This window comes from Epinephelus fuscoguttatus, linkage group LG22 (genome assembly GCF_011397635.1).
Source record: "Epinephelus fuscoguttatus linkage group LG22, E.fuscoguttatus.final_Chr_v1".
NCBI lineage: Eukaryota > Metazoa > Chordata > Actinopteri > Perciformes > Serranidae > Epinephelus > Epinephelus fuscoguttatus.
This window is the reverse complement of record NC_064773.1, coordinates 19,300,804-19,422,699: the sequence shown is the minus strand read 5'-3', so window position 1 is coordinate 19,422,699 and position 121,896 is coordinate 19,300,804. Positions and strand designations below refer to the sequence as shown.

At 42.1% G+C, this 121,896-nt stretch overlaps 5 protein-coding genes across 6 annotated transcripts; 3 read left to right on the top strand and 2 right to left on the bottom strand.

The window, feature by feature from the left end:
- Nucleotides 1–925: 925 nt before the first annotated feature.
- Nucleotides 926–44,357, top strand: lrrc17 (leucine rich repeat containing 17). Its single transcript, XM_049567319.1, has 5 exons — nt 926–1,299; nt 18,394–18,772; nt 20,997–21,489; nt 35,784–35,939; nt 43,364–44,357. Exons 2-5 carry the CDS (start codon nt 18,500–18,502, stop codon nt 43,807–43,809), a joined length of 1,368 nt encoding a protein of 455 aa, XP_049423276.1. The 5' UTR covers nt 926–1,299; nt 18,394–18,499; the 3' UTR covers nt 43,810–44,357.
- Nucleotides 44,358–47,425: 3,068 nt separating this feature from the next.
- On the bottom strand, nt 47,426–55,304 carry LOC125883135 (ras-related protein Rab-19-like). Its single transcript, XM_049567322.1, has 4 exons — nt 54,258–55,304; nt 50,333–50,516; nt 48,366–48,469; nt 47,426–48,278 (listed from the first exon to the last, which is right to left on the bottom strand). Exons 1-4 carry the CDS (start codon nt 54,450–54,452, stop codon nt 48,090–48,092), a joined length of 672 nt encoding a protein of 223 aa, XP_049423279.1. The 5' UTR covers nt 54,453–55,304; the 3' UTR covers nt 47,426–48,089.
- Nucleotides 55,305–56,991: 1,687 nt separating this feature from the next.
- Nucleotides 56,992–69,944, top strand: LOC125882783 (tetraspanin-8-like). The gene is made up of 9 exons (XM_049566637.1): nt 56,992–57,186; nt 59,429–59,494; nt 60,266–60,379; nt 60,485–60,559; nt 60,664–60,762; nt 63,535–63,621; nt 65,129–65,188; nt 65,290–65,373; nt 68,480–69,944. Exons 1-9 carry the CDS (start codon nt 57,106–57,108, stop codon nt 68,582–68,584), a joined length of 771 nt encoding a protein of 256 aa, XP_049422594.1. The 5' UTR covers nt 56,992–57,105; the 3' UTR covers nt 68,585–69,944.
- A 1,301-nt stretch (nt 69,945–71,245) lies between these two features.
- On the bottom strand, nt 71,246–85,336 carry LOC125882574 (tetraspanin-8-like). Its single transcript, XM_049566360.1, has 9 exons — nt 85,117–85,336; nt 82,525–82,590; nt 81,104–81,220; nt 80,927–81,001; nt 78,241–78,336; nt 77,772–77,864; nt 76,667–76,738; nt 76,174–76,257; nt 71,246–73,525 (listed from the first exon to the last, which is right to left on the bottom strand). The coding sequence occupies exons 1-9, from the start codon at nt 85,174–85,176 to the stop codon at nt 73,391–73,393; spliced, it is 798 nt and encodes a 265-aa protein (XP_049422317.1). The 5' UTR covers nt 85,177–85,336; the 3' UTR covers nt 71,246–73,390.
- Nucleotides 85,337–94,634: 9,298 nt separating this feature from the next.
- Nucleotides 94,635–102,784, top strand: pus7l (pseudouridine synthase 7 like). Of its 2 annotated transcripts, none has more exons than XM_049566338.1 (10): nt 94,635–94,718; nt 95,214–96,045; nt 96,511–96,670; nt 96,795–97,014; nt 98,491–98,589; nt 98,795–98,876; nt 99,221–99,386; nt 99,769–99,877; nt 101,990–102,043; nt 102,135–102,784. In XM_049566338.1, exons 2-10 carry the CDS (start codon nt 95,259–95,261, stop codon nt 102,522–102,524), a joined length of 2,067 nt encoding a protein of 688 aa, XP_049422295.1. In that variant the 5' UTR covers nt 94,635–94,718; nt 95,214–95,258; the 3' UTR covers nt 102,525–102,784. The 2 variants fall into 2 exon arrangements, with proteins under 2 accessions (XP_049422295.1, XP_049422294.1); XM_049566337.1 differs by having other exon boundaries at nt 94,636–94,734.
- The last annotated feature ends 19,112 nt before the right edge of the window (nt 102,785–121,896 follow it).

Below are 121,896 nucleotides of genomic sequence, written 5' to 3'. Positions count from 1 at the left end.
CTTTTCTGTGCCAGCTTTCAAGAGTGCACTGGCAGGTTACATCTGCGGTTGCTATTTACCTGAAATCCTGAGTGCAGAGCTGATCTTCTTCCAGGCGCTGTTTATCAGTGTGTCGGCCTATCATCCATGGGACAGATGTAAAGCTCTGGGTAGCCCTGCACTAACATGATCAACTTTTCCATATTTATCAGACGGAATATTTACAGAAGAAGGGAAAGATATCTGTCGGCTGTGATCTGTTTGTAACCTGACTCCTGCCTGACTGCTGAGTGTGGCCTCTTCCTGTGTCTGTCCTTTCAAATGAAATTCCCACATGGTCCAGTCATACAGGTTTTGATTTTTACGCAGCGGCCCGGTTCGGCTCCAGCCATCTCGCTGACTAATGACCTTTCTGGTCAACTAACATTTGTTCGACTACAAAGGGGGCTGCCCTAGCTGCTAGCATGGCTAAAAAGTAGCAGGCCAAACCACAACACTGTATTCATGGTCAGTTCCACCTCTGCACTACTGTGAAGTGATGCAGTCCAGATGATGGGTTGCAAACTGTTTAGAAAACCCAAAGTGTTGCCTCCAACATGCAGGGTAACATCATTCGAGGCCTAATAACAGAAGAGATCACCCCCTGAGGCAGCGATCAAAGGCAGATGTTGGATGTGGACTGAGGCCGTTTTGGAATAAACCTGATAAGATTTCCATTTCCTAGGCTCGGAGCGTGACACCTCACACACACAACCAGGTGGGTGAGTGTTTTGCCACCCAGACGCCCAATCTCTCCCTCTCTGTTTCAGTCTAATAGGCCAGTTAGCAGCAGATCCTGGAGGAAGTCCATTAGTTTAACAGAAGGGGGGGACCAGTGCAGGGTTTGCAGCCGTCCTACACGTGTGTGTTTGTGTGTGTAATGCTAAACCAGACACAGACTTGTGGCTCCTTTGAGAATCGGCCTTACTCACTCTCGCTCTCAAACTCCTCGCATTCTCAGTGCGATCCAGCTGAGTGGGTGAAAAGCAAAGGACTGAGAGAAAAGGAGAGAGAGGCAGCTTGTATGAGGCAGCAGTCAATCACTCAGCACAGCCCGCCAGAGAGAGAGAGAGAGAGAGAGAGAGAGAGAGAGAGCAAGAGATTGGAGAAGCAGCCAGTCGCTCGTCCCTCACTCCAGGCTCTAAGTTTATAGGCAGCCAGGCAGATTTTCTTGGCTTCGACACAGCGCTCATGACAGGATTAGGAGCCGGGGACGTGGGACCAACCGGAGATCTGCAGGTCCTAGTGGACAAGCCTGGGCCAGATTCTCTCCCTGCACAGGTAGGACTGAACCCTTCATATTGTATTATGAAGTGCCCCAGATCTGCCTACCTACAAAAGATTTCTCCTCTCAAAGCAGCAGCAAATCCCAAATCCTTCCTGATGCAATATTCAAGAGGACTTTTCTTCTTTTGCATGTCGCTCCCTCTCTCTCCCCGTTTCGTACTTGTCTGTTGGCACCACAGTTTGGTTTTTGGTGACAAAATCTGAAACCCTGAAGGCTTGTAAAAGCACAATATTACTTTAATCTTCATGTGGAATGCTTATTATGTTGCACAGCGTGTAATAGAAACCAGTGAGAGGATTATTTCTTCTTCTTTTCAAATCTTTTTTGAAGGTTTTACAAGTGTGACATCCCCCCTTTTTCTTTTTTCTTTGTCCCTCAGTAAGTTCTCAACATTACAATTCCACTATCAGCGCATGCCTATCATGACTAAGTGCTTCATTGTAAGTCATTTACACAGAAGTTGTGGCAAACGCAACATTGAACACATGTTCAGTGTCAGACATTGATCGAATTATCTGCAGTTTGGATGTCTCCAGAACAAATGATGACACTGCAAACATGCGAAGATATGAATGGAAAAACTCCAAGCAATGAATTACTGTACTCATTGCATTTAAGCTGCATCTCGCTCCAGCTCAGTATTTGAGAATGTCCTGACGTAAGCTCTCTCTTTCTACTACAAACTCCAATATGTTGCCGAAGTTGTGCCAAGTTTTCCGAGGGTTGTTGTGCTCTGACGCTGATAAATTGCAGATAAATTCTGCAGCAAAGCAAACATTCAGCTGCTAATTTTAGATGCTTCCTCGCTGCTTTTGTTATGTAACCGGCTGGTGGTCCCATGCACCATAACTTACAATGCACTCACACTAGTATGATTAGGTATGATTCAGTTCCCCGTGAGGCTCAGCATACAGAGCTGAGCCCCACTGGGTTCATTTACCCACTTGGAGCCTCTTTGTACTGTAAGGAGTGTGGATAGTCATGCCCACTTAATGACTCATGTTCATTGAATACACGGCCAAGTCTTTATCCTGTTAAAAGTTTGGAGACTTCAGTGTTGAGTTTTGAGATTTCCCAATCCTGCAAAATTTGCATGTATACTTGCAAGTTGTGTCTTTCTATATAAGCATTTATATGCGTGTGAGCACAGCTATACATACATCTGCGCATGGATTTACATGCTGCTGTCTAAGTTTCAGTAAAATTCCAGTCTCATGCAGCGCAGAGCAGCGTAGAGCAGAGCAACGTGTGGTTTCCCTCTGGAATCCTGTGCCGCAAAAACGGGTGGGGGGTGGTGGGTGGGAGAAAAAGCTTGACTTGCAAGTTTACTCTGATTACAAAGTGCGAGAGTTCCCTTTTACTTAACTTTCTGCTGTTTCAGCTTGCCGCAGTTAAGTTTAAGTGGAGGACTTTATAGTAAGAGGAGACAGGGTGTGTAGCGGGAGAGTTGTGCTTGAAGTGTGAGTGTGTGTTGGGTGTTTAGGTGCAGATGTGTCTGGCACCAACACAAAGCAAGGAACATAGCTGGTTAGAGGAGGAGAGACACTGGTTTGTGTGTGTGTGTGTGTGTGTGTGTGTGTGTGTGAGCTCTGTTAAGCATCTCATGACAGTTTTTAACTCTCTCATTCTGATGAAGCAGCTCGAGAGGCACTCAAGATCTTTGTTGGAGGAGAATAAAATCCGAAAACACTGCAGAAAATTACGTAACGTCAAAATAAATGTAATAAATCTGGCCCAGAATTTATAAACCTGACACATTTCGGCTCTACAGTAATCCTGCTTTTATGATAGAGCTGAGTGATTCGTAGATTCACAGTTTTAGAACATGGTCAGACTCAGCCAAGAAACTGGGGGGGGAGACACACACACACACACACACACACACACACACACACACACACTGATGCCTGCATAACGTCAGCCGAAAGCTGGCCGCTTGATACAAACACACACACACAGGAGAATGGACTCAGAAATGCATGTGCATGGGACAATGACCTTTTTTAAGACTTCTAGTTGCTATTCTCGTGGTGTAGTCCCCAGAGAAAATGGGAAAACTGATTTCTCATGGGTATAGGGAACACACAAAGGCACAAATTTTGCTCATGTTTGTTTGCGTGAGTTCACACCCTTTGACCCTCTGTAAAAAAAAAACCCAGTGTCACTTTCTCTTTAACTTTTTCCCCTCTCGCCTCTCCTCCTTTTTCTGCAGCAATGTCTGGTTTCAATTAGGCTCTCAGGGATGTGTGAGGGTTCTTTTTTTTTGCTTGCTCTCCCTACATATACGGTATATGTCTGTCTGTGTCACCATCTCATCCTTTAGGACTCAGGGCTTGTGGTTAGTCTTTTTCCCTCCTCTTCTCTTTACATTCTCATGGTCTGGGGTGTCATTCTTTCCTTGTCTCTGTCTCTTTGTTGGATGGAGAGTCTGTTACACGGTAACAAGCCAGAGACCTTTGGGTACACATGTACTCCCACACATAAAGGGAGTTTAGCCCAAAGGAAACAAAGTAAGGTCGGCTTGCTGGGAGGTTGAGGAAAAAAAGACTCACCTTTAAGCTCGCTCCTTGTTGCCCTCCAACTCTTTGTCTCTGTTTCTTACTGTGATTAACTTCCCTGACTGACTGACCGACTGAATTTTTGACATTTTTCTGTAAGTAGCAGATGAGAAAAGCCTTGTGCTTGTTTTTGCAGCCTCTCCCTGCATGTTCTCGCTTTCTCTCTGTAACACAGTGGCCCCTTGTGTTTCTGGATGGTTTGCTGTAGAGGTCTGAACTCTTTCCATCCCCCGTGGCCCAGTCCAGTGTTAATGGAGCATGCAGAGCCTCTACTGGCAGACAGTGCAGGTGACTGTGCAGCCTCAAGGCTTTGCAGGTGAGAGGCTGTGACATTGTTTGCAAAGGTCCAACAAGGTTTTTGTCTGTTTCAAGTTGAGCTTGATTCCTTGGCCTGGTTGAGTGTGCAAACTGTCATCGACAAATATGTCAATGAAGAGCAACATTTTTGGCCAGTTAGGGGCAATGGAACAAGCTGTGAACACAACTTTGACATACAATCACCGGCTAATCAGCCAATCATGTGGTGGCAACTCAGTATATTCAGGTATGTAGACATGGTCAAGACGACCTGCTGAAGTGCAAATGGAGCATCAGAATGGGAAAGAAAGGTGATTTCAGTGACTTTCAACGTGGCATGGTTGTTGGTGCCAGAAACTGCTGATCTACTGGGATTCTCACACATAACCATCTCTAGGGTTTACAGAGGATGGTACCAAAAGAGGAAAAACCCAGTGAGCGGCAGTTCTCTGGGTGAATAGGCCTTGTTGATGCCAGAGGTCAGAGGAGAATGGCCAGACTCATTCAAGATGATAGAAAGGCAACAGGAACTCAAATAACCACTGGTTACAACCAAGGTCTGCAGAAGACCATCTCGGAACCAACAACACGTCCAACCTTGAAGCAGATGGGCTACAGCAGCAGAAGACCACACCAGGTGCTACTCCTGTCAGCTAACAACAGGAAACTGAGGCTACAGTTCACACAGGCTCACCAAAACTGGACAGTAGAAGACTGGAAAATGTTATCTGGTCTGATGAGTCTGGATTTCTGCTGCCACATTCAGATATTAGGGTCAGAACATGAAAGCATGGATCCATCCTGCCTTGTATCAACGGTTCAGGCTGCTGGTGGTGGTGTAATGGTGTGGGGGAGATTTTCTTGGCACACTTTGGGCCCCTTAGTACCAATGTTGCTATCATTCAATATGGACCAAAATCTGTGAGGAATGTTTCCAGCACCTTGTTGAATCTATGCCACCAAGAATTAGGACAGCTCCGAAGGCAAAAGGAGTCCAACCTGGTACTAGCAAGGTGTACCTACCAAAGCGGTCGGTGAGTGTATACCACCATAAAGTCTATATATCAAAGGGTCCTAACACACCAAGCCAATGGTCGGATGTTGGTCAGCGTTGGGCCATCAGTAAGTGCCCTAGTTTCTGCAGTGTTTCCTGCACCATTGGCATTGATTGGCCCTTGTCGCTTATTTTTGGTTGATTCAGCAGGTTGAACCAACTCTAGAGAAAAATATCTTGCTCTTTAGCTCCTAAATGCTCCGCTATGTTCACCAGGTAGTTGCTAACTTGTCTACGTGCTGTTTTGTGTTGGGCAGGCAGCTAACTGTCAGTTCTTAGAGCTTTGTTACTTAAAACAGCTTCCTCAGGAAGCACGCTTGATGACAGCGATGAGAGTGACCCACACCAGTTAAGTTACAACCAAAATAATGAGCTGAAAGATGTTAAAATGCACCATAAAGCTGAGGGGAACAGCGCAGTTTGATAATTCTCTGTTGGTTCATTCCTTACAAGTGACCCCTTTCACATTGACATATTCATTTGATCTATTGTTGATATAAAAATATTGATTAGTGCAGCTTTAAGCCAGGGACACATGTGTTTTAGTGTAATTATGTAATGTCCCTGCAGTGTTGGGTGGAAAAAAACAGGGACGGTTACCAGCAGTTTAGGATTCATGTCTTGCCACCGGACCAGTCGGAGTCAAATGTTTATATGAAACATGTTTGATTTTTATGACTAGAATTTGGAAACATCTGGAAGGGATCCTGTATTTTGAAACACAAATATGATCTGAGATCTACTGTATTGCTAATATGTGCTGTTGGCTCTTTCCTCTGTTGTTTAGGGTTTAAAAAAACAACCCTCTTGTGTGTTCTCGGCTTAACAGAAGCGCAGCAGTGTCACCTGAAACCAAACAATTCCCTCTCCCTTTGCCAGGGGGAATTTCCCTCCAGCTGACATCATGATATTTTATGTCCCATGCAGCTTCAGCCTCTGACATTAGTCTCATCTTTAGGACTTTCCCTCTGTCTCTCACTTACTCCCTCTGGCTTATTTCCAGTGGGAAACATTGTGGTTTTCAATTATGCGTGCTTCCTCCATCTGTATTTCTCTCACCGCCTCTTCCCGGTGTAGGTGGGTTGTGATGGTGTCAGAAGACAACCTGTCTGTGTGTCCTCCGGTCTGCTGAGGCCAAACGGCCCATTTCAGCCCACAGACGGTTCAGAAAACATACACAGACACTGCATGTGTCAACATTTGTCTCCTCTCTGTGTTAATGTCTCTCTTTGTGTACATCTGCATAAATATACTGTTATAATATACACTTTGTGTCTGCATGTGTGTGTGTCTGTGTAGACCTCCTCTGCTTAATTCACACATTTTCACTTTGACCTTTGGTTCTTTAGCAGAGCAGTGTAACTTCCTCTCCCCTTGGCTAATGTCACTACTGAAGTCCCGCCAAACCACCTGGTTAAATTATACTTTCCACTTAATCATGCAACACGACCCTACATAATGTGTATGCAGTGTATGTGGTGTGCTACTGCTCGTGCTGTAACTGCATCACTGACATTTATTGCTTAAACTTTCAGTTTCATGAGGAGTGTGAGAATCCAAAGAATGAAAAAGGAGTTTTAAAGGGACAGTTCACCCCTAAATCAAAAAATACATATGTTTCGTCTTACCTGGAGTGCTGTTTATCAGTCTAGATTGTTTTGGTGTGAGTTGCTGAGTGTTGGAGATATCGTCTGTGGAGATGTCTGCCTTCTCTCCAATATAATGGAACTAGATGGCACTCGGCTTGTCATTTTTTATTTTCACCCTTCCCCAAGGCTTAGTTTTCCCCATCCATTTAGGGATTTCAAGGTTTATTGTTTTCATTTCGATATTTCAAGATAGTTTTAATCTGTGTACATATTTTTCAGTCTTATTATAAATGCTTTGCCAAACAGTATTACAAAATGACATGATCTCTGATTTGCAACGACTTAAGTCTCCTAAAATTATTGTTTGTAAGTTGATTGTGTATTTATAATTATAGTTCATTATGCACTTCTGAACTTTATCCCAAAATAAGGCTACAACAGGACAATAAAACATAAAGTGCAAGATCGATTCCTCTTTGTTGATGCAAAACCTCCACACAAACGTTTTTTTCTCTGCCCCGAACATGTAGAATCTTTATAAGAATTTATATATTAGCAGCATGGTGTTGCAGTGGTTAGCATTGTCGCCTCACAGCAAGAGGGTTCCTGGTTCGAACTCCACGGTGGAGGAGCGCTTCTGTGCAGAGTTTGCATGTTCTCCCTGTGTCTGCGTGGGTTTTCTCCAGGTACTCCGGCTTCCTCCCACAATCCAAAGACATGCAGGTTAACTGGTGACTCTAAATTGTCCGTAGGTGTGAATGTGAGCGTGAATGGTTGTCTGTCTCTATGTGTCAGTGCTCCGATAGTCTGGCGACCTGTGGGATAGGCTGGGATTGGGATAAGGGCAGCAAACTAGTTGTTTTCTTGATGAGCCTCTCGTCTATGAGTAGATGCACTCTTCCTTCTGTGCCCCTCTGATACAGTCAGCAGGTGTAGCTAGTTGGAAAGAAAATAGTTCCTACACAAAACTGCTCACAACAAGGTCTGTGCATTATCTTGAGTAACCGGGTCATGATTTCTGGTGAGAGACATTCTTGTTGAGGTTTTTCAAATGTAACTTTTTTTTGGCGCTTTGAGCACCACAAGCTGAGAGCTATCTATTTCCATTATACTGGAGAGAAGGCAGACATCCCTACAGCTGATATCTCCAGTACTCAGCCACTCACACAAAACAATCTGGATTGATAAAAAGCACTACAGGGAACAGGAAAAAAATGTGTTTTTAATTTTGGGGTGAACTTTCTGGATAAGGGCGCACTAAAGCTGGTACAGGGAGACACATGACGTTCAGGAGATGAGTTATACGTCTACCCTCCCTGCACCCTGTTCCCCAAAACAAATTCCACACAGAGAAACACCGCAGACTTAAGCATTTACTCAGTGGTTTTTGTTTTGATTGAGAGCACACTTGTGCTGAATACTTGCTGTCCCTTACTTTTCTAAAACACTGACTCGTAAATTGTTTTGGTTTGAAAAGCCATTAGAAAGATTTAAATTCCAGAATAATTATTATTCCATTTGCTCAAATGTTTCAGACACAATGATACAGTATGTGTCTGTCCAGAGCATGGTGGTAACTGAATCTCTATCACAACTTATGACATAATCATGCTCTGAGTGCAACAAGTATCTGAAGGGTTTTTTGGCAGCACTGTCTGATTGCGGTCTTCCTGCAAAATCCACCCAATGTGTTTGGAGTGTAGAAGTACTCACAACGAAGCCAGGAATGTTAACAAAACATAAAATGTGTTATAATTAGCACCCAATATAAAAATCAAACAACAAACTGTTAACAGACTGACCCCAAGGTCTTTAAACTGCTCTCTTGTTCGCATGCAGGACCTTTGCTAAACTGTGAACAGACTGATAAAACTGTCAGCCAAATATGGCGCTGCATAAAGTGCTGAAGGCGAGACGATTGATTAGATAATCTATTTGACATATAGAAGTAACTCACTTTTTCAGCGTGGGGGTCGGTTTCATTTGGACTTAAGACAATGGCAACAAACCATTTGTCAAACACAGAGGCTGAGAAATACATTAGCTAATAACTTTTAAAGATCTTATATTATGCTCATTTTCAGGAACATACTTGTATTTTGGGTTTCTATGAGAACATGTTTACATGCTTGTATGTCAATAAACACTTTATTTTCCTGATGCTGTCAGCCTGAATTTACCACTATTCACCCCCTGTCTGAAACGCTCTGTTTTTGCAAAATGTCTCTTTAAGCCCACCTTCCAAAGAAACCCAGTCAGCTCTGATTGGTCAGCAGTCACAGGTCTTCCACATCTCACTCTCAGTGTCTCTGTACCATCATTGCAGCTGTGGAATGACTGTAACAGCACTTTCTACCTTTATATAGCGTAGTTGTGACATCACAATTTCATGAAAGTCCTTACGGCTCGTTTTTAAAGGCAATAAAAATGCAACCCGGTCAGTGACTTGTCGTTTAACGACAACTGGCTACATCAGTTGGAAACACGGTGGGACAAGAACAAAGGTTACATCAGTGAAAGTCCGAGTGGGGTGGGCGGAAGGGGTGGTGGATGGGTCCAACAAACACCGACTTTCACCTGAGAGAGTGGCGTTCGGATCCCGAAAGATTATAAAGCCAAACCCTGTTCCTTTCTCTAAACCTAACCACTTGCTTTGTCGCCTAACCCAACCATGTGCGTTTGTTGTTGAGGGAAAAAGAACGTCAGATCAGGGTGTTTATTTTGAAAGAGACTGTATGCACGTAACAGGCAAAAACCAAAGCACCCAGGGTACCTTTCACGTCGTATCTGGACGTGGACAGTCCATGACCAGACGTCAGTGTGTGACGAGGTTGGAGTGAGAATGTGTTCGTGAAGGACAAAAGAACAAAAAGAACAAGAGTAGCCATGAGGCTGTACTTACAGCAGAGCTTTCAGCTAAATGCTAATGTCCACACTTGAACATACCATCTTTTTTTTCAAAAAGGCCTCACATTCTTTTCACAGGTTTATTTTTCCATGGTCCAAAATAAGAGACATCTTGCAACCACATTTCATGTCCAGACCTAACTTTATTCTGCTTCATTGCAGATGGCAATGGCAGCAATAAACAGTCTGCATAGTATTTAGAGCAATATACCCAAAGTATCAAAAACCCTGAGGGCTTTCTTCTCCATGTTTGCAGACACAAGGAGACAGTTTTCTTTGGGTTGCCATAGACTGACCAGAAGGAGCTGGAGTGGGAAGTAATACTAGACTGGAAGGGCTAATTTGAGCTGGTATGGGCATGAGGTGAACCACAGGGAGGGTTTGGCCTGAGTGGGCTTGTCATGGCCCCAGCTGGAATGTGTGTCTTGGATATTGCAAGCTGACCATGGCTTTAGTTTTCCACATCACAGCTGTTCAGCAGGAATAGTCCGGCCCTTCTTAGAAAAGGTCTGAGCGTTAATAGCACTGGTCCAACTGGTTTGGAGATGGTTGATTGATTATAAAGGGAAGTAGAGTGATTTATTTTATTTTTTTGCAATAAAAGTGAACAGTTTCATTAGTTTGATTAAAGTCCTCGTGAAACAGAAGTCAGAGCGTCCTCAGCTCCTGTACTGTGACACAATTCCCAGTGAAATATTTGAGCAGTGTACAGTTACAAGAGGGATTTAAATTTAATTCATTGCCTTTGATTGGACCGCTAAAAGCCGGGGAGTTGCTGGCATTAGCTTGATACGGCGGATACAGTAGAGTCCGCTGCTGAGTGGACTGTTGGCTTCACACACAGCTCCCTCACTGTGAGATCAGAAGCAGGACAAGGGAGAGATAAATAAATTAAACCTCTGCCACATCCCCCACATTGCTTTGGAAATGAAATCAAAGGTGTTGCCCACTGATATCCAAACACACATCTCTATCTGCATATTGCTCTGTCAGCTATCTACTATTACACCAAAAGGGTGAGGTGTGGTGTTGCTAGCTAGTCGCCTAAAGTCTTTGATTGGATGAACTTTTGTAAACGCCCCTGAGTGCTGGATAAGTCACTGAACATTTGAAACCAGTGTCCGAAATTAACTTCTTGACTCACCGGCCAAGTGGACTGGCAGATGAAAAAATCCACTGGCCAAGCATATTTTTTACCGTCCAGAATAATACATTTTTATTTTTCTTGTCACATATACAATTGTTTCAGTCCACTTGAATTAGGTAATAATGTATTATGATAAATACAAACTTAAAGAGGGCCTATGGCATTTTGATGGAGGCAATTTAGAGTTTGCCATCTTGGTTCAGACTATTATTTTGGTACAAACATTTACTCGCCAATGTGGCTGGTAGCCCCCGGAGATATATTTGTCAAACTGAAACTCTACCTGCATTTAGCGCTTGGTGGATGTTAATTTCAGACCCTGTGTAAAATCATTTTACAAGGTTTTACAGAAGGAGAAAAGACCAAAAGAAAAGGTCAAAACTTGACCTTAAAACCATACTCGTACTCATACTCGTCGTCCTCCGCTTATCCGGGTCCGGGTTGCGGGGGCAGCAGCCTCAGCAAAGAAGCCCAGACAGTCCTCTCCCCAGGCCAGCCGGGCGATGTAGTCCCTCCCAAGGGAGGCGCCTGGAAGGCATCCTTACCAGATGCCCGAACCACCTCAACTGGCTCCTCTCGATGTGGAGGAGCAGCGGCTCTACTCTGTGTCCCCCCCGGATGTCCAAGCTCCTCACCCTATCTCTCAGGCTGAGCCCAGCTACCCTGCGGAGGAAACTCATTTCGGCCTCTTGTACTCGCGATCTCGTTCTTTCGGTCACTACCCAGAGCTCGTGACCATAGGTGAGGTTTGGAACGTAGATCGACCAGTAAATCGAGAGCTTCACTTTCTGGCTAAGCTCTCTTTTCACCACAACGGACCGGTTCAGCGCCTGCATTACTGCTGACGCCGCCCCAATCTGCCTGTCAGTCTCCCACTCCATCCTACCCTCACTCATGAACAAGATCCCGAGATACTTAAACTCCTCCACCTGAGGCAGGACATCTCCCCTAACCTTTAATTTGAAACAGGGAGTAGCCGGCATATTCCAAGTCACAATCAGACTTTCGTTCGCCTTGAGATTTGCTTACAGCGCTTGCCTGATTGTTGCGGTCCAGCCCAAAAATTCATTTAGCCTAAATACTTGTTAGAACGAATAAAACAATTCACACAAGTGAATTGAATGTAAAGTCAATGTAAAGACACGATAAGACATGTATTCCTGCCAGGTTGTGCGATGGACGCAATTAAGTGTCGCAAATGAAGCGAGTATTGCGATTTTTCAAAAATTTTAACTTCAGTGACCAATTCGCATTGAGATCCTCCGAGGACATATGATGTTGAGGACGTACCAGCGGAAGTTCATTTATCAATTCATCAATTTCATGCGTGTATGACATGAGTAATTCACACGTACGAAGCGTGTCAACTCAAAATATTCTAGCGTTTAAACTTGCGTAAGTGATGTGACACAAAAATTCGCACCGCATTTGGTGTGAACACACAGTCACACAGCAGAAGGGAGCTGCTTCCTCTGGAGCTAAACCCACTGATCAAACTCTTTTTCTCTAAACACACCTCTACTCTCTTCAGCTTTGGTTGGGGATGTACGTCCCCACATGATTGGTGGAGGCTGTGCAGCCATTGGCCATCCGTCCAAAACTGCCATTTTGCCTGCGGCTGGCTAGTTATTTATCTAGCTTGCTAATTCCACCATGCTATTATGGCACATTGGTTGCAGACAATGAGGAATAGTGGACTGTCAGTGTCCATGGCTCTGTCTGCCTGTCATCGCCTGTTCATTTTGAAAGAGCAACAGCTAATGGGGAAACACCAACACTTACATCATCACTCTGACCAATGGTGTAACTTCATCACTCACTCACTCAGTCAGTTGCTCATTCATGGACAGACTTTTGTATTTATAGGGCTGGCCTTGCTTCTGCTGTCCAGGCAATTTGTTTGACTTATATTTGGCATATATATATATATATATATATATATATATATATATATATATATATATATATATAAAAAATCTCTTTCAAGATTTAAGTGACACCTGTGGACCTCACTCTGTGTTATCTCACTGTGTTTCTGGGCTGAACCTATAATTCATGCAGCATTAGTGCCGCCATGCTTTACCCACGGAGCTGCACACGCAGGACCACTGGTACAGTTGCATCACAGTCCTTTACATAAACCACATGTATCAGACCAAATGAGTTAACCTGAAAGCACTTATACACAGACTTGTGTCTGGGTCCACTCAAAGACCCTTCTCCACCTCAGTGTAGTCTCGTCTGGTGTTTGGACTGGCACAAGCCTTGACATGTGTTGACATATGTCTCTCATCAGCCGCACAATCACGCAACACAGACACAAGAAAGGGCTTGTAGTTGATGTGTAGTACTCATACATACATATATAAATCTATGGAGGTATGCTTGTGTGTAAATATAGGGAAAGAAGAAAGAGAGACACGTTCATACGCAGACTCACAGATGGTGGCTGAAAAGAACCAATTCACTCAGTTCCTGTTGGACTCGGAGTAACAGCTCACTAAAAGTGTGCGATTGCATGCGACGGCTGCAGTGATGGAGATCAAACTTTCATGTTTGCTTCGTTTGAGACGATTGATAGTTGGACAGTTGAAGAGTGCTCAATGGACTGGAAAGTGCCTCCCCGATACATTCTCAGCTGTTTCTGTCTGTAGCTAGCTTACATGCCCAGTCTGTTATTCACAATGGAACGACACCATCTGCATTGACGAGCTTGTTCCACTGTGTGAGAGACTGGAAGACTGTAAGGGGGCTGCGGTTTGGTACAGTTGGACTGAGTCAGCGTGTACACAAGTGTGTGTGTGTGTGTGTGTGTGCGTGTGTGCGCGGTGTCTTGGCAGACCTGAGGGTCTTGCCTTTTTGCCTCTGATCACACAAGGGACCCATGACTCACTTTGTTTTTTTCATAAAACACGCGCATACATATATTCACACAGTCAGCAGGCAGGGAATCTAAAACAAGTGGCTATGTAGCAACAAAAAAGACAATCAGCATTATTATTAAGCCATAAATATTAATATCTCCGGTCTTGGAGTTTTCATTTTTGTGGCTGATGATAGTTTCACAGTTTGGCAGAACATTTGGTAAGACAGCAGGGCTGCAAGAAAAAGAGAAAAAAAAACACAAAGGCAGGGAGTCAAAGAGTAGTCAGACAGTGGTTTTAAAGAAATAGTTTAAAGAAATAGTTTGACATTTTGGAAAAAGCACTTACTCGCTTTCTGGCAGAGGGTTAGATGAGATGATTGATTGCACTCTTATTTGTTGAATAGAAGCTACTACCAGCAACTGCTTAACTTCGCTTAGCATAAATACTGGAACTGGGAAACAGTTGGCCCGGCTTTGTTGAGCAGTAACATAATCTAACGCCTACCAGAAACTCTAATTAACACATTACATCTCTGTCGTTTAATCCAGTGAGAAACCACTTTATTAGGTACAGCTTGCTGCTACCGGGTTGGACCCCCTTTTAATTCTTGGAGTCATAGACTCAACAAAGTGCTGGAAACATTCCTCAGAGATTTTGGTCCATATTGACATGATAGCATCACACAGTTGCTGCAGATTTGTTGGCTGCACATCCATGATGAGAATCTCCCGTTCCACCACACCCCAAAGGTGCTCTATTGGATTGAGATCTGGTGACTGTGGAGGCCATTGGAGTACAGTGAACTCATTGTCATGTTCAAGAAACCAGTTTGAGATGATTTGAGCTTTGTGACATGGTGCGTTATCCTGCTGGAAGTAGCCATCAGAAGATGGGTACACTGTGGTCATAAAGGGATGGACACGGTCAGCAACAATACTCAGGTAGGCTGTGGTGTTTAAACCATGCTCAGTTGGTACTAAGGGCCCAAAGTGTACCAAGAAAATCTCCCCCACACCATTACACCACCACCAGCAGCCTGAACCGTTGATACAAAGCAGGATGGATCCATGCTTTCATGTTGCATACACCAGATTCTGACCCTACCATCTGAATGTTGCAGCAGAAAGACTTATCAGGCCGTACGTTTGGACCCTGCTTCCCCCCCAATAAAAACATGAAAGTATCAGATAAATGTATTTCCCAAGACCCCACACTGATCTGTAAATATACATTCATACAAATGGGGGACATAGCTCAGCCTGGGAACCAGACGAATCTGCGAGCCAATGTTTTATTTGCCCTGGCAGATGCATCTGGTCCCCCTCCTATTCAGGCAGATTTCCAGTCGACCAGGCTCTTATTGAGCCAATCACAATTGTTTATGTGGTTAATGGGGGGTCTTTGAGAGGAAAACAACCAAGATGGCTGCGGCTGATGTGGAACTTTCAGAGACATATTGATGCTACACCATCACAGCTCATCTCTGCATGCTGTTGTCTGTTTGCATTGGTCTGTCTCTCAGTCACGTTTTATTGCTCAAATTGGTTGTAGGTCGACCCAGTTGCACCCAAAGGCATTTTGGTCTATGGCCGTTAATAACAACCCTTAGGTTCCTCTGGTCTTGGGAATACCAGGCTAGAAACAGCTAACCTGACTCTGTCCAAAGGTAACAGAATCCACCGACCAGCACCTCTAAATCTCACTAATTATCACAATATATCTGCTTTATTTAATCCGCACAAAAGTAGAAGATGGATACTGGAAGCTATTTTTTGGCCAAGTGCAGTAAGTTCTTGGAGTCTGCGCTGGTTTCCTGGCAAACTCAAGGTTGACAATGAGGGCCCTTGCACACTAAGCCGATGGACAGCTATTGGTCAGTGTCGGGCTGTGTGTCCTGCACCATTGGCACTAGTTGGTCCTTGCTGGCTTTTTTTCACGGCTGATTTCTCTCTGGAAGTGGAAGTGATGAAACAAACAAATGGCTAAAGTCAAGAGGGCGTGAAATCGAAACAAACTTGTTACTGTATATTAGGAAATACTTTCGTAGCATTGAGCTCTTTAACACAAACTGGTCATAATTGTTTGTGTCATTGTTTGTTAGCATATCATTTGTTCTTTCAACATCAGGTTCTGTTGTTCATGTGCTAACTCGCTAACTAGCATCTTGAATCCCTCCTGTTAGTCACTGGTTATTTCCTCTCATGTTGGCGCAGAATTTACATGCTAGTTGGTTGTTGCTGTCATCTTTGTGGTGTGTTCAGCGCAACTTTTTGGTCAAGACACATACGCCGATAGGCAACGCAACTGTTGCCCTTTGATGTCGGTTTGGTGTGTCTAGGCGTTAAGACTACATAATGTCAGACTATTCCTTTAACTAAACTGTTTTTTTCTATGCCTACAGTTGGTAGATCAGATGACACTCATATGATTGTTTTTGGAACACACTGTGTGGGCCTGTTTCAATTCAGATAAAAGCACATATGGGTCTGACACGTTTTATATATCAATGCAACAGATGTATTTTGCAAGGGATAAACATCCTGTAAGTGGATGGAAGTCGTCAATATGAAGGCACCAAAATGAGAACAGACAGAGAGATGGACTCAGAGGTGGGGCACGAGGCACAAAAAGTAGGGAATAAAGGAATGGTTTTTTTGGGGGAAAAAAAAAAGAGGAGATGAAGAGAAACATCCGGTTTGGAGCTGAAGGTTGAAAACATTCATGGGATATCCCTGAAAGAAAACAGCTCTTTAATTTGACCACATTTTAACCCACAACATGTTAACACATAACAAATGTCTCTTTCTTTGCCTTCAAACCCCTTTTTCCTGTTTCCTCTTACCCTACCTCTCCACTAATTCTTTCAACATGTGCTACCATTTTGGTTGTCAGCGTGTCTCGACATGCCATTGAGACAAATCCCTGTGCAATTTATTGTATGTGTGAATAGAATCATTTTGCTTCTTTTGGACTTTTTCGCACCAATTGACCAATCGGACTATATGGTGCCCTTTACTTTTCTATTACACTTTCATGTCTACATGTTGTGTGAAAACATGTAGACATATTTTAACATTTTGTTACATGTGCACTGTTGCTTTAACCAGTGGTGAGCCTAGACCTGGGGGGCCCGGAAAAGAAGCCCATCCAGGCCCCGATTGAGGGTTTACAGCTGTCACTTTAAAATGTGCCTTTGTGACTGGCCATCAGGGGCCCCCTTTTCTCAATTTTTTTTTGGGGGGGGGGGGCACCAACATTTGTTTTGCTTCTCCAGACAGTGCACCTCTGGCTTTGACCCTTGTACTACTAACTGATAATGGCTGATAAATTTGTTGTGCAACTTTGCCTCTGTATCAACGCTTGCAGGCTAGTTCATCGCTTGCTTCTGAGCAAGCTTTGTGTAAATAAGCAGCTATCTCAAAGAATTTATGTGACTTTGTGCCAAACAGCCTCTGTCTCTTCTTTGTATCCATAATTCAGTCAGGACCACTTCTGTCAAAGAAAACTTTATTTCCATTTGCGGTATTATATTTGGCGGCAAGGCTCTGTTCTGGGGCCTCTCTGCCTTTCCTTGGCCTATGCAGAAAGCCTAATGCGGAGAGAGCACACCTCTCTGCCCTTCCACATGCCTTCATAGAGGCCTAAGGCAAAGAGAGCAAAAACCTCTCTGCCCTTCCATGCACCTACATGGAAAGCCTACGGCAGGGAGAGCATCAGCAAAGACCCCCTGGGAACAGAACAGAGCAGCATAAATGGCAAACAGAAATTACACTGAGAAGTCAGACACAACATTAAAAAAGGAGAAGCTGGGGTAGAGGCAGGTTGCAAAGCAGCTTGCAGGGGAAGCAGCAACTGTAGGCAGGACAAAGCAGTTTAAATAGGGCACTGAGAGTTGCCAAGTGGTTGCATAGAAAGGAATCACGTGATCTATCAGCTGACTCCCTTCCATCAATCAGCTGCTCCATCAGTTGACTGGGCTGAGCTTCACATCGTGTCCTGCCTGAACTAACACTATGCTCAATATTTGTAGGCAAGGGACATTTAAAAAAAGAGATTCCATAAACGACAACTACATGCATTCATCAATATGTGTGTAGTCACAACAGAGCTTTCAGACAAATTCTAGCTGTCATTCACCCTAATTAAACATTTTCAACTTCTGACACCTGCCTTTGCTTTTGTGTTGCCGGTCAGTCCAGCATTGCCTGCTATCCCATAGTACTTTGGGTGGCGATTGACTCACATCACATAAAGAGAAAGAACAAAGGTTAACTTAACTTTTCTTTGTATAATGCTACACTCAGTTAAGTGTTCACTGTCAAATTTGGGTGTCAGGACTAATACAGCTGCCATCAGCAACAGTTTAAATCCACGGTCAATGGACTTTGTGCACCTCTAAGTACATTTATATTACTGTCTAATCAACATTCAAGTCATCAAATGCAAATAATGAACCTCTAAAGACATAATTTGTTTTACATCCCTGCAATGGTCTCATTGAAATAATGTTTCATTTGCTGATAGCAAGAGCCTGTAAACTGTCCTACAAATTACTAACAATGATTTAAGTGTCAGCTTAATGGCTAAAGCATTTGTGTGAACTGGCCATTGAAGACCTTTAAAAAGTCACCTCTCACTCTCCCTCTGTTTGTCTCTTTATACACACAGCTGTGACCGGCCTCCCGTGTCCCGTCACACCAATCATCCGACAACAGTCTTCCAAGGTTGACCTGATTACAGAGAGGCCTCGCTTCCTCTCCTCTCCTCTCCCATCATGCGTCTCCTCACCACCCTCCTCCTCTTACTGCTCCTCCGGGAAGCTGAGCCCCGGAGAGGCCCTCGGTCGGGGGCTTTGGAGAGGGGCGCTGGGGGCCGTGTACGGGGCAGAGGCAGGGCCGGAGTGATGAGACGTCAAACTCAGGAGTGTAAGGAATACATGGAGGCGGGAGAGAAGTACCTGGACTGCCAGGACAGGCAGCTGACCACCGTGATGCAGGACTGGCCCAAAGATATTCACCACCTGCTGCTGGCAAGAAATAAGATCCAGGTACGCCTAGACTATTTATAGTTCAAATATGAAAAGGCAAGACACAGACCACCTGCTATAGTCCAGTTATTAAACACAAGCAACAGCAATTAACAAATCCTGAGAACGTGGAGTACAGTTTGTGAGTATTCTTTGCTCAAGCCTCTTACTCTGACTCTAAACTCAGCCAGCTTGTTGATACCATGAGCATCTGTGCACCATTTATTTGGAGCTGAGATCAAAGAGTGATTTTCCTGCTACATATGTGTGTGTGTGTGTGTGTGTGTGTGTGTGTGTGTGTGTAGGTTTATGCATGAGTGAGCACACAGGATGTGTGTGTCACAGGTGTTGAGAGGAACAAAACGAAACACTTTGCTAGCAAGGTGATAAATAAAGACGAATGGCTTACAAAAACACTGATTGAATCGGTGAAAAATGACTATAATTAAGCTTTATTTTCAAGTTCAAAGAGTAGGGTTGTTGAATGAGTGAGTAATGAGGGAAAGAATGAATAAAGTGGATTTTTTTAGCTGCACCTGTAGCCCTGCTAGATTTTGCTTAGAAATATAGAAAAAAAAAGTAAAAATAAAAAAGTGATGAACGCATAGAGATCATCCAAGTGTTTCAGTGAACTCCATCTTTTAATGTTTCGGTTCTCACTGCTCTCATGAGCCATATTTTCAGACATTTTCCAACATGTTTTCATCCCAGGTCGTCCAATACCGATGCTTTCTGGATGCAGACACTGAAGGCACCCTTTGGCGTCTCTATGACAAAGACCCTTTAGTGTCTATATCTGATGCTCAACTGTGTAACGTGAGGGTTCGATGTGTGGTGGTTGGGTCACTCCTAAGCAGCACTTTACTTTACTCCACACTTCAGCAGCCTCACAACAACATTTCCTGGTTACACTTCCTTGTTATGGGTCACATGTCTCTTAACTAACCAATGAGAGGCTAGACGGACTTAGACTGAGGTAAATGTGTGAGAATTACTGAGGCAGATCCAGCAAATGATTTAACTGTTTATAACAGTGCTGCTGTGAATATTTTAACATGAAAATACGTAAATCTTTTGGGCTTAAAGTAAGTTGTAAGATGTAAGTTATGTAATGGTACGTACAAAACAACACTGACTTTTCATTTCACACGGGACACAAACAGTGGTCTCCTGGGTGAAAGTCTGTCTTTCTTTGACCCATCCAAGCCTATGCTGACTCTTTTACTCTATACTTTCGATGGGTTTACATTGGAGTCAGCTGAAAGCCTGGTGCCTCATAGAGATGCCAAAGGGTGCCTTCAGCGTCCATATCACATGCTAAGTGGTTTAACAAAGTGTTGGTATTAGATGACCTGGGAATGAGAACAGACGGGCAAATATTGTCTGATATAGACCGTCCATGAGTCTGACAAAGCTCAGTCGGCATTTGCTTGAGAGGAACATCATTTCAAAAGGGATACTTTTCTGATTATCAGCCAGCTTTGTATCATCACAATGTGGGTCGTATGTGTAAATGAACTGTAGTAAACTTCCCTGCATCTTACCAGCACCCAGATCTCCCTGCTCATCTCCCAGTGAAACTCATTAAGCGGATTTTCGCTTGCCCTCGGCTGTTGCTCAAACTACACATTGTCCCTCCACTGCAGACACAAAGAGTATAGAGGCAGATTGAGAGAGAGGGAGAGACCCACCCCTCTGTCGCTCTCTCTCAAACGCAGACCAAACTCTGATTAGCACTTCCTAGTTTTACCATTCGATCAAATACAAGCCAAGATTCTGTTACTGTTTTGCCTATTTCTCACCTAAAATGACCTTAGAGACATATTTTAGTGGACTGTTTGGCTGTTATATGAGAATTTGTGAACAGGAAGTGGGCACCATACTGTTTCCTGTATTGTAAAGGTAAGACTCAAGAACTTAAAATGAAACAGTAACTAAAGGTGCCAGACATACTTCCAGCATTGAATGTCTGCGGACAGCTGAGGTCATGCAGACGCCCCACCGTCATACTCCAGCAGTAAACAGGAGGACTGGTAGGTGAGCTTACCATCCTCCTACTGCCAATGTTGGGTGAAACCAAAACTGAGAAGCTGCTGGGTTTGGAATAAATGTCTGTCAGATATCCAACTTGAAACTAATTTTATTGTGTTACAGCTGATGAAGACCATCTTTCCAGCAGTGAAGTACTTCTTTAAGTAAACAGCTTTATATATGCAAAAACTAACAGTTCACATCTCTCCCTTAGGTTCTGAGGGACAACATGTTCTCCCAGTTCACCCAGCTAAAGAGCCTGGACCTCCAGCAGAACGACATCTCCATGGTGGAGGACGGAGCATTCAGCGGCCTCTCCCAGCTCACCACCCTGCTCCTCCAGCACAACAGATTGAAAACAGCCACCGAGGAGGTCCTGCTCCCTATGCCCCGCCTCACCTACCTCCGTCTCTATGACAACCCCTGGAGCTGCCACTGCCAATTGGACAGCCTGATCAGGACCCTGCAGGTGCCTAGCAACCGCAACCTGGGCAACTACGGCAAGTGCGCGGAGCCCCAGTCGCTGAGGGGCCAGAAGCTAAGGAAGCTGAATGTGGACTTGTTGTGTGCGGGTGACAACCAGGTGGACAGGAGGCCGGGAGGGGACCGAGGTGGGGGGCCACCTCCACCCATCAAGAAGCCAGAGGCCACGTCCATGTGCCACACCTACATGTTCCCAAAACCTCTGCTGGACTGCAGCAGTAAAGGTGAGACTGTCAAGTTCTCTATCTCTTACTGATGTCAAGGTGACGTCACATGATCAGCGCCATCCATCTTTGTTGGGGAAAGGGGGTGTGCATTCTTTGGTCTGTACACTGCAAGTTCTTGAGTGAGCTGTGCTTTCTCATCCTTTGACAAATGGAATACACTTGTACAGTGCCTTTCTAGTCTTCTGACCACTCAAAACATTTTTCACTATGCCACACTCACCCAACCACAGACAAACAGCGTTCTCCTGGGGGAAAGTCCAGAGTTTGTTTGACCCACCCACCTCGACTCCCACTCATCCTATGTAGACCTTCGCTCTTTACTAAATGGCAGTTGCTCAGAGCATCAAAAAATGCAGCGACATGATGCGTCTCATACTGCCACTTAAGGATGCCTCGGTGTGTGGGTATCTGGACCTAAGGGCTACTGATCTAATGTCATTATTTGACGAGATGGAAGTGAGAGCAGGTTGGGTAACGCTACCTTTGTGCTAGCCTAAAAATATTAGTAAAGTACTTTATACTGGACAAACGTGGGCCGATAATGACCATCAAAATGGAAGACCAAACACAGGCTTGGATTATAACTATTATACCATTATTATATGACGTATTAGTTGGAGATCTGTCTATTCTTCTCACCTGTTCACCACACCACATTAAGTGTGATTTGACTTGGAGGATCAGCGTCTGTTTTGGTTGACACTCCTGTCTGTGTTTACGTGAACTCTTTTATTGGCTGCCATTCACTTTTTACTTCCTGATTCTTCAACTGGTATGATATAAAACTAGAGACTTGGATTTTTGGTTGTGTTAGGTGTACAACCAGTCAATAGCTCTTCAGCACATTGGCATGTTGATGTCACAAACAGGACAATCTTAATATACCACTTTTCTGAGTATTTCTCTGCTTCAAACTGTAGCTGAAGTGATCTTTCCTCCACGCCATAGTCGCAAACCAACAAAAGATGGCAAGCAGAGTTCAAGAATAGTTAGAATCTGAATTACAGCTTAAGTAATGATTACGTTGGTTGAACATAAGAGAAAACACATGTACTGCGTCCACAGAAAAGAGTCAAACTGCATACGAGAGGTGAAATAAACTCACACAGTGAATCACTCTATTCTCTATACTCTGCATTAGAAACTGTTCATTTGCAGCCAAACTCAAGTGAAATCAACCAGTGTCACTGAAGCTTTTCTACTCAATCAATGGTTATCATGTGTGACGAAAAATAATTTTCCTGGCGAATGTATCAATAACAAATAGACTGCCCTGGCAGAGGAGTGCCTCAAATAAAAGCTGCAGTTGTTAGGTTTGTTCAGCACTCTCCACTGCAGACTTGTGCTTGCTCTTCCAGTTAAATTGGACACGAGAATTAGTTTGCTGTCTAATGTTTTGGTTACAACAAGGCTGAACAAGCAGACTTGTGTTTGTTTTATTAAGTTTGAGCCACTTGGGACTCCTGAACTTCACTGGAAGGGGAGGCGCTGGGTCTGGACTGGCTGTGGTCTGTTCTTTCAAACTACAATGCTGGCATCTTTATGCATGGGGCGTAATTTTGCAGTTTAATCTTATTTGTTTGACCTCAGGTCACTGGCTGCGGTTGAGTTGCATTGTTTGGCTTTCTGATGAGTTGCATTGTGGTGCGTTTGTGGTCCTGTGTGGTCGGTATTTTTTCTCTTTTTTTTTTTCAAATACAGCACCGTCTCTTTTGTATTGTGTTGTAATTTGAGTCATGTGTTCATCAGTTCTCTGCAGATTTGTGCTCTCCAAGATATTGTAGAAAGCAGTAATTGCCACCAGCATCTCAACCTGTTTGTGTTCTCAGTTTTAACGCTGAGTCAGCATGGGCAGAAAGCTGCAGGGAAGATGGAAACAGGCAGGCATCTGTCAGAGAGGGGGCGAGGGGAAGTGGGGGGGCTTCTCTCAGCTCTTCCAGTTTTCACATCTGGTTCTCTCTGTGTGTAAAAATGCCACTATAAGGCTGCTATCATAGAGATTGTAACTTCTCCAGTGCTCCATAAAAACATTATGTCAGTCTTGCTGTTCAAAGACAGACTGGAGGCAGGAAGGACAATTTCTGAATTTGTGCAGACTGATCACTTTTTGTCACTTTTATGTGGGCTCTTTTTTCTTGGTTGCTCTCTCATCTTCTCCCTTTTGCCTGCTTCTGTCTGTCTTCTTCTTCATCCTCGTCTTCTGATGCCCTAGAGCGTCCACTGTCAACATACTGGACTAAAAGATTGTCTGTGTTCATGTTTCAGACCAAGCGAGCTCCAGATTTTAATGAGCGATTGAATCCATCTATAAATGGAGAGCTTATGCCTTTCACAGAAAGAAATCTTTCAGAGACAAGCCAAAACTGCACAATGCAGTGCCTGTGTTGTGTAAATGCTCGAGGAAGCTTTTTGCATATTTTTCCAATTTTTTTTTTTCGGCAGTTAAACCTTTGAATTGATTCTTTATCTGAAACACTATAAAGTTTCTCTGTTTTTCTCGCAGGGTTAATCTCCCATCCATCTCCCTCACGTCTTTTCTTCTTTTCTTTTTTTATACTCGGTAATAACTCTCAACATCCTGCCTCCTAAACCATGCCCCACCACGAGAGCAATATGTGATGTGTGAATGTTGCTTTATGAACTACAGCTGTCGTGCATGACATTCAATACGTGGTTTCTGTGTTTTTGATTTGTAAGGAAGGACGCACATATAGTTGTCTAAGTCTTTTCATTCTACTGCTTTCCCTCCAGTGCCGGTGTTTTCATTAGCTGCATTGGTTGTATTAGCTGTCCGTCGGTGTGAAATCTAATCACAGGTTGATTATATCATAACACATTATGTTTTCTTCTCCCGCTTTTGTCAACAATCCTCCTGCATCTGCAAGTGTTCAGACTTCAGTATGCTGTGGTATATAACTTTGATCCGAGCACACATTAAATTGCATTCTTTTGGTTAGCTTTAAATTTCAAATACTTCTGAAGGAATAAGCAAAATTACTGCTCTGCCCATGTTCCATATGTGCCTTTCCATCCCACAGGAAAATTGTTTGGGGGCCACATAATGAAAAAGGGTTCCCATTTAATCAAGTACAACCAGTGCTCCTATTCTGGAATAATACTTAAAGTACCCCCCCACAAAATGTGTTTTACTATGTTTATGTCCCCTAAAATTTCTGACCTTGACTATAGACCCTTTTACTGCCATTAAACACTATGATGTTTATTGGTAACAGTAAATACTTTTTCCCTAACCTGACGTGTGAGCATTTTTGATGATCGCCTCCGTCCAGTACTTTCGTCTTATCATATTTAACCATGGTTGTCTTTGTTGTTATCGACAGGTAGTGGTGGCTGGTATGTGATAAAATTTAAGTTTTGAGCCATGACTCCTTCTATTCTGGCTCCCAATAACACAACAAGACGACACTTTAGGACTCCTATGTAGCCTACAGCCCTGTGGTGGAGAGTGTGTTTTGCCTCCTCAATGTCTGTGCACTTATCTAAAATCTGAGAATCAAAACGTATGTTAGACGTTAGATACGTTGCTAATATGAAAGCCAGTCTCTGTCTAATACAGCGGGGATAGAGTATGCATGAATTTGAACGTAACCAAGACCCCGATGTTTCCTTCAACTCTCTATCAAAAACCCCATCATTGCACATATAATTGTATATTTCACAAACAATGCTGTGTCAGCCACTGCCAGTTAGCCTACAAGCTAACAAGCTAATGATGTGACCTAGAAGTATTCAACATTATAAACTTAATGAAAATAGCCGAACACGTTATAATTTCATTTTTTGTTCCTTTAATATTTTGTTTATTATTCTGCCTCAGATCATACAGACAGAGAGTGTGATAATCTGTGAGCGACAATCGTCATGAGAGGGCGCCTTTTGTCTGTTCTTCTCTTCCTGTCTCGGGGGACATGTTTGTTGTGTTACCACGTGAAAACTGACTGCTCTGGACAAACTATTACAAAAAAAATCTACGGAGTAGTGGGGAGAATAAAGTTGCCAAACAGAAGACTGAGTACTGTTGTCTTAAAAGTGCAACACAAACAAACATCATAAATAAAATATGCTAATTACACTAACAGTTCCGATACGTCTGCTAGTCACCAATTTTGCTAATGTTAGCCTAATAATGCTAATGCTAGCCATCTTGAAACACACTGCTCTTTCACAGGCTAGCGGGATTAGTACTGGAGAAAGGGCTAAACTAAAATTAAACTTAGCGCAGGCAATTTTTTCAATTAGGGAGAAAGAGCAGATTGGCTTCCAGCCCCTTTTTCAGAGTTTTGTTTTTTAATAGGCCTGTTATGTGGGATAAAAGTGCCCACTGGAGTTTTCTTGTAAACAAACAAAAGTTATTTTTACATTTAATGCATTTAACCAAAAGAATTCTGTGTATTCCAAAAGTCTAACAAACTTGCCGACTGCATTTCTGTCCTGGTAAACCAAAACTTCTCTGTGTGTTACCACCACCAACTGTCAATTACTGGGATAGCACGATACCATCAGTAGGAGTGTGTATTGTGTTGCCTGAGTGTATGTGGGACCTATATTTGTGCTCAACACAAACAAACACATTGCTGAAAACATTGTTCCATAATGCTACTACAACCCCTGGCAAAAATTATGGAATCACCAGTCTTGGAGGATGTTCATTCAGTTGTTTAATTTTGTAGAAAAAAAGCAGATCACAGACATGACACAAAACTAAAGTCATTTCAAATGGCAACTTTCTGGCTTTAAGAAACACTAAAAGAAATCAAGAAAAAAAAATTGTGGTAGTCAGTAACAGTTACTTTCTCAGACCAAGCAGAGGGAAAAAATTATGGAATCACTCAATTCTGAGGAAAAAATTATGGAATCACTCAATTCTGAGGAAAAAATTATGGAATGACCCTGTAAATTTTCTTTCCCAAAACTAACACCTGCATCAGATTAGATCTGCTCGTTAGTCTGCAGTTAAAAAGGAGTGATCACACCTTGGAGAGCTGTTGCACCAAGTGGATTGACATGAATCATGGCTCCAACAGGAGAGATGTCAGTTGAAACAAAGGAGAGGATTATCAAACTCCTTAAAGAGGGTAAATCATCACGCAATGTTGCAAAAGATGTTGGTTGTTCACAGTCAACTGTGTCTAAAATCTGGACCAAGTACAAACAACATGGGAAGGTTGTTAAGGGCAAGCATACTGGTAGACCAAGGAAGACATCAAAGCGTCAAGACAGAAAACTTAAAGCAATATGTCTTGAAAACAGAAAATGCACAGCAAAACAGATGAGGAACAAATGGGAGGAAACTGGAGTCAACGTCTGTGACCGAACTGTAAGAAATCGCCTAAAGGAAATGGGATTTACATACAGAAAAGCTACACGAAAGCCATCATTAACACCTAAACAGAAAAAAACAAGGTTACAATGGGCGAAGGAAAAGCAATTGCGGACTGCGGATGACTGGATGAAAGTCATATTCAGCGATGAATCGCGAATCTGCATTGGGCAAGGTGATGATGCTGGAACTTTTGTTTGGTGCCGTTCCAATGAGATTTATGAAGACGACTGCCTGAAGAAAACATGCAAATTTCCACAGTCATTGATGATATGGGGCTGCATGTTAGGTAAAGGCACTGGGGGGATGGCTGTCATTACATCTTCAATAAATGCACAAGTTTACGTTGACATTTTGGACACTTTTCTTATCCCATCAATTGAAAGGATGTTTGGGGATGATGAAATCATTTTTCAAGATGATAATGCATCTTGCCATAGAGCAAAAACTGTGAAAACATTCCTTGAAGAAAGACACATAAGGTCAATGTCATGGCCTGCAAATAGTCCGGATCTCAATCCAATTGAAAATCTGTGGTTGAAGTTGAAGAAAATGGTCCATGACAAGGCTCCAACCTGCAAAGCTGATCTGGCAACAGCAATCAGAGAAAGTTGGAGCCAGATTGATGAAGAGTACTGTTTATCACTCATTAAGTCCATGCCTCAGAGACTGCAAGCTGTTATAAAAGCCAGAGGTGGTGCAACAAAGTACTAGTGGTGTGTTGAAGTGTTCTTTTGTTTGTTTGTTTTTCATGATTCCATAATTTTTTCCTCGGAATTGAGTGATTCCATAATTTTTTCCCTCTGCTTGGTCTAAAAAAGTAACTGTTACTGACTACCAATTTTTTTTTTTATTTCTTTTAGTGTTTCTTAAAGCCAGAAAGTTGCCATTTGAAATGACTTTAGTTTTGTGTCATGTCTGTGATCTGCTTTTTTTCTACAAAATTAAACAACTGAATGAACATCCTCCAAGACTGGTGATTCCATAATTTTTGCCAGGGGTTGTAGCAGCCAAAACTCCACAGGGTGCCTTTTAATTTGTGTTAAGTTTGTGTTAATTTGATTAAATACAGCTTACAACCTATGCACTTAGTGTGCACAAAAATAATTGAATTGGACACAGGGTTCCTCTACGAGATGCAGCCACAAAATTAGCTCATAATGTTGGCCTGTGTTTCCCAGCCTTGCATGGAAGCAGTTTTAAATTTAATTGCAAGACTGGCAGCTTTAAAAGTAAATTAGAGCAGTTAGATTATAACCCACATGTGGAATTATAATCATCAGAAAGACATGGTCAAAAATACAGAGAAATGAAACTTAGGTGAAAACAAACTGTTAAGCGGGTGAACATGAGGGTGTAGAGGTCTAACAAACGTGGGTTTCTTTCTCATGGGACCAGAAAACAAGCAGGGAGTGAAAGTAAAAAATCCCATAGCAGAATGGAAACATGCTCTGATCTCTCTGTCTACAAATCCTGTATTTTCCCTTTGTGTATCTCTTTCTCCCTGTTTTTCTCCATGTTCCCCTCACTCTGGTTTGCAGGCTGTTTCTCTGAGGTGAACCACAGCAGATTTCAGGCTCCACATCCTTCTCACTGGAGATCAATGCTGCACAGAGTGGTTAGAGTTAATGTGGGAGCTCTTAAGACCATGCCTCTCAAAGATGGGACATGGACTTGAGAGTTAGTCTGTGGTAATATAATAATGTGCCTGCATATTACTTCTGTTAAAGTCCCTTTTCTACAGTGGACACACTGTTAAACTCCTTCTAGGTGTCCTGCAATCAATCGCCAAAATAGAAATGTTGGCATTTATGTTTCTACAAACCACAGTTAAGTTACATTTGTATGTTACTATAGTTTCAACAACACTGTGATTAACATGTGATCAGGTTTAGGCACAAAAACACTTGGGTATGGCTAGGAAAAGATCATGTTTTGACTTGAAATACCTGGGCTTGGTGGCACACCATCCACCATCCCCTCCACGACCTGATGATATGGTCGGCTGTACAGACGTCGATATGATACATATGAAATGTACAGATATATTCATGGTTTGCAGAAATGTACAAGGGTGACATTTTCATCTGGTGACAGGGCTGGGATATACTATAGTTGTAGTGAAGCTATTTTTTAAACTAATAGCCTACCTTTAATATTTATAAATAAAGTCTTAACAAGTATTTCCACAGTTTTCCATATTTAGAAATACAACAACTTATTGTAAAGTAATATAAATTTTGCTTACAGGTAAAGTAGACCTATGTGGGTTTTTTTTACCGTATACCATTTTTTATTCACTCATTTTATTTGTAAGAGATCATGTAGGCTACAATATTAAACAAAAATGTCACCGATGTATTGTAGCCTACAAGAGTTAGTGTGAAGCTAATTTTCATACACATCAACCCTGGCTAGCTAACCAGCCGTTTGCAATTCTAGTGAGAAGCAGTGATGATACTAAAATAGACTACATAAATTAGCTAGCCAGAGAAAGTTAGCGTTAAAGCTAATTTACAACACAAGTGTATATTTAGCATTAAATAAGTAGTATTAGCATTAAAAATGTAGCGTTAGCATAAATAAGCGACTCATTTAGGCCTATGTCGTATTTTTAGTACACACCGTTTTTATTTGTAAGAGATCATATACAATATTAAACAAAAACGTTACCGATGTATTGTAGCCTACCAGAGTTAGCTTAAAGCTAATTTTCATAGACACCAGCTCTGGCTAGCTAACATGCTGTTTGCAATTCCAGTGAGAAACGGCAGCTAGCAGCAGTTATGATACTAAAATAGACTACACAAATTAGCTAGCCAGAGAAAGTTAGCTTTAAAGCTAGTTTACTGTACAACACAAAGTAACTTTAGAATTAAAAAAAGTAATTTTTACATTAAAAAAAAAGCAATGCTAGCATAAAACAAAGTAATATTGGCATTAAACAGGTAATGTTAGCATAAAAAAAAGTAATGTTAGCATTTTAAAAAATAATTTCATCATTAAAAAGGTAACATTAGCATAAACATTAAAAAAGTAGTGTAAGCATAAAAAAAAAGCAATTTTAGCATTAAAAAAGTAAGATTAGCATTACACTGGTAATGTTATGACATTGGGAATAAAGCACCCTTTTTCTGGATAGTCTATCAAGACACTAATGTTAGATATATGTCAGATAGGCCTATGTTACATTAGTGCTAAAACCAGCTCTTTTTTGTCCCCATGAGCCTCAGTTATTTCAGTTTGTTTTTTTCATACACATCTCTCAGAAACCCATCTACAGGGTGGTATTGATGGTTTGGCCAATGGCTCTAGACTCTGCCTTCAACACTGTGTTCATGAGGTCAAGAAATCATTGCTTTCAGAAGTAACATAAATCCTCCATATAAACTTCAGGCCATTTGAGCAGCCAGCAGTAAAGTGACTCATGTATATGGTGAGTTGGCCGCGTCCCAGTCACACAAACACCCACGCGCATGATATTATGTCAGGCTCTCCCTGGACTTCTTGGTTAGTCAGCAGAAGAAGAAAAAAATCCATCTTCCATCTGAGTGAGAGGCAGAGGAAGAGAGCATGAATGAGAAAGTATCAAACATCACTCTCTACTAACTGCAGGATTTAGCTGCCAGGCGCCGAGAGGCTTTCCTGCAGTAGTTTGAAGGTCCCGTCCACACTGGGAACCACACAGCTGTTAGGAAACTGACCTGATGTTCGACTTCTGGGGTTCAGAGTTTCCCAAAGAAGTTTTTCACACTGAGGTGAAAAGGTCACTGAAACACTGTGAGAACAGACCTTGGGATAAAAATTCCATTGAAACCAATTATTTCTGGCCATTACCTTCACTGCTTAATGCTTAAAATGTGATGGATATACCTTGGATGATAAAAGGCTGATTAAATTTTTTCTTTTTGTTATACCCAAGACACTGTTGTCATGGTGACATGGGCAAAAACAGATCATAGCATATACTCAGTCTTGGGCATGACAGACTCTGGATGTATTAATCATGAGTTTCAGGCAAAAGGTTTTGTTTTTGTAACGCTATTAACAAAGATGTCATGTACTGTACAGCCAACTGATTACTCACATTAAAGTCTGCTTAAAGGTCTTGTGGAGTTCTAGGCCACTGCATAGGTAAAAAAGGTATTGGTATAAAGCAGTGGTTCTCAACCGGTGGGTTGCAATCCTAGAGTCCTGGGACTGCCAGTGACTAACAAACATGTCAAGTTTGTAAAAAACACACTTTATTTTTAAGTACAGCAAATTTCTGACACAGAGCTTTTATTTATTTTGCTGTTTCCTGCTGTAGAGTGAGTGATTCACAGACAGGTACTTGACAGAGACAACTAACTCGCTTGGTGATATGGCCAAATGCAAGTATGATGCTGAATGTACTAAATTGTGTGGACCTTGAATTAATGACTAAGTAGACATCTGGACCCTGAGACTGGACCAGTTGAGAACCACTGGTGTAAAGCCTTTTATGGCTTTAGAGGGAGATGCTTAAAGTCTGATAAATTTCCTCAAGTGATGTTGGATGGCGCTGAAGACTATACCTTTGAAAATGATCACATCTGGGGGTGCAGAGTTTAGTTTGTGAAGTGAGCTTACCGGTGTTCATAGCTTGCATTAATGTATGAAGAGAATTAGATACAGTGCTGGATCAACATTCCCATGAAAGTTGCTCAATGGCGCATGAAGCCAAAACAGTTTGACTTCCCTGGGTATAAAATTACCCAGATCTTTCACATTGCTGGGCCCATAGAGAAAGCACACTATAGGCATTGCCGACCGTGCAGCTAACTTCCAGTTAAGCCCTCCACTAACTTGAGTGGGGGGCGCTGGAAGTACGTTGGTGCAGTGGTTAGCACTGTCGGCCAGCTGGGGCTCCTCTAGTGTGGGTTTTCTTCGGGTTCTCCGGCTCCCACAGTCCAAAGACTTGCACGTTAGGCTAAATGGGGACTCCAAATTGCCCATAGGTGTCAATGTGAGCTTGAATGGTTGTCTGTCTCTATGTGTCTGGCGATTTGTCCAGGGTGTACCCCGCCTCTCTCCCAGTTTCAGCTGGGATAGGCTCCTACACCCCCGCAACCCTTAACAGGATAAGCAGTTGTGTATAATGAATGAATGAATTAATAACTTGAATGGGGATAAAATTATTTAATCCAGTGGCTCCTCTAGATTTATGAAATGTCTTTGGACCAAATGGATCCTGTTAGCGAAAAGAGGCATTTTTTGGGAGTTGTAGAGCTCAGAAAAAAATGTTCCATTGATTTACAGACGTGTCTTTCACAATGTAAGTCAATGGGAAAAAAATTTCGAGCCCGGTGACATTTTGTGACGGGCCAGTTTGGCCACCAGTTTGAGGCTAGTGGCTCACGGCTACATTAGCTGCTACTGTTTGAACGCACCTGAATCACTGAGCAAACTGTCAGCAGTTATGTTACATTGTGGGTAATGTAGGCAGCAGGTTTTGACATTTAACACTGGAGAAAAGTAGCTTAAGGACACAATGGTTTGGAAAGAAATATAAAAACCGATTCTGCTCTACTCTGAGTTACAGCATGTAGGCTGACTTAAATCCTCAAGATTATCACTGGAAGGGAGGATATGACTGCTAGCACTTATCTGGCTGTTGTAATAGTGATATCGTATAAACAGAGTTGTCAGCATATTTAGAAAAGGCTTCAGTTATCTCTCCATATATTTGGTCTGAATACTGAAAGAGAGTTAAGTATAGGCCCATTACATAGAGCCCAAATATAACAGCATGCAAAATCCAAAGTGTGGAAGTCAGTATAGGGGACGCTGACGGGTTATTGCACCTGTCGTGTGAAATGTTAATGTTGGAAAAGATCCCAACTCGGTTCAGATCTTTGCTTCAGCCTGGATACAAAGAAGTGTTCTTGCCTCTTTTCATAAGACGTATATCCTCATGTTAGACAAATAACTGTACTGTGTATATTTCCTCTGCTGCCATTAGCCGGTCATTTAATGCCTGAGGTGAAAGTGACCTCACATGAAAAAAATGTTAAACGTTATAAAAGGTAACGTATTAAATATGAACCTTTTCGCTGCTACCACGCAGCACAAGGCCCAAACTGTTTAAACACATCTAGAAATCATTTCCCCAGTCAAGCCTGGAGCGAGCGTCCAAACCACAGACGATCACTGCACTACGCGCAGCTGACCCCAGAGTAATCATGTCAGCACTGTAAAAAAATAACTGCTTCCCTTTCTCCTGTCTAAACAGAATGAAGCATATTGCACTGCTTGCTAAATCAGAATCAATGCACAGAGGAAATATATCCTGCAAATGTAGCTTTATTTAAAACACCCTTTGCAAAGTTTTATAGAATATATGGTGAAGAAAAGATGGAGAAACTACTATGCATACATATAATTCATTAATAGTGCTGACCAATGCCCTCTGGAGGAGGATATGCCCAGATTAATGTTCTGCACCTCTGCTAAATTATGGAAAAAGTTTAGCTCTATCTATTTTAAACTATGTAAATACTCCTGAACATTTACTGCAGTACCTAATCCCTGTGTTATACTAATGCACAGCCTGCATAACTAACAACCTCCATAGGATGTTTTGGCAAATGACCCACTAAATTACTGCATAAAGTAATTCAAAGCTGGCACTTTGACATAGCGCAGGTGCTATAGTTGGCTCACCATAGAATAAATGATGTAATCACTCAACTGGTCCAAACTTTATTTATAGCGGAGGTGCTATCAGACGAAACACACGGAGAGTTTCTCAGGTAGCAAAGCACAAAGCACTTCTTTTTTTTTGACATTAAAAGTCCAAGAGGGACAGATGTTCACATGTGCAAATATGGCATAATGACTTGAGCAGGTTCAGTAAAAAACCCAGTCCAAACCCAGTTATGAATGAATGACTTTCACTTCTCCTGACATGTTCTTTCTCTTTCTCCTTCTCTCTGTGTGTTTATTCTATTCATTCAGCAGCCCGCTCAGAGGAGGCACAGATGGTAAAGTAGGGAAAGAGCCTGACACTTTATCTGAAATATTTGCTCAATTAAAAATCTCCAGATAACCTCAAGGCTCCTGATAAAATGTCAGACTTCTTGAGAACACATTCAGATCCAGGAAGCGATGCTTAAAGAGCGACATTACAAATCGAGATAATCTCTCCATCTTTGGTTTAGCTTTGAGAAATAGGTCCTTCTGGTCACAGCCTTTTGTCGCCGCCGAATAGGGAGCGTAGGAGATTATCCTCGTTCACTGTGAAACACACAAGACCACAGATGTATCTCTCTTGGACGGAGAAGACCTGTTTTTTGGCTCAGAAGGTTGATTTCTCACCAGGGAGCCTGGGAATTTGAGTCTGATCTAAGAGTGCCAGCAGTTTTCCAACTTTTTCTAATCTTGGACAAACTTGCAGACACATGTACACCTGAGGCAAGGAGGAATTCCCTTTAGACTACAAGTTCTCACAGCACAGGACTAATCGCTTCTCCAAAGTCTGGGCCTGCCTTTGCAAATGCCTGCTGCACGCTCGTCAGCCGCCACTGCATCACATCACTGAACAACAATAATTACATTTCCTTAGTGCATTGCCTACATCTGTGTGCATGCTGTATGCGTGTGTCCTGTGTGTACGTGTGATTGTATTTTCTCTGTGTCAGTGATGATTGATGGCACAGTGCCTCCATGACAACAACATCTGTGGCAGTAAAGCGCGCGCATAAAGACTGCAACATCTGCTCTATAAAAGTGTCCATAAGCAGTCTTCCGAGCAAATCATACAGTCCGTGTAAATAAATACGTGCAGGAAACCCATCCAAATGCATGTACGCATGAATGCTCAGCCACACACATATTGTACACAACCTCTTTTTTTTTTTTTAAATCTACAAAATAAGGCAGTGATTTTACACCAAAATAAACATAGATTGATTATATCTTCTCGGCATCCGCTGCTTAAACATACTCATGTATCTGCTCATCTGCAATCTCTCTGCAAACTGCTTTGCAAACAATCACCCACACTCATTTTGATGACACAGGTTGCAGAGGCCGCCTGCTCAGTTTTAAACAGAGCTGCAGCCTGATCGGCGCGGCAGATATGACCTCTAATTCAGGCGATTTTCGTGTTTTCACAGACACTGACAGGTGAAACAAGTCTAATGGTTGTGGGAACCACAAAAGCAATTCAAAATCCATTAAGATGCCTATTTTCGTAACTTCAAAAGACTTTTCCTGACTGCCAAAAGTAGAACTTGTGCAACACGGGTTTGAACATGAATCTGGATCTGCTTATTGTCTGAGGAGAAGCTCCAAAGAATCTAGATTCAAGCTTCAGCTCTAGCTTGGGACAAATTGTGTTGACAGTGACAGACTTGTATTCTAACAGGCCCAACACTGCAGGGATGATAAAGCATTTACGAAATGTGCTCCAGCGTGGGACTTTTGATTTAAAACTCCAGAGAGGATCTGTTATCGAAATGGGAATATGTGGGAATCCCTGTTTCGTACATTAGAGTCTTCAAAGACTTACTCTCTTACTGGTGGGAGATGTGTGTGTGAGGCTGGAAACACTGCCCCCCCCCCCCCCACCTCCCCTGGCACAGAAGTGAAATATTGTTATACATGCTGTCACACTGGACTGCATCTTGAAAAGGTTAAATGTTGCACACAACCCACACGACATCTTGAAAATGTATAAGGACGCAGACAGATTGGATTTCCAGCTCTCCTGCTGATTCTGGAGCTTTGCACTCTGTGTTATGATTGTTGCGCACATCTGTGTCCATCCTGCGAACCATCAGCAGGAATGAATGCTTATTTGTTGCATTAAAGTTTATGTAAATACTTGCTGTGAATTATTCTCACTATTTAAAATCTTGCAAAAAAACCCCACTCCAGCTCCTTTCATGTTTGTAACTCATGTTTCTTTGTCTGTCCTTCTTTGCAGATTTGAATAACATCCCGTCAGACCTGCCGTCTGACATAGTCAAGATGGATCTGTCCAGTAACACCATCAAACATCTCAGGCCCAAACAGTTCCTGCTGTCCAAAGACCTCAAGCTGCTCAACCTTAGTGGCAACAACCTGCAACATATAGATACAGGTAACTCAGGCCACAGAGAGTCTTGTCTCTGATTGTCTGACAGGTGTTCATTAAAGTCATATAACAGTGTTTACAGACTAGTTCTTGAACCACTCACATCTTTTTCACTTATGACTGGTGATGTGGGGGTTGCAAATAGACTTTTCTTTGTCACTAGCCAAAGGGGTTGGGAACCACCGGGTTAAACTGCAAATTAACTCAGAAAAATATGCATTGAAAATACTAGCATAAGCAAAAATGGACCATTTAAAGGGATATTGGAAATATCAGCTGTACAGATGTCTGCCTTCTCTCAAATGTAATGGAATTAGACTGCACTCTGCTGATGCTCAAAGCGCCAAACAGGAGAAAAAAAACAACTTTTGAAAAACTCAACACATTGCTATAGCCTGTTCTCATCCCGAACTCATCAAATACTGTCGCTTCGTCAACGATCTCGGCTTCAGACACCACCACAAAAAGGAACCTCTCGTGAAGGGATGATACACTGCGATGTGCCATCAGTTTATGGTATAGTCTCTTACACAGACGGCGATGACGTCAGCACGCTGGCTGACTCTGTCATCTGTGAACATTCCTGTAGGAAAGTTGTAATAGAACTAGCGCTGGCTCCCAGCGGCAGTGATGTGATTGGATCCAAATCCATATACTTCCGTACTTCCTCAACCAACAGCTGATTAGCTTTGCCTTACACCCGTCTACACCAGAATTGCTGTTCCGGTGCCGTACCTATGGCAACGCCGTCATGTGGTCTGGATATCCTGGCCCATTTCTATTACAAAACGAAAGACGAATGTCCCCAAACTCCCATTCCGAAGTAAGGTAGGCTGGTCACGGGAGACTATTTATGATACACCACCTGGCCGTGTATCATATCGCTACAAAGGGTTAATCAGTTTGTAACACTGCCAGTGACAATGTAATATAAGGAGCTGGAAAGTCCCTATAGGGTGGATGGGACAGAAGGTGGATGAGTCCAACAAACAGCAACAAGGACAGGAAGTGAGGCCGTGGTTCACTTTCTGTGTGAATGTTGAGCCAAACCATGATGTCTTTTTCTAAACTTAATCACATGCTTTTGTTCCCTGAACCGAACCACCATGTTTTTGTTGCACAAGGGAACAACTGTCAATTCGAGGTGTTTTACCAAAGTTGTGAGTTCATTTTGAAAAAGACTATACACATCTAACGCATAGAAACTGTACATTTCCTGTGAAAACAGAAGTATATTTTGAGAAGACACAATGCATTTCATGCATCTGACCAGGATGCCTCCTGGGCAGGAGGTGTCCTAGGCACGTCCCACTGGTAGGAGGCCCCGGGGCAGACTCAGAGCACACTGGAGGGATTACATATCTACTCTGGGAGGAGCTGGAAAGTGTTGCTGGGGAGAGGGATGTCTGGGGTGCTTTGCTCGGCCTGCTGCCCCCGCGACACGGCCCCAGATAAGCGGATGAAAATGGATGGATGGATGGACAGTGCATGTAACAAATGTAAATTTACACAGCATCCTGGAACGTCAACAACAGATGCAAGAGGACACCTTGCGCATCATATGTAGACGTGAAAGTACCACCGACCGAGCGGAAAGATTTGATGAGTTGGGATGAGAACGTGTTGCTCGGACACCTCTCTCAATTTCAACTTTTTCCATCATAGAGAAGATTTAAGGCCAAAACACACCAGCAGCGTCATATGACGGCGGCGTCATATGATGGCGGCGTCAATGACGCAAGTCAAGTGCCGCCCCCAACACACACAAAAAACGTTGCGCTGCGGGGCGTCAACCGGATTTCACACTCCAATCCGCTAGGCTGGGATGTACAAAATAGCGCTTTTTCAAGGGCGGTGACGCTCGAAAAATAGAACAATAGGGTAAAGTGCCGCGGTGCGACACATCGATGCACGTTGAGCCGCCGCCAGTTTGGGTTTGTAAATAGAAAATAATGGGGGCGACTGTTTTGACACGTGTCGTACGCCGCCGGTGTGTTTTGGCCTTAAGAGTCCCACAGACTTGAACAGGTTGAGGAACCCATTTATTCCTCAACTTAAATCAGAGTACAGCCTCTAAGTAGCCTCAGTTGTTTTGAATTCTTGTATTTATTTAAAACAGTTGATATCCAACTCAAGTCAAGTGTACATTATATTAAGAATATTTAACCGCTTTACCTTGCCGTCAGTCAGCCTTTTCTGACGTAGAACTGAAGCTGTTATCTGGAAGCCACCAGACTCCATTGACAAAAACAGTAATTTTGCTTTGCAGATCAGGGGAGTTGCTGGTCTACCACTGTCTCCATCGGTTAGTGTGTAACGTCAGGTAAAGCAGTGAAAATATTCCAAATATAACATATACTTAAAATGATAGATTTGTTTTTAGTTCGCTAAAATATTGTCCATAGCAATACATTGCTTAGCCTCTTTTTATTTATGATAATGGCTAAAAATGATAACACATTTGCTGATGTCACATATCGCTGTGATTAAAATCACTTGCCTACCCAGAGGCGGTTGTTGTTGATAGCACAACGTTGCAGTGATTCGGCCTATAACGTGAAATCAAATCAAAACCATCTAGACTGATAAATAGTCCGACAAGTTAGAGGGAAAAAATGTCTTTCTGAATGTGGGGTGAACCATCCCTTTAACAACGCAAATAACCAAATGTACGGCTCTCAATACTAAACAGGGATCAAGGGAAAGTTCAGCAGAATTCATCAGGGAAACACAAAACAATTTATTGTTCAAAAGATTGATTTTACTGAAGCAGAATATCTGCTCTGAATAGTAACTCTGCCTCAGCACTATAGCGCCATTAAAAAAGTGCAGACTCATTACTCACTCCACGTTAATGATGTCTGGGCTCGTGTCTTCCTGCCCAGGAGGGAAATCCTTTACAAAACCTTGTAGATTTCTTCATTACCCTGCAACACATGTAAACAATCTAGTGTAGCCCACCCCAGTGTGTCCAAGACCACTTGGAAACTGCACAAGAAATACTGCGTAACTCTGAGCGCTTGTGATAGCCAGTGAGTGACATATGGTCTCAATCATAGTTGCTCCTTCTAATCACGTTCGCATTGAAAGAAAAATAAAACCCAAAAACATTTGCAAGAGGTTGTTTGTCTTGCCTTTTCATTCATGTTTCTTTCCCCTGCTGGTCACCCTCCAAATGAAAAGCATAAACAAAAGGCTCTGGCACACTGGAGTTATTACTAATAAATGCACAATTATTTGTAATCGTCTTTCAATGTTGGGTTTGGCAGATGTTTGCACCAGATTGCTGTGGTTTTTCCTTGCAGGACAAACCCCAAAAATAGAAAAAAAAAACAATCATTTAGACAGTCACAGAAGAGTACAGTATATGTGAAGGTCAATTTAACACACTTTCCCTATGACTAATAACTTGACATTTTAGGAGTTGTCACAATTCAGTTCCACCCATCTGGAGCTTCAAACTCCTAAAAAATAGTCTTAATACGCTCCAACTTCCTGTTGAAGATCCTTCCTGCCTGCATCTCTTTTGTGTTTCTGTAATTGAAAAAACAATGCAGCAGCAGACAAATATGTAATAGTGGGACTTGTGCAACAGTAATATCTGGAGCTATGGCGACCAGAGACTTTGAAATTGTGTTTATTTGTTATGGAGACTCATTGCCAGCATCAGCCCAGAGCAGTGCAAGCCTGGGGTGCAAATCCTTAATTTATCACCTCTGCTGAATTTGGACGAGAGTTGCTTTTTCATGCCTTTTTGCCTGCTTCGTTCGTAGCTCAAAAAAACGTTAATGCGTGTGCGTTGAAGCTGGAAAAATCGATGACAGGGTTTAAAGCATTACCCTCGGTGGGTGTTATGGCGTATGGATCTGTGAGCCTGGTGGGAGTGCTGATTAAAATACTTAGAGATTAGAATGTTATGTAGAACATACATTTTTTTCTGTGACAAAAAGTTGACTTCAAAGGATAGTGAGATAAGGACGGTTTGAAACAAAGAACAGATGGAAAGAGTCATCAGGGTGGAACTGACATGTCACACTAAGCAGCTATGGGAAGTATGGTCATTAAAGGAATGTTTTTTCTCATGGCCAGTGGACTTACTCCCTGGGTCTGTGTTTCTTGGTTGAGGTCGCTCAGCAATTCTGACACTGGAGTCTCCACAATGTGTGGCTACTATCTTATCATACATGAACAAAATAAAATCCAAACGATGCTAAAAGTCACACTTGAGTAGAGAGGCAAAACAAAACAGGAGCTCAGCAATAGACGTCCATTTTTAGCAAGGCAGCCGCCCAGCTACACAACATGAGGCACTGTCCGATGATGTCGTGTCCCTTGTATCTAGGCAACATAGTAAGGTCATAAAGGTATAAGGGTACATTCCTAGACTGTATCTAAAGATTGACGACATGACAGCTCCTGAAAACTGAAGCAAAAACATCTTGATTGTTGCTTGGTGGCTGGCTGCAGTATAGGTCATAAACCCCGCCCTCTCCATGTTAGTGGATAGGACATAGGCAAAAGTAAAAGATCATTTTAGGTAGTTCTTAATGCGTGCTCCAGGATCCATTTTTCTGATAAGTTTGGGTTTTATTAGCTATCTGATGCTATAAAAAAGGGGGTTGGCCATCATGATTGACAACTGTGTGTGCCAATCACTATGCTCGTGATCAGTGGTGCTGCCCACGATTGGTTGGGGGTGTAGGGATGGGACCTACCATGGAGAACGCTACTGTGGAGACTCTGGCTCCAAATCATCTGTGTGTTCCAATACCCATACTCCCATTGTGGGTGAAATATTATGACAAAGTAGTATGTCCCGACTGTGTGCATACTGCATGCAACAGTACGTATGTGATTTGGAACAAACCCGATGTCACCAGTGCAAGATAGCAGCGGCCGTATTCGGGATATTTTGGCTTCATTTTTGTGGAGAGGTGAAAGAAGTGAGAGGAAGTGAAGATGCTTTGTCCATCTTCATATACAGTCAATGGGTACATTTTACAATTTTAACTGTCACAACCCATGACCATCAATGGTAGTTTATTACTAAATACACACAGAGGCATTTTTTCCTGAGGCCAGCGTATGTTTTTAATTCTTTGCAATGGGAGCAGAGCGCCACATGTTAACGCTATGCTCCAAATGGCAGCAGCATGACAAGGCGTTGAGGCGTTCGTCACTGTTACTTTTTACCCAGAAGTTTAATCACAGTGGAGGAGGGGCCGGACAAACACCACAAAGACCAACCATCACATCTTACATGTACAAGTGCTGAACAACAACAAGGGAGAAATATGATAATATATACTTATACATTGTCGTATATTAAATCTCATGAACCCACATAGACTGGCGGGTCCGTCACCTCCCCACGTGCTTTGGTGCAAGGGCCAGAGATAATATTGTCCCTTGTTCCAACATTTTTACTTCTGGGGGTATTGTGTGTTACAGAAATCAGACCAAGATGTGTCAACTGAAAAATGCTGCACCTCCAAAGAGCTGTAATGCTCCTAGCTGGCATTTCCTAAGGAGCGCCTTGAAATTTTAGCTGGACAAAAGGCGTCCCGGGGGGAACAAATACCTAAAATTGGCAGGAATATGAACAGGTATTTTCTCATGCCAAGTTTAGGACACACAGTCCAAAGACTGAATAATACGCTTTATTTCAGTGCCTGGGAAAATACCATGGAAGTAGACCACACCTGGCTTCCTGTAGCCATAGTGGCTCAAAAAAAGCAAATGATCAATAGCCCATTTGGGAGAGTCATGAGTCGAGAGATAACAGGGGCCTCCCTCATCCCTCTGTTCCTCTCCTTCCTCTCCTAAAGCTCCCTCTATCTGTGTCATCTTTATGGTTGAATGATGAGATTGCAGTAAATTATCTTTATGATGATTGAAAATGGATTTCAGGAGGATTATAGTCCCCCGGGTACTTTTTTCTTTTAACATTTGTGTCTCTGTCTCAGTGATGTCTTTATCCTCGATATATTTTTCTACCTTTTATATGTTCTACACACTCTCCTTTCTCTCTTCTTCTTTCTCCTCCTCCCATCCTCCCCCTCTTCTCTTCCGCTCTGTTAAGATCAAAGCTAGGCCCAAGGCTGGTGGACAGCGTGAAACAGTCTTGACTGTCCCATTACACAGACTGATAATAGTGTCTGGAACCTTTTAAGGACATCAACAGTCACCTTTTTTAACTCTTTAGCTCTTCCCAGCTCAAAGTCAGTCCACCTGTTAAATCCGCTGTTAACACATTAAGCCAATGAAACTGCCACGCGCCCTGGAATCTAAAGTACAGCAAGTGTGTCATTAAACATAATTTAGACAACAAATGTTTTGGTTAATTTTCAGTGCAAACACATGCCATGACCATGTTGGTCCCCTGCTGCTGATGTCATGTTCACCCTTATTTTTTTTACTATTTTTATGTATATGGAAGTACACTTTTTATGACTTTGCCTTTTTTTAAAAAAATTCTTAAAAGTTTACATTTTGGACATACCCATTTTCCCCAACTTTTCATTGGACAGCAACTACTAGAGTTACATGTTCCATTAAAATATAACTTAAACTTAAAGTGCATTATCCCAAAAATGGACACCAGACAAGACGCTTAAAGCTGCACTAATCAATATTGTTTTCATTAACAATTCATCAAATGGCTTTGTGTAATGAAACACAGAAAATCCTCCAGCTTTTCAACGTATTCTCATACAACGGTTCATATGAAGTCTCACAAATTAGTGCCCAAAGAATGGCTTTGTTACGTTATGTACATGAGGTAGTTATGTCCTCAATGTAAAGTTACTTGGATTTTGTTCAGGAAAGTAAAGTTATGTAGGTTAGGTTGAGAAAAATAAACATGGTGAAGGTGTGTCGTAGAATGACTCAAAGCTCACTTGGTTTCACAGGACACATACACTATCTCCTGGGGGAAAGTCATGTGCTTGTTTGACCAATCCAACACCCCAAACTATTATGTGATTGCAGCCTTCCCAATTACATGGATTATACACGAATTCTGGTGCATTATTTTTCATAGGTACATGTACGAACAGTGTATGAGAGCAGCTTGAACTCTGCTTTACGGCATGCAGCTTTACTGTTTCAATTCACTCTTGCAGCTCTCATCAGCGCAGTTCCCTGACGCAGTGGACAGCCGTTTCCGCAGCAAAATTAGCAACTAGCTTGTAAAGAAAGTGAAGCATTTAGCAGCTTAGAGTCATATTTCCCTGAGGAGTGTGTGGAGACCAAAAAAGAGCTTAAAATATTGTGGTTGCAACACTATTATAAGTGAATCATGTTTTGTGACTGCAGTACGTAGAAATTAACAAACAGGAAGCATCCAGGGAGACAGGGTGACCCTTTGAGCATTCAGCCAGCAGTAAAAGATGCCAACTTATCTTGTTCTACCTTCCTCTTCCTCCCAGCTGCATTCGCAGGCCTGCTGTACCTCCGTGAGCTCGACCTGTCCAACAACAGTCTCCACTACTTCCAGTATGGTGTACTAGAGGACCTCTACTTCCTGCGGAAGCTCTCGCTGGAGAACAACCCCTGGATCTGCGACTACAACATTCACTACCTGATCTACTGGCTCAAGCACCACCCCGGCGTCTACTACACTGGCCTGATCTGCTCCGAGCCACAGGAGTTCATGGGCTGGCGTGTTGAGGATTACGTCAAGACCTACAACGGGGAATGTCCCAAGGATAAACAAACTGGAGGAATGGATACGGGACAGGGAGGACAAGGGGGGACAGAAAATGAGGCACAAGAGGTGATGGGGGAGACGGTTGTTGGGCAGGGTGGGCGTCTACCGCAGCACCTGAAAGAGAAAAAGAAGCCCAACAAGTTTGAGATCATCAGGCTGAGTTAGAAAGGTGGTGGATCGGTGGACAGGTGTGGTTTAGTGTGGAGGTCAAAGGAGTGTTGGATTAAAATGGAGGTCTGTGGACAGGCTGAAGAATGGATTCGTAACAGTAGACTCAGTGATCTGATGTTTAAATAAAAGCTGATGTGTAAAAGTACAATTTGGGGAAAAAAGATCCATTGCCCTTTTAGTAATCAAACAAAAAGCTAATTTTAGGACATTAACATTTTCTTAATGTTATATTGCTAAGTTTACCTTTAAACTAAAGTTTAGGATTTGCCATGTGAGCTTTTGTTTTATCTTTTCTACAGAGCATTCCCAGTCCAGTCCGTATCAGATCTAATAACCCCAACAACAAAAAACGTCTCTTTGAATTTGCCACACAATGAACTGCAGGTGCTCTCTTATTTCTTTTACAGTCATTTTGATTGAGTTCAGGATATACTTTTTTTTTCCTTTCAAAAAAGTAGTTTGTGGTCTTTTTTGTATGAGTTAATGTATGACATTGTCTGCCTGTTTTCTGGAAATAAAATTGGGTTTATTTTTTCTGAGAATTCGTTTGGACAGACATGACGGGGAGCAAAAAATGTAGGTCGACATACTGAATCAAATATGACAGGAAGCAGATGTACTGGATCATACAGTGATGTTTTGATGAGGTCATGTAAGTTTCCAGATACACTGGGGATCAACCAAGTGCATTATGACCTGGGCTGGATATCGTTTAAAAAAATTACGATACCAGGACCAATACCAGTACCCTTAAAATGATACTGATACCAATAGAGTACTTCATTTGATACCTATTATATGAATGGTTGGTTAGCCATAATTTCAAACATTTAATGGCACCTCAGCACACTGAACCCCAGCTCCGTCAAATACACTGCGCTTAACTTCACCACACTACAGACCGGCTGCTGCAGGAGTGTGAGCTCTGCACTGGGGACAGTTGTTGAGAGTCCCACCAGCCACAAATACACAGTGACAGGACTAACTTTTTGCAGTGAACAGCTAAGGAGCCGCACACATGCTGCATTTTTTGCGCCCTCAAATTCATTGTTTTTAATGCAGATGCACGGCAGGCACGCTCAAATGCCAGGGCGCACATGCATTCCCGAGTGCCCATTTTTCAGGCCGCGACTGCTGCGCTCTGAGATAAACCGAGTTCACCTTTTGGAACACAGCATGTGCACTGCATGTCATGTGATGAGGAACAACCAGTCGCAACTGACAGATATCTTTCCCTTCTTCTGTAAATATCAGTCTGTGGTAAATATGGAAAAGTTTATCATTTTAGTGCAGGGCCGCCAAAGCTTTTCATCCGTCCCACGGTCGATAGGCCCATACACTTATAAACAGCACCTGGAAGAAGATCAACTCAGCACTCAGGATTTCAGGTAAATAGGCTTTGATACAGCCCTTGTTAAAGTTGCTTAGCAACCTCAGCACCCTGGCGCTGCACTCTTGAATGCAAAAAAGGCACAAAAGTTACACCCAGTGCCCGACCTCGCGTTTTCCAGGTGGTTAAAGACGCGGCATGTGTACAGCCCCTAATGCTACCTAACGGTTATTAATGGTTTAACAATCGAGTCAAACTGTTTTGGTGTTGGTGTGACTTTGTTGGGACCGTTAAATAGGTCAGTGTCATAGTTAGCCACTGCTGTACTGTTAGCTAATGCTAACAGGGCTGACGTTGAACTGACCTGGCTGGGAGATGATCAGATGCCGGTGCAAAAAGTATCAAATGCAGACATTTGGATACTGCTTGGTACTGGGTTATTTCAGAGGAAGGCCTACCAATGCCTAGCCCTAAGCATGACTAATAATTATCGCTAAATGTGCTAAATTCTAAAAATGGCCTGATAACAGAGCCTAAATGTGACAATGATGCATTTTGACACCAAATCAAGTAACTTAGCCTTCTCCAGAAAATGCCCACATGTTACTTTTCAGCAGACACAAGGTAATACACACACCCACAAAACTGATGTCTATTAATGTGGTTTAATTTTTTTGGAAGCCCGTGGCAGGAAGCAGTCTTCACTGATTGTCAGCTAATGCCACCAAGTGTGCTGAACACACAACAGCCAACCTCCTTTTTTTTGAAACTTGAAATCTTATCATGCAGATTCTCATTCCATGCTATGGTCATATTTTGGGCCTTAATGTCAGTTAAAAACAGGATAATTAATCAGTGTCAGTGAAGGTATAAAACACAGACCAGATTACATTTTAGCAGAACTTTTTGTCACTAAAATAAGTAGGTCACTGAGGATGATTAAGATGATTTTATAGTGATAGATTGATCATGTATTGTTTGTCATATGGAGCAGATTTTTTTTATTTTGGATTACAGGACAAGTCCACACCTGGATTGTTTCCACAGCTGTTCCACTTGTAACTTAATCAGTGAACATTAAGGCAGATTAACTGCATCAGTGTAAGAAATTAACAATCAGTGCAAGTCCTGCTACATGACTTCCAGATTGGTGTTTGAATAAGGTCTGCCAACTTGGCATTAGACAGCTTATACCCTGGATGTGAGCCTCGTCAGTTCAGTTACTTCAGCTTGACTGTTGTGTTGGCAGGAACTGATTTTGGCAAAAGTCGTCCTTAAAGGTGATTTTTCCTGTTTACTGGGTTGCATGTAAACGTAGTTAATTGTTTCTTAGCGCAGTCACATATGTTTTAAATCATCTGGGTATTTATTGTCTAAGGCAAAGAGCAGCCAACCTGCAGCTTTAGGCAATGTGTAACAGCACAGTGCCCTCTAGTGTTCACATTGAAGTGGTCCACAGGATGACATAACACACTCACATGGACAACTTTGATAGTGTAGTCCTGCAAGTATTTATTTATAATTCACAGTCTTTTGGCTTGCAGCAGGTTCTCCAGGATGATTTCATCCAGAGTGCAGCAGCAGAGGATCACAGCTCGTCATAGTGGCACCACAATATGGAGGTCACTGGGTGAAATACTCAGAGTCTGATGTACTACAATAACATCTAATGTCATTCGCAGAATTTCATAAGTTTAACCAGCAGGGGGAAGCATGAAGACAAAATACAACACAAAGAATGTTGTTGTGTTCAGGATAATGGGCTGAACCCATACTTGCCAACCCTTCTGATTTAACCGGGAGACTCACGTTTTTCCTTGCCCTCTCCCCTTTACCTCCAAGGGTCAAGATTTTCCCATATTTCTCCCGATTTATGAGACATTTTCACACCTTTTTGCCCTTTTTCATGTTTCTGCCACTGTACAGTGTGTATAAGCTTGAGGACCAGTGGTGTAGTGGAGGGTATACGCAGGTTTCTTACCATTTACAGTACACCTTTCTATCAGCCAAAAAGCCATGGAAATATAGAGGAGAGTATACCCACTTCCTCCTTGGTAACCGACCCATCTACCAAGAGGTACACCCACCTCATCAACTACCACTACACCACTGCCTAGGACTCTAAAAGTCTACTCTGTCCACTCAGACAACAATACACCTACACCAAATGTTGTTTCCTGGCATACGCATGACACAGGAGTGCGCCTCGTCGTCCTCAGTGAGTGAGAGATGGAGAGAGAAATGAAGAGTGTTAATACTCAAGCAATTTCAGACATCCAGGACAGAAGAATTCCCATTTACTGCAATGCTTTTTCTATCAAGCACATGATCATACAGTTCAACAGTTCCGTTTGTGCCAGAGATTCACAGCAGAGGGGCGATTATTCTGTATTTTTTCCTGAGAATTGAAAGTACAATTAAAAGTATTTAACATAAAAATGCTGTTGCAGTGTACTTATTTTTGTTCTTTGAGTCAGCAGATTTTTTTTTTGTTGGAGGATCCCCAGTCCCCTACTTCGGTTTTGTCTCAAGGTTGGCAGGTATGCTGAGGCCAGCAGGTTTTCAGGATATTTAGAATGCTTAGATTTCATGGCTATTAACCCCCATGTTGATGCTTTAGTGATTACATTCAAAATTTGATTACTTTTGGTAGTGCAAACTTAAAAACATGGAATAGTAACAGTCAAATGGCATTTCGTGCTGATAATATTACATGACTTGGAGGAGAAGAAACAGTCCATGTTCTCTCAGGCCAGGTAAGTCACAGATAAGTGGCCTTCACTGAATTCATTTCTCAATACTATAAATATCCCAAACTTCCTCCATACAAAGATTCTTGGTTCTTGAGGCTTTGTGCATCTCTGGATCTTCTTCCATTCCTCTTCATCAACATTCCCAATAAAAAGTGTCCTTCACTCTCTTCCCTGTCAGATCCACGTTCGAATCAGCAACATGTCTTCTTCTCTGGTGGTGTGTAGGCAGCTACCGCACCGTTAACTGGACGAGAGTTGGACCGAAGGAGAATTCGAGGTGTGTTGCTGCTGTCAGAGTCCCCCGGCTGGACATTGAGGCCGTTACGGGACAGCAGCTCTTTGGCCATCATGAGGAAGGCTTCTTCTACATTCTGACTCTCCTAGACGCAGAGAAGGAGATTGACAACTTTATGTAACAATTTTTAACCAGCTCCTCTGTGTTTTACATGCTTGAGTCCGCTTATTACCTTTGCAGATGTTTCTAGAGCAGCTAGTATGTCTTTCTCCTTTGCCAGATTGCAGGCTTCCTCGAACAGAACCTGACGTTCCTGCTCCAGGTCACATTTGTTACCTGCATGGAGACAGTCAGGTAGCTTAGAGATGCAGACACAAGACTACTTTAATATGACACTTCACTCCCAAATCAAAAGTACATGTTTTTCCTCTTACTTAAAGTGCTATTTATCAATTTAGATTGTTTTGGTGGGAGTCAGGAAGTATTGGCAGATCACTGCACAGTAGGAGGCATGAATCTATTCAACAAGACGTTCAACAACAAGAAATGTAAACATTAATGGCGTCCTCCTTGGCTTTGCTGTATTGTTAGCTAGCTCAGTGGTGCTACGAGAGCTAGCAATAGATGCACACTTCCTTCTGCGTGATGATACCAGTGCCTCCGGGATGTTGTGATCATACAAATTCTCACAAATTCAGCCAATCCCTGTGAAATATAGATGACCTTGCAAATGTATTGGAAATTCTGCTATCTGAAACAGGTAAAATCTCAGCCTCTCCTTGCCTTGCTTTCTCTCTCTCTCTGTTTATGATAATACTACAGCTGTGGGAGAGTGAGCTCCACGCCCTGCACAGAGTCTCACACACAGTGACAGGGTTAACTGTAGGCATCACGTGGGTAACGTTACCCATTAGTTTTTACATGTTATACGGCAAAGTCGAGCCATTTCAGTGATGGTGTGAAATTGTTGAGACTGTTTATGGCTCAGAGTTGGACGTTAGCTGCTGCTCTGTTAGCTCATGCTAACCAGGCAGAGAGAGCAGGAGGAGAGCAGCTACAATCACCTACGCTCAGCTGTTGCAGACCCCCACTACCACCCATCATTACAAATAGATTCTAATTCTGAGGTTAAACACTGAATGCATTTTCCCACGCACAATTTCCTCATCTCAGAGTCAGTGGGTTTTTGGTTAGATGCTTGAAATAAGGTCTGTGGTTAACCCAAACTAAAGAGACTTTCACGTTTTGTACTATGACATAAAATATGTCAGTAAAAACCCCACTCCTGAATTTTGAAGCTTCTAAGTGTCTTGATAATGGCAGTTGCTAACATGTGGCTAAACAAGACCACAGAACATCACACCCAACATGGCTTTACAGTCTTGTTATGGTGGTGGCATTGGTCATGCGACTGTAATGTAGATCATTAATAGCTTAAGGTTGGCTTTTTACTTCTTGTGATCACATTTAGGCTTCCATAATCATCAAAAATTGTGTTAATTTGTGAAGATTATCTCGCTGAAAACCATGTAAATATCATAAATGTTTGTTGCAACAGAGCCTATTTTCAGCAATAATCCAAAATTCAATGGAAAATCCTCGACGTTTGGATGAGGGAACCAGAGCCATGCTAACTTCCGCCTCAGCCTACAGAGAAACCCAACTCCTGGAGCAATATATGCTAGGCTCTGAATTTGAGACAGCATCAACCCAACTAAATTTGCAATTTTCACTTGATCCCGCAATTTCATTGCAAAAAATGACTAAAACCAATGCAAATATTTCGAAAAGCTGCCATGAAATCAGGCATTTCAGGCCGCACCAAACCCAAAAAGAAAAAGGCCACACAATTCTTGAGGGACTGTGATACAGTTGGCAGGTGTAGTTCGGTACAAGAATATAGTTCTTACACGAAACTGCTCACAACACAGACCGTGGATTATCTTCGGTAAACAGGTCCTGATTTCTTTTGGTGCTTTCAGCACCACAAGCTGAGTGCCATCTAGTTCCATTATATTCTAGAGAAGGCAGACATCTCTATGGCCGATACCTCCAACACTCGTCAGCTCACACCAAAACAATCTAGATTGCTTAATAACAATAAATGTAAGAGCAAAAATATGAATTTTTGATTTTGGGTTGAACTGTCCCTTTAAATGTTCAAAAGGAGTACATCCAACATGTCACATCCACACTCACCTATAAGAACCAGCACTACATTGCTCGCTCCGTAGAGCTCCACCTCTTTGATCCAGTGAGTCACAGAGTCAAAGGTCGGGTGTCGCGTGATGTCATAGGCGATGATGGCACCGTGAGCGCTGCGATAGTAGCTCTGGGTGATCGTGCGAAACCTCTCCTGACCTGCCGTGTCCCACACCTGCATCTGTTACACACACGGGAACAAGGAATCAGCTTTAACAGTTATATGGATTAAATACACGTGACTAGATGTATGGCTGACATGGACAATAAAACACACACACACTCACACACTCACTCATGGGAAACAGTGTGTTGGATTCTTTATGTCTCTGCAGAATACTCCCTGAGCATCTGACAGACCATGTTAACATAGTAACGACTGTCATGGCGACCAATCTAAACTCACCTGCTCAACCTATTTTTAGCGCCAGTGTTAATGGTTTGAACTATGTCTACTTTAAAACCAAATCACAGCATAGTGAATCACATCTGAACATTTCTGAATATAGTTTGTGAAAATAAATAACCCTGACTGTTTATAACAGGACGTGCAGTATGTCGTCCTAAAAAAAAGATAGATTATTGAGTATCATTCCCAGGTTGTCAGATACACCAACTTTAGGTCTGTGGATCAGTCCGACTACCAATGCAAAGTTGTCAGTATTTGACGAACATTAAAACATCATTAAAACACCTTAAAACATCCGTCTACTATCTATCTGTCTTTCTTTAGAATTGCATACTGAACCTTTAAATGTAGATTCTGGAGGGAGATTGTTGACACTTGAACTCTACACCTAAAGAACTACACCCCTCCCATCAGTGCTCCTTGAGGAGCTCCATTTTACCATCCCTCTTAATCCCACTTCTCTTTATACATCCAGGTGATTTCCCTACAGCACGATAGTGTTGTGTAGCATGATCCAACACTTTGTTTGTCTCCCATTTACAGAGCCAGGGCTGTGTGTGAACACTGAATATTTTTTCAGAACACACACACGTTGGAAAGCTAGCGGACCGTGAGGAGATACTCGCTGACTTTGACAAAAAGGTATTAGATTGAGTTGCTGATAATTTACCAAGCAATTCATTTCATTGTGTTACTTTTACAACCTTATGCTGACTTATATTGTGATTCATCGTACATAAAAACAAATTAAATGGGAAAATAAAATGCTTCTAGACTATTAAATACCGACATCCTGCCTGTAAACACTGTTGGTGATGCCTCTGGAATAGAAAGGGAGGAGTGGATCATCGCAGTTTAACCATTAATAGTTACAACTACAGTAGGTTACTCTATAAAACTAATTTCATATTTTTTTTGAAACTCTAACTATATCGTAAGAGCAGTGCATAAGATGGATAATCCCTGAAAAAATCATGTTCCTCTGGCTCCTCCTGCTGCTCTTAATGGCATTTGCAAGAATCCATCTAGCCTGAACAAAAACAACCAATCACATGCCGCAAGTGGAGCAAATCATCAGTTTCCCCCTTTTTTTATAATGAAACTTATTAACTTTGTAATCCTTCTTGCGTGAGAAGGGTATTGTCTCATTTAAAGATATGTACATTGCTAGTGTTTTTCATATACCGAGGACAGATATTTGCAGGTTCGAGATTGGGCTCGTAAACATACAGGTTCATTTCCATCAATCCCTGAACAGCAGCCTCTAGATATTCTATTTCCAACAGCTCTATCTCTCAAAGGCACAATATCCATTATGTATTTGAAACTTTCATCTTTACAGACATCTCTTGATGCATTGAGAGAGTTGTGGCAGGTTGATCTGAACCTACAATTTACAGATGCCTAGCGGTCAGATACATTCCCGAGAATGCACACCTCATCAGTATGTGCCAGACATGGCCTGATTCGATTCAAGTTTGCATACAGACTTCATCTATCTAAAGTCAAAATCTCAAAGACGTACCCCTCGGGTGACGATTCTTGTAACAGATACAAAAGTACAAGTAATACATTCTGGGTGACTGGTTCTCTGTTTTTGAAGCCCTTTCCAAAACACGTGGAAGAACAATTGATCCAAATCCTCTCACAGCCATTTTTGGTATTCAGTGTAAAGACCTTCATATTCCTAAGGTACAGTCAAATAGCATTGCTTATGTCTCCTGTCACTCTCTTAGCCAGAAGACTGACACCTATCAGCCAAAACACTGAAACCACTGACAGGTGAAGTGAATAACTGTGATTATTTTGTTCCAATGCATTGTTCTGCTGGGAAACCTTTGGTTCTGGCATTCATGTGGATACCACCTGACATGTCCCACCCACTCAAACACTGTTGCAGTCATGGCAACAGTACTCCCCAATGGCAGTGGCCCCCCAGCAGAAATAAACAGCACGCTACACTACAAAACACTGTTTAGAAATGGCCTGTGGAGTGCGACAAAAAGCTCAAGGTGTCGACCTGGTTTCTAAATTTCCCAGCTGCCAATCCACTCAAGGAAGAAAAGAAAAAGATTCAGGCAGAAGGCAGAGTCTTTGCAGATAAACACAGCTCCACACACTTCTAGTAGGCCACAAGTGATGACTGAGAGGTATTACATCTGTATGAGTCTATGCAATGATTTTGCAGAGTGTATCTTTAACGAATTTGAGGTAAGACGGCATGCCATGACTGTTTATCTTGCAGTCATCTAACTGCCTTGTCAACAGAACAGTACAGTTGGTGTAGGTGTGTTTGTGTGTTGAGACACACACTGCTCCTCCCCCCTGGCTATGACAAATCTCCAGGTAAACCTTAGTGACACAAATACAAACAGAAACATACAAAATGGTAGGAAATTTGGATGTAGCAATGACTTAATTTGATCATTCTAGGCACCCCTACCCACAGTATTAAGAGTGCTGCAGTGGCTGTGTCTACCCATTGATCAATACAGGTAATCACTTTGCACATGGATGATCATTTGAAGGGTTTTAGAGGAAGTACTCAGGGTACAGACTAACTTCAGCAATCACTGTCCACCTACATCACTCAGTTCCCTTTCTATCTTAATGACAGCATGGTGAAAGTCATTCCAGGTTTATTTTCGTCTGCACAAAAGCGCGAGCGGAACAACCTGAAGGACAGGTCCTTCATGTGAGCAGCTGGTCCGACTGGTTTTGGACTCAGTCTAACTGACACTGTAGCCAAAGGACAGCCTCTCACTGTGGTGTCATTTATCCCTAAACCTCAAAAAAAAAAAAAGTCCATCACATCTGACAGGAGGTGTGTTTTCCTGATTTGTGGCGTACTTTTCATTAAATATCTTTCACATAAAAGGCCTGTGTAGTACCCCGTGTTGTGCTGTACCACCTGTCGTTGTCAGAGCCAGCTGGCTCTACGACACCCGCGATAAGGATCGAGGCATTTAGCTGGGGCACAATCAGGGTTTCTGCAGGGTTATTAAATTCAAGACTTTTTGAATACTGCATAGAACGCAATTTAACACCTGTTTCACAGTCGTACAGGGCTGATGGATAATTACATGATGGATTATTATTTTCCCTACTTCCCAAAGTTATACAACAATAATTCCTAATATAGTGTAACGAGGGGATCTCGACCCAGATAAGCCACATAAAATGGATGGATGAACTAATTAAAATGATCATTCCATTAGGGGGGTTTATACCTGACATTACTGCCTTTATCATTTAATACATCTTAATACCTCATAAGGCCTTTTAGGAAACTGAATTCAGTGCTTTAAGGCTTTTCAGGACCTGAGAGCAAGCCGATAGTTTGCTCTTCTCACACCTTAAAATTCTTCTCTATCCCTTTCCAATGCCTAACCTTGACTTGAATCTACAGTCCCCTGCTGGTAGGCCAGGTTTCGACAGTAAAGGCTCCACTCATCCCAATATTCATGCTTTTACAGTGTGTCCGTCAACACACTCAATCACACCAGTGCCAACCTTAACTTTCTTCCCCTCGATGTCCACCGTCCGCACAGTGAAGTCCACCCCGATGGTGTTCTGCTGCCTCTCTGAGAAAATCCCTGACTTGAAATTCTGAACCACGCAGGTCTTCCCCACGTTTGAGTCCCCGATCAGGATGATCTTGAACAGGAAATCAAAAGAGTCATCATGCTCAGGTCCTGGGGCCTGCATGGTGGAGGTACAGTGGAGTCTGTGGACAACTGTAGATCACTTGGACTGTTTGAGGCCTAAAGATGCTTGGGTATCTTTACGCTTGAGTAAAGGCCGTGTCATAGGAAAGACCACTGGTCCCAAAATGCATTTCAGTTGAGAGGTTTCATCTAATAAAGAAACAGTTTTCCTTCCAGTCAAAGCTACAGCTGGTCAGGCTAGATTTCCTGCAGCAGCGTGACTGTAGTTAGTCCAAATGTAGCCTGTAAAACCAGTTTAAGGTACGCAAAGTTTGTTTGTGAAGATGTTAATGGTGCTGTGCAAAGGTAAGAAAGCACGTCACAGCCTGTTTACCTCACCCATGTTTACAAAATAGAATTCAAAATGGTCTAAAATTTGAACTGTACGTACACAGTGGAAAGAAAAAACAGACGCAGCAATCTGGAGCAATCAGCTGTGCCTGATTTCAGTAAGGGATTATTCTTTGTAATTCAGCTTCCCCTCTGTCAGTTCAGTCTGTCCTCTTTCAGAAGGACAAAACGGCCTCAGTCTCTGCTGCTCCTTTCAGCTCCTTCTCAGGTGTTGACCCAGTTTGTGGCCCACAGTAAGAAAAAAAAGCATGATCACACATCCCATCCTTTTTGTCCTCCTGCACAGGTCCTGGTCAGCAGGAAAGGAAAAAGGAACTTCCTTCAAATAAAACAGAATTTAAAAAGATCCCTGTGTGTAATCCAGGTTCCTCTCCAATCCACCTGCTGTTCTTTCACACACGTCAGTTCTTTTTATCCACTGGCTCCTCTACCTCTCTTTATCTCTGTGTCCTCCTGTCATCCGTTTTTCCTGTTCCTACTGACTAACAGCCTCCTGAGTCTCTCAGTTTTTCATAGCACCTGTGGAAACAATAGGAACCCGCCCTACCTGTTATAGGAGAGTAGCCCAGCCCCACTGAGGCTGTGGGATGCTGGGAAATGCAGTCATTTTGCCAGTAGAGCAGCATCAGCCACAATAAAGAGTGCAAATACATTTTGGGATGTACGCTTTAATGTCCCAACTAGAATTTAAAGTTCTGACAATCTGAACAATTCAAGTTAGGTTGCAAAGGTTTGGCCACCCCTGGTTAAAATTTTGTTTACTGTGAGTAGTGAAGTAAACGTAGTGAACTGATTTCCAAGGTTTCTGATTTTTACAACACATATTTCCTAATTGTCTGAAGTGCATAGACTGATCCTGTTACACTAACATTTTGAGTCCCACAACAATCCCGTTCTAATGATTTATTCATCCGTACATATTAAGCACTTCATTGTTCTTCAAACGACTTATCCTTTCCTTAAAAAGAAAAATAACCATCTTGCCTCAGTCTCTCCCAGCCACCTGTTCTCCCCATCCATGATGGACAAGTCTTCGGTGAACTAAATCTAATTTACCGCAGTCTCTTTTCTTTAAATTCCTCCAACTTCATAGTTACATTAAACCATTACTTGAATATTTGAGATCTATATAGGAGATGGAGTTGGGGGTGGCTTTGCAAGTGGAGCAGTGGGTAAAAGCCCTTGAGGGGGTCCACATGGCCCTAATCTGGGCCCAGCATGGCCTCGTTCAATTAAGGGTGCTGCATCGCCTCCATTTCTCAAAAGTCAAACTCTTGACAATGTTCCCAGGTGTCTAAACTCAGAGTAATGAAATTTGTTTCTTCATTAGCACGGAGGTACTGGAAGAACCCCTATCCTCTGAGCTGGACTCAGTGGTTGAGGGAAGTGATGCAACTCCTCAAACTTGAGAAACTAAGATTCACAATTAATTGCTCCTCGGATAAATTAAATCTGGAATCCTTCTCTGGAATATATAAAAGCTAGACTCTAAACCCCCACTTTCTTGATAACTCCACATGAAGTACTATTGTATAGTATTGTTTTTACATCTTGTTGTAGCTGATCATAACAACATTTTTTTGCAATGGTTTATAGCAGTGTATATGTTGTGGTTCTCCATTGGACCCATTTTCATTCAGATATCTTGAGGTGAGAGTTCAAGGGACCATTTGAAAATGGCTATGTCACTTTAGAGCATTCGTAAGCCCCCTTCACATCAAGCACTTACGACATGGTTGGTACCAATAAATGCCTTGGGCTGTCTGGTTTTGCTTACATAACATAGCACACCAAAGCCTCTTAAAGACAGTATTGGCGTCCAATTATTTTTCACCAGGGAGGGCAGCTGTTTCAGGGGGGCCATGTCCCCCTTTTGAGGGCACCACTGAGTACAAAACCAAATATATACACATAAGGACAAAGGAAACATGATGATGTGCAGAATAACATGTTTAAATTGGACATGAAACGTCATTTGAAACAGTGTAATCCATTACTTAACAGTATAAATATAATTCTAGATATCCAAATACAAGTAACTGATTTTTCTGAGGTTGCATTTCACCTCTCACTCATGAATGAATCCCGGCTGAACCTCATCCCTGTGCGCTAATCCTCCTCGATTCCCATATTTCCGATTGCACTTGAAAGCGGCGCAGACCCCTCACCCAGCACATCACAGTGACGTCCTGTGCGCATAGATAGACGCTGTAGATGCCCTTACAGTTATTGCCAAAGGTCCACGGCTGTGATATTTTCTGCATGTAAAAGCTGGTTGTGGAGGCAGGGAGAGACGCAGCAGCATGCAGCGGAGCGCAGTGGTCGTGGTGGCGGATAAAACGAGCCTGAAGAGGCCGTTTATTTTTGCAAACGCTGTGCATATGGTAGGTACATCTTACCGCTTCTCTATGCAATGTAAGAGGCCTGTGTGATTCATCTGTATGGGCTGTTTCCCTGATTAAAGGATTGGATTTGCTTGCAGTTATTTTTGATCCAAATCATCCGTGTGCCTATAAATAACCCAAATAGCACCATGCTGGTGCTGTGTGTCTGTCCTCACATCTGCAGCAGTCCCCTCCATCAGATTTATGAATGTAGGCTACTATGTGGTAATGCCTGCGGTGCATTCTATGCACTATAATGTTTTAAGGTTGTGTTGAGGACAAAAAAAATGACTGGTAGCTATGTCAGAAAAGACGCCATCCTGATCATTTGCATGTACAAAGATAACCCTGCTCTGTTATCCCTCCATACACAGACCTCTCCCCCTAGAGACTATCTGTAATGTCCTCATGGTGCTGCTGGTTACAATGTGTTTGTGTGTTAGAGTTGTGTGCATTGTAGGGCTCCATTTGGCTGTGATATCACCGTCCTGCAAAGGTATTATCAGGGCCAGCCCTAGACTTTTGGGGGCCAGGAGCAGGATGTGGTTCGCCCCCCTCCCTCACATTGTAAGGAATAAAATGAGACTAGACTACTACAGTAAATACAGTATTTTTTTAATCACCTTACCCTAGGAAACTTTTTTTTTAACCCTAACCCGTCACCAATACACCCTTCCTACCCAAGGGGCAGCACTAACTGAGGCATATTGAATGCCACCACACGCAATTGGATAGCACGATAGCCAATCAGAGCAAAAATCAATGTAACGTATTGATTGCACTAACCCCCATTTGTTTGCCGAACAGTGGGGCTAACTGATATATTATGCTTTTACCGTATCCCGTCGGCAAAACGGCAAAAACGTCCTTCCTGGAAACAAAGGCTTCTAGGGCAGTCTTGTGTTCCTCTCTCAAGGAAAAAGATAAGTGTAGTTGGCTTAGCGTTTCTTCCAAAGCTAAAGTGAATGGACGCGGTCCTTCGGCAGCTGCCATATTGGCTGTTTACTTTTCGCCCGGGAGCTGGATGGAGCAGTGAGAAACCAAAGTGTTCCAGCTCGTTTCACAGCACATGTCTGACCACTGCTTCCATTGGATGTCCAAACGGTACAGGTACCACAAAATTAAGTGGGGAAAAATGTGGATATATTGGTATTGGTCATCAGCTAAATAAGTTGTAATATATCAGCATATTGGATATCAGCAAAAAATCCAATACCCTGCATCCCTAAATGGAAGCCATCCATGGCTACAGGCTAGCAAGCAATGGGAGAGATAATGACTTGCTTGGCTTACCTGAATCGTCCATTTTGCTCGTCTCTGATCTTAGTGTTTTCTCACTATTTGTTGGCAAAAATGGCACGAAATTTTCACGTTTCATTTTATGTACCTGATGTGGGGGTTTTCTACCCAAAAATTATTGTAAACAAACATTGTGAAATGGTCTTTTGCTTAAGGGCCGGCTCTGGGTATTATCTTAGCTGTAGGCTAATCCTGGATAGCTGTGCTACTGTCTTCCATTAGCAGTTAAATTAACTTGACGTGATACTCCTCCAGTGGCTGAGAAAATAACATGTATGGATTGGATACAAAGTAAAGCAAGGTTTATGCTTCTGCCCATCTGATGCAGAGACGCGATGTGCACCTCCCAAAAAAATTGTAACCACACGTGGAGGCAATGCCGACCCAACACAGGCCGCAAGAGCTATGATTGGTCCTTCAAACTACATAATTTCCAGCATTTCGCAAGGTTTCATTTCCTGCTGCAGTACCACAACACCGCCTTGAGCCATTCAGTGGGCATACAGACCATTGGCGCAGTCGCCTCTCTCTTCGTCGTCATCATAACATTTGTAATAAGAGCATTTGTTGTTCGGTGTTTATCATTTCGAGCTCCAGCAACAGTCTTTCTCTCTCGGTCGCCATCTTGACTGTGACTAGAGCAAAGCCAGAAGATAAACAATGAACGAGCAACGACCATAGACGTCACGGAGTCTAGGTAGGTATATAAAAGAACACCACGCCCCCAAGTGCTTTGGCAGGAAATTGCATAGCGATGTAGACCAACAGGACGCAGAACTATGATAGGCACACAGCAACTGTGGAGCAACTGCGTACTTCGAGTATACGCAGAAGCGTAAAGAAACTTTAAGAGACACTGGCATTGTAAAACTAAAATTTCTGTTTGGCCTTCGACACTTTTCATGTCTTCTTAACAAAAGTTTTGTGTTTCCTTTCTCCAAAGGCACTGTGCTTCTTCATGTTGACGATGACAGTCGCTTGGCACAGAGACCTCCTACAAACTGGCAAAGTAAGACCGACTTCTTAGCGGATGAAAATAATACCCTGAGCAGATAATATTATTTATCGGAGGCGGACATAACCCTCGTCTTGTCAGGCTTTAAAAGGAGGAAAAGAGTTGCTGGGACATCCAAGGATCATTGGGGGGATTATTAATGCATGAGTTTACTTGGTCCTACATCAATAGTGCCTGAACGCACCACAGCAGCACTTTTTATATTGTCTTTTCTCTGCAAGACCTGAGCTAATGTTGGCAAGCATCTGCCAGCTGAAGTGTCCATTGTCTTTAGGCCCTGTGCCATACTGTAGCTCTGACCTTTGAACTCATTTGTAGCCATGCAGTGTTAGAAATACATGAATTAAACATCTTCCACAGATTATTTGATTCTAAATCAGAGATACTCAACTTGCTTTGCCTGGGGCCCACTTTTACAAAATGACAGGAGGCCAGGGGCCACTTTCAGCAGCCCTGCACAGGTCACTGCCCCCAAGGGTGTTTCTAGGATTTGAGAACAATCAGGGCTTAGCCTGGACCTCTTTTTGGGTGTTTGTGGGGCATTTCTTTGATCAACAAGCTCCATTTTGTTGCTTTTTAAGTACTTTAAGTGGTAAAAAAAAATCTCAGTGATTCAATTTATCTTCATTGTGAATTAGAAAATGGTTGGGGGGCCGTCTAGCACCCTACCGGGGGCCAGATTTTTAGATTATTTTGTTACATAAAACAACAGGGCATTTGCCAGTCAATGAACCCCTTTAAGGCCATTGTTATTTGTCTCCACAGCTGGTGTCCACTGTTTCTGTAGTGATAATGTACGTGGTGGAGATCAGCTGCCTGCTGCTCTCAGTGCTCGGTGTGGTTGGAGCCTGTAAAGGAAAGAGATGGTGTTTGATTCTGGTAAAAAAAAACACACACCTGCCTTCTTTTCATCTGTGTAGGACAGTATTTATACAAGTGTTTTCTGCAAATGATGTTTCTCTGATGGTTTATGTGTGTTCGCAGTATGCAACTGGGATGGCGGCAGCCAGTCAAACGATAATTGTTAGAACAGCACTAAGTTACCAAGATGTTTATGAGGTAAAGTACCTGAATGCCTTGCTTTTACAACTTTGTTATCTTAAAGTATTAAAAAGCAGCTTTAACTACAGAATGAGTGTTCAATGTGATTTCTCCCTCCTCAGAAACGTGTGGCGCGTGAGGAGTCCAAGTTGCTCGCCATGATGCCCCTCAGTACAACCAGCAAAGCCAACAGGACCCTGCTGTATAGTATTCAACAGGAAGTAAGCAGCTGTATTTTTTAACTTGATGCTTGTCCTGACCAGGCTGAAATGGCCACAGCAAAATGGAGCTTGTGCTCGGTGAATAAAAAAATTTTTGTCAAGGTGCATCAAAGCAAAAACAAAGAACTAAAGCAACATAACCAAACAAAAGAGGGGCAGAGAGACGCAGCAGCGAAGTGAAGGTTCAGCTGGAGACATGCAGGCGACCAGCTGCACACAGACTGAAATAACCTGGAACATCATCAGATGTTCCCAGTTGCACTAATGATCTCCTGCCTGCAAACACAGAGCACAGACGGCTAAGAGGCCGTTTACACGTTGCCAGCTATTTTCATAAACGGACATTTCACCGTCTCCGTTTTCAAAAAGATCTTCATTTACACTTACCGTGTATATACACAAGAGCATGCCAAACCTGTAGGTGGCAGTGTAACGAGAAGCTCAAGCCTTCCATGTATCCATTGTCACCATAGCAACATAGGTCGCACTTTTGACACAGGCGCAAGTTTCGGCGCATACTGTGACGTCGGCTGCCTATAACTCCGTCTATCTCCGTTTATCTCAGTTTACATGCAAACGCACAAACAGAGTTTTCCAAAATCTCCACTCTGGCCGCAGTTTTTAGAAAGACTCGTTTTCAGAGGAGAAATCTCCGTTTGCGTGTAAACGAAGGGCACAAACGAAGGAAGATGTCTCCATTTATCAAAATCACCGTATACGTGTAAACGGCCTCTGAATGCAAGGAATGGCTTTTGCTGAACCTTTGTAGGACCTTGACTTTGAGAAACACCAATCATGTCATCAAAGTTTTGCATTTACACTTCCCATATTGCATTGGAGCATGTTAACACATTAGTGTTTCCATGGAGTCCATCAGTTAGCTGTTGCCTGGAACTTAAACCCCATTTTTTCAGCCAGATTCTCCATTAAAAGTATGCCGAATTAGCTATCAACAGTCCCTGTGTGCAGTGAACACATTTCTGTACAGAAAGATATCACTGGACTGCTTTGATACTCGAGCAAACTTGAAAATGTGATTATTTTCAGGCAGGTTCTGCAGTGTCTTTGTTCTTTTTATGGGTGTATTTTCATAATGATCTGTGCACAAAAAAGGGTGTTCAAAGTGCATATTGATAATGGACATGGGAGATAACGATACCCTGAGAAAGTGTAAGTCAGATATGTAAAAATATGTGTATCTTGTCCTTGTGTCTGGATTTGACTGAGTTTATGACAAGGAGATTCGCCTCACAGCATGGCTTCACAAAACACACTCCTTTAATGGGAGCAAAACCACATAAGACTGTCCCTGCTGGCTTGCCATCCTTGACAGCATGTTTATTTGCTGTACTAGTTTGCTAATACAACCAGCTGAAACCTTTGCAGTTTATCAGGCAAGCCACTAACGTGCTGTTAGCCGACTTGTCCTTTGCTCACCACAGACTACTGCTAGCTTAGGTGTGCTTCTGGGGCATTTTCTCCCCCACACTTTCTTGCTTGTTAGATGGAAAGCTGCCAGAGTTCTGACAATGCAGGAGAATAAAAGGAAAAGAAATCTATGGAGTCTGCCCTAATGCACACATGTGGTGGATTTATCTATCACACACACAAGCATTGGCATTGGCATAGCATTTGAGCACTAAGCATTGACTTTTGCCATTTGAAATATTGCATAGACTTCACTTATCAAAAATAAACTCTGTAAATGTATTCAAATATATGTGTCAAATATTCAACATATTGGCAAAATATTTCTCAGTCACTTTCAGATGTCCTGGGTCGACCTGGGTAGACTCTGAACCTCTGACCGCACCCTTTGGTATTAAAGGTTCTGATCTCGTGTTCACCAGCTCCCAACATAACATGATATTATTTGTAACCCTACTAGCATGTAAATTGATATTATTAAATTGGAAGCAAACACGGGCCCCTGACCATTCTGCCCATGAGAAGGATGTGACGCACCACCTGCATTTGGAAAGATTAAATTCTCATTAAGAGGGTGTGAAAACAAATTCTAACAGATCTGGCAACCCTTTACAGACCACTTTTAGAAAGATGCACTAAGTTCTAAGATGTTATTATTATTATTATTATTATTATTATAATTATTTTAATTATTTGTTTATTTTCTTTTTTAATTGTTTTAAATAGAATGCTAAATTTTATTTTTCAATTGAATATTTTCTATATTTCTTATAAATTATGCTTTCACTTTTATAAATATATGACGCACCACCTGGATTTGGAAAAGATTAAATTCTCATTGAGAGGGTTTGACCACCGCCCTTTTTATTTTATTTTATTTCTTTATTTATTATTTTATTTATTATTATCTTTTATTTTTTATTTATTTATTTTATTGATTTAAATAGAACGGTAAATTTTATCTGTAAATATTATATTCTGAAATATATAATAATCTGTCTTTTTCTTTACATGTATGACAACTCACCCTTTAGAGTATTTTTGATTTTTGACTATTTTTTGTATCAGAAATTCTGCTTTCACTTTTATACTACTGCCACTCTTTGTTTAACTTTGAAAACCCCCAATAAAAAGACTTGGATAAAGAAGTATCACATACACTGCCATGGGGGAATCATTCCCTGTACAAATCCAGCCAGTACATTGAAAAGTCATGATTTGTACCCTCAGATGTGAGGGATGAAATGTTTATGTGCTTCCTGTGTGACATATCTTGTGATGCATTTTGTCCTGGTTTATCTGTAACCTTTAACTTCTGTACATGTGTGTGTTTGTCACCTCCAGTTCGAGTGCTGTGGTCTCATTGAAGGCTACAAAGACTGGGGCTCTTCCATCCCCGCCTCCTGTAACTGTCACTATCCAGGGAAATGCGTGAGTATCTCCTTTTATATAAGCAGTGACGATGACTCATCCTGGCCCCGCAGCCTCATGTTGTCAGTCAAGTGAGACTCATGAGGAAAAACGTTTTGTTTTTTTTAAGTGACCTTGAAGTTGTGTATGTCTTTGACCAGAGGGCTGCAGCAGAGCTGAAGAGAATCCAATATACCTAAAAATATATCTTTACTGATGAAGAGACTGGAATGTAATCTGGCTTCAACTGAGCGGCACAGTTTATTGTGCATATCAATAATACTGGAGGTGGCAAACAGGTTTTCGAGAACTCTTGAGTTCAACTTTAAACTACCTGTTCAGTGGATTAAAGCTGAACATTGAAGTAGCTCTACAAGATCTGATAAATGTCTATAGTACAACAACATTTGGGAGGTTACACATTATCATAAGTGATCGGAGTGATGGCCAAAACTATGTGTATAGGACCCTGGTCTCTATCTTACACACGGCTCAAAGCGACACACAGTGCAACACAACTGTCACTGGTAGTTTCAGATAGATGCAGCTATCTTTTTTATGTTGCGCTTGCACCCATAGGAGTGTAGCTTATTGCTATTTTGAGGCAGCAGAAAGTGATTGCGCCATTGACCAGAAAACCCTGGTCTAAAATCAATGGTGCAGTATTGTCCTGCTATTTCAAGGGCGCACTGCTCAGACAGTTAAATGCCCCTTCACATTAAGAGAGATGTGCGCATAGGAGGAGCAGCGTAACTTCACTGATAATTCCAGAAGCTAAAATTTTAGATCTATTTCCGTTGTCAAATTTAAAACTACAGTTTTTAGTTTTGCTGCTGCAATGACGTTACTATTACTCAGCAGAAAACTGCTTACCTCTTCAATTTGCTGAATCCATCGTGTAAATAGCAGCACCAGGTGCAGCCTGGCTTTTAAAGGGAATGGGAGATAAAACTCTGATTAGTTGAATTCATGTTACACCCACAACACACTGAAAGCGACAAAGTACAACTCCTTTGCCCCTTGCACCTTACTTTGCACCCAGATTAGGTGCTCAACTGGCAATTCACTAACAAGGAGGTGTTGTAGGGGTGAAGGTGGAAGTCCTCTGTTAGGTTGGTCTGGGAGGATGCACTGGAGATCAGGCCGAGGGAGACTCAGTGTCGGGGTTCTGTCTCAGGCCCTCCAGACGGTACTTAGATTGAGACATGGGAGAGGTATGCACCAGACTGAGGGGAGAAGGGAAGAGAGGATGAAGGAATGATGGTAGGGATGAGGTAGGGACGATGGTGGATGAAAGGAAGGGAAAGGGAGGGTGGGTCGAGAAATCTGGGAGTTAACAAATTAACTTCGGAAGTGGAGATGGATGAGCCTTAGATGCACCCGCGCCATGCACTTTAGACTATGCCCTTAAGATCATTTAAAAAGGCCCCCAAGGTGAATATTGTCAAAGCGGCACCCACTTTTCACCTGTGTTGAGTGAAGCTTGTATTTGTCATATGATGTGATGGGATTTTGTGCTCCTCACTAGATTCGACTACGGGGCAGCGCCACACTCGGAGCTCCGAAGAACCAGTATGTTTATCAAGAGGTAAAAGATCTCCACATCTGTTTCTGTTCAGTGGTTCCTGACATTTGTTACTGGTGACCCCTCACACTGGTTTACAATTAACCTGCACTTTGTTTCCACAGCCTTGCCTACCAATTTATGTCTCTGAACTGAAGCTTGCGTTCTCACTGGCGATGGCTGTACAGTTTGGAAGTGGAGTGTTTTGGGTATGTGTGGTTTATTTCCTCCACATTTATGTGTTCGGTAAGACTTTACCCGGATATTAACTCATCATAAACTTTACCCTGACAGTTGAACATGAGAGAAATAATCATGTTCCTCTGGCTCCTCATAGTGCTTCTAATGGCATTTTCAAGAATCCACCACACCTATAGGAGAACAACCAATCTCAGCCGAGGAGTCTCTCGGCTGAGCATAGGTGAGCCCCGCTCACCTATGCGTTCTCTCACTCAGTCAAGCTCAGTATTTATACTTACCAACTTTCCCATTTATCCCATTTTTTCATTGCCCTCTCCAAATTTTTACACCTTATCACAGCCTGTTTCTGGCACTATACAGTGTATATGAGCCCTAAGACTCTAAAAGTGTTCTGTCTCCTACCGTTGGCACTTCCCCTTTCTCCGTCCTTGTTGACCCTCCGGCCTCGCATGAGTTGCGTGCAGCTGCCGGTGGACGACTCGTCTCTGTGCTGACAGTGTCACGCCTGCGTAAGTCTGATGGGATGCTCTACTGGTTGTTTGAGGAGTGTCTCGAGGGACGGGGGGACCTGACTTGCCCTCCTCCATAGTCTTGCAGAGGCTTTGAGCCTTCTGTTCTGCCTCACTTAGGCATCCAGGACCCAAAGGTGCGTGGTTAACGGAGGATAGCCGGCTGTGGGTCCCTGGTGCAGGCCGAGCGTACAGCCTGGTCTCCCTCCCTCCCTCTTGGTACTCTGCTGGAGTACCAGGGACATGAAGCAAAACCTAATTTGAATTAATTAAATGCTGATGCACTGTGTTTATTATTTTATTCTTTTCATTCTTTAAAAGTCGCCAAAATGCAGGAAAGGTCGGGAAGTATGTCAGTGTCTTTAGCATGCGGCTTCAGTTTCTGTTTAAGTTTGGAATGCTTTCGGGTCTTTCTTTCTTTCTGCTCTTATGTTTACACTTGTTTTATCTTGGGCACGTTTAACTCTCTCTTTATCTTGCTTTTTGGCATCGGCTTTTCTCTGTCAGCTTGCCTTCGCCGTGTACGCTGTTGGCACTGTGTTGGAGGCACCTACTGGTGCTGACTGGTTATTGTCATTCAGACGAGGTAGATTATTTCAGATGTCATTAGCAGCACTAGGAGGAGCCAGAGGAACCTGATTTTTCACAGACTGTGGGTCTTTCCCAAACTGGACTCTCCTCACCCCCACTCTGGCTTTTCTTGTTTTTGTCATGCTGGTAAATCTGAATGAATTCCAGTCTTCTCTGGTGCTCATGGTTTCAGCAAGATGAACTAAACGACTGAAATGTAGAGAATCTAACCGATGTCCATTTTGACAAAAGTTTAAACATTTACATTTGCATGTGCGATCTAAGCAGCGAACTAACGTTAGCTGAAGTAGGTAGCCAACAACCTGGTTTTATACATCCAAAGAACTGGCTTGGTTATCAGACCAGGCCTCTAATTGAGACAGGCCTTTATTTGTCAGAATGTGTAGCAATTTTAATTCAGTAAGACTACTGAATTATGGCCTTGATCTAATCTGTGCTAGAGAATTTTCGTGATACAAATCAATACTTTCTGTCATGATGTAGACATAGTACAAAGGGGTTGTGGTGGTCGGATTTGATCCCAGGTCACCAGAAAGTCACGTGGCAGCCATCACTGAACACCACATTGAATGCGTTCGGGATCACGTACGTTTTATATTTACTTTTACTAGGTACCGCAGATGCTCTTAAAGGACAACTTCGGTATTTTTCAACCTGGGCCCTATTTCCCCATGTGTATGTGTGCGTGTGGTTCATAGGTACAACTCGTACTAAAATTGGTTCAGTATTGAGGGAGGCGGATGCAACCGGGAGTCGCGAAATGAGCTAAAATGGTAACAGGGGCATATGCGTCCCGTATAAGTTTGCGCATTAAAAGTGTGCTTTTTTTTTCCCGCCACTGACTGGTTCAGATCGCCAGTGTTATCCCTGTAAATAGCATACTAAGCTTTTCGAACATTGTTTATATAAAATTACCTCCCCTGTGTCTGTAGCTCTCTCTACTCGTGGAACAGCCGTTTTCTTGAGGAAGAGGTGTTTCGGGATTGGATGTCTTCTCTTCTTCGGCTGGCAGTAGTCATCTTGGGAGAAGTGAGCACTGCAGACCCGATGGTCTGTTCGCATCCATTTGTAGCACAACTAGCCACAACTTCAGCATCTCGCTGTCCGACAAAGGCAGCCTATGAAAGCTGTACGGGGTGTTGCACGACATCCTGTTCTTGCAATTCGGATAAGCACAAACACGAACCATTGTTTTCAATCGATGCAGTAAAACTCTCAACTGTACTCCAGGACAACCAGCGCCACTCTGAGCGGCGCTCAGCATGGCTCCTGTGTTTTCTCCTGGCAACAAGCAAAGCTCTCGCGAGATGACGTCACAGCCGGGAGGAGGTAAAGGGTCAGGGAAACGCTTAGTATGCTATCTACAGAGATAACACTGGCGATCTGAACCGGTCAGTGGCGAAATAAAGCACTTTGAATGCGCAAACTTATACGGGACGCATTTGCCCCCATTACCGTTTTAGCTCGTTTTGCGGCTCCCAGTTGCATCCACCTCCCTCAATACTGAACCAATTTTATAACGAGTTGTACTTATGAATCATACACACACATACACATGGGGAAATAGGGCCCAGGTTGAAAAATACCGGAGTTATCCTTTAAAAAGTACGTACTCTTGGGGCGTCGGTGGCTTGGTGGGTGGAGCTGGCGCCCCGTGTACAGGGCTGTTGCCGCAGCGGCCCGGGTTCGGCTCCAGCCTGTGGCCCTTTGCTGCATGTCGCTCCCTCTCTCTCCCCGTTTCGTACTTGTCTGTCCTATCGATTAAAGGCAAAAATGCCCCAAAAAATATCTTAAAAAAAAAATAAAGTACGTACTCTTGCATGCAGTCTGCACACAGTCGGGACATACTAATGTCTCATAGCATTACGCCCTGAACTTTGACCCTCTTGCTTTTATATCTGTTACCCAACATCCTGGTATTTTTGGCATACTGTGTATTGGGACATACTACATCTTTTTAGTGTGGGTATTTGAACGCACAGCGTGCTTGTAACTCCTGTGCTCCCTCTCGCAGGTGGTTCTACTCGTCATGAGCATCAAGCTGATGGGCCAGATAAAAAGGAAACAGGAGTTCATGGCTCTTCTCCAATCCAACAGATACGTTCCCGGTGCCTTCTAGTCACCTTGTATGTTTTGATACACACTTCAAATTACTGTATTATCAAGCATACCTTGTTTGTATTTGCACATGTAAGCACATTATGTGGTATACCATAAGCTGGCCATTTTGTGCCATAGGAACATATGTTGACATTATAACTTTCTGTTAATGCATGTGAGTGATATGAGAAGTAATGTACATGCATAGATCAATTTCAGATTACTCCTTTTTTTGCCTTCCTGCTGTAAAAACATTGCGATTTAATGAAACTAACCGTCTTTATTAATCAGCTCATTTTCTTTGTCATATCTCTGGAATTATGTTCAAAGTGAATATTGTACCAACATTAACCAGCCATCTGTTTTCTCTGAGTAGCCGCAGCCGATCCCGGCATTTCATTTATTTATTTATTTATTTATTTATTTTACAGTCAGTGTTGTCTTCTCTTAATAATATTCAATATTATTTCTCTCCATTTCCTTCATACCTAGATACACCTCTGAGTCTTGGAAAGACGGATATTAACCTAACTGCATCTACTGTAGCTAAAACTTTATCAATTAATCAACTAATGGGTTAACCACTTGTCGACTGGACCAACGTCTTTTAAACACAAATATTTAAATATTCGTACATGTCTTAAGCTCACTCATTGAATTTTCAGCATTAGAGCAACCAATAATCTTTGAACCAGTAATAATATTAATAATATTATGTAGCACCTTTCTTAAACAGTGTTTACAAAGTGCTTTGACTGAAATATAATCGTTTATTTATTACTGAGCATTGTATTTTCTTGGGTAAATAATCAGGTTGGACAAAGGAATGAGACACAGCTCTCAGCGGGACAACAGGATGTCTTGATGCCTTGTTATGCACAATGTATATTTGAAACGTAATCACTCCATCCGGTTGTTCTTAAAGCACATTGAGTGGGTAAATGACGCCCACCGGGAGGAGAGCGGATTTCGTTCGGTTGCACATTCAGTAGACACGCAGTAAAATCCTCAATTACTTTGCCTCCAAATTTTCAATTTCAAGGTTTGGAGAGTTTTTGGCACGGCCGCTGCAGACAGGTTGTGAGAGGCTCTCGTAGGGAAACGTGTCACCAGTAATCTTGCAGAGACTGAAGTGTCCCAACTGATGCCACTCCCACCGAAGAAGCCTTTTACGCCACATCACTCCGAATATGACTTGCTGCATGAGCTGCTTGCGGTCGAGATGTCAAACGAGTTTCATCTGAAACAGCAGATCCAATGTCTACCTGTGCACTTTAACCATTAATGCCTAATATACAATATGTTCTTGCAAAGGATGGTATTTTTATTTCTGTCATACACTGTTTTTTTATTTATGGAATGGACTGTAAGATTTTGTAAATAGCAGTAATAAAATATGTGATTCTTGTTCCTTGGGTGTTTTTATTTTTTAAATGTTTCTTAGAGCTGGAAAAACCTACATTTACACAAGTGCTGTACGATTTTGTGGTACTTGAGTATTTATTTTAGTTTATGTTGCAGAGTTACATTTGCTTCTCTGTTACGCCCCACCCTTGGGCGGCCCTATGGGACGAACAAAACTCCACCACTGACCCAAAATAACCACATAAGACACCTTTAACACTTTTACACCTTTATTTACTACAAATAAACTAAGCACAAAAAGTAAGGAAATTTGTGTTAAATCTTATACCATAGGAAAGCCTGTTAATTTCCCTTTTAGATGGTGCTGCATTTGTAAGGAACATGCATTTGTGGGATGAGCAGCAGAGCTGAGCACGTGGGTTGCGCACATGAAAAATTTGTCAAATCTTCTCTGCCAATGCCAATGAACAGACGTTCCTCATAGTTCGTTGACAACTATTTATTCACTTAAATTAAGTTTACCTAGCAGACCAGCTACAAAGTTGCTGCCATAACAACAGCAACACACAGGCATCCAACAAAAGTGAACTGCCACTACCACAACACAAAATGGACACCATATGGTCTTCAACCACACACACACACGTTACTGTGGAACCAGCAGCACAAATGGCCCTGATCTTTCGGGAAGCCATCCCCACCACTCTAAGATCCAGTGATCTGTGGGGTGACTACACAGCCTTAACAGTCTCCCACGCTGATCGGTATATTGTGATATTGAGGTTTAAGTCAAGCGAAGGACAGGGTTACTGCATATCTTAGGAAAGGGGACCAGATAAAACTTTTTCTGACATCCTCCTAGTGACTATCTTTGTCTGATGTAAGAGTGCTAAACGAGGAAGGCTCTACTGATTTCCGGTTGCGTGAAATAATACAGCGGGCTGCGAGAGATGCAAATGCTAATGCATTATTCTGATAAGGTGATACATTTCTTTTTATTACTCAGTTTCCGTCACACTGAAGATGGCAGTGATAGGGTTGGGGATGAGGTTTTTTTAGCCACATGCATGTGAGAGTATTTCCATTTTACACTACATTACAGCTCCATTACATTTTAGAGGGAAATGCTGGACTTGTTTTACCTACCTTTGGACATGAAAGTATTGCTACTTCTTCCACTACTGCTCAGTTCGTAAGAGACAATAACATTAGGGAAGTGAGTTTGTCACCATCAGGTGGCAGGTTTCCATTTCAACCATTGAAATGATGAGAGAAGCAGGTCATTAGCTGTCAGCACAGAGCGAGCCGACCAACATGATTTCAGCATTACTTGTTTTATTTGAAGTGACACATCCTTTCCTCCTGAAAGACACAGTGGATATTGTGTTACTCAACATTTGACGATGACATTTAGCCACATTCATGTTTATAAAAATGTCCTTTTTGTGGCATATTTCCAATAACCTGTCAGACATAACAAACATTGCAGCTACATTTTATTTTTTGGCATGATATGTGGCGTAGTTCACATTTTTAAAGTGAAGTAGTTCAGATTATATGTGAGTTTCTCATCAGGAGGAAGAGGGATTCGTGGATGGCATGACACGTAGGCATGACAGTTATTATTACCCACACATCAGAACATTTCCAGCTGTTGTGACAAAACTGGGCATTTTTAAACGACAATTCAGGATATTTCCAGGCATGTTTATTGCCACGAAACCAAGTATTTGAGGCCTAAATATAAAATATAAAACTTCAACTTATTCAAAATGCTGTTGTGAGGGTCCTGACAAAAACTACATGTAGGAAGTATGACCACATTACTCCAGTTCTAAAATCTGAGAATTGATTTCAAAATCACTCTGTGGCTCAGTGCCCAAATATATAATCGGACATTCTTGTGACATATGAACCTTCAGGGACCCTGAGGACATCTGGGGTCGGCCCACTGACCGTCCCAAGAGTCCGAGCAAAACACGGTGAAGCAGCGTTTTGTTATCAAACCTGGAATAACCTCCCAGATATTAGACAAGCCCCGACTCTGACTACTTTTAGGTCAAAGCTAAAAACATTCCTTTTTTACAGTGCCTACTCCACCCTGTAATGACTGCAAACTTATTTTTTAAACTCAATTTTAAATCATTTTAAATAATAATCTTGTCTTGTCTGCACTTTTGCTATTTCTAATGGTGATTTAAAAAAAAATTGTGACATTCTTCTCTTTGTCTGTATCCTTTATGTTTTATATTTTATTGCTCTATAAAGCACTTTGAATTGCCTTCGTGTATGACATGTGCCATCCAAATAAAGCTGCCTTGCCTAAATATGATCTTTTCTTATTTCTAACCAACCACAGTGTTGTCACGACATAAAATTGAAATGTATGGAAAAGTAAAGTTCAACATATCCGCTACTAATGAAAGGTACAAATGTAACATATCCACTGTTTGTAAAAATGTACAAAGTGAACATTTATTGAGGTGTTTAGTTACATTCCTGTACATTCTGCTTTTCTAATGAAGGGGATAAGGGAGTGTCAGGAAGCTGTGACACAGCTTCGAAAGAGGAGGAGACAAGTTGTTGTATTTGCTTCTTTGGCAACCAAAACATGTAAAATACAGTTTCTTAGTTGCATCTGTATTACTTTCTTCTCCTGCAATGAACTGAAGCATTTAATCCTGGAGATACTTTGTCAATGCAATAGCAACATATGTACTGATGACATCCTATTTTATATAACTGTACTATAAAACTTTGCAGGTGCTCCAGTAGCTTCTTTAATCAAGATGTAATTTTAAAAAAATGTTGAAATGATGATGACATAAAATACATTTTGGTGTATTATGATACAGAAGATAAAGCGACAGAACAGAGTACAGACACTTATTAAAGCTGTAATACATCCAAAACGTAAACATTTCTGCAATCATATCTTCAGTGCTTTTGTTTTGAAACCACATTTTCTTTAACCATCTCATTTAAATTATTTGGTCTTTTTCCCATATCTTATCCCTCATTTATGCTGCCTGCAAATGTACTAAATCATGTTTTATGTTTATGTTAAGTTTAAATGTATTCACTGTTAAACACATGTCTTATTGAAGACGCTGGCTGGAGATGCTCTGAAAAAACAGAGCTACGGTCTCAGATTTAATATGCAGCTTAATATGCTTATTTGCTTGTAACAAAGAAAATTCTCTTTCACAGTTTGCACTCTTCATGGCCATTTTCATATCCTACAGTTTTCCCATTGTAAAAACACATATCTTTGGGGATGGCAAAAATGAATAAAAGTTTCATTGTTTAAAAAAAAACAAATCAAAACTACCCAAACAAATACATTCAAGAAAGAAATAAAAAAATGTACACATTTTTCATGCAACTTTACTTGTTGGGGGCGACTTCTGATATATTCAAACATCATAAAAAACACTAAGTATAGTTGTACCAATCCTGATCAGGTGTACTCTGCAGAGTCTGCAAGAACCAGGTAGTTGCCTGCTTTTGCCTCGGGACTGTAGACCACCACGGGGATGTCCTCCTTTTGATTCAGCTGACACAAGATGACAATACACAACACCACTGACAATATCTAAGGAACAGAGAAACAGAGACGGGTTTGTACTTCCTGTTCATGTTGTGCTGTTTCATCTGATGTCGATACATTGTTCTGAACAAAACTGCAATTTCAGAAGGAGACTGAAGGGGGCAGAAAAGACAAAGCAAATGCGGTGACAGTGAGCAGATGTACCCTAAATTTAGGATTCTTTTACTTCATCTGCACAGGTATTCGGGATTCATAGAGCCCCCAAAACCTTCACCAGTAAGATAGAGCAACTTGGACACCACCTGAAAGGACCAAGCCTATGGCGAGATCATATCCCTTGACTTTAATTTTCCATAACTTCTTTAAGAATTTTTTTTGGCTTTTTGCTTTTATTGGACAGGACAGTTTTGAGTTTGATGGGGGTAGAAAGGGGGGGATGACATGCAGCAAAGGGCTGTGGGCTAGAACTGAACCTGCCACCACCTTTGTACATGGGAAGCCCGCTCTCACCCCGAAACTACTGGACGCCCCGTTAATAAGGGCTTTGAAGTCATGTGGTTCAACTAAAAGGACAAAAGCATGAAATGGAAGCATTGTATTAAGAATGACTGTCATGATGCAGCACAGTCGCCAGAATGAAATGTTGGCATTGTGCATTTCTGCAAACAACAGATATTTGATATTTGTATGTTTCGTATGTATGGCGTAGTTCACATTACATGTGTATGAGCTGAGTTTTTTATCAGGAAGAAGAGGGGATGGCAGATGGTGGGATACCTAGGCAAGATCGCTGCCAAACAGCACACAGCAGCAGACCACTATTCAAGACCAACAAATAACAGTTCTGGACATGTCCAGCCGTGTTTGTGGCAGCAGTACCGGGTGTTGTTCAACGACAGATCGAGAAGTGTCTAGCTGTGTTTGTAGCCACAAAAGTGAGTACTTTTAAACAAAAGTGTGTGACACGGCCAGCCATGCTCGTAGCAACAAAAGCAAATACTTTTTAATGACAGTTGAGCATGTCCACCTGTGTTTGTAGCTATAGAGCAGTTGTTTTCTAACAACAGTGCAGAACACCTCCAGCCGTGTTTGAAGCAACAAAAGCAAGTACTTTTTAACAACAGTTGTGGACATTTTCAGCAGTGTTTGTAGCGATAAAAGTGGGAGTTTTTGATGACAGTTTGGGACATGCTCAGCTGTGTTTGTAGCAGCAAATATGGATACTTTTTAAGAACAATTCGAGATATGCCAGCTATGCTTGTAGCGACGAAAGCAAGTACTTTTTCATGACAGTTCTGGACCATGTCCATGTCCACCTGTGTTTGTAGCGATAAAAGCAGCTGTTTTCTAATGACAGTGCAGAACACCTCCAGCCCTGTTTGTAGCGACAAAAGCAAGTACTTTTTAAATGGTAATTAGGGAAATAACCAGCCGTGTTTGAAGCAACAAAGTGAGTACTTTTTTTACCAACAGTTCTGGACATGTCTAGCCGCGTTTGTAGGAACAGTAGCGCGTGTTGTTCAACGACAGATCGAGAAGTGTCTAGCTGTGTTTGAAGCCACAAAAGTGAGTACTTTTAAACAAAAGTGTGTGACATGTCCAGCCATGCTTGTAGCAACAAAAGCAAATACTTTTAAATGACAGTTCTGAGCATGTCCAGCTGTGTTTGTAGCAATTAGAGCAGCTGTTTTCTAACAATAGTGCAGAACACCTCCAGCCGTGTTTGAAGCAACAAAGTGAGTACTTTTTACCAACAGTTGTGGACATTTTCAGCCGTGTTTGTAGCAAAGAGCACGTACTTTTACCAACAGTTCAGGACGCATCCAGATGTGTTAGTAGTGACAGAAGTGGATGCTTTTTAAATAACAATTCGGGACATGCCAGCCAAGCCTGTAGTGACAAAAGCAAGTAACTTTTAATGACAGTTTTGAGCATGTCCAGCTGTGTTTGTAGCGATTAAATCAGCTGTTTTCTCATAGACAGTGAGGAACTCCTCTGGCTGTGTTTGCAGCAACAAAAGCAAGTACCTCTTAAATGACAGTTAGGGACTTGTCCAGCAGCGTTTAAAGCAACAAAAGCGAGTACTTTTTAACAACAATTCTGGACGTGTCCAGCTGTGCTTGTAGTGACAGAACCGGATGTTTTTTCACAACAATTAGGGACATGTCCTCTTGTGTTTGAAGTAACAAAAGGGAGTACTTTTTAACGACAGTGTGGGATGTGTCCAGCCATGCTTGTGGGGACAAAAACTAGTACATTTTGATGACAGTTCTGGACCCCCCCAGCTGTGTTTGCAGAGATTAAAGCAGCTGTTTTCCAGCAACAGTGCAGAATACCTCTGTTTTTGTAGCGACAAAAGCAAGTACTTTTTAAGAACAATTAGGGACATGTCCAGCCGTGTTTGAAGCAACAAAACAAATACTTTTTAACAACAGGTCTGGACATGTCCAGCTGTGTTTGTAGCAATAAAAATAGCTGTTTTCTAATGACACTTTGGGATACGTATGTCTGTTTGTAGTGACCAAGCCAACATTTATTCTGGCAGTTGCATTGCATGATGACCATTCATGAACACCATGAGACTCAGCTCATCCATGTGGTGTGAGAGCTTGAAAAGCAGTGGTCAAGAACAAGCAAAGAGCAAGTTGGTAAATATGGAGGCAGGTAGGCGGATACATAAAGACAGTACATACCCAGAATATTAGGATCCCCAGCATTACACCCAATGCAATATTTATGGCTGCCATCTCATGCTCGATCAAATATGGAAGGCATGGCTGAAACAGAAGAGTGAATCAATCAATGTGACTTCTCAAGGACACATTGCTTCGTTTTAAGGGGTCGGAAGGCAAAGACAGCTTGAAGCCACAGTTTCAGACCATTGAGGATTTTGTAGAAATGTTACAATTCATAGGATTTCTTCAGAAAAACCAGTGTTGCAATTCATGGGACAGATAAGTAGGTAGGTAAGTAAACAGAAACCCAAAAATGCAGAAAACACACTTCTCTTTATATTAAACCGACTGGCGTAAAAACAGACTAACTAATAAACTTAAACGAGTCTTCAGACCAATACGGATACAGCTCTGTCCAGTCTTTCCAAAAACTCTGAAGGCATAAGGACACAAAGCAGAGCATGACACATAAATTTAGAAATGAACATTTTAATTAGAATGCTTTTATTACCTCTTTATAAATCATGACGGGCTGGTCATCGGTCATGTGCTGAGACAGACTACTGTCTCTGGGAGCTGCCACCTAGAATACACACGGACATGAATTAGGGATCGCTAGAGTTATTACAGCTCATTCTGTGGGTTAGGGTGTGTGTGTGTGTGTGTGTGTGTGTGTGTGTGTGTGTGCTAGATCTCACCAAAGGTTTTTGAGACATTCCAATCCGACCCATAAATGCCAATCTCATGGTGGCCCAAGAAAAGCTCCGTAAAAACTTTGGTCATAGCAGAAGAGCTCCTCCCTCACAGTCAAATCCAAGTACCATGCCATAAATGCCGAACGTGGTATGTCATTCACATCCACAATCTCATCAAGTGCAATGCTAAATATCATGTCTTCTTTCAAACCAGCTGTCTGCTTCACTCCAACGTTTTCTGCCATTTGTTTGATGCGGCATTCAACACCTCTGGCTGGTAAGCCATCAAACGAAATCTATGAGCTACAGAGGAGTGTCCTTTAACCGACTTGGTGTGCCAGGGCCTGATGTGTTTGTTTCTCTGCATGGGCAAAGACTTGGGGGTGTTTGCTTGCTTCCCATACCTAGACAGAGCATGTTTGATGGGTTGTCCTTGAAGTTTTCTTTTCTCAAAATGGCTTTTAACACTTCGACAAGCAACCTTTTAAGGACATACAGAACGGTCCTTCTGACACACAAACCCCCTCTCTTTTGTCCACTAGAGCTGGATTGCCCAAACCTTTAATTTAGCTTTCTTAGCTAGCTGACTTGCCATCGTCTACCAAGCCCCCTCCGACAGCGTTGTCATTTTTCCCAGAAGGTGATGAGTACTTGCCAGTTAGAGACAGATAAGGACAGGCCTCTACGCTATGTGTGGCTGTGATAACAATGACTGTGAAAGAGGTTATTTAGAATGCAGATGAAATGGCACTTCAACATTTCTACAGAACTCTCTTGAATACTTATTGCTGTGGTGCCATTACTTAAGCTATCAGCTCGTGGTAGCCTAAGGTTGCTGACTCCTAATATTCAGTATTTCTTGAGTTTGCCAATGAATACCATACATCAGTGGTGCAGGAACTGGGTAGCTTTCAAACTCACACATGGAGCAGTGGACTCTTCAGTGCACAGGCAGGATTCTGGGATGTTGTCACCCCAATCTAGGTAGCCCTGATCCAGTCCACAACACTGCAACTGAGAGGGAAGATGGAAGGAAGGCAGATTATTGCAGTGCACTAGAAATCCAGTCCTTTCTCTGTTCAACTGCAAGGCGTTTTGTGATATCCAGTGATGCCCTTCAAACCAATCAACAACAAATTAACGTTGCTCATTTTATCAGGAAAGCATGTGCTTCTGTTTTTGAACCCCAGTATTCATATAATAAATGGAAATCTTATGCTTTCTGTTTCACAAAAAACAACGGTGTTTTCATATATGTTCATGGTGGTGTGTGTATGTGTGCTGTCTGTCTAAAGCACTTGGAACTGTCTCTGTACAACATTAAGATAAAGATTCGACAAAAATATGCTTGAACGCTGCACCAACTCACACAGCCACACAGGTTACCTACTTCGATCTGTACATCCTTGAAGCCGTCTATAAGAGCCTCACTGGTATTATTCAGCGGCAGCATGTTTAGGTATTGCTTCTTCATTTCTTCTGCTTCCTACACAAAAAAAAACCAAAGTAAAACAAAAATTAGACAATAAGCAATTTGAAAATGTAAAACTGTATTTTTGGAGTTATTTTTAAACAGTTAAGTTTCTAAGACAGTTTTACAGTTCTTCAAATCTAAATTAAGAAGGTGTCTGAAAGGTGCTACAGCTCAACTTTTGAGTTTGCAAGCCCTCACCTCATTTATTTAATGACTGCAACACTGTTCACTGCCCCTGAACATTGACTCTCCAATCATAGCTTAACAGCACCTTATTACAGGTGACTAACACTCCTGCCGTGCCTGAGATATGCCAGCGTGTGTGGCAATGTGTTATTTTTGCCAACAAAATATGCATCACCAGCAAGAAACCAGAGGTCTGTTTGTTTTGCTTCCTACCCAGTCACCAGAATAAATGCTGGCATTGTACTTTTCTGCAAACCACTGATATGATAAATTCGCACATTTCATATGGAGGAGATATGTTGGAACTTTACATTTCTTTACATTTAAATTTTCAATCTCATGTTTTGACAACACCATGGTTAACAAGTGGTTATATTTAGGCACAAAAAAACACTTGGTTAGGGTTTTGACTTAAAATACCCAGTTCTGTCCCCCAAAACAGGGCCAAATGTCCTAATGTCTCGTTAAAAAATACCTTTAATCACCATTAAAAATGTCTGGAATGTTGCAGTGTCACATTAAGAAATTCACAGTTTTGTTGACAAAAACATGGCTGGAAATGTCCCAATGTCTTGTTAAAGTTACAGTCTGGTCACCACAAACACAGCTGGATATGTCCCAACCTCTCGTTAAAAAATACAAAGTTTTGTTGACGAAATGTCTCAATGTCTCTCAGAACAAAAAAAAAAGGTGTTGCCACAAACGCGACTGGAAATGTCCCAGCATCTTGTTAGAAAATACCTGGTTTTGTTGACAAAAACATGGCTGGAGATGTCCCAATGTCTCGTTAAAAACTACCCAGTCTGGTCGCCACAAACAAGGCTTGACATGTCCCAACAACATCTTGTTAAAAAATACCCAGTTTTGTTGACAAAAACATGGCTGGAAATGTCCCAATGTCTTGATAAAAATACCCAGTTTGTTTGCCACAAAGCTAGAAATGTCCCAGTGTCTCATTAAAATGACCCAGTCTGGTCGCCACAAACAAGGCTTGACATGTCCCAACAACATCTTGTTAAAAAATACCCAGTTTTGTTGACAAAAACATGGCTGGAAATGTCCCAATGTCTTGATAAAAATACCCAGTTTGTTTGCCACAAAGCTAGAAATGTCCCAGTGTCTCATTAAAATGACCCAGTCTGGTCGCCACAAACAAGGCTTGACATGTCCCAACATCTTGTTAGAAAATACCCAGTTTTGTTGACAAAAACAGGGCTGGAAATGTCCCAGCATCTTGTTAAAAAATACCCAGTTTTGTTGACAAAAACAGGGCTGGAAATGTCCCAATGTCTCATTAAAAATGATCCAGTCTGGTCACCACAGACAAGGCTGGAAATGTTCCAACATCTTGTTAAAAAAAATACCCAGTTTTGTTGACAAATACAAAGCTGGAAATGTCCCAACGTCTGTTAAAAAATACCTGGTTTTGTTGACAAAAATAGGGCTGGAGATGTCCCATCTTGTTAAAAATTACCCAATATGGTCACCACAAGCCAGCTGGAAATGTCCCAACGTCTCATTAAAAATGACCCGGTCTGGTCGCCACAGACAAGGCTGGAAATGTCCCAACGTCTGTTAAAAAATACCCAGTTTTGTTGACAAAAACAGGGCTGGAAATGTCCCAACGTCTCATTAAAAATGATCCAGTCTGGTCACACAGACAAGGCTGGAAAAGTCCCAACATCTTGTTAAAAAAATACCCAGTTTTGCTGACAAATACAAAGCTGGAAATGTCCCAACGTCTGTTAAAAAATACCTGGTTTTGTTGACAAAAAGAGGCTGGAGATGTCCCATCTTGTTAAAAATTACCCAATATGGTCACCACAAACCGGCTGGAAATGTCCCAACGTCTTGTTAAAAATGACCCATTCTGTTCGCCACAAACACTGCTGGAAATGTCACTGGTCTGGAACATTGGTGCACTGCTGTCTGCTTGGCAGCTATCTTGCCATGGTGCCATTACATCCTCCAGACCCACTGCCTCCTGATGGGAATCCATCTCATGTAGTGTACATATAATGAACTAAGCCACTTTTGAAATGTTGATATGATACTATTAAAGGTACAAATGTTGCATTTCTGTGTATATACGTTTGCAGAAATGTAAAATGCCTTATTCTGGCGACTGGGCTGCTACTTCTTGTTAGTCTTTGTTTCATAAATCTGTAACTTTATGATTATAAGCCACAGATCTCCTATACGAGAACGGAAAGCTTCACAGGAGAAGCAACAGTAGCTAAGTGGTGTTGAGCAAACTGTCATCTGATCTTTGCTCCTGTCTGCTCGCACCCTAAATTACTAACCTAATATAAAAGCAATAACTACAGCCTCTTCCTGTTTATATAATGCATTAGTTTCACCAGGACTGCAGTTTTAATGCAGCCTGCAATCTTGTATAGTCCTAACTTTGTAATACCTTTGGTCGTGAAGCCAGTCCTTGAATTTCACCAGCAATCATGAACAGACTGCTCAGGATCATTCCAACTACAAACTGAGACACACAAACAGAGACACAAGCAATCAGATTCATACTTGTTTACTACATGTATTACTATTTCTAATGACAGTACAACTGTGATTTCTCTTTACTCACCACTATGAGTGCCCACTTCTTCTCTTTGCAGGCACCATACAGACCAATGATGGTTAAGACCAGAGTTACAATGCAAATAATATACAAGGCATGAAGACCTGCAAGCATCTTTTCTATCTGCGGAGAAAACAGAGAACCAGGTCAGCAGGCTCGGTAAACACAGAAAAACGTTTAATGACCTGTGTCACTAATACTACGACATGGTAGTATTTCATTGATCTGTTAGCTGTTAGCTTTAAAAACACTATTGCAAAGTCTTTAGCCCACGTGGCTCAAAGTTTTCAGCTGATTGTTTCTGAAAGATGACTTCAGAGCAATCATTTAACTTATTCTATCTGGGGAACTGGAATGGTTCATCGCACAAACCTATATATAGTTGTGTGTTCTTGAGGAAAATATTAACAAAGCTTTTAATTGGAAAAAAATTCAGCTGCAGTGACTTTCTAAAGTGTAAACAGACAACTTTTCAACCTTGCCCCCTGGTGTTCTTCACATGGCATTACTGTTGACGCCACTGATGCCAAGACAGCTGGATCGCTTTCCAGTTCCTTCAGAGTCTAGCAGCTACCAACAACACAGGACATAGTGCATTTTGTTTTCCGTTACCATTACTTTGGTAATTCCATCGCCTGCCATTTCCGCTACTAGGGACAGTTACTGCAAAGCACTTACGTACACTGATACTCTTTGGTAACATGGGCTAGCAATAGATAGCTATTGGGGAAAACAAACGCACTACCCTCTCCCTGTTTACATTGCGCAATCATTGACACACTTTCTTTGTGCCATAAATTGAGCCTTCATTTGGAGCCTTTCCCAGCTGATATTGGGCGAGAGGCAGGGTACACCCTGGGCAGGTCGCCAGGCACTCACATTCACACCTACGGACAATTTAGAGTCACCAATTAACCTGCATGTCTTTGGACTGTGGGAGGAAGCCGGAGCACCCAGATAAAACCCATGCTGACAAAGGGAGAACATGCAAACTCCACACAGAAGGGCTCCCCCACCCTGGGTTCAAACCAGGAACGCTCTTGCTGTGAGGCGACAATACCAACCACTGTATCACCGTGATGCCCTCCATGAAGTCTTAAAAGTCACTGTTCAGTCAATAGTATGCCATTATGTGCAGCACTGAAAAGCACTATTACAAATCACAAAAAAATGAAGCATGCAAAACAATAGCTGTGCTGTCAGTTAAAGGACCATACCAGTGTTTTTGTAAGTTTAAGCACTTCACTGGATTACGCATACTTTGCAAACACAGGCTGTACAGCTTTAGATTTGGATGTTTTTCACAGGCAGCCATTTGCTCCCATTCATTCCTGTGCAGCAGGCTCTTGAGACTTATCTGGAACAGCATGAAAATACACTAAAATTTTAAAATATAGTAAGATGATTGGTGGAAATACATGCGTTACCTCTTCATCCTCGTGAAAGTATCCATGGCTAAACAGAGTAGCGGCCAACAGCAGAGCACTGATGATCTGTAACAGCAGCAACACACTTCATTATTCATTTCAGTCGGGACTTTAAGTAGAGGTGTAAATTGGTCACAACACTGGCTACGGTTACATGATGGCTTCTCATTCAGAACGAAATCAATCTGAATGAAATCATTCGGAATTAAAGTCTTTCCAGGTAGTTTACATGGGAAATATTCATTCCGAATGAGGGTTTACATGGGAGATCAGTTCAATCGCCTTTATTCAGGTCTGCGCAAGGTTTGGGGCAGGGAAGGTTTCTGATTGGATAGGGGGCAGGGTGGATGTTACGTGTTTGCGTTTACTGGAACAAAACACTGTAGTCCTCGCTCCAGATAACAAGATGCTTGACGACGCTGTTCTTAGTGCCTTTTTCGGGCGTGTTTTGCTTATATTCTTGAAGCAGTAGTACGACAACAACCTTGTTCTGCTAATGCTTCATCTGTTGAGGAGGAGAAGGGAAGTAGAAGACCGTGCTGTGGCGAATGGAAACCAGTGAGTGCAACGAGTCTGACTGCTCTATCTCAGCCCGTTGCTATGCAGCCCGTTGCTACGCGCGCTATATACGTCATCGCACCAGAAGGGCAAGGAAACAAGCATGCGCAGAAAGACCAGAATGAGAGGAATGAGTGTATACACGCACACAAAATTCTTTCATTCGGAATGAAAAACGGAATAAACCACACCCTTTAATCGGATTTAATTTTCAATCGAAATGACCATTTTTCAATCGGAATGACCGTTTACATGACCACTTTTAATCAGAATGGCCTTTCATTCCGATTAAAAGTGGAATTAAACTGTCCATGTGAACGTACTGACTGTCAACTTGTGCGATAAATACATTGTAAAAGACCGCAATGTTGCATGCAAGGATTTTTGAGTCGTTTTTGAGTTAGTTGACAGAGAAATCAGTCGAAAACGGCCCTTTAAAATAAGACTATCAGGGAAACGCTGTAGTATGCACCCCAGGCCAATGGGTGGTAAATTTGCAAAGCAACACCACGACATGACGCCATGCACCTGCGCTGAAGTGCCTTCCTCTCCAACGCTGTGATTACAAACCAAAACAAAGAAGACACAATGGCGAAAGCATGCACAGATAACTTTGTCTGGATGGATGACGAGGTGGAGTTGCTACAGTAACAGATCTACACTTCACTTCAAATCAACAGGGTGAGCAGCGCAAGCAGAGCTCGGCATTGTTGTTGTGACGGTCGGCATGCCTAGTGACTGGAAGCGTAATGTGCATGTGCGAGAAGTCTCCGTTTTCAGAGGAACTGCATAGTTTACATGACAATGGAGACGCTGCCGTTTCCAAAACGTTGCACTCTGGAACCCGTTTTCAAATCGTTGCGTTTTCAAGCACCCAAAACGCCGCTGTCGTGTAAACGATCAGCCAAAACGCAACTAAAGTTTACTGTTTTCAGTTGAAATCGTTGTCGTATAGACGGGGCCTCAATCTTTGTTTTTATTGGTGCCTTTTATGTTCAGTTTTCAATTTGTTTTATGAAATAATGCCGGAAAAGATTCCTTTTAATTTTTTTTCTTATTTCTGCCAGTAGTTTGTTGAATCTTAGCTGCACTTTAATATCTCTCTAGGTACCATGTCTGAAGGGTTACTTTTGGTTTCAAAGGTATCATACTGAAAGTGTTTGGTGGTTTGTTGAAGGGCCCCCCACCTCATGGGCCACAGAGCAACCGCACTGCCTGCACTGTCTATATCTACACTCCTGGTGTGCAGGAATTGCAACATCAATCATCATGTAGTTCAAAAAAATGTCAGAGCAGCGTCTCCAATGACGTCTCCAACAACTTATCCAACCAACTGTTGCACTCATGAAGAGCCTGTTGCTGCCACAGCATGTAAAGAAAGTCAAATTGTGTTATTAAGCTATAAATAGGCTGCTAAACAACAGAGAGGGGACGGACCAGCCTTGCAGAACAACTGTGACAGTATTAACATACCCAGGGGTACAGATTTAGGGGAAACCTCATGTTGCACAATCCAGATGCCATCTGTTGTTTGTAAGGAGATGATAGAAAAAAACTTAATTTTAGGTTTTTAAACCCAGGTACATGATCACATGTCATTTTATGAGCTAGTATTAAGCTGATGATTAATAACAACATTTTTGTTATCATGTCCAGGAGTTTGTTTTTTTCTGTTTTTGGGTTATTTACAAAACCCTCCTGTCCACTTTCCTTTATCCTGAGGGCCCACTTTCTCCCCAAAATGTTTATTCCAACAAGTTTATATTTTCATGTAAAACAGTTATATTTCCTTAAACAATGTCTCTCATCTCCAATAGGCTTTAGCTGCATCTCTAATGCCAACAATTAAGGAGAAATAAGATCATATTTCTGCTCTAAGTTGCGTTTAAAACAGCTGCGTCAAAACAATCGACCTGCAGATTTACGCATTAGACAAGACAGTTTGTTTATGTTTAATTACATGGATGAAATCAGCACTGAGCTGCACTTACAAACCCTTTTGTGTCCTGGGCAGAAGGAAAAGTAAACACTTACCGCGATCAAACTTATCACGACAATGTAACTCCGTTTCAAACAGACGTTCACTTTCCCCATGATGCTGCGCTGTAACTCTTGGTCTCAATGTGTGATAAAGTTTAAAGTTATCTTATAATAATGGCAATCCGCATGCTACGGAGAGAGGTGACCCCGACTTTAATAACGGGAATTTTCACTGCACCTTGGAGTCTGTACATGGGCGGAGAGGGGGAGGAAGCCGTCATGTTGTGCTGGAGAAAGGGCCCCTCCCCATCTGGAGGGTCTGGGTATGTGTGTGGGTGGAGTTGGAGAGGTAGGGGGAATAATTAAGATCATTTTGGGAAGTATTTGTACAAATCGTTCACACATTCTGATTCTAATTTGATCTGATGCCTGTAATCAGCTGCTCGGTGTGACTACACCTCAGGCATTTATGTGGAGTTTGTTTTAGAGACACATAGTTGTGGAAAAGGCTCCAAAGGGGAACGTTAGTGACATGCAGTAATAGGACATACATGTTAGCAAATGAAGACAGACCAGATTCTGAGATAGAGAGCGAAGGGGCTCAGTAGATTAAGCCTAGCAAAACAGGAAGATTGTTCCACAGCCTGGTCAAAAGTGGGAAGCTTTAAATAGGAGGTGTAAAGTTAGCAGAAAAGCCATCGTTCAAGTCACATTAAAGAGGAACTGTGTGTTATTCCTGTGGTTGGTACAACAGTCCAAAAATAGTGTGAGTGCTAAAACTTAAATTTGTGATGTCATCAAGTATGAAGTCTGGAGTTGCTCCATAGAAAATGAATTGGGAAAGACGTTCCAGATCAGTGGTTCTCAAATGGTGTGCAGCTGTGATGCCAGTCCAGGTGTACACATAGTTATCGCAGTGCTCAACTGGGCCTATACAAAAAGTTGTTAATGAATTTTTAATTGACTACTATATCAGTATGTATCAGTATTTCATTTAGAAAACCTTCACGGATAACCTATTTGTCGCCATTCACGTGTGGGAATTGTTAGTGTGTGACACATCAGAAGTCCAGTGGCTCGCTTTATTGTATGGATCAAATTACAACAAAGGACGAGCGAAAACGACCTACCACCGAAAGAAAAAAGAGTCCTTAGACAGTTACACAAAAGCTACCTGTCTTATTTTTTTATTATTTTTATTGTCTTATGTCTCGATAAGAGTGATAATGCACGTTAAAGAAGCTATTGTGCACAGATATAAATACAGGTGTGCCTTGAGATTTTGGTTTGCCCTTTGGTGTGTCTTGGGCACAGAAAGTTTGAAAACCACTGTTCTAGATGACACTGAGAGCACCTGGGGGAATGCTCTGAGTTTATGGCTACATTTTCTGTTCCAGAGCTGAAAACACGACAGCAGAATAAAGCTCGTTTGGGTTTATAACAGAAAAACATTATGTGGTTCCACAAAATCAGGCTCCCATTCATTGTCCCCGGAGCATCTCCAGACTTACTTCGTAAGTCAGAGGTCGGATCTGGAAATGACGTCACACCGGAATTGATTGTATTTCAGTAAAACAAGTCGGAAAACTTGGACGTTATTAGCAAAACTAGCTCTGCTAGGTTAGCCACTGTTAGCAATACCAGTTGACAACAACACAATATGCTGTATTTTGCACATACAAACACAGTAGCAAAACGTGCACATGTAATAGAACAACTGTATTAATGAGACACAAATAAGACAGAAGTGCTCATGAACAGTGTGTAATGACAGCTTTTTGAATTTTGAGGTCAAGGTTGGTGAGGTTTCTCCAACTTTCAAGCCCTTATTCAAGCCAATATGACTACCCTACGAGGTGGAAAATTGGGCAGCCTAAATGTTCACAGCTTGCCGGCAAAACGGGCGAACATTTGCGGAAAATCTGGCAGTGTAAAAGGGGCTACAGAGTCGGAAATACAACATCAAGGAGGTGTTGCAGTTGAAATTTCCAACTGGGAACTCAGAAATTCCGACTTACCAGTGCACATGGGACACACTTTTTATACTTGATGACATCACTTACTTCTCTGGTTTCTGGCTGTGGAAATAATACATTGGAAATCATAATGACGGTGGTGTTCCCATTTTTAGACAATGTCGTTAATGCATGTAACCATATGTAACACTCCACATCAGCTGAAGTGGACACATGTACCTGAATGCAACATTATCATAAACACACAATGATGATATGATCTAAGGCATCTTGCCCGTTTATCTCAGACACACACATGTTCTTTCACCAAATTAATAGGAAGTGATCGATATGGAGAAGCTTTTATGGTTTATTGTGCTGGCTTACTTCATTCTGAGCATCAGGGTGGGGCAGAGACAGAACAATCAGCAGTGTAACTGTACATACAGTAGAGTGAAACAGAAAGTCATCACAGAATGTTTACCAAACCCAATTATGTTTCCAGTGAGAAGTCAGAGAAAGAAAGAGACACATCATGAAGAAAACAGAGCTCTCAAAAGGAGGTGACGGGAGGTCAAAGCATGATGGATGTGAGAAAAATACATCAAAGCATCAAATTCTGGCCAAGGGGAAACATCCCCCGCAAGACTTTTATTTTGAGGAAAAGATGAAAGACATGTACACCCGAAATTGATGCAGAGAAGGCAGAAATTGGTGCACAAAAATTCACCTGAATGCGGGAAATTAAGGTGGAGGACCCTCCAAACCCCCTGTTACATATGTGTCCCCTACAATGTTGAAACAAAACCTACACCCGTGTGTGTGTCTGTGTGTGTGTGTGTGTGTGTGTGTGTGTATTTCTGTGAGTGAACTTGCCTTCAGCTCAGTCCCTCATAAAGCAGTTTTTGTCTGCTGTTGTCTTGGACGAACAAAGGAGCTATAGAGGCTGCATCACATGACCTCCCATCAGAGACCCCCACACACATACAAACACACTCACACCATCCATCTATCTATCTGCATTTCACTTACCCACGCACACAGACTCAGACACACAGAGACACATTACTGCAACATTATTGGTCTCTGGAGTCCTGCCAGAAAAATTTCAATTGTTAAAACAGATCCAGAGCGGAGCATTTCCTGACGGAGCACAGGAACATCTGGAGAGCATGATGAACACACGCACACGCACGCACAAATGCAGGAAACCATATGCACACACATGTAAAGGTTTTTTTAGTGTCCCTGTTTCAGTCAACTTCACCACCGCGCATCCACAAAATCGTTGGCACACGCACACGTGTGTACGTTGGCACGCAGTCACACATCTGTAGGACGTGAATGCACAGAGACATTCTGTGGCGCAGAGGATGTTGGTGGTGGGCGGATGAACGCCAAGGGCCAACAAGGTTTTATTTTACTTTGAGACGCTTGGACAAATTTTGTACTCTGGAGATAAATGTTGCACAGTTGGATTCTCGTGGAGCAACATTTTGAGAATATGTGGGAATATTTAAAGAAATATAAGAGTGAAGGATGGTACATATGAATATACAGCGTTGTGAGAGAATGTTGGCCTACACTGCGGATGATCCTTCATAAATCCTTCTGTAAAGACCTACCTCAAGTTCCCACGAACAAACTTTTCATGTCCCTGTTGTGTCAAATGAGAACAGTCTGATGCTGGACACCACATGAGCATCAAGAGCAACACATAATCACTCATGACAGAGTCAGTAATCTCCACACAGGCGGGGACAAATAGTTATTAGTCCAGCTACCTTACAACAGCGTCCTCATTCAACATGTTCTCGCTCCCAACCTTGTCAAATACAGCAGCTTGATCAGGAGCCCTGTGCTTCAAAATATGATGCTCTAGGCGCTCCCAGGAAGTGCAACGGGCTTTGAAGCCAATATTGGTAGTGGCCAAACAGCAAAATGACATGGTCATGTAATGCTATTGGGCCCAGAAAGACTTTGTCACAGCCACTGCAAAAGGGTTTGTTTCACTACCAAGACTTGATCCATTCGGTCTGGCAACATTTGGAAAAGTCTAGAAGAGCCACAAAATTAATCATTATATCCCCAGATAATTTAACAGGAAGTTAGCTGCTTGGCCTGCTTCATGGGCCACAGAGTGAGAAAGCATTGCCGATCATCCGGTTAATTTTGCGGTTAATATGGGGCAGCAGTAGCTCAGTCCATAGGGAGTTGGCTTGGGAACCGGAGGGGCGCCAGCTCAAGTCCTTGTACAGAACAAGTATGGAGTGTGGATTGGTAGCTGGAGAGGTGCAGGTTTGCCTCCTGGGCACTGCCAAGGTGCCCTTTGGCAAGGCACTGAAACCCCAACTGCTCTGGCTGCCTGTACAAGACAGCCCCCTTGCTTTGAAATCCCTCCATTTAATGCATGTATAGGTCCTTTCTGTGCATGTGTCTATCTTCTTCTTGTTCTTCTGCAGGGGTGACTTCATGCTCCACTGAGCAACTTTCATAGGAATGAATGAGGCGTTGGTTGCTGACATTCTGGGACGCCGTGTCAAGTTCTGCCTGTTACATGCATCGTCTTCTTTCATAATACACTTCCCTTTTTACAGGAAGTTTATTGCTTACATACAGTCTCCTTCAAAATAAATGCACTACGTCAATACAAGAAAGTGAAGTGCCACTTTTTTTTTCTGGCCGCATATCATGCCAACGTTAAAGGACGTCTTTTTTCATCAGTGACTGGCGCCGCAAGTCACTGCCCAAGCGTCGGGTTTTGACAACCTAAGAACGAAACCAGGTTGGTCTTTTCAAAACAAACTTCAGAGGATAATGGTTTGGTAAGAATAAGTATGTTTGTTACATAACTTAATTAAGTTAACAATTATGTCATGTGATTTATGTCACTTCATGTATGTGTCACATGAGGTTAATGATATAGTGTAGTTAAAAAACAAAACAATGTTTCACACAGGTTACAAACACCGGACTCGTGGGTGAAAGTCCTGTGTTTATTTGACACACTTAGGCTGATTTACTCACTCTTTATGCTACGTTGTTGCCTCGGATGGGTTTACATTGTAGGGCCTTGCACGTTAGAATCAGACACCAATGGCCACTGACCAAGCTGCTGAATTTGACTCCCTGGGAATGAGAATGGGCTGCATTATTCAGAGCCTAAATTGTCACTCCACTGATTTTTACATGCAAAGTTTATGAAAACAGCTAAATGATGTCTTCTGTAGAAGAAATGCAGCACTAAATCCCTTGAGTGCCCCGTTAACAATACGTGCAACATAGAAAAATGAAAGCATTTCATTAAAAGAAAGACTTTACCCTGCGGAGCTTTAGAGGGGCTGGTAGGTGGAAAGTTTCATACTGCATATTTGGAGCAACAATTTTTTGTAACCAGCTCCTATTGTTTTTGAATACTTTGGTTCCTGTGGGAGGTATTAGCACTGCTGATGCTCCAGCTGTGCGTTTACTCAGACGTTCTTCAACAGACAAATGAATCCTTATTCAGGGGTACACTTATCGTACCACCAACAAAACAACAGTTTGTGAAGCAAGTTTCATCTGCTTTTAACTTTTCCCTTAAAATCCTCAGCAGATGTAATCTCTTCCTCCACTCCTGAGGAGACCCTCTCTTGACCTTGGTCCAAAGCAGCACAAGTATTAGAAACATATCACTATAAATATGATCATGGTGCAGTTTGGAGTCAATGGGTCCAAGGTTTGCAGGAAGTTATGTAACTAATCTGGAACTACGATCCTGAAATGAAGCCTAGTCAGGAAAGGGACCCTCACTCTGGAGAAATAAGCTCTCGCTCCGTTTCCTTCCAGTCACGACACTAGCTGTAGTTTTTTTGGACATGTTGCAGATGACCTACTGCCTTCTTAGGTAGTCCCGAGAGCTGAGCAGCGGCGTAGTCTGATCCGATGATGATTAGTGTGTGTGTTTTTCTTGGAGAAAGCTGCAGTACATTCCTCATGTGTTGCTCAAAACACCAGAAATCACCAAAGTCTCACTTACAGCAGGCAAATGTTACCGAGTTGGATATTTACGTACGAGATTCAGAGTTTAATCTGTGTCATAACATCAGAACAAAGATGAGGAAACAGGCATTTTTTTTTCTTCATGAGTGAAGTTTCTCTTTTACTCCTTGCGTCTGGCACTCCCCAGAAGAAAGACAGACTGGTTAAACAAAATGCCAGCCAGTGTGGAGGAGGTGTTTTGTTTGTTGATTCAGGAGTGTGGGGAGTGTATGTGTTTCCTGGCTTCATGTTCTGTAGTTTCATTGCTCTCACACGCTGCCAACACAAGATATTTATCAACGTTTGATGAGATTTCCAAAGTACAACTTAAATGATTTCCACTAACTGTTACAGTGATTTCCAGGAAATGAAAGGTGGTGGAGGGGGGTGATCGGTGCCAGTAAACCATGCACCCACTGTGTGATGAAACTTCCCTCAGAGTAACACAATGCCTGTGCTATTCATTCAGCGTATGAAAACAATAATAAAACAAGATACTACTGAAAGACTACAGTACACGGAGGAAAGCACTGATGTAATGTAATGTTGTTGTAACAGCCTCTCTACTAGGTCCATTTAGAAGCTGATCCAGAGCTTTCAGTTACCTCACATAACATGGTCTTAATCAGCAGACTGAGTTTCGTTTGTCATAGAATTGTAAATGTGCAAAGTTATTTTTTTTCTGAGCACTCCAAGATCATATTGTAATCATTGTTTTCAAGATCAACAATCAGCTGTGAACCTCAGCATTAAATCTTTTTATCCCAATTTTACACCCGATTCATCTGGTTCCTCTGTTGATATAAATGCACATACATAAATAAACATGTTTATGAGTTTTCCCCATGTGATATTATTATATTTGTATGTTATTTTTTGTTTAAAAATGTCTTTAAAATCCATAAAAAATACTGACTGAACCAACATAAAGCCTATGTATGTATGTATATAAGTATGTGTGTGTTATTTATTAATCAATTTTCTACATTTAAAGCAACTGTAAGAATTCATTTTTTTTAAATCGTCTATAAACTGCATAAATATTGACTAAAGCAACATAAAGTCTATGTATGTATGTGTTAAGATTATTATTGTTATTGTTGTCATTATTACTATTAATATACATTTGTTATTTCACGGTTCATGTAATCATAAGAATTCATTGTTTATAAATGTATTTAAAAGATCTAAAAATATTGACAGAAGTGACATAAAGTCTATGTTTGTATGCTTGTGTGTATTATTATTATTAGGGTCGAGAAACTTTTTCAGGAAGGCAATGCCAGGGACGCCTGGCAAGGCGTTAAAACACTGGCTGGCCTCCCCAACAATTCAGCATCATTAAATACAGGGACAAGAGACCCCGTTAACATGGCAGAGGACCTTAATCAATTCTACTGCAGGTTTGACCAGTCTGACTTCTCACAGGAGAGGAAGGAGCTAATAGCTGAGCTCCCTCCAGTGACATCCACCCAAGTAAACCTGGAGCTGCAACAGGTAGAGGGAGAGCTCATGCTAAAGAGGATGAAACCAAACAAAGCACCAGGACCTGACCAGATCTGTGGGCGGCTGCTGAAGTCCTGCTGTAGTCATCTGGCTAGTGTTTTTTGCCATCTCTTCAACCGCTCCCTGGCTGAACATTCAATCCCGTCACTCTGGAAATCCTCCATCATTTGTCCAGTAGCCAAAAAGAGCAATCCCACCTGCGATAATGACTATTGGCCAGTAGCATTAACATCTCTGGTAATGAAAGGCTTTGAAAGGCTTATTCTTTCCCAGCTTCGGAAGGAGGTCAGTATGCATGCTGACCCCCTTCAGTTTGCATATAAACAGCACAGGGGTGTGGATGATGCTGTACTGACGCTGCTGCATGGGGCCTATACTCATCTCGAGAAGCCCAAGTCATTCATCAGACTGGTGTTTGTGGACTTCTCGAGCGCCTTTAACACTGTGCAACCTCACCTGATGGGACGTAAACTACTTCAGATGGACGTCAACCCGCACCTGATCCTCTGGATCCTCTCCTTCCTGACCGACAGACAACAGAGGGTCAGAGTCAATGGTCACCTCAGCTCATCCAAGTCTGTTTCCACAGGAGCCCCACAGGGCTCCGTAATTTCACCTGTCTTGTACACTCTGTACACTGATGACTGTAGAAGCACTAACCCAGGTATAACATACATTAAATATTCTGATGACACTGTGATCATGGACATCACAAACACACCAGGACAACTACAGTCTGAGATGGACATCTTTGCAGAGTGATGCAGGCATAACTGCCTTGACCTCAACTCTTCAAAAACTAAGGAAGTGGTTGTCGACTTCCGCAATAACCCCACCATCATCCCCACAATGTCAGTAAATAACCAGAGAGGGTTGAGTCATACAGATACCTCGGGACAATAATTGATCACAGACTCACCTTTAAATCAAATAGTAAAACCATCTTTTCCAAATGTCAGCAGCGTCTCTTCTTCTTGAGAAAGCTTCGCAGACTCCAGGTTCATCAGTCAGTCCTGACAGCTTTTTACAAATGCTTCATTGAATCTGTAATCACCTTCAACATATCAGCCTGGTTTGGTTCACTATCTAACATCCATCGCAACCTACTAAACAAAATCATAACAATGAGCAGTAAAATAATCGGACTGGAGCAGGAATCACTCATCAACATTTACAACAGAAGGGTTAAACTAAAAAGGTACACACATAGCCTCAGATATCACTCACACACTGCACAGCCACTACAGTCTGCTACCTTCAGGCCAGAGATACAGATCACTTGCATTCAGGACTAAGAGAGCCATGTCAAGCTTTGTACCCACATCCATCCGGCTCATGAATGCCTGACCTATGTGTGTATATGTGTATGTATGTGTACATGTAATTTGTATGTATATATACGTACATGGCTCATGAATGCCTGATTTATGTATGTACATGGTTGTTTACACAACTCCTTTAACTTGACCATGGATTGCTTTTATTTATTTATTTACTATCCATATTTTTAACAATTGTTTTTATCATTACCTATTCATCATGTACTCATTGTGCTGGCAAGCTTTCTTCTCTCCAATTTTTGACTGTTAATTGATGGTTGATTGTTGGTATTTGCTGAATGCATGCGGTATATTATGTTACGTTGCTGGTTATATGAACTGTACACGCACTGATGCTCTGCACAAATGAAGTTCCTAACGGATAAATAAAGTGCTTTGAATTGAATTGAATATTATTAACATATTAATTTATGTTGTGTAACGAAGCAACAGTTTATAATATTTTGGTACATTATAAGTTTTAGTCGGTGTAATTCAATTTAAATATTTTTGACTGCTGCAAAGTGCGTTAGGTTCTTATAGGTATTATAATTTAATTTATAATAATAATAATAATTTAATAATATAATGATTGCATTAGCGCTTGCAGTAAATGTTTAACATTTAATTGACTCATTCACGCCCCTGTGTCTCAGGGTAACTTTAGTTCCTACCTGCAGTTGTGTTGTTTTGACATTTTTAAGTGTAACACAGCGTTTGTTAACGATGCGAGTGCTGCACGGCCCCTTTAAGAAAAGTCACATGGCGGTCACATGACCCGGAAGTCGACTGAATTGTCTCAGCGTTGTTGTGTTTACATCAACAGCTCCTGTTTTGCATACCGCGTGCAGGTTCGGTGAGTGAATAAACAGGTGAAATATGATTATTTCTCTCCAATAAATATATATTCTTGTTTCAGATGCAGGTATGTGCTTTATAGTTTCTGTTACAGCGCGTGCAGGTCTCTCTGAGCTCAGTCGAGGCAGCATTAATGTGTAAGATACGGATATTACTGTAATTAAACGGGCTATTTGACATGTATAACACGTGTTTAAGGAGAAATAAAGCCCCTGTCATCTTGCTAAGCTTCCTGACATTACATTTTAAGATGTGCCTTAAATCTGATTGCCTTTTAGAGCAGGCTTATAACCTCATTATTCTCTGCTGCCGTCTAATGAACGGTTTTATTTTACATTCTCTGTCAGATTAACTCATAAAGTATAATTCTAAGTACACATAAATGACTTGCCTCAAGTGTGTGAATTAAGCTGTACAAATAAACACGCATTTTTTTTTTGTCTTAATTATCAGCTTATACATATTGTTAACATTTCATTTCTGTCCCCTTCAGGTACAGGACAAAGTGAAAACCCTGCAGTGTTTGGATGAAGTGACCATGAAGCAGGACAGTGATGCTGTGAACGTCCCCGCCTGCTTCATATCAAACCACGAAGGTTTCCTTGGAAGCATCAAAAACTTCATCAAAGACTTTGTGGTGACTGAGATAGACATCAGCGGACAGCGTGTGAACACAGCAGCAGCCACACACACACCAGACTGTGCCTCCCCAGATAGGAACTATGAAAGCAGTGCAGACTGTAAGTGGGACAATCACTCCTCAGTCTCACAGGACACTGATGTTTCAGCTGACTGCGGGTTAGATGTCACCATACCTAGCCCGGGCAGTTTTGATTTAAGTGTGATTTTAGGCCAGTCGGTCAGCGACGAGCTCGAGCAGTTCGTGTTGACTCTTAAAGAAGAGCCGACCAAGCAGGAGCTGTCTCTGGGATCCTTCGCCGACAAACACCACAGAGCCAATGTCCACCGGGCCGTCAGACACCGCTTCCCCTTCCTCATGACGGTCACGATTCAGCCCGAGATCAGGGTGAGGGAGGACCCAGACTACAGAGAGCTCTCCCGGCTGGTTACAGAGGATGAAGCAGAGGACTTCTTCAGGTTCATAGATGCCAAAGTGCGAGGCTCGTCCTATACATTTGGACCTGATGACAATAAGGAGCACAGGACGGCGGTCCACCACTTCCTGAGCAGGAGGTTCGGCAAACTGGTTGAGACTAAAAGCTTCACCGACCAGGGGACGACTGCAATCTCGGTTAGGCTGAGAGAGCAAGGGAGGCCAAAGAAGAGAACCGCAGAGGAACGTAAAGAAGAAGACGTTTACACTGGTAAAGTGCAGAATTAAAACTCTTAAATGACTGATTATTTTCTCAACTGGTAACTTGAAATTTCGGAAAATCAATCTTAAAATTGCCTGTTTATCCAACCAGTAGTTTAGAACCTAAAGTATTATCATGTAATACTAACCTAACACTAAACCAGCATAATATTCACATTTAAGAAGCTGAAGTTCTGGTAGGATCGTTAATAAAATGACGTCAACTAGTCCTTTCGGTGTTTTATCAGTTTTAATCACCTGGTCTGTTTGTTTTGTTACTCTGCGGATAATTCATCTCACATGAAAAACCTCCTGAACAATAAACACTAAAGGAATTCTAACTGGGAGATGTTTCAGCTGGTTGCAATCTGCAATCCTCACCACTAGAGGCCACTAAATCCCCCTAAATCTCACACACTGCTCCTTTAAAACCAAACAGAAACACAGCTGCGTGTGTGCTTGTCTTCTCTGTCAGCTTTCACTCTGCGTAAGGAGAACCTGGAGACTCTGGAGGCCATCAGCTACATGGCCGCAGCTCTCGGGGTCCTTCCGTCAGATTTTACCTACGCTGGGATCAAGGATAAGAGAGCCATCACCTACCAGTCCATGGTGGTCAAGAAGGTCTCAACTCAACGGTGGTTCTGCATTTATTTCATGGATTTTGATTCCCCTTTGAAGCTTGAAAATGAATTCCAAGAATCAACCGTTTATTTATTGATTGATTGATTTATTTATTTATTTGACGTTATTTATCACCAGGTTGAAAGAGAAAACAGCTGAGTTTGTGAAGAGAGGGATGTATCTGTCTCAGATCCGCTCCGTCAGCGAGCCTCTCCGACTCGGACGACTGCAGGGGAACCACTTTGACCTGGTGGTCCGTGACTTGAGACCACATGGGGCCAGTGACGCACACTCCTCTGGCGCAGACGCACACTCTCGGCTGGCAGCGCTGGTAAAGGAGGCAGTGGAGAATGTCAAGGTATTATTTCCAGCTTCAAACTCTTGTACTGAAATGTCAGACAGTCTGGATACACACAAGTATAGAAGCCCATTTCTGCCAGTGCAATGGTAAATGTTCGGATAGGCGAATATTAAAACATTTCCAGCCGACTACTTTCTCACAGTTTCAAGTCACGTCACAGATCTTGGTCGTTTCTAAACTGTACCTTTTATCTGGATTAAGGGTTTTAATCAACGAGCATGTTTGTTCATGCGAGGAAAAGACCTCTGCAGGTCATCTGGCTCCCGGTAAAAACCTTGCCAACAATGAACACTGAAGGAATTCTCACTTATAAACAAACTCAGCACCTCAAAACAAGCTGAGCTAGCATTAGCAGCAGTTCAGCTAGCAGCTCCTCCTGTCTGACCGCCAAAGAGCATCGGAGAAACATTGACTTTTAATGTAAAAGTGCTTTATTCGGTGTTTACCTGTTTTAATAATCGGGTCTGTTTGAAGGAGGAGGAGACCTCTGCGGTGAATGTGGCTCCTGAGGCTTTTACTACGAAGCGGGATTTGGGGTTAGCAAGGGAGTATCAGGATGAACTTTGTGTTTCCAGGACTACAAAGCTGCTTAATTTTTATGGGGATAAATCATTGTAGTAAACAGGGTGTCTACAGGTCCTGAAAAAGTCTTAAGTTTTCTTAATGTAAGGCCTTAACAGTCTTAAATTGTCTTAAATTCAGATTCGATGGGTCTTAGATATTTTCGGTCACATTGCCGTGAATATTTCTTCAGCCTGCGTTTTCATTGTAGGTTTGGTCTTAAATTTCATATGAGTTGTTATTAAAAAGGTCGTAAAAGGTCTTAAATTTAACTTGGTTATATCTGTAGACACCCAGAGTAACATATGCAGCATATACAGCTTACCTTCTACAGGACAGGTTAACTTCAGAAGATCGTATCACAATCTGTCAACATCCCGCACACTGATGAATCTGGACATGGACAAAAGCCCTGAGTGACACATAAAGAGTGTACGTTTTTTAGGTCCGTAGAATCATTTTATTGCTCAAGGCTTTTTATTTCCACTCTGACTTTAAAACAGAGCCTCTAACAAACAGAGGGATTGCTTCATATCTTACATCGTACATTTGCAAGTGGACGAAGAATCTCTTCTTTATTTTAATCTTAATGGGGAGACTTTTTACACATGTTTTCATTAACAAAATAATTTCAATTTTCAGTTATAGTGATAAAAAAAGTTTATTTAACCAAAAGTAACCTTTCTGTTTTCATTCCTTTCAGGGTCATTCTGACTGATAATAATGTATTGTACAGTCAAAATCTCACACCTTTGCAACCCTGGTTGGATCTCTTGATTATAAATGAAAGAAATGTTGAATGGTGGATGCCTGTTGTTTCCGTGTCACTCTTGTTGTTCAGTAGTACTTTAAACATGCTAGGGATTTTTCAAGCTAGCTCCGATACAGCCACCTGTTTGTTGCTCTCTGTAGGCCAGAGGTTTTGTCAACTACTATGGACCACAGAGGTTTGGGAGTGTGCAGAGCGTTCAGTCTGACCGTGTGGGGCTGGCGTTACTCAAAGAGGACATGGTAAGTGTCACAGACAATTAATATGTTCATGACCAGTTGTTTTAACCCTTCATAAGCGGCGTTATCGACTGCATGAAGCCTGAAACACCTCCAGAGGAAAGAAGAGTGTCATCTGTGTAAAATAAATCACATGCATTTCCTATCAGACTGCACAGTACGGTGTTGCTAACGTATGTTGGGGTGTGTGTTGCTGTGTGTGTGTCAGGTGAGTGCTGTGCGTCTCTTTTTTACTCCGGAGGACAGCAATGACCCTCAGAGCCACGCCAAGAGACACTTCCTCCAAACAGGTGAGAGCCAAGACAACACTGACCACTTTCATTTTGACGAAATATGAGCAAAGCTGATGTGAAAGTTGTTTCCCAAGAACTTATTAATACAGAGTTTGCAGGAAGTGTGAGTTTCTGTGGGTACCTTTTTGCTGTTGCTGCAATATTGCTGCAATATTACTGTAATGACACAGTTCCTCATTCAAAGAATCTGCTGAGACGCATCATGTTTTATCGATTTGAAAACAACGACTGCAAACTTAAGAGTTGCGATATTGTGAATCCTTAGCATCCTGGAATTTAACACGCCGGAAGTGTTTCGCTCTCTTTATCGCTCTCGTCTTTCCTGCCTCTCCCATAACCAGATAACGCCAAGGAGTCTTTGGCACTGATGCCGCTGTCGAAGGCCAGAGAGCGACTGATGCTTCGGGCCCTGAACCGCTACGGCACAGGTCCGGATGGTTGTGCCCAAGCCTGGCTCAGCCTGCCCCACAGCATGAGGGTCTTCTACCCACACGCCTACTGCAGCAGGTCAGCCACAGGGAAAATATCCCAGAACTTTCAAAATGAGATTCCTGTTCAGTTCAAGCACAAGCATGTTTACAACTTTAGCTCCAGTGCAGCATGTGCAAGATAAGGACGTTGCTCACGTGCACTTTGACAGAGATTGCTATTTATTTACATTCCACAGCGAGATTGTCTCATCCTGTTTCAGGGTTTAAGCTTGCCTCAGTTTGTGCATGTGTATGTACTTTCATTATTACATCTAAGTCACAAAGTTAGCATCTGATTTTAAGTTTTAAACACTACCGTAGTTCTGAAGACATTTCCAGAATCTTCAAAGACTCTTCTAACTCTCTGGATAAATAAATATACTGTTTGTTAGTGATGATTGTGCCGATCTGTTTGTCAGAGTGTGGAACGAAGCGGTGGCACACAGGCTGACGACTCTGGGCCACAGGGCCAGGCGAGGAGACCTTGTGTGGGCGCAGGAAGACGCTGGAGAAACCAGCTTGCCTCAGGTAAGAGTGTGATCTGTTTTTGGGATAGTCCAGAACAGATCAGCAACAACAGATAACTACAGCAAGCAAAACTAAGCATTTATGCCTTGACAGCTTCTCCCCAACAGTCGTGACAGTGGTCTTAAAAGCTGAAATCTGGTGTGATCAAATGAACCAAACACTCATTTTTGAGTTCTCCATTATTATCCTGTGAGTTTGAGAAGATAAAACAATTTTTTATTTTTTGATGAATTATCGTTATCTTGAGAAACTGGCTTTTTTTCTCAAGAATCAACGTAAATTAGCCCATTATCATGTGAAATCAAACTCTGTTTTCTAGAGAATATAATTCCGAGATAACGGCGTAAAGAAAAATGCAAGCATGGCTGTACTCCACTTCCATAGTGGTAAACCCAGAATCTAAAACATAACAGTGACATGATGTGAGAGCTTGGGGTTAACCTTATCTGCCTTATCTAACCTTATCTGTATTTATCACAGAGAAATACACTCACTGGCCACTTTATTAGGTACACCTGTTCAACTGTTCATTAACACTAACAGTTAATCAGCCAATCACGTGGCAGCAACTCAATGCATTTAGGCATGTAGACATGGTGAAGACAACCTGCTGAAGTTCAAACCGAGCATCAGAATGGGGAAGAAAGGTGATTGAAGTGACTTTGAATGTGGCATGGTTGTTGGTGCCAGACGGGCTGGTCTGAGTGTTTCAGAAACTCCTGATCTACTGGGATTTTCACACACAGCCATCTCTAGGGTTTACAGAGGATGGTCCCAAAAAGAGGAAACATCCAGTGAGCGGCAGTTCTCTGGGTGAAAATGCCTTGTTGATGCCAGAGATCAGAGGAGAATGACCAGACTGGTTCAAGATGATAGAAAGGCAACAGAAACTCAAATAACCACTCGTTACAACCAAGGTCTGCAGAAGACCATCTCTGAACCAACAACACATCCAACCTTGAAGCAGATGAGCTACAGCAGCAGAAGACCACACCAGGTGCCACTCCTGTCAGCTAACAACAGGAAACTGAGGCTACAGTTCACACAGGCTCACCAAAACTGGACAATAGAAGATTGGAAAATGTTACCTGGTCTGATGAGTCTGGATTTCTGCTGCGACATTCAGATGGTAGGGTCAGAGTTTGGCGTCATGGATCCATCCTGCCTTATATCAACGGTTCAGGCTGCTGGTGGTGGTGTAATGGTGTGGGGGATATTTTCTTGGCACACTTTGGGCCCCTTAGTACCAACTGAGCATGGTTTAAACACCACAGCCTACCTGAGTATTGTTGCTGACCGTGTCCATCCCTTTATGACCACAGTGTACCCATCTTCTGATGGCTACTTCCAGCAGGATAACGCACCATGTCACAAAGCTCAAATCATCTCAAACTGGTTTCTTGAACATGACAATGAGTTCACTGTACTCCAATGGCCTCCACAGTCACCAGATCTCAATCCAATAGAGCACCTTTGGGATGTGGTGGAATGGGAGATTCACATCATGGATGTGCAGCTGACAAATCTGCAGCAACTGTGTGATGCTATCATGTCAATATGGACCAAAATCTGTGAGGAATGTTTCCAGCACCTTGTTGAATCAATGACACCAAGAATTAAGGCAGCTCTGAAGGCAAAGGGGTCCAACCTGGTACTTGCAAGGTGTACCTTATAAAGTGGCTGGTGAGCGTATATCCGATACAAAGGTAAACATCTAAGGTGTCTGCGTATAAATCAGCCGAGGGAATTAGTACTTACAACTTTAATGTCTTCCAAAGGTCCAGTTTGGTATTTCACACTCTTGAGCGAAGTTCAAACTCCGTACCAAGTCCAAAAATAAAAAGCCTTGGGGGGTAATTGTCCGAAGACTCATGAATCGTCTTGACCAATAGGGGAAAAGCCCTTCTCCTCTCCCTGGGCCTGGGGACTTAATAGGTTTCATAATCATCTTGTCCCCCAATAGAATAGCTCAAGGACATTTCAGCAGTAAACAGGGTTATTTAAGGACACAGTCTTTTTTTAGGGATTGTACTTGTAACCTCCTGATTGCAGGACTCTCTAAACATTTTGCACACCATGCCAGTGCTCCTGACATTTTCTTTGATTTTCCAGATCCATGTGGTGACGGACCAAGAGGAGCAAGATGGAGTGTACACACTGGGACATGTATGTTGTTTACTGACATACTTTGACTTTAAAAGCTTCTCTCTCTGCTGTTTTCACAACTGTTGCTGCTGTGTTTTCATTCTCCCGTCAGGTGTTACTGCCGATGCCTGGGAACACTGTGAAGTATCCAGAAAACACCATGGGGACTTGGTTCCAGGAGAGACTCGCCAGAGACGGACTGGGCGACTGTCGTTTCAGAGTCAGCAGCCTCAAACTAAATCTGCCTGGCTGCTACCGCTCCCTGCTGGCCTCACCACGCAACCTCAGCTACCAGCTGCAGAGAGCAGCCTGCGGGGAGGGAGGAGGAGGAGGAGGAGGAGGAGAGGTGACAGGAAACAGCAGTAGAAACAGTGACCTTGAGCTGAACGGCACGACAGTAGAGGGGAAGCAGGACTCGCTTACTCTCACGTTAAACTTTGACCTGGACTCCTCCTGCTACGCCACCATCTGCCTCAGAGAGATCATGAAGTGTGACCCCTAGAGGTCAGGGGACATTGCTCTGTTGTATTTCTACATACTTTGCTGAAGAGAAGGATTTTTCTTGTTTTTAGTTTTTGTAACTCATCATTGTGATACGTTATTAGTTGCCTTTTGGTTTGTTGTTGAAGTAATGAGCATAAGGTTGTGTTTATAAATAGAAAAATAAGCATAATGTGCAGTTGATAAAACGAACAAATCTAAATGTAAAACCCTGTAAACCGTATTTGTGTTTTGTGCCACGAATAAAAGTTTTAGAAACAAGTGTACTTTTCTTTGTTTTTTGAACTCTCTGCACTTTGATTTTAAAAACACTCACTTGGTACAGGCACCCCTGCCACATTTGGATAAATCTGCCATTTCTCATAACTTTAAGTTTTACAAATATGAAAAAATAGCCGTAGTTAAAGAAGCTGATTTTCAGAGCGATACTACAGCAGCAAACAAATTCTTGAAAATCAAGGTTTCTGAAGACTGTAAATGCGATTTTACATCCAAGGTATGGGACAACTCTAACTTAAAGCTCTTGTATGAAACATTCAGAGCGTTAATACAGCAGCAAACAGCTATTTGCTATGTAAGGATAAAGAGGAGTAAGGGCATCCTGAGCAGAGAACGAAGCCACGCCATCTCAGTGTGTGTTGAAATCTGAGCTTCTCTATAGTTTGTTTTGGCAGCCAGTCTGGCCACGCATGCATGTGAGTCCCTGTTTGAGTATCTCACCAGCTAGCTAATCTTCACTGTTCTGCGCTGCGGTCATTTGGCGGTGGTTCCTGATAACACCATCCTGACCTGTGCCGTTAGATGCTAGCCACCGGCTCAGCCACCTCCATGTTGGACTGAGAGCAGGCAATCCCATGCTGTGTCTCAAAATCGCGTACTTCTGTACTTACACTTAATATTTTGAGTGCAGAAGTGCATTCACACTGAGAAGTATGAAAAAATGCAGTGCACTATGAGTACCCGGATGGTGCACTCAAAACGGTCAAGAAGTTGAGTGTAGAACTATGGGCACTTCTCGCCCTCAGTGGTCGCCATCTTATGTATCAGAAGGGGAGGGACCACTTTTTAAACTGGAAATAGCGGCTGAGGAATGTGCGACCGTGAACGTCATTGCATTGTACAATTCACGTGTTTTTTGCACTAAACACCACTATACTGTTGTCGGGTATAAGCCAGCAGTATGTTTGTTGGGTTAATTTAGCAGTCTGTAATGATTTGGCACCGCGAACGATAACGCGAATGCTAATGCTAGTTTGCTAACTAGCTAATTTGCGGTCGTCATTTCCGGTAAGTGCACAACTGCCGTGTTTGGTTTGAGACAACACTACCCTGTCGAAATTTGCGCACTACGCCAATGAGTACATAGTGCACAACTCCAGTGTTTTGACTAATGGAGCCATCACATAAAATGGCCTGCCAACATGATTTGCGAATTCCAAGTTCATTCAAGAGGCAAAAAATAAATAAATAAAAGAAATCCGGAAGACATGCCCATTCTTCTAACTATATTTATAGATGTAGTTACACATTCTGATCTGATTTTTCCTGCCTACCAAAATGAGCTACTTTACTTTTAACTACATTCATGTAGGTAGTAGTCCATTCTGATAGATAGATTGCTACTGGTAGGTCATTCTGTGCAGGTAGCTCTATGTGTTAGAACACCGACTTACACTCTGAATCACAGATATGCTCTAAGCATTGCATACAGCTCCTTTAATTTTTTTCCACTGAAAATTTTGTGTCAGTTAGTCAAGATTTAACTTTAATATCTTCCAAGTTAACAAAATATAGATATATATTTTTGCTAAATAAGTAATTACAGTTACTATCCTACATTCCTCTGTAAGAGAGGGATCAGGTTTAGTGTAAATACAGTACATGTGATTTCCACACACAAAAAAAAAAACTTTAAAAAATCATTTAAAGATGAAGTGCGTAAGATTTAGGGGATTTAGTGGCATCTAGTGGTGAGGTTTGCAGATTGCAGCTAGATGAAACTTCTCCCGGTTAGGATTCCTTCTGTTTTCATTGTTCAGGAGGTTTTTACCAGGAGCCGAACTATCCACAGAGGTATCCTCCTCTCCAAAACAAACAGTGATTTGAACAGTAAAAACCCTGAATAAAGCTTTGTGTTACAAATCAGTGTTTTTCCAACACTGTTTGGCATGTTGCAGACAGGCTGCTCGTCGACCCCATGCTAATGTCTGCTCACCTTTTATCTCTGATAACTTAAGATCCAGACATTCAGGAGAGTTTTACCTGAAGCTGAATTATCCGCAGAGGTCTCTTCCTCTCCAAAACAAACAGGCTTGGTGATTTAAACAGGTAAAAACACTGAATAAAGTAGTTTCAAGTTAAAAATCTGTGTTTTTCCAATGCTGTTTGGCTCATCGCGAAGGGTCTACTAACTACAGGGGCTGACGCAAAAACGCAAATGGCCCAATCTAGAGTCAGTGTTTGGTTTGTCTTCTTTTGGGCTACCATAGAACAACATATCCTCATACAACAGTTCATATGATATCCTACGAATAAGTGTCTTTAATTTTATAAATCAGTCTTTAACTGATGTAACTCATTGCAGATGGGCTTCTAACTACAGTGGCCGACGCGAAAATGCAAATGGCCGTAAGTAGAGCCAGTGTTTCGTTTCTGTCCTGGAATGCTGGAGAAACATGGCAGTGCAACGTGGCAATCTTCATAAATGAGGACCTGCTCCCTATGCAGATATAACTGGCACATTCTAAGGTAACGAAAACACAACCAGTCTTGTTTTCATGTTACACTGAAGAAAATACACTTATTATATTAAATTCCCTTTCTGCCCCTAAATCCAACACACTGAACCTTTAATGCTGTATTTTTTGCTTTCTGGTAGCTTTCTGAGTGTTTCGCTACCATTTATTTATTCATTTTACATTTTTATCACAACTACATTATTTTTTTTAGTTTACAGTTTTTTAGAATTAGTTTTTACTTTTCTTACTGTGCACTGCATTGTGGGACAATAGTATCCTTCCATCAGCACTCTCATAAAAGTGGATTTAACCTGCACACTGTTAGAATTTCAATGAATGTTTATTATAGAATTGGGACACTTTCCATCTTCACTCATTTTCGGATATTGAACTGTCTACTAATCACCACTAGATGGAGACAGCAGACAATGATAGTCCCATAACAGAGGCACTGCTGCTCTTCTCAAGTGTGCTCATGTAAAAAGATAGTTTGAAAACTTATTTGTAGAAGTTTGAATGTTTAATTTCCAAAGTGTCCACCTAATGACCCTCAGCCATGTCGGCATCATATTGAGCTCCTTATCTGAGAGAAAGCAGCACCTGCACCACATGATGGAGAGGCTAATGATGTTCATGAGTATATCACTCTCCTAATCTGGGACTAAGTCCATAGTGTTGGTTCACATGATCCACTCTCACGTTACAAAAAAGGAGCTGTGCACCAGCAAGAGAGGCATTTGAGAAGCAATATAAAAAATAATGAAGCATAAAACTCTGGTTTAATTACGGTGCTAAGGGGCAACATTCGATCTGTATTAAAATTGAGCCAGCTTCGCCTCCTGTGACTAATTTTATGCAGTTTTGATGAGAACGTTTAAAGACAGCAGCGTATAAAACAGCTCACATCGGATATACCTCTGGGCTGTTTTTAAATCCTGTTACTGTAAGCAATGTGAAAAGTGACTGTATGCATGTTTTAGTTGGAGGTGGGTTCTGACATGCAGCCTGTCATCAATCAAATGCTTGCCTGTGAGCTAAATTGTCTGCCAAGGAGACACATTAGCAGTAATGAGTTTCTTCACTGTTTGAAGAGTTTTGTTACAAGATGACATACTATCCACCAGAAAGGGGATAATTGAAATCCTTGCAGTCACACTTAATCCAATACTGTGTATTAAGAGTTTCAAGCCTTGGGAGTCAAACTTAATCTTGACAGGTATCGTGCAAATCTTCATGTTTCTTACATGCATAAAAACAGTGATTGTTTTTTTCTTTTCTTTCATAGCTACATATTGACATTATGCAACTTAAAGGAACAGTGTGTGGGATTTAGTAGTAAGGATCACAGACTGCAACCACCTGAAACTTCTCCCATGTGCCAAGCTTGACCTCTATGGGGTGCCGTTTGTAAAGTGTTTCACGCTGAAAATAACATCAACATTTTGCCACATTTAGCTTCAAACAATGTTTAAAAAAGTATTGTGAATTTTTTAACATCACCTTTTACTACATTTACAGCAATAACTTAGCAATATATTAAATAGTTAAATCTAAATATTAAATGTGGCACCTAAATGTTAAATGTTATCTAAATAAATTAAATAAAATTAAATCTAAATATAAATATAAATGTTAAATCTAAATATTAAATATAAATATAAATGTTAAATCTAAATGCTAAATCTAAATCTAAATGTTAAATGTTAAATCTAAATGTTCTGGGTGTAACTAAATATTTAGCTAATATGCAAATTCACACTGCTGGTCACCGGAAGCACCAAAATAAAAGCTCGAGATGGTCAGACTGTTTATAGAATCAAATAACGAATTAAAACCAACTTATCGGGGGAAGTGAACACTTGAACAAACATTAGCGTGATAATAACTACCTAAAATAACAAGAAACATTATTTGACGTGTACTTTGAGTTGTTAGTGTCCCTTCGGAGGGTATCACCTTGTTGTTTACAAATAAGGATCGGTAAGGATTCCTTCAGTTTTCATTGTTCAGAAAGTTTTTTACCGGGAGCTAAATTATCCACAGAGGTCTCTTCCTCTCCAAACAAATGGACTAGGTGATTAAAACTGGTAAAAACACTGAATAAAGCAGTTTCAAGTAACAAATCAGTGTGTCTCTGTGTTCAGCTCATCACAGACAGGCTGCTAGCCCAGCACCTGCTAACATGTGCTCACCTTTTTTCTCTGATAACGTAAGATCCAAATGTTCAGGAGTTTTTTACCAGGAGCTGAATTATCCACAGAGGTCTCTTCCTCTCCAAAACAACATGACTTGGAGATTTAAATTGGTAAAAACACTGAATAAAGCATTTTATGTTAAAAATCGATGTTTCTCCAATGCTGTTTGGCTCTACATGAAGGGTTTGGTTTGTCCTTTCTGCACTACTGTACCACCAACATGGTGGACTCTGTAGACGAGGATCCGCTCCTTGTGTAGATATAAGCGGCTCATTCTAAGGTAACAAAAACTAAACAATTCTTCTTTTTTGGTGATTACACTCTCATAAACATACTTATTATATTATATTCCACAATATATCCATCTTAATCCTTCACACTAGACCTTTAACAGGAGTCGTGTGCTGGGTGAATGTCCCCCCAGGTGGCATAAAAGCTGCATATTAAAGTGTGAAACTCCCTGACCTCTCTACAGTCTCATAAAATCCTTTCATATACCCTTGCCTGCAGATGTCTTGACTAAAACAGGATGTTTTAATAATGTATCAACCAGTAACTTTTATCACAGAAAATCAGAGGAGAAAAAGATGAGACCCTTTGTCTATTCCTTTAATGCAGGGGGCTATTCAGACATGAGTGGTGTCAACCTTTTCATCTAACTCTGATTTTAACCCATAAATGCCACATCCACTTTGACTCTGATGGCAGAGGTGGGATCACTGTCAAGTTCTGTGGTGGTCAAACAATTCAAGGTATGTAAAGACCGGAAATCCTGTGTTGCATCCTGAGTCAAACATACTGGGATATTTTTTAGTATTGCGCAACTCTAACTTAAAGGTGCTGTATGCCACATTCAGAGCATTAACATAGCAGCAAACCCCTGTTGGCTATGCAAACATATTGTGGTGTATTGGCATCCTGAGCAGAGAATGAAGTCACGCTCCCTCTGTGTGTGTTGTAATCCAAGCTTCTCTGTGGTTTGTTGTGGTAAACCAGTGCGGCCAGGCATGCCAGGCGTCATTTCCACCGCTGATGTCAGTATGGTGTTGTTGCAAAAGCTCCGTGCTCACCCTATGGCTCCCCCTTGGTCAGCACCGTTAGCTCTTTTTGCACCGTTGTCATGCTTAGCAAAGTTAGCTGCTAGCCACCTTCATGTTGAGAACCCTGCCCAGACAGCTCAAAACCTGAATTTTGCACAGAGCCCCTTTAAGTAAATCTACTGATGAAGAATGAAGTCCCAAAATTGTATGCATCTGAAGCAAAATTGGTTTTAAGAGCTGTCTTCACAGGTAGAACTACATTGCCCCTCCAAAAAAGGTCAACTTAATGCCAGCTAATGGCCCCTGGTAGGGTCTCCCAAGGTAAAATGGTCTCAGGGGAGGGGCCAGATTAAGAAGTTTAAGAAGACCACGATGAAACAGTACATTCGGAGACAGAGTACCTCGCTCGGTATGGGCACACAGGGCCCTTCTCTTGAGCCAGACCTTGGGGTGGAGCTCGCCAGCAAGTGTCTGGTGGGTTTTGGACCATGCAGGGAATGGCATCGGGGCTGGGTGCATTGTGTGCTGGGGCAAGCTTTGCCGCAATGCTTGCTGCCCTGGCGACCCGTCTTCGGATAAGCGGTTGAAATTAGATGGATGGATGGATGGAGAACTACATAGGAAACTGTAATATCAACAAAGTATCAATGACTCACCAAGAAAATACAACTTAAATACAGAAGATATTAGGATGTTGCTGCCCCAAAATGAAATATCTATCTATGATCTATTACCAAACTTATACTTTACTGGCACACTTTTGATTCTGTACTCTACACAACATACAAAACACTTTATAGCCCACTGTGTTTGTGTGGCTAAAGCCCAGTATAGCTGCAGTTGGTCTGATTCCACATTACAGACAGGACTATATCCTGCTCAGCTATGATTCCTTTACGCAGACATAAATGGGTGAGTGACTTCTCTGCATCCTCGGGCTGAATCCCGTTCCAGCCGGCTGTGGATAAATGTTGACCCACTTCAGGGGCAAAGATGACAACCTTACTCCACGTCTAGTTGAAAAGCAGAGCAAAGGCTCGCAAATGAGACGGAAGCGAAAGGTTATGAAAGACATTTACCATGGACGTACAGTGATATGTTTCTCCTTGCAAACAGGGACTGAGGAGGAAGCCGAGGGTTGTGAAAGACACAGAGCAGTGTGGCTTTCTCTGGCCAAGTTTTTTGGTTTTTTTGCAGCCCTTTAAAGGCCCTAAAACATCTTTTCTCAATCAGCCCTTTACTATGAGCAATGGGGTCCTGCATGAATACAAAGTTTTCTGCCAGAGTAACAACAGTTTTTCTCATTTTAGTTAAAAGTTTCTGTATTATCTGTGTGCTTCTCGCTGGTTTAATGTGGGCGGGGCACATTTTTAAAAGGTGATCAAACCACACCCACAGCCTCTGTGACAGCAATGGATAAAAAGATGATTTGATTTATTTATTAATGTTATTCCAAACGTTATGTCCGTCTATAAATCAGTTGACACATTGTTTGAGCATCACAACCACCGGGAATGACTCATTTCATTACCTTTTTTGTTCCTGGCTTCATATGAGTAGAGGGAAAGTCCATTAGCCACTGAGCTAATTTATACAATGTAAAATGCCATAGGCTTGCGCTAAAAACATTAGCATGTTGTATTTGTGGGAAAAATGTGTCCAGATAAAGACAAGTGCTTTGTCTGGGTTTGATCCATTTGGTCCACTAACATTTTTAAAGTCTAGAATTCAAGTTAACATAGTGCCAAACTGGAAGTTTGGCTTGCGGAAGTTAGCCACACAACCACGCTCGGTTGCGCTCAGTCCCCGTAAAGCTGACAACATGTGGCACCTCATGTAGCACGCTTCAAGCGCCACCACTAGCACACGCTGGACGCATCATGCTCATTGTTTTAATGAATAAGCTGCATTTCCTCCACACGTTATCTTAAAATCATGTGTGCACAGCCCCTAATTAAACTTGATTTCTCACCCGAAGAGCCGATCTCCAGAACTATGACTCACCAGGCTATATCTTTTTGGCCAGGGTCTTTATAATGGCGGGATTCTGGATTGTTTAGTTTGAGATATTTCTCGACCCCAACAACGAGTCTCTCCTCATCCATTCTTCAGAGTTCTCTTTATACATCAATGGTGAAGAGAGGAGTCGAGCTGCCATAGGAGCTGCTATGGGAGTCGTTGTGTACAAGCATAGAGTGGGTGGGGGGAAAAATGCATTTAATTCTGGGGTTGGTGAGACTGGAAGTAGGACAGTAGCGTGAAGTGCATTGAGGCAGTGCATCCAGGAGTGCCAGCGCGCAGCTAGCCACCACTGGTGTGGGGTTGTACATCGAAAATAATAGGGGTGTATGCCGCCAATGTGTTTTGTCTCTTGTCCTCTATGGGCCACCCAATGTGGAAGATCCAGGTAATTTCATACAGCGTAAATAGAACTTTTTTGGTGTCATGTGCTACTGAGCATCTTTTTATAGAAATGAACAGGGACCTGCTTCCAGTGCTGTATCCGGGTCTTTTTAATGGAGTCATGTAGCCGCTCCATGTAGCTATACCTACTTCCAACAGCACAGTAGCTCATAGTGTATGCGCAAGCTGTGAAGGGAGGAGGGGCCAAGTTTGAATGCTGTGTTAACAAACAGTAACTGAACATGACTGCATAACACATGTAGCTAGCTGCTAGCTACACACCTGTCATTCTGAGGAGGAAGACGATGGAGGCAAGAAGATGGATGGAGATGGATGGTCACTGTCATGAGTTTGAGAACAATGATTTCTGCCTCATGTTCCGGTTTGATCAGCCCATTCAGAGCTTATGGTAATGTAACATTGCATACACACACAGACACAGTTCCTCGTTCATTATTAGACACATAAACATTCCAGCGACCTCTGACCTGCCTGAGCTGTCTGTCCTCCAGTCAGTTGATTGGCAAGCATGCCAAATGTTTTTACTAGAGCAGACACTGATACGGGACCGACTGCTCTTGTGGGGATTTTGAAAACGTGCGAGCGTTTGTGAGCTTGTCTCTGCCTGTGAAAGAGAAAGCAAAAAGAGTGAGTGTGTGTTTTTTCTGGGCCCCTGTCAACCACGTCGCTGCAGGAGTATTGTCCAGACGTGACAGCCTGTGTACACAAGGTGGCTGAGCACAGTCAGTAGAGGTTGGATGGAACCATAAGAAATGCTGTTGTTACAATGTCGGAATGCATTTTGACTAATCTCAGCAAAAGAAAACAAATTCACCCACTGTTTGAAACTTATTTTTAAAGTGTGTGCCTTTAGTCTTTGGGATTTTGAGTGTTTTCTTTAGAGCTTTTACAATTACATGGCAGGCGTTTATTTGGAGTGATATATTTAACCGAAGCACTTGAGTGACATTGTTGGAGCAGGCTGTTGGATTGGATTCTGGTGCCTTAATTGCAAGGATTGAAGCTAACAAGGGTGCAGTTGTTGGAAAGGAAAACTCAAAACCAGTCGTTAAAATAATGTGGAAATGTTTTTTTTACAGTAAGCATTCCTAAAACCAGAAATTGTAACTAGAAAGTACAACATACCTTACGTTCTCAGAAAAATGCACGTCATAAGAATGCAAGTAAAGCTCACAGGACACATTAGCCACGTGCAAGCCTTGACCTGTGACCTTTTCCTTATGGCGTGGTGCTCTTTAACATCACAACTACTGGACATCTGCGCTGCCCAGAGGCTGCTCTGTCACCCATTTAGCGCACTCCAGTCAGTGTCCCACATGCGAGAGGCCTGCATGTGGAAAATACACTGACCTGATAGCTGTAGCCGAGCTATTGACAAGCGGAAAGCAAAGAAAAAAAAAAAGACGTGACTGTGTCAAATGAGATTGATTCGTGGGAAAAGTAATGCTGCAGTGCTTCGGGAGCATCACTGAAATCCTGCGCATGTAGAGCAGTCAGATCCATGAGGACAACATTGACTTCAACGTTGACGTGTGTGAAAGTTGGATGGGACTTTCTCAGAGAATAACAACGCATTCAGAAACAGAAACTGAAGCATTAAAGCAGCAGATGTAGGCAGCAGAAGGCAGCAGATGTATAGAGCAGTGCTGATGCCAGCGTCAGAAACCCGCAGTTGCACTTGAAAGCCCCCAGGTGTGTGTCTGAGTGTGAATCAGATGCTGGTGAAAAACAGCATGCATGCTCAGTCAGCAGTCCCTGGAAAGGTCAAAATCAAGGATTTGAGACCATAACATGACAAGTTCATGTCATGTGCTCGAGCCCAATTAATGATTCAAGAATATTTCAGATTTATGTCTTTCATGATGGACTTACAGATTCATTCCTTACAGCAAATGTAGCACAATGAAGTTGCAGCCACGTTGGAAAATAAGTGCTGTAACTGGAGGCTTTTGAGTTTTAATCTCTGGCAGCAAATGAAGCACAGATCCAACACAGCTTTTTCATAGCAAAATATATAAAAAGCCATAAAACATCTGGCTGCTAAAATATAAAAAGTGGCTGTTGACTCTTGGATCCGACCACTCACTGTGTCCAGCCGGTGGAAAAACTTAATTTCCTGCCCTGTTTGTGACCCAACGAGCAACCCAACTTTTAACACACTCAGGCACAGCACCAATCACGGCAAACTGCTTGCACATGAGCCATTAATGGGTTACTCGCTACAACTGGGAATATTTCTCACACTGTAAAAGTTAAGAAAAAAAAACTGTTAAACCTCTGCCTGGGTACAGTGAGCACTCTGTGCCAGAGTGGAGGAATCTGCGGAGGAAAGCTCATTATTTTTAATGGCATCTCTCCACTAGTTGAGAGAGGGATTGAGAGAGAGAGAGAGAGAGAGATGGGCCGTAATGCTATCTTAGCTCGCTCCAGACTGCAACACTGAGACCTTGTTGAAATGTGAGCGAGCATGCACACCCATGGCTTTCATATAAAAACCAAAAACCACTGAGAAAATATGGAATAAAATAAATACACTAAATAAACTGTATTGTTAAGATCTCTAAACTGTTTCAGCAGTTTAAAAGGTCCACTACTATGCTTGTTTTCAGGTTCCTACCAGAACATGTTTACGTGCTTTAATGTTTGAAAAACACTTTATTTTTCTCGTTCTGTCTGCCTGAATGTACCTGTCTTCACCCTCTGTCTGAAACGCTCCATTTTGATTCTTGTCTCTTTAAGCCCCCCTCCCAAAAAAGCCCATTCTTCTCTGATTGGTCAGTGTTTTCAGGTCTTCCATGTCTGTGCTCTTGAGGTCCCTGCATTGTCATTGCAGCCGGGAGGTTGACTGTAACAGCACTTTTGGCATTCCACTTGCACTGGGAAGTCAGATTTTCAAGTCGGAAAGTCAGAGGAACCTCACCAACCCCAACCTCAAAATCCAATATGGCCGCTCCACACATCAACAGTGGTGAATGCTGCAGTGATATACTGTTTTTTTGGCACTGCTGTTTATTTGTGTGTCATTAAAACAGTCGTACACACGGTACTTCTGTCTGTGGTTATTAAAGGCTGACATTTTTCCAGAAATCCAGTGGGTCACGTCATTCCTGAGGGTTTCCTGCGGGATGGAAGTCAGCTTCACTTGTCATTACGCAACTGGGACGGGACAGGAAACGGGAGCAGGTGGGACAGGAAGCATAGGAAATATGCACATGCAAGTATGAGCAGACATGTCGTTTTATGTTAAGCGTGTAAAGCAGAATGGATTGTTTATCAAGAAAATATCATCGCTATTGCAATGCTAATTTACGTTAGCGCATTAATGGTAATTCTTATTATGTGTTAGCATCGAGCTAACAGACTAAGTGCTAGTTATTTGGCACATGGTTATAGCAGTTAGAATAATTGAAGCCCAAGTATAAATCTGCTTATAGCCAGGCTAGCCCATTTTTGGTCTACATGCTAAGCTAAGCTAAATGACCTCTGGTTCTAGCTTTAGGGTTTAGTATACAGTCATGAGAGTGGTACGGACAGGAAAGCAAACAAGTGGGTATCTTAAAATGTCTAATTATTCCTGTAAGACATACACATGTGTCTTGTATGTCAAACTGTGATTTTTTAGAGGCCTCTCTCTCTCTCTCTCTCTCTCTCACACACACACACATACACACACACACACACACACACACACAGGCCTTGAGAGGTACATCGCTGTCCTGTATCCTCTCATTGCCATCAACCTTTCTCCTTTACATCAATCAGAGTCTCAGCGGTGTATCTGGTTTGGAGGCCGACTGTAGTCCTGTAATTACCTTGTTGACTAAATCCCAGCTGTGTGTGCACTACATTTGCAAAAATATGTCCGTGTGTGTGTGTGTGTGTGTGTGTGTGTGTGTGTGTGTGTTCATAGACAGATAGGAATGAAAATGGGAGGCAGGCCACTTTGGAGCAGCTGCACCGGTGCGTCTGTTGGGTTCAGTGCCCGAGGAGGAGAGAGGGAGAGAGCTGTCTTGGTGGTGATTGATGGAGCAGCTTCCTGTCCTGGTAGAGGTTATTTAGGAGCTCTGAGGGACCATCGTTATTTCCTGATGCTCTTAAATATCCCGCCGCAATCTGCCCTGCCCCCCCTCCGCCCTTCAAATTTTTCACTTTCTCAGTCCTTCACCCTCCTCTCTACGAAGCCCCCTGCCCCAGTTCCCCTCACTCCCCCTCTTGTTTTACAGAGGAATGACAGATACTGTTTACATATGGCCGGCTGATATCTACACACGCCAAATTATCTACACAGTATCTCACACCCAGCCATGCTTAGACCATTAGATAATATGTTGAGGAAAGTAAAAGCACTATTTATCAGAGATGTAAGTGAACAGACACATTACACTTCTAAGCTTAGCTATTCCTTTGACAAACAATTTAAACTCAGACTTGAGTACTCTTGAAATAAGTTATAAGTTATGTGGGAGACTGCCTCTCTCTTTATTAAAAATTCTGCCATCATTTACAAAAGCAAAGATAGTTGACTTTGTCAAGTTTGTGGCTTGTTTTCCCAAAATTACATCAGAACTCTATTGTCCTTTTTCCCCTTTTTGTTTTAAAGAATAGCAACAAGCTAAAATACCTTAAAATAAGTACCATGAGTTCCTTTAACTCAATAAACCACAAGGCATCACTGCCAAAGCATATCATAGGTTTTTAGATTGATTTCCTACCTTCCAGGCAACCATTGTTTTAAGTTAATTTCAGAAAACGCAGAAATTCGATACGAGCTTGGAGATGAGAAATCCATCACAAGTAATCCAGATGCGAGCAGGGGCCGCTGGCAGCTCTTCCACGTTAATACATTCAAGTATGCTTTGACATGAAGGGTTTGGGTGCCAAAAACAATTGGATTCATTTGCTATGTTAATGAAAAATGAATCATAGTGCTAACCTTAAAGGGGAACTCCACAGATTTTACACATCAAAGTCTGTTTACAGGAGGACTGCTTTTTGTGATTTTGTACATCTGGGGCCTCAGTGCAGATAAATATCCTTAGTGCTTGTCCTAGCTTAACTTAAAGGTCCAGTGTGTAAGATTTAGGAGGATATGTTGGCAACAATGGAGTACAATATTGTAAGTATGTTTTCTTTAGTGTATAATCACCTGAAACCAAGAATCGTTGTGTTTTCATTACCGTAGTAAGAGCCATTTATTTCTACAAAAAGGAGTGGGTCCTCATCCACGGGGCCCGCCATGTTGCACAGCCATATTTCTACAGACACAGACAAACCAAACACTGGCTCTAGATAGGGCCATTCATGTTTTTGCATCAGCCACTGTTGTCTGCAATGTCAGCAACTACACCACTTACACGCTAAGATATGAAAAAATTATATTTTCTTATGACAGAAGTAATCCCTAAAATCATGGCTGTGTCCTATTCTATCTCAGACCTCCTATCTTAACTCAAGAAATCTGAACTACAACTGTAAATTCAATCTTCAATCAGCATTCGTCCTGTCATGCCTGTATCTTTGATAAGAATGTGCCAGTAGGCCACTCGCTTTAAGTTGTTGTTGGCTAGCTAGATTGCTATCAGACAAAAAAGTCATCGTACAGTAGCCTATGTCATAAAAATGTTATAAAACTCATGGTAAACTTAATAGGTACATGTGATAAATTTGTAGTATGGACGCTATTAATAGCCACAGCTGTGCAGTCAATATAAACCCATTAATACATGGTCCAGGAAATTTAAAGTGTCATCATATGGTTTGAGTAGCCATTCAGTCAAGCCTACTCTCACTGAAAAAACAACTAAGCAGCTTATTACGATCCATACTTGCGTTTTTTTGTAAAGTGGCAAGCTCTGTTGGCTGTGGTAATTATTACAAAAGCAAAGGCGGAAGTGAGGTGACATCAAAGTCTGCGTAGTGTTGTACAAATATTGAAGAAGCCCCTATAAAGTGGGTGGGAGTGGTGCTGGTGTTGGTATTCACATCCTGAAGTCAACGCTGACTTCTTTTGATAACTACTTCTCCTTTTCATGCTGTGTCTGACTTATCAGTGTCATTTCTGTTTGTCATTGATGATGCTCTGTTCTATTCCTGGGGGGTCTTTGCTGCTGCTCTCCCTGCCTCAGGCTTTCCATGAAGGCGCATGGAAGGGCAGGGAGGTTTGCTCTTTCTGTCTTAATGCTTTCTGTGTAGGCCTAAAAGGCAGAGAGGCCTCAGAACAGAGCCATACCACCAAATATTATTCTGCAAATGGCAAGTTTTCTTTGACTAAAGTGGGCCTGGTTTAACATATTAAAGCCAAATAATTATGTTTTGTTAAACCTAACCACATAGTTCTGTTGCCTTAACCTTACAAGGCAGTTTTGGAGCGGAGCTGCAACCATTCCTCGTCAAGTACGTGTGCGACCATTATAACGGTAATATGTAATTTTGGAGCTTGTCACATTGTTGTTATGGAAGTCATTAGAAAGCAACCTAATCTGTTGTTTGGGTATGAGAGTGCATTGTTACAAGATGCCTCCAAAGTCCTATGTTTTTTATTTTATTTTTATTTCAAGTGCATTAATTTTGTTGTCAAATCTCAGATATTTTAGTTTCCCACAAGCACTTAGTACAATAAATACTGGTTTAAAGATGCAAGTATACTTCCAACCAGTCAGTGCTTGCAGCAGCATTAATATGAGTTTCATGAAAGGAAACAATCCCTGGAAGGTGGAAATCAGTTGAGAAAATGATGGTATATTTTTTGAGAATGATTTTCATAAATTCAAAGAAATTAGGCTAAACATGGAAGACCACCAGCCCTCAAGAGTTATAAAATGGAGCCTGTGCTCCTGTTACAATGTATGAATGTGATGTGACATATAGTGAAACAGAATACAAAGACGCTCCACCAGACTTAAACCACAACGTAAAAAACGACATTCAAGCCTCCATACTTTTCTTCATTGGCAGCCTCCATATGATTGTGAAATTCACAAATAGCCTCTGTCTTAACGCTAAACGTGAGCTCAGTCCAGAGAAACTAATCGTCACTCGGCTGGTCTTTAAACCCAAATGACAGTAACTGCTGGTGAATAGGGCAGAGACAGAGAAAGAGGAGACAAAAACAAAGGGGTTGTGAAGCAAAGAACAGAAAGTACCAAGTATGCAACAGTTCAATGTCTAATTAAATTTAGCATGGGGGGAAATTTGCCAAGAATGGAGCCATTGTTTCGGGGCAACTGGAAAAACCTGACATGCATCTGTGCGTGTGGTTCTTTTTAAAACCGTTGTTCTGCAGAGGAAATGGATTCGGTGCAGTTAGGAGGAGAAACGAGACAAAGAGAAAAATCATTCATCATAAACGAACATGAAAACACTGAATTCTGTTGAGTAGAAACAACTGGGCACAACAGATGGGATGATATGCAGTCGGTTGGGGGAATAAAGCATTTTAGGCCACACAGGGAGGAACAGATATTGCTTTTTGCAGATGTTTGAAATGATAAAGTGGCACTACTACGTGGCAACATAATACACAATCATGCCGTGACTGATCCAAAACACCTCAGTTATTTTTCCTTGTGTTATCAGCTCTTGTTATCATTCCTGTAAATACACAGGCTCAATGGACCGCCATGCCCTCTTTTTTGTTCACTGACATGGTTCTTTGGAGGAGAATAACGCCTGCATGTTTCACTGATCTCCTATAGGAGTTCAGCACATTCAGATAGAGACATGAGAACATCCGTTGCAGCCAATTTAGCCCAAATGAAATCATCTACAACGTCAACACAATCAACCTGTCAAAAGAACTCTTGTTGGAGGGCGAATACAGGGCGCTGACTGGATATTTGAGTTGGCGTGGTCCCACAGAAATTGAGATTTAATAGAGGTAAACTTTCACTTCTCAAGCCTGAGAAATGCTCATGATAACCGATCGCAGAAAATGTTTCTCAAACTGCAAGTAAAATAATAAACATAAAATGCAAGGATAACTCATGGCCTGGATAAACTGCTCAGCTTGTGGGTTTCTTCCTCACTGTTGTACAGAGAGTACTAAAAGTGTTTCAGGTGTAGACACTTAAGTCCATTTATCTTCCTGCATTTCTCTCGAACATCCACAGAGTCAAATGAAGAGAGTTTGTGCAACATGAAAATGACTAAATGGATGCATATTTTATATGGAATTAAAGGAATGAATCTACAAGGATGAAAAGAAACATGAAGAGTTTTTTGTATAATATGCAGGGGGCCGGTCGCCCCCCCCTCGTGGCCTAATTGTTGAAAAAAGCTTGCTAAAGTACCCTCCTGGGAGTCAAAACGCGCCCTAAAGTGCCCTCCTGGAAGCCAAAACGCGCACTAAAGTGCCCTCCTGGGAGTCAAAATGTGCGCTAAAGTGCCCTCCTGGGAGCCAAAACATGCGTTAAAGTGCCCTCTTGGGAGCCAAAATGTGTGCTAAAGTGCCCTCCTGGTTGGCAAAACACACTAAACTGCCTTCTTGGTTGGAAAAAACACACTAAACTCCAGAAGACTATTAGGACCAAGAAATACTATGAAACATTACTGTTGCAATGACTTTTATGTTGGGCCCTTTTTTGATCTATATTGAGCCAGAACTATATCTCACAGAACCAGTTTGGATTATCTGGTGCTAATATGGTGTTAAAATGCACTAGAATACAGGACATGGCATCTACTTAATTGAAAATGTTCTGGGGGAGGATCCCCAGACCCCCCCAGAATTTATTTCCTTCATACATCCATGTCTCTGTGTGTTCTTCACAGTTCAACGTTGAATCTACACAGTTCTCGTGGATGCTGATCCTAACTACAAACTAACTTGAGTAGTCTGTCTAGTTAGTCTTAAGTTAGTCTTAAGTTAGTTTTAAGGCTATATAATGTGCCATTTGTATAACATATAAACATGTCTAAAGTACCCTAGAAAACATGCAGAACTTAGTGCCCTCTTCAGTGGCGAGAACACACTGTATGTGCCCTTTTTTTCTTTTCACCCCTGCCCTTCAAAAAGTCTGTGCACGCCACTGCTATAGATGGATAGAGTCATGGTCCCTAGAGGATGAATCGTACTTGCTTTTGTGGTCATCCCTACATTTTTATCCTGTAGCCCCGTCAACAGTCACAATTCTCTCTTATCCAGTAAAATATTTCATTATCTAATGATCAGACTCCCATTAAGTTTGATGATGATATTCATGGTTCCCAGAGGATGATCCATATTGACTTTGCTGATCCCTGAGTTTTCCTCTAAAGCCAAAGTTGACCTTTGTGGTTTGGAGTGAGATGTCTCAACATCTATTGCATGTATTACCATGAAATTTGGTATTGATGTTCAAGATGTTCATCTTAGGATGAACTCTAAAAACTTTGAAGACCCTTTAACTTTTCATAGGGGATATCATCAGGTCACAGTTTCAGTTTGTTCAGCTGTACTTCCATCCATCCATCCATCCATCCATCCATTTTCGTAACCGCTTATCCTCTTGGGGGTCGTGGGCTGGAGCCTATCCCAGCTGATATTGGGCAAGAGGCAGGGTACACCCTGGACAGGTCGCCAGACTATCACAGGGCTAACAAATAGAAACAGACAACCTATCGCGCTCACATTCACACCTACATGTTAGAGTCACCAGTTAACCTGCATGTCTTTGGACTGTGGGAGGAAGCCGGAGTACCCGGAGAATACCCACGCTGACATGGGGAGAACATGCAAACTAAGGAGCCAAAGAAAGGGCAGAAGTGTTCCCTTCTGGGATCGAACCAGTAACCCTGCTGTGAGGTGACAGTGCTAACCACCACACCATGTGCCACCGCAGCTGTACTTTGTGTTGCTAATTAGCAATGGTTAGCATGATAATATGCTAAGATGGTGACAACATATTTGCTAAAAATCAGCATGTTACATGCGTGTGGGACCATATTTTTGGTACTGTACAGTATAAATATGCACACATGACTTACAGCAGCAACAGAAAAACTGGCCAGATGTTGACTATGTACGTTGGTGGTCCCATTAGCCAAAGAATGTGCGCCTCATCACCTTAAACACAATTTGTCTCTGACCTGCATGTGCCATAATTTCTAATATCTGACTCTGAATGGTGTTGGACATCCAGTGGTCTCTTCACTCAAGCCACACAAGTGCCCTGGACAAATCATGCCTCAGCTTGTCAGTTGCTTTATTATTAACATTAGCTGCCATGAAACTTTATCCCAATGGGTATGCCAACGCAGTAAAAGCCCTTCACGTCCAAAGAATTTTATGGCTCCAAAAAGCAGCTACAAAACTGCTGCAGCACCCTCAGTGCCTTCCTGCGCCCATAGCATCTTAGCATTGCCACTGATAATGCTACTCGAGTTTAGCATTCAATTGTGTCAAACTGAATAGCATGTCCTTAATGAACTCACAGACGCCCTCAAAAAGGTCAAATCTAAAAAAATACAGATCAGCATCTTCCTCTGGAAACTCTGACACTGGAATTCATGATGCCAAAAGTGACCATTGCCACTTTACAATTTTCAGTAATGGTTAACTTATTAGAAATGATCTCTTCCTATGAAGAGTATAAGGTGAAATTAGCACTGGAATTTCCTCTGGATTGGCTCTGAATTTGAGTAGCAAGTTGTGTAGAACAAGCTGCTGAGTCACTATCACGCAAAAAAATAAAGGCTTCCTTTGCAAATCACTGTACATCTATTGAGGCTGTGCTACCTTTAACTCCAACCATGTGTCCAATATTTGACACTGGCAACAGACCAGGGTGTGAAATTCATCAGCCCATTTCTAAAGCACTTTTCAATTCTCCTTGCTTCTATACTCATGTGTGCAGCAGTGGAAAAGGCTGCTCATGCTGTGTTAGCCACAGCCAGGACTTCAGGAATGACTCAGGGCTGAAGCTCTTGACGCTGACACTCAGTTTTGTTGTGAAGTCTGTGTGATTTATCAGGATAAGGGCTGAGTAGCTACAGACCTG

Excerpts from the sequence above, each read along its gene's own strand:
- lrrc17 (XM_049567319.1), top strand. The coding sequence starts at position 18,500 with ATGCGTCTCCTCACCACCCTCCTCCTCTTACTGCTCCTCCGGGAAGCT. Across the intron at positions 21,490-35,783 it reads GCTGGACTGCAGCAGTAAAG|ATTTGAATAACATCCCGTCA; the intron begins GTGAGACTGTCA and ends CCTTCTTTGCAG. Across the intron at positions 35,940-43,363 it reads CCTGCAACATATAGATACAG|CTGCATTCGCAGGCCTGCTG; the intron begins GTAACTCAGGCC and ends TCTTCCTCCCAG.
- LOC125883135 (XM_049567322.1), bottom strand. The coding sequence starts at position 54,452 with ATGCAGGCCCCAGGACCTGAGCATGATGACTCTTTTGATTTCCTGTTC. Across the intron at positions 50,517-54,257 it reads TCGAGGGGAAGAAAGTTAAG|ATGCAGGTGTGGGACACGGC; the intron begins GTTGGCACTGGT and ends TGTGTGTAACAG. Across the intron at positions 48,279-48,365 it reads CTCTAGAAACATCTGCAAAG|GAGAGTCAGAATGTAGAAGA; the intron begins GTAATAAGCGGA and ends CTCTGCGTCTAG.
- LOC125882783 (XM_049566637.1), top strand. The coding sequence starts at position 57,106 with ATGCAGCGGAGCGCAGTGGTCGTGGTGGCGGATAAAACGAGCCTGAAG. Across the intron at positions 60,560-60,663 it reads GTTACCAAGATGTTTATGAG|AAACGTGTGGCGCGTGAGGA; the intron begins GTAAAGTACCTG and ends CTCCCTCCTCAG. Across the intron at positions 63,622-65,128 it reads GTCACTATCCAGGGAAATGC|ATTCGACTACGGGGCAGCGC; the intron begins GTGAGTATCTCC and ends GCTCCTCACTAG.
- LOC125882574 (XM_049566360.1), bottom strand. The coding sequence starts at position 85,176 with ATGGGGAAAGTGAACGTCTGTTTGAAACGGAGTTACATTGTCGTGATA. Across the intron at positions 82,591-85,116 it reads TCGTGATAAGTTTGATCGCG|ATCATCAGTGCTCTGCTGTT; the intron begins GTAAGTGTTTAC and ends CTGCTGTTACAG. Across the intron at positions 77,865-78,240 it reads TCAAGGATGTACAGATCGAA|TTGCAGTGTTGTGGACTGGA; the intron begins GTAGGTAACCTG and ends CTTCCCTCTCAG.
- pus7l (XM_049566338.1), top strand. The coding sequence starts at position 95,259 with ATGAAGCAGGACAGTGATGCTGTGAACGTCCCCGCCTGCTTCATATCA. Across the intron at positions 96,046-96,510 it reads AGAAGAAGACGTTTACACTG|CTTTCACTCTGCGTAAGGAG; the intron begins GTAAAGTGCAGA and ends CTTCTCTGTCAG. Across the intron at positions 98,877-99,220 it reads GAGACACTTCCTCCAAACAG|ATAACGCCAAGGAGTCTTTG; the intron begins GTGAGAGCCAAG and ends TCCCATAACCAG.